This window comes from Ranitomeya imitator, chromosome 1 (genome assembly GCF_032444005.1).
Source record: "Ranitomeya imitator isolate aRanImi1 chromosome 1, aRanImi1.pri, whole genome shotgun sequence".
Lineage (NCBI taxonomy): Eukaryota > Metazoa > Chordata > Amphibia > Anura > Dendrobatidae > Ranitomeya > Ranitomeya imitator.
Genome location: NC_091282.1, coordinates 377949366 through 378093544, shown reverse-complemented (window position 1 = coordinate 378093544; position 144179 = coordinate 377949366). Strand labels below are relative to the sequence as shown.

The 144179-nt window shown below is 44.0% G+C and overlaps 1 protein-coding gene and 1 long non-coding RNA gene across 2 annotated transcripts; one reads left to right on the top strand and one right to left on the bottom strand.

Annotated features, from left to right (window-relative positions):
• The first annotated feature begins 101955 nt into the window (after positions 1-101955).
• LOC138673915 (uncharacterized) lies at positions 101956-103145 on the top strand. The gene is made up of 3 exons (XR_011320369.1): positions 101956-102127; positions 102233-102383; positions 102464-103145. It is a non-coding gene; the product is annotated as an uncharacterized lncRNA (long non-coding RNA).
• Positions 103146-103484: 339 nt separating this feature from the next.
• Positions 103485-106183, bottom strand: LOC138673904 (uncharacterized). Its single transcript, XM_069761940.1, has 4 exons — positions 105847-106183; positions 105283-105386; positions 105043-105189; positions 103485-104569 (listed from the first exon to the last, which is right to left on the bottom strand). Exons 1-4 carry the CDS (start codon positions 106162-106164, stop codon positions 103648-103650), a joined length of 1491 nt encoding a protein of 496 aa, XP_069618041.1. The 5' UTR covers positions 106165-106183; the 3' UTR covers positions 103485-103647.
• Between the last annotated feature and the right edge of the window lie 37996 nt (positions 106184-144179).

The window sequence follows — 144179 nt, the reverse complement described above, 5'->3', positions numbered from 1 at the left end:
CCTGTGTGTCATCTCTTCCTGCATATAGTATATACCTGTGTGTCATCTCTTCCTGTATATAGTATATACCTGTGTGTCATCTCCCCTGTATATAGTATATACCTGTGTCATCTCCTCCTGTATATAGTATATACCTGTGTCATCTGCTCCTGTATATAGTATATACCTGTGCGTCATCTGCTCCTGTATATAGTATATACCTGTGCGTCATCTGCTCCTGTATATAGTATATACCTGTGCGTCATCTGCTCCTGTATATAGTATATACCTGTGTGTCATCTCCCCTGTATATAGTATATACCGGCGTCATCTCCTCCTGTATATAGTATATACGTGTGTCATCTCCCCTGTATATAGTATATATCTGTGTCATCTCTTCCTGTATATAGTATATACCTGTGTGTCATCTCCCCTGTATATAGTATATGTGTGTGTGTCATCTCCTCCTGCATATAGTATATACCTGTGTGTCATCTCCTCCTGTATATAGTATATACCTGTGTGTCATCTCCTCCTGTATATAGTATATATCTGTGTCATCTCGCTTGTATATAGTATATACCTGCTGTATGTCATCTCTTTTATATAGTATATGCCTGTATGTCATCTCCTCCTGTATATAGTATATACCTGTGTGTCATCTCCCCTGTATATAGTATATACAGTACCTGTGTGTCATCTCCCCTGTATATAGTATATACCTGTGTCATCTCCTGTATATACCTGTGTCATCTCCCCCTGTATATAGTATATACCTGTGTGTCATCTCCCCTGTATATAGTATATACCTGTGTCATCTCCTCCTGTATATAGTATATACCTGTGTCATCTCCTCCTGCATATAGTATATACCTGTGTGTCATCTCCTCCTGCATATAGTATATACCTGTGTGTCATCTCTTCCTGCATATAGTATATACCTGTGTGTCATCTCTTCCTGCATATAGTATATACCTGTGTGTCATCTCTTCCTGCATATAGTATATACCTGTGTGTCATCTCTTCCTGCATATAGTATATACCTGTGTGTCATCTCTTCCTGTATATAGTATATACCTGTGTCATCTCCTCCTGCATATAGTATATACCTGTGTGTCATCTCCTCCTGTATATAGTATATACCTGTGTGTCATCTCCTCCTGTATATAGTATATACCTGTGTCATCTCCCCTGTATATAGTATATACCTGTGTGTCATCTCCCCTGTATATAAAATATACCTGCTGTATGTCATCTCCTCTTTTATATAGTATATGCCTGTATGTCATCTCCTCCTGTATATAGTATATACGTGTGTCATCTCCCCTGTATATAGTATATACCTTTATGTCATCTCCCCTGTATATAGAATATACCTGCTGTATGTCATCTCCTCTATATACCTATGTGTCATCTCCTCTCTTATATAGTATATGCCTGTATGTCATCTCCTCCTGTATATAGTATATACGTGTGTCATCTCCTCCTGTATATAGTATATACCTGTAAGTCATCTCCTCCTGAATATAGTATATACCTGTGTGTCATCTGCTCCTGTATATAGTATATACAGTACCTGTGTGTCATCTCCTCCTGTGTATAGTATGCACCTGTGTGTCATCTCTTCCTGTATATAGTATATACCTGTGTATCATCTCCTCCTGTATATAGTATATACCTGTGTGTCATCTCCCCTGTATATAGTATATACCGGCGTCATCTCCTCCTGTATATAGTATGCACCTGTGTGTCATCTCCTCCTGTATATAGTATATACCTGTGTGTCATCTCTTCCTGTATATAGTATATACCTGTGTGTCATCTCCCCTCTATGTAGTATATACCTGTGTGTCATCTCCTCCTGTATATAATATATACCTGTATGTCATCTCCCCTGTATATAGTATATACAGTACCTGTGTGCCATCTCCTCCTGTATATAGTATATACCTGTGTGTCATCTCCTGTATATAGTATATACGTGTGCCATCTCCCCTGTATATAGTATATACCTGTGTCATCTCCCCTGTATATAGTATATACAGTACCTGTGTGCCATCTCCTCCTGTATATAGTATATACCTGTGTGTCATCTCTTCCTGTATATAGTATATACCTGTGTGTCATCTCCCCTGTATATAGTATATACCTGTTTCATCTCCTCCTGCATATAGTATATACCTGTGTGTCATCTCCTCCTGCATATAGTATATACCTGTGTGTCATCTCTTCCTGCATATAGTATATACCTGTGTGTCATCTCTTCCTGCATATAGTATATACCTGTGTGTCATCTCCTCCTGTATATAGTATATACCTGTGTCATCTCCTCCTCATGTATATAGTATATACCTGTGTGTCATCTCCCCTGTATATAGTATATACCTGTGTCATCTGCTCCTGTATATAGTATATACCTGTGCGTCATCTCTTCCTGTATATAGTATATACCTGTGTGTCATCTTCTCCTGTATATAGTATATACGTGTGTCATCTCCCCTGTATATAGTATATACGTGTGTCATCTCCCCTGTATATAATATATATCTGTGTCATCTCCTCCTGTATATAGTATATACCTGTGTGTCATCTCTTCCTGTATATAGTATATACCTGTGTGTCATCTCCCCTGTATATAGTATATACCCGTTTCATCTCCTCCTGCATATAGTATATACCTGTGTGTCATCTCCTCCTGCATATAGTATATACCTGTGTGTCATCTCTTCCTGCATATAGTATATACCTGTGTGTCATCTCTTCCTGCATATAGTATATACCTGTGTGTCATCTCTTCCTGTATATATTATATACCTGTGTGTCATCTCCTCCTGTATATAGTATATACCTGTGTCATCTCCTCCTCATGTATATAGTATATACCTGTGTGTCATCTCCCCTGTATATAGTATATACCTGTGTCATCTGCTCCTGTATATAGTATATACCTGTGCGTCATCTCTTCCTGTATATAGTATATACCTGTGTGTCATCTTCTCCTGTATATAGTATATACGTGTGTCATCTCCCCTGTATATAGTATATACGTGTGTCATCTCCCCTGTATATAGTATATATCTGTGTCATCTCCTCCTGTATATAGTATATACCTGTGTGTCATCTCCCCTGTATATAGTATATGTGTGTGTCATCTCCTCCTGCATATAGTATGTAGCGATCTGGTATAAAGAGGAGCTCCACCAGTACATCAAACCGGTGAAGAAAGGAGGCAGCCACATATGGATCAGAATCAGCAGCTCCATCCTCACCTGTCAGTCTGATGTCCACCTCTGTGCCACCTATATACCACCGCCAGAGTCCCCCTACTTCAATCCAGACTGCTTCGAGATCTTACAAAGAGAAGCCGCCCATTATCAGGCCCTGGGCAAAGTTCTCATCTTTGGAGACCTCAATGCAAGAACAGGGAGAGAGAGAGACTTCCTGACCACGGATGGAAACATCTACATACTTGGAGCAGAGAATGACGGCCAAGACCCTGTACACACTGAGAGAAACAGCTATGACAGTACAGTCAACAAAAGTGGCAGAAAGCTCCTGAACGTATGTAAAAGTTTAGGACTTCATATCTTCAATGGACGAAGCAAGGGTGACTCCTTAGGAAAGTATACACTAAACTCCCATGTAGGGAGGAGTGTAGTTGATTACGCCATTACAGACCTGAACCTGGCAGATGTCAGCGCCTTCATAGTCACCCCACAAACGCACCTGTCAGACCACAGCCAACTTCTTCTGTACATGAAATCTACAGAGAAACCATCCACTCAGAAGCCACAGCAGAGCGGCCTCTTCACCCGTCCTCCATCCTATAAATGGTCCAAAATGTCGGCACTAAGATATAAAGAAGCTTCCAGCAGACCTGAAATACAGCGGATGCTCCACCACTTCTACAACCTTGAGTACATGCCAAACCCAGAGGGAGTGAGCCAAGCAGCAAAGGACCTCAACAATATATTCTACGCAATGGCCAGACTGTCCGACCTTAAAAAAGTCGACTACAAGAGACCAAAAGAAACACAGGTCAATGGCTGGTTTGACAGAGAATGTAAAGCTGTACGGAAGACCCTGAGAACAGCCTCCAACAAGAAACACAGAGACCCCAACCACCTGGGTCTGAGGGAAGCCTATGACTCCATACAAAAGCAGTACAAAACCATCCTCAGGAGGAAGAAGCAGAGTTACATCTCTACCAAGCTCAATCAACTCCAAGACGCCCTCCAAGACAACTCCTTCTGGGAACTATGGAACCACATGGGCAACAAAGACAAGAAAAACAACAACCATATCCAAAATGGCAACCTCTGGCTCCAATACTTCAGAGACCTCTATAAAGACATTCCAAAGGAAGGACTAAGCCAAGAACAGGAAAACATAATGGCGAAACTAAAAGCAATGGAGGAAAAAATCAAAAACTTCCAAAACCCGGTGGATACACCTATAACACTACAGGAAGTAACCGAGAGACTCTCCTCCATAAGATGTAGAAAAGCCGGCGGCCTGGATGGAATCCTACCAGAAATGCTGAAGTACAGCCCACCAGAAATACAGGCTGCAATGGTTAAACTCTTCAATATCGTACTGAGTGCCGGCTACTTCCCTCGTACCTGGAACCAAGGCCTCATCACACCCATCCACAAGAGTGGGGACAGGTATGACCCAGCCAACTACAGAGGCATATGCGTCAGCAGCAACCTGGGAAAACTGTTCAACAGTATCCTGAACAAGAGGATCCTCACCTTCCTCACCGAGCACAACGTCCTCAGCAAGAGCCAAGCAGGGTTCATGCCGAACCACCGCACCACTGACCACATCTATACTCTGCACAGCCTCATTCAGAGACACGTCTACAATACAAAGAATGGGAAGATATACGCCTGCTTTGTGGACTTTAAAAAGGCCTTTGATTCAGTGTGGCACCCGGGCTTATTCCTGAAACTGCTGGAGAGTGGAATAGGAGGAAAGACCTACGATGTCATCAAAAGCTCCTACACCGAGAACAGCTGCAGCGTGAGTGTGAGCGGCAAAAGAACGGCTTTTTTTCCAGCAGAGCCGCGGAGTAAGACAAGGCTGCAGCCTAAGCCCAACGCTCTTCAACATCTACATCAACGAGCTGGTTACCGCCCTGGAATCCTCCTCAGCACCAGGTCTCCCCCTCCACGACGCCCAGGTGAAATTCCTGCTGTATGCAGATGACCTGCTGCTGCTGTCACCAACCGAGAAAGGCCTCCAGGACAACCTGAAAATCCTAGAGAAATTCAGCTCCACCTGGGCCCTACCGGTCAACCTAAAGGAAACCAACACCATGGTGTTCCAGAGGAGAAAGAGAAGATCAGACCAACACCCATCATTTATCCTCAACAACTGCGACCTCACAGGAACGGACAAATATACCTACCTGGGCCTAGAGATTCACCGGTCAGGGAACTTCAAACAAGCCATAGAGACCCTGAAAGACAAGGCCTGCAAAACCTTCTATGCCATCCGAAGGACACTACCATCTGAAGCCACCAGTGAGGGTCTGGCTAAAAATCTTCGACTCCATCATCGCCCCAATCCTCCTGTATGGCAGCGAAGTCTGGGGTCCTCACACCTACCCAGACTGGTCAAAGTGGGATTCCAGTCCAACAGAAATATTCCACCTGGAATTCTGCAAGCACCTTCTCCAGGTCCATCGGAGCACCTCCAACAGTGCTTGTCGGGCCGAGCTGGGCAGATTCCCTCTACACCTAATAGTTCTAAAGAGGGCGCTGTCATTCCGGGCTCACCTGCATAGGAGCAATCCAAGCTCCCATCACCATAAAGCCCTGATACATGAAGGTGAAACAGAAAAACCAGAACCCCTGGAACAGCCCAGCCAAACCCAACCGGAGCAGAACACCAATCACAACAACCTGACAAAAGCCGGAATGAGGAAGATGGCAGATGAAGGCCAGGAGAGGTATGTCAGTGACTGGAAGAATGATATCATCAGCTCACAGAAACTGACCATGTACCGGAGCCTACAGAGAGACTACAGACTGGCCCCCTATCTGGAGAAACTCCCGGACCCCAGAGACCGCCAGATCCTGAGCCGATATAGACTCAGTGCCCACAGTCTGGCCATCGAATGTGGCCGACACAGGCAGAGCTACAAGCCCAGGGAGGAAAGACTGTGCCAACACTGTGACCAGGAGGCCATAGAGGACGAAACCCACTTCCTGCTACACTGCTCCAAATACTCAGCAGTGAGGGAGACTCACTTCAGGAGACTCTCACATCTCTTCCCAGACTTCATCACCATGAAGGAGGAAGAGAAAACATATATCCTGCTGGGAGAAGAAGAGAGAGCAGTGGAGATAGCAGCGCGGTATGTGAGCGAATGTCATAGACTGCGAGAAAGAGAACTATGATGCCATGGACTATAGCCCCCATCCTGGACCTGCCCCATCCACCTCCCCTATGCCATGGACTATAGCCCCCAACCTGGACCTGCCCCATCCACCTCCCCTATGCCATGGACTATAGCCCCCACAATGGACCTGCCCCATCCACCTCCCCTATGCCATGGACTATAGCCCCCACCCTGGATCTGCCCCATCCACCTCCCCCACAGCTCCTACCCAACATCCCCACAGTCCCTATCCCTATTGCCTCTATACACTTGCTTTGGCAAAACTGATGTGTATTTGGTCCTGCCAATAAAGCTTCTTTGAATCTTGAATCTATACCCGTGTGTCATCTCTTCCTGTATATAGTATATACCTGTGTGTCATCTCCCCTGTATATAGTATATGTGTGTGTCATCTCCTCCTGTATATAGTATATACCTGTGTGTCATCTCCTCCTGTATATAGTATATACCTGTGTGTCATCTCCTCCTGTATATAGTATATACGTGTGTCATCTCCCCTGTATATAGTATATATCTGTGTCATCTCCTCCTGCATATAGTATATACCTGTGTGTCATCTCTTCCTGGATATAGTATATACCTGTGTGTCATCTCCCTTGTATATACCTGCTGTATGTCATCTCCTCTTTTATATAGTATATGCCTGTATGTCATCTCCTCCTGTATATAGTATATACCTGTGTGTCATCTCCCCTGTATATAGTATATACAGTACCTGTGTCATCTCCTCCTGTATATAGTATATACCTGTGTGTCATCTCCTGTATATAGTATATACGTGTGTCATCTCCCCTGTATATAGTATATACCTGTGTCATCTCCTGTATATAGTATATACCTGTGTCATCTCCTGTATATAGTATATACCTGTGTGTCATCTCTTCCTGTATATAGTATATACCGGTGTGTCATCTCCCCTGTATATAGTATATACCTGTTTCATCTCCTCCTGTATATAGTATATACAGGTCCTTCTCAAAAAATTAGCATATAGTGTTAAATTTCATTATTTACCATAATGTAATGATTACAATTAAACTTTCATATATTATAGATTCATTATCCACCAACTGAAATTTGTCAGGTTTTTTATTGTTTTAATACTGATGATTTTGGCATACAACTCCTGATAACCCAAAAAACCTGTCTCAATAAATTAGCATATCAAGAAAAGGTTCTCTAAACCAGTGATTTTCAACCTTTTTTGAGCCGCGGCACACTTTTTATACTTAAAAAATCCCGAGGCACACCACCAACCAAAATGGCACAAAATGGTGCGTCCAGGTTTGAGATGAAAGTCTGCAGTCATTCTATGTGACTGCAGGCTTCTGAATTCTCACAGCGCAAGCACTGCACACTTTCAGAATTCTCCCTTGCCGGTGGCCAGAGTGGACGGTCATGACAGCACAAGTATGTGATTTGGATACTTCTGGCCACATTCTAACTAGACGTCTCCGGCCTCAGTCAATTCATTTTCATTGAATGAGGCCACACATGTCTAGTCAGCACGTGACCGCATGTATGTAAATCACCAACATCAGAGAATTATGATAGCAGTGTGCACTGTGAGAATTCAGAAGTCTGCAGTCACATAGTATGACTGCAGACTCATCACAACCTTGGACATCCCCTTTAATGTTCCTAACAAATAAAAATGAGAATTAGTATCACAAAAAAAACACATTTACATCCAGGTACCTGATAGATGACGTTGTTTGTGGAGTCGCCTCTTTCTTTTCATCTTCACCTTGTCCAGATGCCATGATGACTCTTCTCATCCACCGGCAGAGCTCGTTTCTGCAGACTTCCATCTTCTCCGGTCTTCTGCAGCACATCCCGACACAACACCCTTAAAGATAGCAGTGTTATTATAATGCTCCGGAATAACAATATCTGCCCTAGGCTGAGCCCCTGAGTAAATAATTGCCCCTCACTTTATTCCCAGCACATAATATGACCCTCACTGTCCCTCTTATGGTACATGCCATCCATACTACCCTCTCTCTCTTTTCCATACTTCACACTGCCTTCTCATACGGTGTCCCTCATAGAGAGCCCAGTCTCTCTACTGTGCCCCTTCATTACACTCCTCCTACTTGGCATACTGTCTCCTCCTGGCTGTTACCCTCACACTACTCAGTATCTATTATGTGTCCACTCACACTTTCATCCCCCCATACTGTCTGCACACATTTCTAATAGCCTCCTCCTGTACATCCCCCCCTGCTAACATACCCCTTTGCTCTCTCCATATTTCCTCCTCACACATTCCCCCGACTCCCCATACTGTCCTCACACATCCCATCACCGTTGCTCTCAGTACTGTCAGCACACATTTTTCCCCTCGCTACTGTGTCCACCCCCATCTCCCCACTCACCCCCACAGAATATATCCACTCCCCTTCCGATAGAATAAATCCATCCCCTTCCACACAGAATAAATGCACCCTGCCCTACACATGCTAAATAAATTCCAGCCCCCCCCCCACGTACACACTGAATAAATCCCCCCCACACACACTGAATAAATCCCCCCCACACACACTGAATAAATCCCCCCCACACACACACACACTGAATAAATCCCCCCCCACACACACACACTGAATAAATCCCCCCCACACACACACTGAATAAATCCCCCCCACACACACTGAATAAATCCCCCCCACACACACTGAATAAATCCCCCCCACACACTGAATAAATCCCCCCCACACACTGAATAAATCCCCCCCACACACTGAATAAATCCCCCCCACACTGAATAAATCCCCCACACACGGAATAAATCCCCCCACACACTGAATAAATCCCCCCACACACTTAATAAATCCCCCCACATACTCCCCATAAACCCACCCCACACTGAATCTTCGGTGTCTTCAGCTCCACAGCACAGGAGCACTTACCACCAAGTGTCTTCTGTCTCCTGCGCGCCGGATAGTGACGTCAGCAGCGTGATCACATGACTTGATCACGCTGCTGGCGTCGCTCTGACCCAGCGGTCAGAGCCTCAATTGTACTCGCAGCTGGTAGATGTCTGCGAGTACAATTGATCTCCGGGAGCCGGCGCGCTGCAGCTTCTCTGTGCCGGCTGTCAGCTTGACAGTCGGCACAGAGAACAGCTGACTCCCGTTCCCCGCGGCACACCCGACCATGTGTCGCGGCACACTAGTGTGCCGCGGCACACTGGTTGAAAAACACTGCTCTAAACGACCTATTACCCTAATCTTCTGAATCAACTAATTAACTCTAAACACATGCAAAAGATACCTGAGGCTTTTATAAACTCCCTGCCTGGTTCATTACTCAAAACCCCCATCATGGGTAAGACTAGCGACCTGACAGATGTCAAGAAGGCCATCATTGACACCCTCAAGCAAGAGGGTAAGACCCAGAAAGAAATTTCTCAACAAATAGGCTGTTCCCAGAGTGCTGTATCAAGGCACCTCAATGGTAAGTCTGTTGGAAGGAAACAATGTGGCAGAAAACGCTGTACAACGAGAAGAGGAGACCGGACCCTGAGGAAGATTGTGGAGAAGGACCGATTCCAGACCTTGGGGAACCTGAGGAAGCAGTGGACTGAGTCTGGTGTGGAAACATCCAGAGCCACCGTGCACAGGCGTGTGCAGGAAATGGGCTACAGGTGCCGCATTCCCCAGGTAAAGCCACTTTTGAACCATAAACAGCGGCAGAGGCACCTGACCTGGGCTACAGAGAAGCAGCACTGGACTGTTGCTAAGTGGTCCCAAGTACTTTTTTCTGATGAAAGCAAATTTTGCATGTCATTCGGAAATCAAGGTGCCAGAGTCTGGAGGAAGACTGGGGAGAAGGAAATGCCAAAATGCCTGAAGTCCAGTGTCAAGTACCCACAGTCAGTGATGGTGTGGGGTGCCATGTCAGCTGCTGGTGTTGGTCCACTGTGTTTCATCAAGGGCAGGGTCAATGCAGCTAGCTATCAGGAGATTTTGGAGCACTTCATGCTTCCACCGGCTGAAATGCTTTATGGAGATGAAGATTTCATTTTTCAGCACGACCTGGCACCTGCTCACAGTGCCAAAACCACTGGTAAATGGTTTACTGACCATGGTATTACTGTGCTCAATTGGCCTGCCAACTCTCCTGACCTGAACCCCATAGAGAATCTGTGGGATATTGTGAAGAGAAAGTTGAGAGACGCAAGACCCAACACTCTGGATGAGCTTAAGGCCGCTATTGAAGCATCCTGGGCCTCCATAACATCTCAGCAGTGTCACAGGCTGATTGCCTCCATGCCACGCCGCATTCAAGCAGTCATTTCTGCCAAAGGATTCCCGACCAAGTATTGAGTGCATAACTGAACATTATTATTTGATGGTTTTTTTGTTTGTTATTAAAAAACACTTTTATTTGATTGGATGGGTGAAATATGCTAATTTTTTGAGACAGGTTTTTTGGGTTATCAGGAGTTGTATGCCAAAATCATCAGTATTAAAACAATAAAAGACCTGACAAATTTCAGTTGGTGGATAATGAATCTATAATATATGAAAGTTTAATTGTAATCATTACATTATGGTAAATAATGAAATTTAACACTATATGCTAATTTTTTGAGAAGGACCTGTACCTGTGTCATCTCCTCCTGCATATAGTATATACCTGTGTGTCATCTCCCCTGTATATAGTATATATCGGTGTGTCATCTCCCCTGTATATACCGGTGTGTCATCTCCTGTATATAGTATATACCTGTGCGTCATCTCCCCTGTATATAGTATATACCAGTGTGTCATCTCCTACTGTATATAGTATATACCGATGTCATCTCCCCTGTATATAGTGTATACTAGTGTCTCATCTCCCCTGTATATAGTATATACCTGTGTGTCATGTCCCCTGTATATAGTATATGTGTGTGTCATCTCCTCCTGTATATAGTATATACCTGTGTGTCAACGGCTCCTGTATATAGTATATATCTGTGTATAGTAGTATATACGTGTGTCATCTCCCCTGTATATAGTATATACCTGTGTGTCATCTCCTCCTGTATATACCTGTGTGTTATCTCCTCCTGTATATAGCATGTACCTGTATGTCATCTCTTCCTGTATACAGTATATATCTGTGTGTCATCTCCCCTGTATATAGTATATGTGTGTGTCATCTCCTCCTGTATATACCCGTGTCATCTCCTCCTGTATATAGTATGTACCTGTAAGTCATCTCCTCCTGTATATACAGTACCTGTGTGTCATCTCCTCCTGTATATAGTATATGTGTGTCATCTCCTCCTGTATATAGTATATACAATATTTGTGTGTCATCTTCTCCTGTATAGAGTATGTACCTGTAAGTCATCTGCTCCTGTATACAGTATATACCTGTGTGTTATCTCTTCCTGTATATAGTATATACCTGTGTGTCATCTCCTGTATTAGACCTCGTTAGAATCTGTTTAGTTTGTGACTATCCGTCATTTTCTTGTAAAAATAGCATAATCAGCTCCCAGGCTCTATGTGCAAAAAGGGGCAGATCTAAAATGGATTACGGTATATTGGCACAAATGAATAAAAATATGTGAACATTATTTTAAGAGCACATTGTGATTTTGAGATTGCATATTCTAGCTATTATGGAACGTCTATGGCCAGCTGAAAAGAACCAAGCTTTACATGCAAAACAGAACACTGCAACAAAAACCAACAACTATGAAGCAAAAATGATCTCACTCACCGTAGGTTGGGGAATCTAGCAAAGAAACTGCGGTTCGAGATTCAATGTCCAGAATTTTTACAGGGACCTAAATAAATGAAGCTCTGTTATTAACTGTGCACTTGATGAATACAAAAAGATACTGAAACCAACACTATAACAATGCAAACCCAAAATACATGTGAACACCATAGTTTTGCCACACATCTGTGGCTCCGTTGGGGTTTCTAAAGCCCTGAGAAATGGACTTCAGATGTATCCACTGACCTTAATAAAGCAGAAGGGGTCCCTGTGTGCAGTGTCTACCTTTCAGGCGGGCACTAGGACACAACTGGCAGCTTTTGTGCCCGCCTAAAAAAAAACCAAAACGTATACTGACAAAAACCAGCTGAGACAGTATAAAGTGACTGTTAATAGCCATCGGCAGAATCTCGGTAAGCGACTGATGTGTGGCTAAAACAAGATGCGAACCCGGGCTCACTGGCCCACCTGTGTATGCCATGGCAGGCAGAATAGTGCTATCTGCAATGCCATTCTGCCTAGTAAAGAACAGTTATGAATGTGTCCCTATTGTCATTAAGCTATAACTTCAGGCATAATTTTATAATCATTATACTAAGTAAATTAAAATTATTAGTAACTTTGCCTGTAATGAAACATAAAAATGCCATCTGTGCAATAATTTAACCTCTTCATGACTCCAGCTTTTTTTTCCATCAATATGGCCATGTGAGGGCTTATTTTTTGCAGGACAAGTTGTACTTTTGAACGACATCGTTGGTTTTAGCATGTCGTGTACTAGAAAACCCATAGCGTCTCCATTTTTCGTAATCTCGGGTCGGGTGAGGGCTTATTTTTTCCGTGCCGTGCTGACTTTTTTTAATGATACCATTTTGGTGCAGATACGTTCTTTTGATTGCATTAAAATGCAATAACGGGCAATGTCGTGGCGACCAAAAAAAGTAATTCTTGCATTTGAAATTTTTCTCACTACGCCGTTTAACGATCAGGTTAATCCTATTTTTATTGATAGATCGGGCGATTCTGAACGCGGCGATACTAAATATGTGCAGGTTTGATTTTTTTTTATTGTTTTATTTTGGATGGGGCGAAAAGGGGGCGATTTCAACTTTTATATTTTTTTCATATTTTTTTAAACCTTTTTTTTTTTTTTTTTACTTTTGCCATGCTTCAATAGCCTCCATGGGAGGTTAGAAGCTGGCACAACTCGATCGGCTCTGCTACATAGGGGCGATGCTCAGATTGTTCCTATGTGGCAGAATTACAGGCTTGCTATGAGCACTGACCGCAGGGTGGAGCTCACAGCAATCCGGCATCAACAATCATAGAGGTCTCAAGGAGACCTCTGGTTGCTGTGCCGATGCATCGCTGACCCACGATCACGTGACGGGGGTCAGCGATGAGCTCATTTCCGGCCCGATGGCCGGAAACGCTAGTTAAATGCCGCTGTCAGCGTTTGACAGCAGCATTTAACTAGTTAATAGCGGCAGGTGGATAGCTGGCATATGTCAGCTGTACAAAACAGCTGGTTGCTGTGCCGATGCATCGCTGACCCCCGATCACGTGACGGGGGTCAGCGATGAGCTCATTTCCGGCCCGATGGCCGGAAACGCTAGTTAAATGCCGCTGTCAGCGTTTGACAGCAGCATTTAACTAGTTAATAGCGGCAGGTGGATAGCTGGCATATGTCAGCTGTACAAAACAGCTGACATGTCCCAGCTTTGATGAGGGCTGACTGCTGGAGCCCTCAAAGCAGGGGATCTGATCTCGGACGTACTATCCCATCCGAGGTCAGAAAGGGGTTAATTCGTGTAGATCAGGGGAGGGCAATTACATGATAGAACATGACTGTTCTACAGGGCCCAACCAACAGGCTAAAATTAATTCTGCTAATTTTTAACCCCTGCACCACCTTGGGTTTTTCCATTTTTGAGTTTTCATTTTTGCTCGCCTTCATCCCAGAGCCATAACTTTTTTTAAATTCTTCCATCAATATGGCCACGTGAGGGTTTGTTTTTTGCAAACGAGTTTTACTTTTGAACAATACCATTTTTCGAGACCTGTAGCACCTTCATTTTTCATTTTTTGTATGCCAAGCTGCAATTTTTAAGGATACCATTTTGGGGTATATACCGTATATACTCGTATAAGCCGACCCGAGTATAAGCCGACCCCCCTAATTTTGCCACAAAAAACTGGGAAAACTTATTGACTCGAGTATAAGCCTAGGGTGGAAATGCAGCATTTACCGGTGAATTTCAAAAATAAAAATAGATCATTATTTCCCCATAGCTGTGCCATATAGTGCTCTGCACCGTTCATATTTCCCCATAGCTGTGCCCCATATAGTGCTCTGCACCGTTCATTTTGTCCCATAGCTCTGCCCCGTATAGTGCTCTGCACCGTTCATTTTGTCCCATATCTGTGCCCCATACTGTGCTCGGCACCGTTCATTGTGCCCCATAGCTGTGCCCCATATACAGTGCTCTGCACCGTTCATTGTGCCCCATATACAGTGCTCTGCACCGTTCATTGTGCCCCATAGCTGTGCCCCATATACAGTGCTCTGCACCGTTCATTGTGCCCCATAGCTGTGCCCCATATACAGTGCTCTGCACCGTTCATTGTGCCCCATAGCTGTGCCCCATATAGTGCTCTGCACCATTCATATTTCCCCATAGATGCTCTGCCATTGTCGCTGCTGCTGCTGCAATAAAAAAAAAAAAAAAAACACACACTCACCTCTCTTGCTTGCAGCTCCCAGCGTCCGGTCCCGGCGCCTCCATCTTCCCGGCGTCTCTGCTCTGACTGATCAGGCAGAGGGCGCCGCGCACACTATATGAGTCATCGCGCCCTCTGACCTGCACAGTCAGAGCGCAGACGCCGGGAAGATGGAGCGACGCCCGGCGGCTGGAACGCGGACAGGTGAATATAAAATACTTACCTAGTCCCAGCGATCCTGACGCTTCCTCTGCTTGTCACAGCTGTCTTCTGTGCCGCAGCCTCTTTCTCTATCAGCGGTCACCGGCACCGCTGATTAGAGAAATGAATACGCAGCTCCACCCCTATGGGAGGTGGAGCCCAAAAATTTGGGCTGAAAATCTCGGCTTATACTCGAGTATATACGGTACTATGTTTTGATTGGCCGTTATTGCATTCTAATGCAATGTTTCGGCGACCAAAAAAAAAAAAAAAAGGAATTCCGACGTTTTGATTTTTTTTCTCATTACTCCGTTTACCAATCAGATCAATTCTTTTTATAAATTAAATCGGACGATTCTGAAACGGTGATATCAAATATGTGTATTTTTTTTAAATTGTTTTATTTTGAATGGGGCAAAAGGAGGGCGAGTTGAAATTTTATATTTAAATTTTTAATACATTTTTTTTAATTAGTCTCCATGGGACACTAGGAGCTGTGATCATCCGATCGCCTATGTTACACATCACGGGGCTTAAATGCTCATCTGTTATGACAACCACGGGGGTCTCCCACAGACTCCAGAGTTGTCATGCCAACTCATCGGCACCCCTCAGTCATGTGACATGGGCGAGCTAATGATGCGCTTCCGTCATGATAATGTTAAATGCCACTGTCAGATTGAAATAACATGTTAACAGCTGCGGGTAGATTGCGATGAAATCAGCTGACATGTGCCAAAAAAGTTGGGGGCTCATTGCCAGAGCCCGCATCAAACAGGGGGAGGAGACCTATGACGTACCTACACTATATGTCATAGGTCATAAAGAGGTTACTATATTAACCCCTTAATGACCGCCAATACGCCTTTTAACTGACCTGACATATAAGAGAATAGTATCCACATACAGGTGACAATCCAGCAGCTGTCAGCTGTACACTATAGCTGACAACTTTCTGCATCAGCCACGATCAGTGTTTGCACCGTCCAAATCTGTTTAACCCCTTAGATGCTGCTGTAAATAGTGACTACATCATTATCTATGGTTAACAGAGTGTCGGGGCTTCCTCTTTATCCCAATTGGTGCCCTCAGATCATGATTGTGTGGACCTGATGTTTGCCATGGCAATTCATGACCAAATAGCGGCCTGAAGATACCGTCACACTAAGTGACGCTGCAGCGATACTGACAACGATCCGGATCGCTGCAGCGTCGCTGTTTGGTCGCTGGAGAGCTGTCACACAGACAGCTCTCCAGCGACCAACGATGCCGGTAACCAGGGTAAACATCGGGTTACTAAGCGCAGGGCCGCGCTTAGTAACCCGATGTTTACCCTGGTTACCATCGTTAAAGTAAAAAAAACAACCACTACATACTTACCTACCGCTGTCTGTCCCCGGCGCTGTGCTTCTCTGCACTCCTCCTGCACTGGCTGTGAGCGCCGGGCAGCCGGAAAGCAGAGTGGTGACGTCACCGCTCTGCTTTCCGGCCGCTGTGCTCACAGCCAGAGCAGAGAAGCAGAGCGCCGGGGACAGACAGCGGTAGGCAAGTATGTAGTGGTTGTTTTTTTTACTTTAACGATGGTAACCAGGGTAAACATCGGGTTACTAAGCGCGGCCCTGCGCTTAGTAACCCGATGTTTACCCTGCTTACCAGCGAAGACATCGCTGAATCGGCGTCACACACACCGATTCAGCGATGTCAGCGGGAGATCCAGCGACGAAACAAAGTTCTGGACTTTCTTCCCCGACCAGCGATATCACAGCAGGGGCCTGATCGCTGCTGCCTGTCACACTAGACGATATCGCTAGCCAGGACGCTGCAACGTCACGGATCGCTAGCGATATCGTCTAGTGTGACGGTACCTTTAGAGTCTGAGGACTGGAGTAATCTGTTCAGAAGTTAGCGACATTTAGGTGGTAAAAATACACATTTTCATTTCTGTCATATCACTTTGCATTAATTCCTGTAAAGCACCTGAAGGGTTAATAAACTACCCGACTGCAGTTTTCAATATGTCTGGGGGTGCTGTTTTTAAAATGGTATCACGTTTGGGGGTTTCTCAATATATGAGACCTCTAAAGTCACTTCAAACATGGATAAGTCCCTAAAAAAATAAATTTAGTAAATTTCCTTGAAAAAAAATGAAAAATTGCTGCTACATTTTTAAATCTCCTAAAATGCTAAAAAAATAAAATAACATTTTACAAGTGCTGCTGATGTAAAGCTGACATGTGGGAAATGTTAGTTATTAATGTTTTGCTGTGGTATGACCATCTGGATTAACGGGATAATCATTCAAATTTTGAAAATTGCTAATTTTTTTACATTTTTCTCAAATTTTTTATATTTTTTATAAATAAACAAAACATATTGACCTAAACTTACCATTATCATAAAGTATAATGTGTCACGAAAAAACAGTCTCAAAATCACTGGGATTTGTTGAAGTGTTGCAGAGTTATTACCACATAAAGTGACACTGGTCAGATTTCAAAAATTTGGCTCCGTCACTAAGGGGTTAATTCTAAATATTTTTATTAATATTAACTTACCCTTATAATTTCTATGTGCACACGTAGAAAGATCTGCAAATTTTTCCGCAGCGGATTTCATAAATCCGCAGTGCAAAACCGCTGCGGTTTTTCCTGTGGATTTATCGCGGTTTCTATTGCGGATTCCGCTGCAGTTTCACATCTGCAGTTTTCTATTATGGAGGTGTAAAAAAGCTGCGGAATGGACATGCTGCGGAAAAATAAAACGCTGTGTTTCCGCGTGTTTTTTTTCTGCAGCATGTGCACTGCAGATTTCGTTTCCCATAGGTTTACATTGTACTGTAAACTCATGGGAAACTGCTGCGGATCCGCGGGTCCGGAAACGCAGCAAAATCCGCAGCGTGTGCACATACCCTAAAAAGTTCATATTTTATCACTTAAAATTGAGCAGAATGAAGTATACTGACTACTGACAATGCATGTTACCATAGGGCTTATCGTAACATGTAGTGTTACCGATAGCAGCTAATCAAAACCATGTCATTTAGGGTATGTGCACACGTCAGGATTTCTTGCAGAAATTTCCTGACAAAAACCGGACATTTCTGCCAGAAATCCGCATGTGTTTTTTTGCACGTTTTATTGTGCGCTTTTTTTTTTGCGTTTTTTCCCAATGCATTAGATAGCGGGAAAAACGCAAAAAATCCGCAAAGTTATTGAACATGCTGCTTTTTTTTACCGCGATGTGTTTTTTCGCGTAAAAAAACGCATCATGTGCACAAAAATTGCAGAATGCATTCTAAATGATAAAAATGCATTAAAACTGCAGACATATGAATCCTATCGCAAAAAAAACCTGAACGTGTGCACATACCCTTACTGCTTTTAATAAAGTTTATAAATCATATGCTCCTGTTCTTCAGCCCTCTTACCTTTTTCCTAACCACTCCCCCTACAGAGTATGATGTTCCCACAGCACTTCCATACACACTATAAATGATCCCACAGCTCCCCACATAGTCAGCCCTCCATGCACACCCCCCCCCCCCCCCACACAGACAATATGGTGAGCGTCACAGACCTCCCCACACGGACATTCCTCACAGCCTTACCCACTCTCAGCATGACAGTCCTCACAGTCCACTACACATGATTGCCCCCTCAGCCCTCTGACATATGGTATGATGGTTCTCACATGGAATGATGGTCCTCACGGCGCCTCAGACATGGAATGATGGTCCTCACAGAGCCCCACACAAGGTATGATGGTCCTTACAGACCCCCTATACACAGTATGATCCCACACACAAAGTCCCCTACATATACTGTATATAGGGGGCTGTATGTGGGTTTATACTGTGTAAAACCAAACACAGCTACCCGTATACAGAGTATGATCTTACACTCAGTCGCCTATATACAGTATGGTCCTACACAAAGCCCCCTTATACACAGGAGAAGCCAACAAACAGGTCCACATATAAAGTATAAGCCCTCACACAGCCCCCTATATACAGTATGAAAACAGTGCCCCATATATACAGCATTAACCCACATATAGCCCCCTATGTACAGTATAAACCCACATTTAGCTCTCCTATATACAGTATGATCCCACACAGCCCCCCTATATATAGTGTAATCCCACACACAGCCCCACTATACAGCATGAGCCCACACAACTTTCCAAATAGTATGATCCTCCCACAAATATAAAAAAAAAAAAAAAACAAATACTGACCTCGCTTCCTTCCCCTAGCGTACTGCTCTGGTCTTTGCCGTATGAACTGACGCTCCGCACAGCAGACACTATGTAGAAAGTCATCGCTATGGGGGTCTCAGTCGCACACCGTACTACTGACTGCAGATGGAGGTGAAATTGGGACGCCGTGCGTGGAAGACCGGCCACATGGTTGTGGGTCGCACTTGGCTCAGGTCTCATCTTTTGTAATATGGCAGTCCCTTATGATAATGATATTATTCGTAAAACATTCTCCACTTTCTAAAGATTCTGAACTCTTGCCAGGAAAACATACATACCACTGGCTGTGTATTTATAAGCGTATCACTGGTTTGCCTCTGCATGACCTTTCTTTCAATCTGTGTATTCTTGTCAATGATTAGACTGGTTCTCCGCATGGCACGTCTGGAGGGTGGTAGACGTTCAGCTTCTGGGGGCAGCTCTGGGAGCACCAACTGTTCGGAGCAAATTGTGGAGAAAATATTTAGAAGTAGAAAAGCTTTGTATGCAATAAAACTTAAATGGGTATTCTCAAGTTGCCTGTGACACACACCGCTATCTGGTCTTTCTGGAGTACGTCACGATCACTAGATTTTTCTGTATAGATAATAGGGCATTTGTTGAGCAGACGGCTATCTCTCTGGAATCCGACATACACATGCTCAGCTGATCATCCACGTGTTTTCAGTGGGGAGAGAGGAGAAAGTCATTGCCATACCACCTCTGGCAGGTACTTATGTACCGTCAAAGGTGCTGAACTTCCAACGACCTGATGAGGCCCCAATACACATTAGGGCAGTCCCACACGTCCAGATAAATCCGGTACTGGGAAAAAAAAAAAAAAAAAAATCGGTACCGGAATTATCCGTGTGCCCCTGCGTCTGTGGCACATCAGTGTGCTGCCCGTGTGCCCACTGGGTACCACATGCACCGTGCAGGAGACAGCGCTAGAGATAAGCGCTGTCCCCTGCAACTGGTGCTGAAGCCGCCATTCATATCTTTGCAGCAGCGTTTGCTGTAGAGAAGATATGAATATTCCTTTTTTTTTTTGTTTCTCGTGTTTACAATAAAGATCCATGTCCCCACCCCCCTCCCACCCCCTGTGCGCCCGCCCGCTGTTCTTAAAATACTCACCCGGCTCCCTCACTGGCTGGCGCCGCTTCCTGTCCTGGCCGCACCTTATACTGTATGAGCGGTCACGTGGGGCCGCCGATTACAGTCATGAATATGCGGCTCCACCTCCTATAGGGGTGGAGCCGCATATTCATTACTGTAAATGAGCGGCTCCACGTGACCACGAAGATATGAATGGAGGAGGCTTCAGCACCAGTGGGAAGGGGGCGGGGGAGGGAGACAGCGCTTACTGTAGCACTGTCTCCTGCACGGCACACGGACAACGTGCGGTACGTGTTTTACATGGACCCATTGACTTTAATGGGTCCGTGTAATCCGTGCGCTCCCACGAGGCACACGGTCCGCAAAAACTCAATGACATCTGCACAGATGCATTGATTTCAATGTGTCTACGTGTGTCAGTGGTTCCGGTACATGAGGAAACTGTCACCTGACGTGTGAAATCGGCCTTAGATGGTTGCCAATCCTGCCAAAGTCATCAGATTCAGCTGACTTAAATCTAATGTGTATGAGGGCATTTAGGGTAACAATTACATATTATTCACACATTCAATGCTTGCAAATACAGAATTTTAGCATCTAAGGGGTACTGTTGTATTTGTTTTTGTCATTGCTCACAGAAATATTAAGTTAATGAATACCAGTGTAAGGCCGGGATCGCACACAGCGAGATACGGCCGAGTCTCACAGGTTAAAACCAAGCTCTGGCACCGGCACTACGGAGCGGAGCATGAGGCCGCACAGCAATACATGGAGCTGCACGCTCCGCTCCGGAGTGCCGGTGCCAGAGCTTTTTTTAACCTGCGAGACTCGGCCGTATCTCGCTGTAGTGTGACTCTGGCCTACATGTGCCACAGATAAAAGAAAAAGACAAGTCAACTGAATTATGTACTACTTTACCTGTGGACTTAATGGCTGAGCAGAAACTGGAGGAAGTGCAGGTACAGGAGACTGTATCGCTGAAGCACTCTCTACAAGGATATATTGGCATTACGGTTAAAAGGCCAGACATATTTTGACAATATGGTTTTATACACTGATAACTATGCATTTGTTACTCAAAAGTTTGTTACTGAATACATAACATAATAGCGCCATATACTACTCATAATACTTCCAATTCGTGCCCGTAAATAAAATAATCTAGGAAAAGACAGGTATCTTTTTTTTGGATCAGATCACTTTTTAGAAAAAACACTTTTTCCCCATTTTTTTTTTTTTTAAATACAATCAACGATAGAACAAAAGTCATACATTCAGAACCAATGCAATGTAATGGTAGGTATACTAAGGATAATCTACAATATCTAGTTTGCACTTGGGTATAGAATGCATGTCCCACAGTGAAAAAGTGTAAAGTGAAAAAGTAAAATAAAATATGTAAATAAAAATTAAGAAAAGCGCACACCACCAATCATGAAAATCTGTTTCGCCACTCAAAATGCAGCATTTGTGATAAAACAGAAATAAAGAAGATGGCGATAGGCGTCCACGCCCCTAAGACCTATGTCATCACTCTGCCCACGCTTCTTCATTGGCTGAAAAAATGGCGCCAAACGCGTCATACGAAACGCGACTGTGACGGGGTGTACGGCAGAGCAAGAAGGGACAACAGGCCGAGGGATGATTCAACAGATTTATTATCAAGAACGCTGGAACAACACATGCAGGTAGATCTACAGAGTCCACAATTAGTCCAATGGAACAGATTCGGGGGCACCTCCCGATAATCCTTGTGCCAGCTAACAAAGCAATAGTCCACACGAGTCCAAGGGATTCCAAAACAATCCCACGAATGACGAGATATGTCCTCAGCTCAAGTCTCGCACCGTTCGCTTCCGCAGTCACAGATGGATATGGGGTCTTGCCTCAGCTAAGAATCCCCACTCCTTCTCCTTCAAGGATCAACTCACATCTGATCTCAAAATAAGAATGGATTGTCTGAGCTCCTGGGATCCGCCCATGAAGGGGGTAGGGGTCACACCTTCTATTCAATGGTTGAGTCCACGAGAAGATTCTAGACTGGTCGGCTCCGCTTAGGATATCTAGTATGTACATATGACTAGCCACCTGCTGTGAGGAAGAATAGTGGAGGAATAGCCAGTGATGTTGACAAAGCTTAATTACATTAGAGCTTAGGGCTGCAAGTATTGGGGGAAGGAGACATATTGTTACAGGTGAACTCCCAGCACAAGAAAATACATAAATTACAGCTAATAGAAACAAGAGAACAGTTACATACATCAAATGGCATATTATTCAAATACAGGACAGGGCAAAAGTACATATCATGACAGCGACTTTGGCGCGAAGATCGCCGACCGCATGGCCGATCCCACACTAGGATCGGGTTTCATGAAACCCGACTTTGCCAAAAGTCGTCGACTTTTGAATTTGTCCAATCCGTTTCGCTCAAGCCTACCTGCGAGTTCAAAATGCTCACCATACCCATGGATAAAATCCTTGAGGGGTGTAGTTTGCAAAATGAGGTCACTTGTGGGGGAAGGGTTTCATTGTTAAGGCACATCAGGGGCTCTCCAAACGCGACATGATGCCCACAGACTATTCCATCAAAATCTATGTTCCAAAACGTCACTCCTTCCTTTCCAAGCCCAGTCGTGCACCCAAACAGTGGTTTCCCTCCACATATGGGGTATTAGCGTACTAAGGAGAAATTGCACAACAAATATTTGGGTCCACTTTCTCCGGTTACCCTTGTGAAAATAAATAAAAATTGAGGCTAAAAGTACATTTTTGAGGTTAAAATGTGATTTTATTTTCACAGATTTATGTTATAAACTTTTGGGAAGCACCTGGGGCTTCAAGGTTTGCTTAGTAACCAATGTTGGCGGGCACCACTACTGGGGATCACCTATTGCATGCTAGAAACAATGAGCACAACAAACTGAGAAAAGATAGCATGCATTTCACAGGGATCACCACACAAAAGTATCAGAAAAAGTAGTACATTTTATTTGGTCATAATACAAACACTGCAAAAAGATTTTTAAAAACATTTACAGACCCACAATAGGGTCGTGCCCTTGTCACACCCCAAACAAAAGTCAATATCTGTAGTACTAATGATCACTTAAGAAAAGCCACATAGAGAAAATAGAAGTCATTCTGTCAATATTGTATAATAAGCACATATGCAGAGGAAGCCTTAACTTGTAGGCTGAAAAATGCTCCAAAAATGTACAACTTGTCCCGCAAAAAATAAGCCCTCACATGACCATATTGAAAAATAAAAAAGTTATGGCTCTGGGAAGGAGCGGAGCGAAAAACGAAAACACAAAAACGAAAAAGCGTCGCGGCGGGAAGGTGTTAATCAGGAGCTTCGGCTTCTTTTATAGCTCTGCGCAACCGCCGGCATCCTGACTATTTCCTGTTTCCGGCCAATGACGGCGCTATGAGAATCTTCATCATGCGCTCCTGGTCTACTGCTGTTTCCCGATCAGCGCTAATTATTAAGGTATTTAAGACCGATATACGCACACTGCAACTACCGCCCCTGAAGAAGCCAGGGTTCCTGGCAACACGCGTTGGGCATTCAGTGCCCTTGCCTCCTCCATTTCTTCTACCTCTTAGGCTGGCCTCACACTACCGTGTTTTACGGACGTATGAGAGGTGCAGAAAATACGTATTTCATACGGTACAATGTATCTCACTGATATATAGATATATATATATATATATATATATATAACAGTATATATGTTTTTACGATTACTTGAGCCCATGGATCCATTGTATGTCCGTATGTCGGTTTTGCAAGCCTGCGAGAAAATCGCGCAGTACGGATGCCATACGGATTACATACGGAGGATGCCATGCACAAAATGCTCTGACACACCCTGCCTACTCGGCGTATGAAAATACGGTCCGTTATTTACAGCCGTAATACGCAGAAAAGTCCCCAAAATAGTGGTCCGTATCTCATCCGTGTCAATATAATATACACTTCATACAGTTCATTAATAATGCATGGCTATATGATGCAGTCAATACACAGGCCGAACTTCCCTCTGTCCAGTTTCCCTGGGTGACCGCACGCCAGTAACAATTCTCTGTACTCACTCAGCGCACTGCACTCTTTATCCTCTGGAGCGCAGCCGGGTACACATAAGACAGCCCAAGACGCAGTGTGTCAGTCTCTCTGGTTCCTTTAGCCTCTGTGCTGCTCCACACAGAGAGAGCTCTGCAGACAACTGCCCTGTCTGCTTCTAAGAACACACTGACACCCTTCCCCCAGTACTACAGTGCTTATTATACAATATTGACAGAATTACTTCTATTTTCTCTGTGTGGCTTTTCTTGAGTGATCATTAGTACTACTGATATTGATTTTTGTTTGGCGTGTGACAAGGGCATGACCCTATTGTGGGTCTGTGTATTTGTTTGTTGTTTGCGTTTGTTGTTTGCAATTTTAAATGTTTTTAAAAATCTTTTGTGTGGTAATCCCTGTGAAATGCATGCTATCTTTTCTCAGTTTGTGAGGCTTCAAGGTGCTCACTTCAGATCTAGATATGTTCCCTGAGAGGTTTAGATTTCAAAATGGCGTCACTTGTGGGGGATTTCCACTGGCACGTCAGGGGCTCTCCAAACGAGACATGAAGTCTGATCTAGGTTCCAGGAATTTTTGTGTTTGAAAAGTCAAATGGTGCTGCTTCCCTTCCGAGACCTGTCGTGCGCTCAATCAGTGGATTTCACCCTCATACAGGGTTTTGGCATACTCCGGAGAAATTGCACAACAAACAGAAGGGGAACTGAGCGGCACTAGGTGTGACCAGTCTTCACAAGCAGTGAAAGCATAGGAGGAGTCTCGGCATGAACTTCAAGCGACAAGCATATATACTGTTGTGAATTCTGTTGTCAAGCTCCCTCCTGTGGTCATGAATGGTACTTCGGCTGGTTCTGTCCATGGGCTTCCTCTGGTGGGTGTGAGTGGAGCTGCGGCTTCTGAGTTTCCTTCTACAGGTGACGAGGTTAATTCGTTAGCTGGCTGCTCTATTTAACTCCACCTAGATCATTGCTCCATGCCACCTGTCAATGTTCCAGTATTGGTCTAGTTCTCTCCTGGATCGTTCTTGTGACCTGTCTTCCCAGCTGAAGCTAAGTTCCTGCTTGTTTTTCTCTGGTTTGCTATTTTTCTGTCCAGCTTGCTATTTTGATTTTTGTCTTGCTTGCTGGAAGCTCTGGGACGCAGAGGGAGCGCCTCCGCACCGTGAGTCGGTGCGGAGGGTCTTTTTGCGCCCTCTGCGTGGTCTTTTTGTAGGTTTTTGTGCTGACCGCAAAGTTACCTTTCCTATCCTCTGTCTGTTCAGTAAGTCGGGCCTCACTTTGCTAAATCTATTTCATCTCTGTGTTTGTAATTTTCATCTTTACTCACAGTCATTATATGTGGGGGCTGCCTTTTCCTTTGGGGAATTTCTCTGAGGCAAGGTAGGCTTTATTTTTCTATCTCTAGGGCTAGCTAGTTTCTTAGGCTGTGTCGAGTTGCATAGGGAGCATTAGGAGCAATCCACGGCTATTTCTAGTGTGTGATAGGATTAGGGATTGCGGTCAGCAGAGTTCCCACGTCTCAGAGCTCGTCCTATATTATTAGTAACTATCAGGTCATTCCGTGTGCTCTTAACCACTAGGTCCATTATTGTCCTTACCACCTGGTCATAACAGTACAGGTGGCCCAAAGTATTAATGCATCTCAATAGAGGGATAAGAGAAGTTCTGAGACCATTTTTTTTTTTTGCAGTGTGTTTTGTCTCTCTTCTCCCCTTTACCTCTGGGTGGTTCAGGAGACAGGTGTAGATATGGACATTCAAGGTCTGTCCTCTTGTGTGAATGATCTCACTGCAAGGGTACAAAACATTCAAGATTTTGTGGTTCAGAATCCGATGTTAGAGCCTAGGATTCCTATTCCTGATTTGTTTTTTGGGGATATATCTAAGTTTCTGAATTTCAAAAATAATTGTAAATTGTTTCTTGCTTTGAAACCTCGCTCCTCAGGTGACCCTGTTCAACAAGTGAAAATCATTATTTTTTTGTTACGTGGCGACCCTTAAGACTGGGCATTTTCCCTTGCGCCAGGAGATCCGGCATTGCGTGATGTTGATGCGTTTTTTCTGGCGCTCGGATTGCTTTATGATGAACCTAATTCAGTGGATCAGGCAGAGAAAATCTTGCTGGCTCTGTGTCAGGGTCAGGATGAGGTAGAAATATATTGTCAGAAGTTTAGGAAGTGGTCTGTACTCACTCAGTGGAATGAATGTGCCCTGGCAGCAATTTTCAGAAAGGGTCTCTCTGAAGCCCTTAAGGATGTCATGGTGGGATTTCCCATGCCTGCTGGTCTGAATGAGTCTATGTCTTTGGCCATTCAGATCGATCGACGCTTGCGTGAGCGTAAAGCTGTGCACCATTTGGCGGTATTATCTGAGCATAGACCTGAGCCTATGCAATGTGATAGGACTTTGACCAGAGCTGAACGGCAAGAACACAGACGTCGGAATGGGCTGTGTTTTTACTGTGGTGATTCCACTCATGCTATCTCCGATTGTCCTAAGCGCACTAAGCGTTTCGCTAGGTCTGCTACCATTGGTATGGTACAGTCGAAATTTCTTTTGTCCGTTACTCTGATTTACTCTTTGTCATCCTATTCTGTTATGGCATTTGTGGATTCAGGCGCTGCCCTGAATTTGATGGACTTGGAGTTTGCTAGGCGCTGTGGTTTTTTCTTGGAGCCCTTGCAGTATCCTATTCCATTGAGAGAAATTGATGCTACGCCTTTGGCCAAGAATAAGCCTCAGTACTGGACCCAATTGACCATGTGCATGGCTCCTGCACATCAGGAGGATATTCGCTTTTTGGTGTTGCATAATCTGCATGATGTGGTCGTTTTGGGGTTGCCATGGCTACAGGTCCATAATCCAGTATTGGATTGGAAATCTATGTCTGTGTCCAGCTGGGGTTGTCAGGGGGTACATGGTGATGTTCCATTTTTGTGTATTTCATCATCCACCCCTTCTGAAGTCCCGGAGTTTTTGTCGGATTACTGGGATGTATTTGATGAGCCCAAATCCAGTGCCCTACCTCCTCATAGGGATTGCAATTGTGCTATCAATTTGATTCCAGGTAGTAAGTTTCCTAAGGGCTGACTGTTCAATTTATCTGTGCCAGAGCATGCCGCTATGCGGAGTTATGTAAAGGAATCCTTGGAGAAGGGTCATATTCACCCATCGTCGTCACCATTGGGAGCAGGGTTCTTTTTTGTGGCCAAGAAGGATGGTTCTTTGAGACCTTGTATTGATTACCGCCTTCTTAATAAGATCACAGTCAAATTTCAGTACCCTTTGCCGCTGCTGTCTGATTTATTTGCTCGGATTAAGGGGGCTAGTTGGTTCACCAAGATAGATCTTCGTGGTGCGTATAATGTTGTGCGTATTAAACAGGGCGATGAATGGAAAACAGCATTTAATACGCCCGAGGGTCATTTTGAGTACCTGGTTATGCCATTTGGGCTTTCCAATGCTCCATCAGTATTTCAGTCCTTTATGCAGGACATCTTCCGAGAGTACCTGGATAAATTCCTGATTGTATATTTGGATGATATTTTGGTCTTCTCGGATGATTGGGAGTCTCACGTGAAGCAGGTCAGAATGGTGTTCCAGGTCCTTCATGCAAATTCTTTGTTTGTGAAGGGGTCAAAGTGTCTCTTTGGAGTTCAGAAGGTTTCATTTTTGGGTTTCATTTTTTCCCCTTCTACTATCGAGATGGACCCTGTTAAAGTCCAGGCCATTTATGATTGGACTCAGCCGACATCTGTGAAGAGTCTGCAAAAGTTCCTGGGCTTTGCTAATTTTTATCGTCGCTTCATCAGTAATTTTTCTAGTGTTGCTAAACCGTTGACTGATTTGACCAAGAAGGGTGCTGATGTGGTCAATTGGTCTTCTGCGGCTGTGGAAGCTTTTCAGGAGTTGAAGCATCGTTTTTCTTCTGCCCCTGTGTTGTGCCAGCCAGATGTTTCGCTTCCGTTTCAGGTCGAGGTTGATGCTTCTGAGATTGGAGCAGGGGCTGTTTTGTCGCAAAGAAGTTCTGATGGCTCGGTGATGAAACCATGTGCCTTCTTTTCTAGAAAGTTTTCGCCTGCTGAGCGCAATTATGATGTTGGCAATTGAGAGTTGTTGGCCATGAAGTGGGCATTCGAGGAGTGGCATCATTGGCTTGAAGGAGCCAAGCATCGCGTGGTGGTCTTGACGGATCACAAGAATTTGACTTCTCTCGAGTCTGCCAAACGGTTGAATCCTAGACAGGCTCGTTGGTCACTATTTTTCTCCCGTTTTGATTTTGTGGTTTCGTACCTTCCAGGCTCTAAGAATATGAAGGCTGATGCCCTGTCAAGGAGTTTTGTGCCCGACTCTCCGGGTGTTCCTTAGGCGGCGGGTATTCTCAAAGAGGGGGTAATTTTGTCTGCCATCTCCCCTGATTTGCGGCGGGTGCTGCAAAAATTTCAGGCTGATAGACCTGACCGTTGCCCAGAGGAGAAACTGTTTGTCCCTGATAAATGGACTAGTAGAGTTATCTCTGAGGTTCATTGTTCGGTGTTGGCTGGTCATCCTGGAATCTTTGGTACCAGAGATTTGGTGGCTAGATCCTTTTGGTGGCCGTCTTTGTCACGGGATGTGCGTTCTTTTGTGCAGTCCTGTGGGACTTGTGCTCGGGCTAAGCCCTGCTGTTCTCGTGCCAGTGGGTTGCTTTTGCCCTTGCCGGTCCCGAAGAGGCCCTGGACGCATATCTCTATGGATTTTATTTCGGATCTCCCTGTCTCTCAAAAGATGTCGGTCATTTGGGTGGTTTGTGATCGCTTCTCTAAGATGGTCCATTTGGTACCCTTGTCTAAATTGCCTTCCTCCTCTGATTTGGTGCCATTGTTTTTCCAGCATGTGGTTCGTTTACATGGCATTCCGGAGAACATCGTCTCGGATAGAGGTTCCCAGTTTGTTTCGAGGTTTTGGCGGGCCTTTTGTGCTAGGATGGGCATTGATTTGTCTTTTTCCTCGGCTTTCCATCCTCAGACAAATGGCCAAACCGAACGAACTAATCAGACTTTGGAAACATATCTGAGATGCTTTGTTTCTGCTGATCAGGATGATTTTTGCCTTTGGCTGATTCGCCCTTAATAATCGGGCCAGCTCGGCTACTTTGGTTTCGCCATTTTTCTGCAATTCTGGTTTCCATCCTCGTTTTTCTTCAGGGCAGGTTGAGTCTTCGGACTGTCCTGGTGTAGATACTGTGGTGGATAGGTTGCAGCAGATTTGGACTCATGTGGTGAACAATTTGACATTGTCCCAGGAGAAGGCTCAACGTTTCGCTAACCGCCGGCGCTGTGTGGGTCCCCGACTTCGTGTTGGGGATTTGGTTTGGTTGTTGTCTTGTTATGTTCCTATGAAGGTTTCCTCTCCTAAGTTTAAGCCTCGCTTCATTGGTCCATATAAGATTTCTGAGGTTCTCAATCCTGTGTCGTTTCGTTTGACCCTTCCAGCTTCTTTTGCCATCCATAATGTATTCCATAGGTCATTGTTGCGGAGATACGTGGTGCCTGTGGTTCCATCCGTTGATCCTCCTGCCCCGGTGTTGGTTGAGGGGGAGTTGGAGTATGTGGTGGAGAAGATTTTGGATTCTCGTATTTCGAGATGGAAACTCCAGTACCTGGTCAAGTGGAAGGGTTATGGTCAGGAAGATAATTCCTGGGTCTTTGCCTCCGATGTTCATGCTGCCGATCTGGTTCGTGCCTTTCATTTGGCTCGTCCTGGTCAGCCTGGGGGCTCTGGTGAGGGTGCGGTGACCCCTCTTCAAGGGGGGGTACTGTTGTGAATTCCGTTGTCAAGCTCCCTCCTGTGGTCATGAATGGTACTTCGGCTGGTTCTGTCCATGGGCTTCCTCTGGTGGGTGTGAGTGGAGCTGCGGCTTCTGAGTTTCCTTCTACAGGTGAGAGGTTAATTCGTTAGCTGGCTGCTCTATTTAACTCCACCTAGATCATTGCTCCATGCCACCTGTCAATGTTCCAGTATTGGTCTAGTTCTCTCCTGGATCGTTCTTGTGATCTGTCTTCCCAGCTGAAGCTAAGTTCCCGCTTGTTTTTCTCTGGTTTGCTATTTTTCTGTCCAGCTTGCTATTTTGATTTTTGTCTTGCTTGCTGGAAGCTCTGGGACGCAGAGGGAGCGCCTCCGCACCGTGAGTCAGTGCGGAGAGTCTTTTTGCGCCCTCTGCGTGGTCTTTTTGTAGGTTTTTGTGCTGACCGCAAAGTTACCTTTCCTATCCTCTGTCTGTTCAATAAGTTGGGCCTCACTTTGCTAAATCTATTTCATCTCTGTGTTTGTAATTTTCATCTTTACTCACAGTCATTATATGTGGGGGCTGCCTTTTCCTTTGGGGAATTTCTCTGAGGCAAGGTAGGCTTTATTTTTCTATCTCTAGGGCTAGCTAGTTTCTTAGGCTGTGTCGAGTTGCATAGGGAGCGTTAGGAGCAATCCACGGCTATTTCTAGTGTGTGATAGGATTAGGGATTGCGGTCAGCAGAGTTCCCACGTCTCAGAGCTCGTCCTATATTATTAGTAACTATCAGGTCATTCCGTGTGCTCTTAACCACTAGGTCCATTATTGTCCTTACCACCTGGTCATAACAATATACTAGTAATGCTGGGTGGTGCTTTACATATGAAGTAGAAAGTAATCCAGAAATATCGAAATATAAAAGATGCAACACTCACCCAAATCTTGCTGAAAGTGGTGTCCTTTATTCGCTTTATACGATATTAGACATTTTGCGGAGAGGCGGCAGGAGAGAGGAATGGGTGCGGGGGAGAGATGGGATGGACTACGGCCGTTTCACGCAAATGCGCTTCCTGGACCCGTGGAAGCGCATTTGCGTGAAACGGCCGTAGTCCATCCCTTCTCTCCCCCGCACCCATTCCTCTCTCCTGCCGCCTCTCCGCAAAATGTCTAATATCGTATAAAGCGAATAAAGGACACCACTTTCAGCAAGATTTGGGTGAGTGCTGCATCTTTTATATTTCGAAATTGCACAACAAATGTTCACCTGTTACCATTGTGAAAATAACAAATTTGGATCTAAAGTAAAATTTTTGTGAAAAGTTAAATGCTCATTTTTTTCCTTCCACATTGCTTTAGTTCCTGTGAAGCACCGGAATACGTTAATGATCTTCTTGAATGTGGTTTTGAGGACTTTTAGGGGTGTAGTTTTTAGACTGGTGTCATTTGGGGGTATTTTCTGTCATATAGGCCCCGGAAAGTCACTTCAAATGTGATGTGGTGCCTAAAAAAAAAAATGGTTTTGTAAATTTTGTTGGAAATTGCTGATCTACTTTTAACCTTTGTAACTTCCTATACACGTGATGAAGGCCTACAAGGCCGAAAAACATTGTTTTTTATTGTCTATACAGTCTTTTATCAAGTTTTTCTATTGCTGTACACCGCCACTAAAATACTTGGTTTTTGGCTATACAACCCTATTTTTCAAAATTGGGTTAAGGATCCTCAGACAGAAGCACCCTCCTGATACATCTTCATTCATTTTTATCCACGTGGAGGAAAATATTTTTTTTCTGAGAAAGAAAAATCCTCTTCCATATTTCCACTGACTGCCAGCATACCAGTAGAAGGATTACCCTTGTTTGTAAACTCTTCTTAGTGTAGTCCCTCAATGCACAACCACACCAGGTGAGCATAATTAAAGTGGTTTTCTATCACTTATTTAGGCTATGTGCACACGTTGCGGATTAGCCTTAGGAATTTCTGGTGCGGATTCTGCCTCTCCTGGCAGAAAACGCACCTGCGGATTTGTTGCGTTTTTTGGGCGGATCCGCAGCGTTTTTTGTGCATTAATGCTGCGTTTTTCTTGCGGATTTGCTTCGTTTTTTACCCCTGCGGATTTCTATAATGGAATGGGTACAAAAACGCTGCAGATCCGCAAAAAAGAAGTGACATGCTACTTCTTTTAATCCGCAGCGTTTCCGCACCGGTTTTTCCGCAACGTGTGCACAGCTTTTTTTTTTTCTCATTGATTTACATTGTACTGTAAATCAATTGCGGATCTGCAGCGTTTCTGCACCGCAAAAAACGCTGCGGATCCGCAGAGAATCCGCAACGTGTGCACTTACCCTTAACTACGCTTAGATAGCGCTCTCCCCTCTTTCCCCTCATCCTCTCTTTCCCAGGACCTCATACACATTTTACAGCACAAGCTAGGATTTTTACAGACCCAAAGAAGGAGGTACAATTGAGACAACCTCTGACTTTAAGATTGTTATAGTTTAGGAATTAGTGCAAATATATAACGTGATTGAATTAAGTACTGAACATGTCACCAAGTTTCTACGTAAATATATTTCTAAAGGTATTGTTGACATGGAATTCACACCAGATGGCAGTAACAACTCATCCAATCTACACAGGCAAAGAAATCAAACCATAGATGTCCATAACTTAATTTGCGTGTAATAATTAGAAATAACACAGGGATAAATTATTGAACATATGAAGAAAGAGTTCGAATAAGCCATGGAAAGTCATGACTGGCTAAAATCTACCAGCTGATTCAACAGATGGTCAATAAAAAGGTGTCTCAGTACCAAGGTGCCACACAAGAAACATTATTGGGGCCATAATCTGGGAGTGGAAAGCACATCATTTTACCGTGAACCGGCCACGACCAGATGCTCCCTGCAAGATTTCAGACAGAGGAGTGAAAATAATTATCAGAAGAGTTGTTCAAGAGCCAATAACCACCTATGGAGAGGTACAGAAAGACCTGGTCAGCAGGTGCAATTGTTTCAAAGAAAACAATTAATGTCCTCAACCTCCATGGCCTGTATGCACACTTACCACACAAGTCTCCATTGCTGAACAAAAATTATGTTCAGGCACATTTAAGGGTATGTGCACACGTCAAAATTTCTTGCAGAAATTTTCCTGACGAAAACCGGACATTTCTGCCAGAAATCCGCATGTGTTTTTTTCATGCATTTTTGACGCGTTTTTTGTGCGTTTTTTCCCAAATGCAAAGAACAGTGGGAAAAATGCAGAAAATCCGCAAAATTAATGAACATGCTGCTTTTTTTTTACCGCGATGCGTTTTTTGCGGAAAAAAAACCGCATCATGTGCACAAAAATTGCAGAATGCATTCAATGATAGGCTGCATATGTCTGCGGTTTCTAATGCGGTTTTATCGCGTTTTTATCGTGAAAAAAACGCGAGAAAACCTGAACGTGTGCACATACCCTTAAAGCTCGCTCAACAACATTTAAAAAAGCCTGTGAAATACTGGGAGAACATAGTGGAGCGCCCGCCAGGGCCGTGGGGATACTCGGTACCGGGCCGATGGTTGAAGTGTCTCGGCAGCAGTGACTCGATCCGTGGCCCTGGGTGTCCAATGAAAAATGATGATTAAAGGGGAATAAATATTATGGAGAGATTGTTCGTGACGCCACCCGTGGTGTTCAGCAGTGGATGGCCGACGCTGCGGTTCAGGTTCACTGGGGCAGTTGGTGATGCAGCAGAGTTGGTACAGCTCTCCACAGGTAGAGCTAGGCCCCAGGGCAGTGAAAGTGTTAAATGTGATGGTGGTGGTTGTAGTGTACGGCAGGGTGAATAGCGCAGTAAATAACTCAGAGGACACGGCAGGGTGCAGTTTCCACACTTTTACTCACCATTTGAAGTGCAGGCCGGGGCACTAGTTGCAGATGACAATGGAGGTCCGGGGAGCCTGGAACCAACGTAGGATTCACTAAGCCAGATAGGCTTTGAGGCCTCCTTACTGCGCTGCCCTCTGAGGTCCTTGCGGCCTAAAGTTATGCTCATTTCAAAAAACTGACCGTCACATCCAAACATAGACTAAGTGTGAACAGGTGCTGAACCTAGAGTCACCAACTCGTATACAGTCAAGTAAATAAGGCAGCACACTGCAGCGCTGAAACATGCAAACATGAAACACGAAAATTGAACTGCATTACTGCACTAGAAATATGAAAAATGAGAGCGTTTAGCGCATAAAAATGGCCAATTTTATGTGTACTTGGTAGCCACTTTAGGGCATCTCTCTTATACCAGGTCCTACACTTTCCTTTCCTCGCTGAGAATAAACGTCTCCATCTGAATGGCTACCTGTGAAACCTCTTCTTAGACTAAAATTCTCTCTCTGTGGAGGGGTTATGGACCTGTTGCGATTAAAACACCTGTGGCTAAGAGGCGGAGTGCTCGGCCAGAAGGCTAAAGAATACATTTCAAAAAACTGACCGTCACATCCAAACATAGACTAAGTGTGAACAGGTGCTGAACCTAGAGTCACCAACATGTATACAGTCAAGTAAATAAGGCAGTAAACTCAGTCCTCTGTTCCTTATTGTTCTGAAGTACTTGCCCGTATGGCAGGCAGCTTGAGCCAATTTTAGGTGTCGCTCCTTTATGGCGGCTCCGGGCTCTAATCTTCTGCTGTGTCTTCGGGTGTCTACTGGGCCAGGAGACCTGCAATCCCCTGCCCTACGGATTTAGCTACTGGGACAATTGTACCCGTCAGACACGGACTCCAGCATCTGGCTTCTAGCGCTGTACTCTGGGGTGAGCTTTGTCACAACTCCACTCCCCAGATTCTTTTTTACTTCTTCCCTCTTCTCTGTTCCAGACATTGACTAAATGACCCCTCCTCCAGGCCAGAACTCATAGAGAAGCTCCCCTGAAACCGGGTTTAGAGCTCCCCCTTCTGGTTTGGAGTCAGGAAAGTGTTGGATGTTAGTGTTATCTGGTCAGGGAAACCCTCCTTGCTTCCAGGCATGTCATCACTCCCCTGTGAGGGAGGCAATACCACTGTGGCAACCGGACTCCAGGTGTGCCACATTCCCCCCCCTAGTGAAATTCAGTACTCCTGGACTGAGGAAACAAAACATTATAACAAGTAAACAATAATAATTATATACAAGGTTTCAAAAATGAAAAATTACAAAAACCAAAGCTCAAAAATAGTCCTGGTGACGATTAGTCCACGCGTCATAGTCCATTGATCATTCCTGAGCCATGTTGTTAACTATATACAAGTAGGTTTTTATCCACACATAGTCCTGTGGCCCTGTTTAAAAGTTCATACAGTAGGCTCTCATGCTTAACGGTTGCAAATATATACATACATTATTAATTTATTTACTTTATCAACACATTTATATTTTAGTCCCTATACCAGGCTGGAACCTGACCTTTTGTACTACAGGTGGATCTATGCAGTATTATTATAATTATTATTATTTATTTATATAGCACCATTGATTCCATGGTGCTTTCCATGAGAAGGAGTTACATACAAGTTACAGATATCACTTACAGTAAACAAACCAACAATGACAGACTAAGGCTACTTTCACACTAGCGTCGTGCACTGCACGTCGCTATGCGTCGTTTTGTAGAAAAGGATGCGTTTTTTCTCCATTGACTTGCATTAGCGTCGCATTGCGACGGTTGTGCCGTGTTGTGGCGGACCGTCGGCTGCAAAAAACGTTACGTGTAACATTTTTTGCTGCCGACGCTCCGCTATTTCCGACCGCACATGCGCGGCCGGAACTCCGCCCCCACCTCACCGCACCTCACAATGGGGCAGCGGATGCGCTGGAAAAATGCATCCGCTGCCGCCGTTGTGCGGCGAATTCACTGCTAGCATCGGTACGTCAGCCCGACGCACTGCGATGGGCCGAGTACGATGCTAGTGTGAAAGTAGCCTAATACAGAGGGGCGAGGACCCTGCCCTTGCGGGCTTACATTCTACAGGATTGTGGGGAAGGAGACAATAGGTTGAGGATTGTAGGAGCTCCGGTGTTGGTGAGGCGGTAGCTTCGGTAGTGATGAGGCGGCAGCGGGGTCAGTGCAGGCTGTAGGCTTTCCTGAAGAGATGGGTTTTCAGGTTCCGTCTGAAGGATCCGAATGTGGTTGATAGTCGGACGTGTTGGGGCAAAGAATTCCAGAGGATGGGGGATATTCGGGAGAAGTCTTGGAGGCGGTTGGATGAGGAGCGAATAAGTGTGGAGGAGAGAAGGAGGTCTTGGGTGGACCGAAGATCACGTGAGGGAAGATATCGGGAGATTAGTTCAGAGATATATGGAGGAGACAGGTTGTGGATGGCTTTGCAGGTCAGTATTAGTAATTTGAACTGGATACGCTGAGGGAATGGGAGCCAGTGAAGAGATTTGCAGAGAGGGGAAGCAGAGGAGTAGCGAGGAGAGAGATGAATTAGTCGGGCAGCAGAGTTAAGAATGGACTGGAGAGGTGCAAGGGTGTTAGTAGGGAGGCCGCAGAAAAGGATGTTGCAGTAGTCAAGGCGGGAGATGATGAGGGCGTGCACAAGCATTTTAGTAGATTGACGGTTGAGGAAAGGACGGATTCTGGAGATATTTTTGAGCTGGAGGCGACAGGAGGTGGAAAGAGCTTGTATGTGCGGTTTGAAGGACAGGGCAGAGTCGAAGCTTACTCTGAGGCAGCGGACTTCCGGTGCGGGGGAAAGCATGATGTCATTGATTGCGATAGATAGGTCAGGTAAGGAAGATCTATGGGATGGAGGAAAGATGATGAGTTCAGATTTGTCCACATTTAGTTTGAGGAAGCGAGAGGAGAAGAAGGAGGATATGGCTGAAAGGCACTCTGGGATTCTGGACAGCAGAGCGGTGACGTCTGGGCCAGAGAGGTAGATCTGAGTGTCATCAGCATAGAGGTGGTACTAGAATCCATGGGACTTTATTATTATTATTATTATTATTATTTATTATTATAGCGCCATTTATTCCATGGCGCTTTACATGTGAGGAGGGGTATACATAATAAAACAAGTACAATAATCTTGAAAAATACAAGTCACAACTGGTACAGGAGGAGAGAGGACCCTGCCCGCGAGGGCTCACAATCTACAAGGGATGGGTGAGGATACAGTAGGTGAGGGTAGAGCTGGCCGTGCAGCGGTTTGGTCAATCGGTGGTTACTGCAGGTTGTAGGCTTGTCGGAAGAGGTGGGTCTTCAGGTTCTTTTTGAAGGTTTCGATGGTAGGCGAGAGTCTGATATGTTGTGGTAGAGCATTCCAGAGTAGGGGGGATGCACGAGAGAAATCTTGTATGCGATTGTGGGAAGAGGAGATAATAGGGGAGTAGAGAAGGAGATCTTGTGAGGATCGGAGGTTGCGTGCAGGAAAGTACCGGGAGACGAGGTCACAGATGTATGGAGGAGACAGGTTGTGGATGGCTTTGTACGTCATGGTTAGGCTTTTGTACTGGAGTCTCTGGGTGATGGGGAGCCAGTGCAGGGATTGACAGAGGGGAGAGGCCGGGGAATAGCGGGGGGACAGGTGGATTAGTCGGGCAGCAGAGTTTAGAATAGATTGGAGGGGTGCAAGAGTGTTAGAGGGGAGGCCACAGAGCAGGAGGTTACAGTAGTCAAGGCGGGAGATGATGAGGGCATGGACTAGGGTTTTTGCAGATTCTTGGTTTAGGAATGTGCGGATCCGTGAAATGTTTTTGAGTTGGAGGCGGCAGGAAGTGGAAAGGGTTTGGATATGTGGTTTAAAGGAGAGATCAGTGTCAAGGATTACCCCAAGACAGCGGGCTTGTGGGACTGGGGAGAGTGGGCAGCCGTTTACTGTAATGGATAGGTTCGTTGGGGAGATCGCGTGAGATGGGGGAAAGATGATGAATTCTGTTTTGTCCATGTTAAGTTTTAGAAATCTAGTGGAGAAGAAGGATGAAATAGCAGACAGACATTGAGGGATTCTGGTTAGTAGGGAGGTGATATCTGGTCCAGAGATGTAGATCTGTGTGTCGTCAGCATAGAGATGATACTGAAAGCCGTGAGATTCTATGAGCTGTCCCAGGCCAAAGGTGTAAATGGAGAAGAGCAGGGGTCCTAGAACTGAACCTTGCGGAACTCCGACAGATAGGGGGCGAGGTGAGGAGGTGGTGTGTGAGTGGGAGACGCTGAATGTACGGTCAGTTAGGTATGATGAGATCCAGGATAGGGCCAATTCTGTGATGCCAAGGGATGAGAGGGTCTGCAGCAGCAGAGAATGGTCCACTGTGTCAAAGGCAGAGGACAGGTCCAGGAGGAGGAGGACAGAGTAGTGTCGCTTGCTCTTGGCGGTTAATAGGTCATTGGTGACCTTAGTTAGGGCAGTTTCAGTGGAGTGGTGTGACCGGAAGCCTGATTGAAAGCGGTCGAAGAAGGAGCAGGAAGATAGATGGGAGGACAGTTCAATATGGACATGTTGTTCCAGTAGTTTTGAGGCAAAGGGGAGAAGTGATATAGGGCGATAGCTAGATACAGAGGATGGGTCAAGAGAGGGCTTTTTGAGGATAGGTGTGATTGTGGCATGTTTAAAGCTTGAGGGGAAAATGCCAGTTGTTAGTGATAGGTTAAAGAGATGGGTTAGGGTTGGGATGAAGACTGTGGTGAGGTTTGGGATGAAGTGGGATGGGAGTGGGTCAAGTGCACAGGTGGTGAGATGCGATCTTGAGAGTAGAGTGGAGAGTCCGTCTTCTGTAATGGTGGAGAAGTTGGTTTTGGAGGTGGAGGGCTGGGTAGATGGGAGGAAGGGTTCTGGGGGTTGTTTACTAAAATTGTCTCTGATGTTCTCAATTTTCTGCTTGAAAAATGAGGCGAAGTCTTCAGCTGAGATGAGTGGGGAGGGAGGAGGTGCTGGGGGACGGAGGAGAGAGTTGAAGGTGTTGAATAACTGTTTGGGGTTGTGAGACAGGGAGGATATGAGAGATGAGAAGTAGGTTTGTTTTGCTGTGGCGAGCATGGTTTTGAAAGCAGTGAGGGACTGTTTGAATGCGATGAAGTGCTCGATGGAGTGGGATCTTTTCCATCTGCGCTCAGCAGCTCTGGAAGCTCGCCTCAGTTCTTTTGTCATGCTGGTGTGCCAGGGTTGTCTGTTGATTTTGCGAGCTTTGGTATGTGTGAGAGGGGCAAGAGATTCCAAAGCTGCAGCTATTGTGGTGTTATATAGAGCGGCAGCATCGTCCGCATTGTGTAGGGAGCTTATGTCTGTGAGAGGGAGGAGGGATTCAGAGAGTGAGTGAAGATCAAGGTGTTTAAGATTTCTGCGAGGGTGTGAGAGTTTGTGGGGTGGGGGTTGTAGACAAGGAGTGGAAAGGGAAGAGAATGTAAGTAGGTTGTGGTCAGAAAGAGGAAGAGGTGAGTTTGAGAGGTTAGATAGGGAGCAGAGGCGGGTAAGAATGAGGTCCAGTGTGTGACCATCTTTGTGGGTGGCTGTAGAAGACCATTGAGTGAGGCCAAAGGAGGAAGTGAGAGATAGAAGTTTAGTGGCAGCTGAGAGGGAAGTGTCAATGGGGATGTTGAAGTCGCCCATGATGATAGTGGGGATGTCAGCGGCGAGGAAGTGGAGTAGCCAGGTGGTGAAGTGGTCGAAGAAGGTGGTGGCTGGCCCTGGGGGACGGTAGATGACAGCCAGTTGGAGGTTGGAGGGGGAGTAGATGCGCACAGAGTGCACCTCAAAGGAAGGGAGGATAACAGAGGGTGGCAGTGGGATTGGGGTGAAGGAGCAGTTATCTGACAGGAGAAAACCAACTCCTCCGCCATGCTTGCTGCTGGGGCGGGGTGTGTGAGAAAGGTGGAAGCCACCGTAAGAGAGTGCCGCAGGGGAGGCTGTGTCAGAAGGGGTGAGCCAGGTTTCAGTGATGCCGAGGAAGGAGAGTTTGTTATTGATAAAGAGGTTATGGATAAATGGAAGTTTATTGCAGACAGAGCGTGCGTTCCATAGTGCTCCAGATAGGGAAATTGGGGGAGCGGGGGCAGGATGAATGGGTATGAGGTTACTGTGGTTGCGAGGACGTGTAGAGGATCGTGGCAGGGGATTAGAAATGAATGTGGGGATGTGATGAGGAGGGCCAGGATTTGGGGATATGTCGCCAGCAATGAGGAGCAGCAGACAGAGCGTTAGAAGGTGTGAGCTGGATAGGTCATGATGTGGCCGTGTGTGCCTGGCGAGAAAGGATTGTATGTGGAGGAATAGTTCTGTGGAGGAGGTGAGATGACTGGGGAGGATGGAGGGAGAAATGACTAGTTCTTTACTGGGTGGAGGGACTACAGGAGATAGGAAGAAATAGAGTAGTATGGGGGTGAATGTGAAAAGAAACCGAAACATTATAGTGGTTTTCTATTCCTTTACCTTCCAGTCAATTCCAGTCCAATTCTAGTCTAATTCATAGCAATTAAAAAACTGCAATTTAAAAATGCAATTTCTAAGATGGTCAGACACGTCTGGTCAGACTTTATGGAGTTGTCCCAAGCCAAGTGTATAGATTGAGAAGAGTAGGGGTCCTAGAACAGAGCCTTGGGGGACTCCAACAGAGAGAGGGTCGGATGAGGAGGTAGTGTGGGAGTGGGAGACGCTGAATGTGCGTTTGGAAAGGTACGAGGAGATCCAGGATAGGGCGAGGTCTTTGATGCCAAAGGAGGAGAGGATCTGTAGTAAGAGGCAGTGGTCAACCGTGTCGAAAGCAGAGGACAGGTCTAGAAGGAGGAGTACAGAGTATTGTCCATTAGCTTTCGCGGTAAGTAAGTCGTTAGTGATTTTGGTCAGGGCTGTCTCAGTTGAGTGATGGGGGGGAAACCAGATTGTAGATTGTCAAAGAGCAAGTTAGATGAGAGGTGGGAGGAAAGTTCAGAGTGGACGTGCTGCTCCAGGAGTTTGGAAGCGAATGGGAGCAGTGATATTGGGCGATAGCTGGACATAGCAGTTGGCTCGAGGGTTGGCTTTTTAAGGATAGGCGTGAGTGTGGCATGTTTGAAAGCAGAAGGGAAGGTGCCAGAAGATAGTGATAGGTTGAAGAGGTGGGTTAGGGATGGGATAAGTGTGGTGGTGAGGTTGGGGAGGAGGTGGGATGGGATGGGGTCGAGCGCACAGGTGGTGAGGTGCGATTTGGAGAAGAGACAATTAAGCCCCCCTTCAGTGATGTTGGATAGGGAGGTTATGGGGTTTGGGCATTGGTCTGGTATACAAAGGGGTTGTGGTGGTTGAATAATGAAGACTTTCCTTGTCTGGTCGATCTTATTTTTAAAGTGTGTGGCAAAGTCTTCAGCAGAGATGAGGGAGGTTGAAGGGGGCAGTGGGGGGCGGAGGCGGAGGAGGAAGTTAAAGGTTTTGAATAACTGCTGGGGTTGTAGGATAGGGAAGATACAAGGGTTGTGAAGTAGACCTGTTTAGCAGAGGTGAGAGCAGATTTAAAAGCGAGTGTTGCCTGTTTGAATGCAGTGAAGTCATCTTGCAGGTGTGTTTTCTTCCAACGCCGCTCCGCAACCCTGGACACTTGGCGGAGCTTTTTAGTGGTGTTATTGTGCCAAGGTTGTCTATTGATACGTCGCACTCTGCCATGGACGAGAGGGGCAATTGTGTCAATAGCTGATGCAAGAGTGGCATTGTAAAAAGCAGTGGCACTGTCTGTGTCGTGGAGTGAGGATATGGATGCCAGTTGTAGGATAGAGTCAGAGAGTGTGTGGGTGTCTAGGTGTGCAAGGTTTCTGGGTAAGGTAAGGGACAGAAGTTTGGAGGCTGTTGAGTGAAGAGTATCAATGGGGATGTTGAAGTCACCCATGATGATGGTGGGAATGTCAGCAGAGAGAAAGTGAAGAAGCCAGGTGGAGAATTGGTCAATAAAGGCAGTGGCCGGGCCTGGAGGTCGGTATATGATGGCCACTTGGAGGTTGGAGGGAGAGTAGATGCGAACAGAATGGACTTCAAAAGAGAGGAGGATAAGGGAGGGTAGAGGTGGGATTGGGTTAAAGGTGCAGTTAGGAGAAAGGAGAAGACCCACTCCTCCACCATGTTTGTTGCCGGGTCGAGGGGTGTGGATGAAGTGGAGGCCTCCGTAACACAGCGCAGCAGGGGAGGCGGGGTTTGAGGGTGTTAGCCATGTTTTTGTGAGGCCAAGGAAGGCAAGATTGCGAGAGAGAAAAAGGTCGTGAATCACGTGAAGCTTATTGCAGATTGAGCGGGCATTCCAGAGTGCTCTAGAGAGAGGGAGCAGGGAGGTGTGCGTCAGGGGTACGGGTTTTATGTTGGAAAGATTGCGGTAGTTCATATTAGATAGGGAGCGATTGGAGGGTACTGGTACCTCTAACGACCTAACTTGATCTAGTGTGTTTGTTGATGTTGTTGTGGACCCAGTAGTATCTGTGCTACTTGTAGGCCTGCATTGTAGTGGTAAACTGGGCAACCGTCTGCGACTTCTTAGACTCACCATGGGTCTGACAGATTCACCGCTAGCTGGGGGTAGATTTTCACATCCCACTGCAGATGTGGCATCTGATACCGGAGCCGCTGGGTCTAGAGTCTCTGCTGCTTCAGGTGCAGTAGGCTGGGGAAAGATCAGGCAGGTACTACGATGGCTTGATTCACCTGCATCCAAGATTGGGGAAAGTCTCCAAGAATGCTATGGATCTTCTCTTCCACATCTTCTACGGGTTGAAGGGCATCTTGGTCTTCCTCTTTGTTTCTCAATTGATCAGGGCATACCTTCAGATGATCCCTTGACACTACTGCTGAGGTTTCTCCTCCATCCTTACTAATGAGGCATACATTGGTATTATCAAAGTCTGAAGGTAAAACGGTGTATGGCTCAGCCTCCCAATGGTCATCTAGTTTGTGCACTCGTCTCTTCCTTCTCAGTACCTGTTCTCCAGGTGACAAGGGAACTGCAGGGGCATGCTGATTATAATTTCTCTCCTGCTTCTGTCTTGCCTGGGACAAAGTTTTCTCCACACATTCTTGCACTTTGCGGTATTGCTGTTGCTGCTCAGTATCTCAGTCTGCATCTGGTGATGTCGTCTCAGGTATTAAAACTCCCATATCCAAGTCGATGGGTAACTTGCCAGGTCTCGCTCTCATCAGGTAGGCCGGAGTGCAGTTGGTGGAATTTACCGGGATATGATTGTATAGATCTACCAAATCCAGCCCCTTCTCTTGCCACAGGTTTCGCTCTTCCAGGGGCAAGGTCTTCAACAGGTCAACTACCACCTGGTTCATTTTCTCGCACATGCCATTTGTCTGTGGATGGTACGGCGTCATCCTGATTTTCTTGCAGCCATACAGGTTACAGAACTCCTGGAACACTTCCGCATCAAAGGCTGGGCCTTGGTCGGTGAGCACTTGAGTAATGGTCAACAATGGTCAGAGCATAGGTGCAGCCAGTTCTACTCGGAGTCAACTTCACATGATCCAAAGCTACCAGTTCAAGCAGGTGTTTGGTGACTGTTGACTGTAATGGGGCTCACTGGCTGTTGCGTTCTTTCCTATGCAGGTTGCATGGACCACACTCTCGGCACCACTTTTCAATGGTTCTCCTCATGCCAACCCAGTAGAATCTTTCAAGAAGTAGGACCTCCAACTTCTTCCACCCGAAATGTCCTGCTCCATCGTGGTACGCCTCCAAGACCATTGGCGCATCCCGCTTCGGGACTACCACCTGCCAGTCAAGTTCATGAGTGCGTGTGTTGATGTTCCTCCAACACAGCTTACCCACATAGATGAACAGCTTGCCCTTCTCCTTCCACAACTGCTGCACTTCATGTGGAGCATCTGGACCAGGGTGTGAGTCAGCTTGTGTCAGTAACTCCTTTACTAGGCAGACTGCTGGATCGCTATCCTGCATCTCTGCCCACTCATGGTGGGGCAATGGGTTTAACGTGGCCTCTTGCACGATGCGGCGCTTGTTCCTCACCCCCTGGGAGCGTTGGGCCGCACTTGGCGGTGGAATGCTGGTAACTCAATTTATTCGAGTGCTTCCGGATCTTCTCCCCCGTCTGGTGAATTGGGCATCCTGAACAGCGCATCAGCATTAGTGTTCTTATGTCTCGCTCAGAACATGATGTTAAACTCATAGTTGGACAGCGGGGCTATCCATCACTGCTCCAGTACACCCAGCTTTGCCATTTCAAGGTGGATTAGCGGATTATTGTCCATGTAGATAGTAAACTTCGCTGATGCCAGGTATTACTTGAAGCGCTCCGTTACCGCCCAGACTATGGCGAGGAACTCCAGTTTAAAGGAACTGTAGTAGTAGGGCTTCCTTTCAGTGGGATGAAGCTTCCTGCTGCCATAGGCAATCGCTCTCTCCCTGTCTTTCTGTATTTGTGACAGCATTGCTCCTAATCCCACGTTGCTGTCATCTGTGTAAAGTACAAATGGTTGGTCGTAATCAGGGTAGGCCAGGACTTCATCTACCGTGAGAGCCAGCTTCATCCGAGTGAAAGATTCTTCTAGCCCATTGTTCCACTCGAACGGAGGACTCTTGTTCTTAGCCTACTGGGATTGGACAACTAGCAAGTCTTGCAGAAGTGCAGCTATCTTGGTGAAGCACCTGATGAATCTCCGATAGTAGCCCACCAACCCAAGGAACTGCAGTACTTCATGAAGGTTGCTGGGTCTTTGCCAGTCCCAGATAACGGTGACTTTATCAGGGCCTAGTGCCACGCCTTTCGCACTTACCAAATGGCCTAGATACTGCACCTTGAGTTTCAAAAGGTGGCATTTGGACGGCTTTACTTTCAAGCCAAAATTGGACAGGGCTTCGAACACCTCGGCCATTTGCTTCAAGGGGTCTTCATAGGTTTTGGAGAAGACAATGATGTCAACCAGGTACAGCAGTATGGTTTCAAAGTTTTTGTGTCCTAGGCAGCATTCCATTAACCGTTGAAACGTCCGGGGTGCACTGCAGAGCCCGAATTGCATGTAGTTAAACTCGCAGAGGCCCATTGGTGTCGTAAACACAGTCTTCTCTTTGTCTGCTTCTGCCATGGGAACCTGCCAATACCCATTGGTGAGATCTAAGGTAGAGAAATTGTGGAACTCAGTGCAGCTAGTGATTCCTCAATTCTAGGTAACGGGTAGGTGTCCTTGTGTGTAATGCTGTTAATTCGCCTGTAGTCAACACACATTCTCATGGTACCATCTTTCTTTTTAACGAGTTAACGAGGACTAACAGAGCTGCCCAGGGGCTACAACGATCTCTGATTACCCCAGGCTCCTTAATCTCCGGTAACATATCCTTGGCAAGTTGATAGTGTGCTGGGGCTACAGGCCGGTACCTTTCTTTAATGGGCGGATGATCTCCAGTTTGGATATGGTGTTGGACCCCTTTTGCCTGCCCAAAGACTAGAGGGTGTTTTCTGAAGACCCGCTCACTCTCGAGCCACCCAGTAAGCCCCATGGTTTTGGTGCAAAGGAGTGGAGTCAGTGCTACATGTAGCTGTTGACACCAATCCTCCAGCTGCCCCTCCTTGTTGCAGCGGCGACAGATGGGCTGTCCGTCCTTGTCGTAGCGATCGCTGTCTTCCTCTGGTTGGTGGGATTCTCTTCCGCCGTGGCCACGGGACGTCATCTGGACTGGAGGCCAGCTGGATCTTTTCCTTTGGGGACACTTGTATGGATCGCACAGTTTTGGTTAGTGCAGCCACACTTTTGGTCAGCTCCTGGACCTGGACCTGCGTGTCAGCTTCACTGAGGGTCTGGGGAAATGATGCCGCCTCCTGTTGGTGTGTAATTGCTGGGCGCCTAAGTGGCGCGATGAGCCTTGAATTTGGTTCACGCAACACCCAGATGGCCCTATCCTTAAAGTGTCTAGTTCAGGATTTTGTAGGACCATTATGTGCAGCTGTGTCCTTTGATTGTTAGACAGGAGTCATTCTATAAAATGCTCTGTTAACAACCTATCTTCATCTTGCACGACCTTGCTGTCAGGGTCAACCTGCTTTACAGCCCGTAGCGCTTCCCGAAGGTTAAGAGCATAGTCCCGTATACTGTCCTGTACCCTTTGTTTGCACCCAAAGAATATCATTTTTATCTCTGCTGCAGTGTGGGCGTCAAAGGTGTCCTTCAGCCTAGCCAAGATTTGTTTGACAGTCCTTTTATCAGTGCCCGGCCATGACTTTACTTCCCTCTGGGCCACACCGGTAAACTGGCCAGTGAGGATCCTGACTTTTTAACTCTCAGACAGGGGGTAAACTTTAAACAAACTACATAGTCCCCGGAGTACTGTGGTAACCAGGCCGCTCCTGGTATGTACGGCATCAAAGCGGCATTATGGAGACTGTAGCTGCGGCTGCCGCTGGATCCAGCCGGTTGATGGGGGCTGCAGCCACCGCTGGATCTGGCTGCATCATGGATCTGCGCTGTCCTCTGAGGTCCTTACGGCCTAAAGCTATGCTCAGTCCTCTGTTCCTTTATTGTTCTGAAGTACTTGCCCGTATGGCAGGCAGTTTGAGCCAATTGCAGGTGTCGCTCCTTTATGGCGGCTCCGGGCTCTGGTCTGCTGCTGCGCCTTCAGGTGTCTGCTGGGCCAGGAGACCTGCAATCCTCTGCCCTCTGGATTTAGCTGCTGGGACAATTGTACCCGTCAGCCACGACTCTGGCATCCAGCTTCTAGGGTTGAGCTTGGTCACGACTCCACTCAACAGATTCTCTTTTACTTCTTCCCTCTTCTCTGTTCCAAACACTGACTGACTGACCCCTCCTCCAGGCCAGAACTCATAGAGAAGCTCCCCTGAAACCAGGTTTAGAGCTCCCCCTTCTGGTCTGGAGTCAGGAAAGTGTTGGATGTAAGTGTTATCTGGTCAGGGAAACCCTCCTTGCTTCCAGGCATATCATCACCCCCCTGTGAGGGAGGCAATGCCACTGTGGCAACCGGACTCCTGGGATGCCACAGTAGTCTGGTCAGATGAGACCAAAATTGAACTCTTCGATGCCATAATTTAAACTATGTTTGGAGGCCAAAAGGCACTGCATATCACCCCAAAACCATGATACACCAACAGTGCAATTTGGAGGTGAGAACATTATGGCATGGGACTGTTTTTCAGTATATGGCACTAGTAAACTTTATATAAATGAAGGAAGGATGAATGGACAAATGTACCAAGACATTCTTATTAAAAAAAAATCTGCTGCCATCTACCAGGATGATAAAGATGAAACGAGGGTGGACATTTCAGCAAGACAATGAGCCCAAAATACAGCCAAGGAGACTCTCAATTGGTTTCAGAGAGAGAAAATAAAGCTACTAGAATGAAAGAATCTGCATCACAATCCAGCACCATGTTATGCCTGCTGAGATGTGCTCATCGAAGCTATACATCTAATACAAGTATATTACAAGAGGTATTGTTTTGGAGAGCTATGATAAATAACAGAGGGGTGAAAAGTATTGGAAAAGTCTTTTTTGCCTATTTATTGTACGCATGTCAAAGGTGTAAATTTTGATAAAAAGCTCTATGTGGAATGGCAAACTGTGACTGAAGTTGCTCAAAACTCTTAAAAGGAGTCTGTCACCAGGTTTTTGCTACCTCATCTAAGAGCAGCATACTGTAGGGGCAGATACCCTAATTACAGTGATATGTCACTACTGTACAAAGCTGCTTACTGTAATTTTGACAAGATCACTTCAGTCTGTTGCAGATCAAGCAGTTCTCCGAATGTTAAGCGCTGTGTAACCCGCTGACACCAGGTCAGGTTTCTGTCTACTGTATGTACAGTCTACACAAGGCTGCCAATCAGTGGTGTGGGTAGGTTATACAGAGCTCATGATTGTGGAGAACTACCTGGCAGCAGATTTAACCCCTTAGTGACCGAGCCAATTTTGACCTTAACTCCATAAGGACCAGGGGTATTTCCGTTTTTGCGTTTCCATATTTTGCTCTCTTTCCTCCCATGGCCATGTGAGGGCTAGTTTTTTGCGGGACAAGTTTTGAATGGCATCATTGATTTTACCATATCGTGTACTGGAAAACAGGAAAAAAATTCAAAATGCGGTGTAATTGCAAAAAAGTGCAATTCCCCTATGGTTTTTTAAAAAAAATTTTTTTACGATGTTCACTGAATGCTAAAACTGACCTGCCATTATAATTCTCCGGGTCATTTCAAGTTCACAGACACCAAACATGTCTAGGTGAAGTGGTGAAAAAAAAAATTCAAAGTTGGCAAAAAAAATAAAAAATTAAAATGTTGCAATTTCCTAAAAACTGTAGCGTCACAATTTTTCAGGATGTGGTGCTGGTTGAGGATTTTTTTTTTTTTTGCATGCCAATCTGACGTTTTTATTGATACCAGTTTGGTGTGTATACGATTTTTTGATCACCCATTATTGCATTTTATTGCAATGTTGCAGCGACCAAAAAAACGTAATTCTGGAGTTTCAATTTTCTTTCTCTCTACGCCGTTTACCCATTGCATTAATTCTTTTTATATATTGATAGATTACATGATTCTGAACGCGGCGATACCAATTATGTGTATATTTGATTTTTTTTTTATTGTTTTATTTTGAATGGGAGAAAGGGGGGTGATTTGACCTTTTTTTTTCTTTTTTAGATTTTCAAAAGCATTTTTTATTTATTTTTGGCATGTTTCAATATATTAGACCATAACCCGATCGGCTTTGCTACATAGAGGCGATGATCAGATCGCCTGTATATAGCAAAATTACTCACTTGCTATGAGTACCGACCACCAGGCGGCGCTCATAGCAATCCGGCATGATAACCATAGAGGTTAGACCTCTGGTTGTCAATGCAACCCATCGATGACCTGCAAATCACGTGATGGTGGTCACCGATGGGCGGATTTCTGGCACGATTACCAGAAGCACATGTTAAATACCGTTGACAGAGCATTTAACGAGTTAACACCTGTGGGAGGATTCCTCCTACAACTCTTAGGGGCACAATGTAAGGGTAAAATGTCTTTGATATGACTTGCGTTTATTTATGAAAAAAACGGAAACTTGGATATGAGCAATGAAAAATTATCTACCATACTTATGGACAAAGTCTGTAAATTTGAAAGCATTTGGTTTCCCTGGGCGGAATACGCTAACCACGCTCCCTTTGCCACACCTTCACTTCGCTTACATGCTCCTGACTCCCAGATTAGTAGATTTGTTCTTATTCTTTATATTAAATTTAGTCTCGACTAACCCCACCTCGGGCTTCATATCCCCTTCCTTTACCCTGTACTCTACGTTAGTCCCTCCCATTGTACTCCACCCATCTAAGGCCATGTTCACACGATCCTTTTTTTCATGCGGAATTGCCGCGATTTTCCCGCTGCGGGTCCGCAGCTGTTTTCCATGCAGGGTACATTACATTGTACCCTATGGAAAACAGGAACTGCTGTGCCCACAATGCGGAAAATAAAAAAAAAAGCCGCGCTGAATAGCTGCGGGAAAAAAGAAGTACCATGTCACTTCTTTTTTCGGAGCCGCAGCGGTTTTGCACCCATTGACCTCCATTGTGAGGTCAAACCCGCAGTAAAACCCGAAGATGAAAAAAATATCTGCGGGTTTTACTGCGGTTTGTGGTGCAGAACCGCTGCAGCAGGAAGTGCGGGGAAGCGGGCGGAAGTGCGTGGGCGGAGTGTGGCTGCCCCCCCGTGCTCCGATCCCGCCCCCCCCGTGCTCCAATCCCACCGCCCCGTGCTCCGATGCCCCCCCCCCAGTGCTCCGATGCCCCCCGTGCCCTAATCTCCCCCCCTTATACTTACCCGGCGTCCCGGTGTCCGTCCGGCCGTCTTCTCCCTGGGCGCCGCCATCTTGCAAAATGGCGGGCGCATGCGCAGTGCGCCCGCCGAATCTGCCGGCCGGCAGATTCGTTCCAAAGTGCATTTTGATCACTGAGATATAACCTATCTCAGTGATCAAAATAAAAAAAAAATAGTAAATGACACCCCCCCCCCCCTTTGTCACCCCATAGGTAGGGACAATAAAAAAAAATTAAGAATTTATTTATTTTTTTTCCACTAAGGTTAGAATAGGGTTAGGGGTAGGGTTAGGGGTAGGGGTAGGGGTAGGGTTAGGGTTAGGGGTAGGGTTAGGGGTAGGGTTAGGGTTAGGGGTAGGGTTAGGGTTAGGGGTAGGGTTAGGGTATTTTCAGCCATTTTAACCCTAAAAAACTTCCTAGAAAACACACAGACTCTGCATAGAAAACTGCATAAAAAAAAGGATCAAAAAAAGGATCAAAAAACGCATCAAAAAAGGACCAAAAAAAAGGACCTGCGTTTTCTGCCAAGAGCTGCAGTTTTTTAAAAAACAGTCCTGAAAAAAAAAGGATGGAAATCAGGAACGTGTGAACATACCCTAAATGTTCATTTTATTTTTGATCACTGCAATGTACCTGTTTGTTATTTGAATAATGATTCATTAAAAATCTATTGTTGAATAAAAAAACGGAAAGTTGGCAAATTTTCAAAATGTTGCAATTTTCAAACTTTAAAATTGTTGTGCCCTTAAATCAGAAAGCTATATCACACAAAAAAATTAGTAAATTTACATATCCCACATGTCTACTTTACATCAGCACAATTTTGAAAACATAATTTTTTTCTCCTCGGAAGTTAAAAGGGTTAAAAGTTGTCCAGCAATTTCTCATTTTTCCAACAAAATATACAAAACCATTTTTGTTTTAGGGACTACATCACATTTGAAGTGACTTTGAGGGGCCTATATGACAGAAAATAACCAAAAGTCACACCATTCTAAAAATTGCACCCCTCAAGGTTCTCAAAACCACATTCAAAATTTGTCTCACATATTTTACTTCAACCCCATTTTTTTAATTTTCACAAGGGTAACAGGAGAAAATTGACCCAAAAATTTCTTGTGCAGTTTCGCCTGAGTACACAGATACCCAATATGTGGTCAAAAACTACTTTTAGGCTATGTGCACACGTTCAGGAATTTTCGCATTTTTTTTGTTATAAAAACGTGATAAAACCACAAAAAAAACCGCACACAGTAAGCATCCTATTATTAGAATGCATTCTGCATTTTTTGTGCACATGCTGCATTTTTTTCCGCGGCGGAATCGCATTCCGGAAAAAATGCAGCATGTTCATTTTTTGTGCGGAATCATGGGGATTCCGCACACATAGGAGTGCATTGATCTGCTTACTTCCTGCATGTGGCTATGCCCACCATGCGGGAAGTAAGCGGATCATGTGCAGTTGGTACCCAGAGTGGAGGAGAGGAGACTCTCCTCCAGGCCCTTGGAACCATATAATTGTTAAAAAAAGAATTAAAATAAAAAATCATGATATTCTCACCATCCAGCGGCTGTCATTTGTAGTGCCCAGCTAATGCTTCTGGAGATGCACGTGTAAATTAGTCGGGTTCTCATCGCTACATAAATTTCAAACATGTGGATGCTAAATGTGGTTTGGGCACACTGAGACTCAGAAGGGAGGGGGCATTTCGATTTGGGAGGGCAGAATTTGATTAATTTCTTTTGGGGGGTGAGGAGCCATTTAGCTTTTTCCAGAGCCTTTGTGCTGCCGCTAAGATTTAAGCCCCCTATACTTTCATTAACATATAACAGACGTGAGTGAGGACTTTTTTGTGGATTGAGTTGAAGCTTTTGATTGGGAACATTTTACATAAAGTTTGGGATCACATTTATCCTGTGCTCCACGCTGAGAACTTACTTTGGAGTTTCCATCTAAATCTCCTAGAGAAGTGATACAGATGAAACCCCCAAGGGATCCATTCACTATGAGGCAGCAGCGTTACTTTGGACTCTGTCTAGCCTCTTTTTTCCTTTTCAAAAATGCACAAAACTGTGGCGGACCACACTTTTAAGAACACCTAAAAAGACAGACACCGCCGGATCACAGCCCAAACGGTGTCCAGTGTCTCCATCTGGTTCATTATAGGAAATCTTTCATCAGGGGTTCCATCTGAATTAGGTATTTCATAGATTTACACAGAAAACCCTATGTAGGTGCTCAGTGTAGTGCGCAGGATAAATGTGAGCTGAGCCTTACTGCAATCTTTGGGAGGCAGAATAAGCAAATCAACAGCAAGTGAAGAATTGGTTGTCATGGGTTTACCGTGACAGAGAAGAGCCAGAAGAGCACTTCATCTAATTTCTTCTACTCCTGCACTGATTAGAATTATTTCACCTTCTTATTAAACAGTGTAAATTTCTGTTGGTTGTAGAGATTAATCTGCTGTGTTAGGGTACCGTCACACTATAACATTTCGATCGCTACAACGGTACGATTCGTGACGTTCCAGCGATATCGTTACGATATCGCTGTGTCTGACACGCAGCAGCGATCAGGGATCCTGCTGAGAATCGTACGTCGTAGCAGATCGTTTAGAACTTTCTTTCATCGCTGGATCTCCCGCTGTCATCGCTAGATCGGTGTGTGTGACACCGATCTAGCGATGCGATCCAGCGATGCGTTCGCTTGTAACCAGGGTAAACATCGGGTAACTAAGCGCAGGACCGCGCTTAGTAACCCGATGTTTACCCTGGTTACAAGCGTAAAACTAAAAAAAAACAAACAGCACATACTTACATTCTGGTGTCCGTCAGGTCCCTTGCCGTCTGCTTCCCGCACTGTGACTGCCGGCCGTAAAGTGAAAGCAGAGCACAGCGGCTGTGCTTTCACTTTCACTTTACGGCCGGCAGTCACTGAGTGCGGGAAGCAGACTGCAAGGGACCTGACGGACACCAGAATGTAAGTATGTGCTGTTTGTTTTTTTTTAGTTTAACGCTTGTAACCAGGGTAAACATCGGGTAACTAAGCGCGGTCCTGCGCTTAGTTACCCGATGCTTACCCTGGTTACCCAGGGACCTCGGCATCGTTGGTCGCTGGAGAGCTGTCTGTGTGACAGCTCCCCAGCGACCACACTACGATTTACCTACGATCACGGCCAGGTCATATCGCTGGTCGTGATCGTAGGTAAATCGTATAGTGTGACGGTACCCTTAAGATCTCTTGGAGCATTTAGGCTCTCAGCTGCGCACTGTTAGCCACTCCCATCTCCTATATAAACTAGGTCGTGGCTAGCACTCATTGTCAGAGAAAGCTTATGCTGCATGGCTGGAGGTTGTTGTTGGTTATTACAGGAGAAGGCTTTTGGTGGGTTAATCTGTGACTGTTGTTAGGTTTTGAGTGTGTGATAATTCCCTTTCTACACCTACTTTGGCTTAACTCCATACTCCACTCTCCGATGCATTCCTCTGTTGTCTGAGTGAGTATATTTGTATGCCTGATATTTCAAATTGCAATCTTGCTTACTTCATCGGTCGCTTCAGTATCTGGTACACTGCAAGGGATACGGTCCTGAAGAGAGGATGTAGGTACCAGCATCTGACGTCCATGCAGCTAGGCTGACCTGGTCTTTTCACGTGGCACACCCTGATAAACCTGGTACTTATGTTCCGAAGGTCCCTTGTAGAAGGGAGGGGTACTGTCATGGGTTTACCATGACCGAGAGAAGCCAGGAGACTGCAGCGTCTCATTTTTATTAATCCTGCACTGATTAGAGGCACTTCTCCTTAATATTAAATGGTGTACATTTCTTTTGGCAGTGCAATAGTTAATTTGCTCTATTAAGAGCTCCAGGTGCGTTTAGGCTCAGCTTTGCACTGTTAGCCACTCCCATCTCCTATATAAACTAGGTCGTGGCTAGCACTCATTGTCAGAGAAAGCTTATGCTGCATGGCTGGAGGTTGTTGTTGGTTATTACAGGAGAAGGCTTTTGGTGGGTTAATCTGTGACTGTTGTTAGGTTTTGAGTGTGTGATAATTCCCTTTCTACACCTACTTTGGCTTAACTCCATCCTCCACTCTCCGATGCATTCCTCTGTTGTCTGAGTGAGTATATTTGTATGTCTGATATTTTTCGTTCGTATTACCTTGTTAGTCTGGTTGGTGTATTATGGTACACTACTACTCCCCTCTTCCCTAGGTGGGGGAGGGGTATAGACTGAGGGCGGATTCATGAGCTAAGGCAAGGTACGTGGCCCCAGCATCTTTACCATCAGAAGTAATGTGAGAAAAAGGGCAAGCTAGGGCACCGCTAGCATTAGAACCGGGGAAGGAGTCCCCGGACACCCAGTAACAGAGTTGTGACTTTAGCTCTGAAAGAAACCATTTTTTGATCCATTATGCATCCTATTACTGCTCTGACAGGTCAACTGCAGCAGTTCAGCCTGGAGGTGGCAGATCTATGCACTGTCATTTTGCAGCACCCTAATACTTCCGGTTTGGGGACCATGACTCCCAGACAACCCTTAGTGGAGCAGAAGATCGCTTCGCCTGACAGGTTCTTTGGGGGGCGTGATAAGTTTGTTGTTTTCAGGGAGGCCTGTAAACTTTACTTCAGGTTACATCATTGTTCCTCAGAAACTAAGGAGCAACGGGTGGGTATAATAATCTCGCTCCTTCAGGGTGACTCCCAAACATGGGCATTCTCTCTCCACTGCTCCAGATGGTAGAGGAATTTTTTCTGGCGCTGGATCATATATATGTGTGTGTATATGTATATATATGTATATATATATATATATATATATATATATATATATATATATATATATATATATATATATATATATATATATATATATATATATATATATATATATATATATATATATATATATATATATAATATACGATGACTCTTACCGCATCTCCCTGGCTGAGTACACACCATATCAGCTTCAGCAGGGAGACCAGCCATCGGAGGAGTATTGCTCTGAGTTTCAGAGGTGGTTCACTGACACTAAAGGCCCCTTCACATTAAGCGACGCTGCAGCGATACCGACAACGATCCGGATCGCTGCAGCGTCGCTGTTTGGTCGCTGGAGAGCTGTCACACAGATCGCTCTCCAGCGACCAACGATGCCGGTAACCAGGGTAAACATAGGGTAACTAAGCGCAGGGCCGCGCTTAGTAACCCGATGTTTACCCTGGTTACCATCCTAAAAGTAAAAAAAACCAAACACCAGATACTTACCTACCGCTGTCTGTCCTCCAGCGCTGCGCTCTGCTTCTCTGCTCTCCTCCTGTACTGGCTGTGAGCCGGAAAGCAGAGCGGTGACGTCACCGCTCTGCTTTCCGGCTCACAGCCAGTACAGGAGGAGTGCAGAGCACAGCACTGGAGGACAGACGGCTGTAGGTAAGTATCTAGTGTTTGTTTTTTTTTACTTTTAGGATGGTAACCAGGGTAAACATCGGGTTACTAAGCGCGGCCCTGCGCTTAGTTACCCGATGTTTACCCTGGTTACCAGTGAAGACATCACTGGATCGGTGTCACACACGCCGATCCAGCGATGTCTCCAGGGAGTCCAGCGACGAAATAAAGTTCTGGACTTTATTCAGCGACCAACGATCTCCCAGCAGGGGCCTGATCGTTGGTCGCTGTCACACATAACGATTTCATTAACGATATCGTTGCTACATCACAAATAGCAACGATATCGTTAACAATATCGTTATGTGTGAAGGTACCTTAAGTGAAATGACACTGTGCTCCGTAACTCGTTCTGTGAAGGGCTATCAGTAAGGTTGAAGGATGCCTTAGCTCTGTATGAGATTCCAGTTTCCATTGAAACGACCAAGTCTCTGGCTATCCGGGTGGATCTCTGTCTTCACCAGAGACATAAAGACACCCCCCAATATGCGGGAGGTCTGGGGCCAAGGAAAACCTTGTCTGAGGCATCTGAGGAACCCATGCAGTTGGGTGGGGCAACTTGTCCTGGAATGCCATCTGTTGTTCGGCGCAAAGGGGAGTATGTTTTTACTGTGGTAGAAAGGGCGATTACATGGGTACATGTCCTTCCCTATCTCACTGTAAACAGCCGCCGGAAAACTAAGGAGCTCAGGTTGTGGGAAGGTTAGCAACATGGGTGTACATATCTTCTATGTGGGTAGGACACAATTTGTTTTCCTGCTGAAATCCATCTGGGCAAAAATAAGGTGGTTATTTCTGCCTTTCTGGACAGTGGGGCAGGGTTTGACTTAATCGATGCTAGGTTTGTCCAATTCCTCCAACCACATTCACTGTCCAGACCTATACCCATAATTGTTGTCGACTCTGCACCCTTGAGACAGGGGTATTTTACTCAAGCTGTCCAGAGGTTACATCTACAGGTAGGGGCTATGCACTCAGAAGGTACTGATTTTTATGTGCTATAAGGTCTGCCCTCTCCTGTGGTTCTTGGACTTCCTTGGCTCACTCTGCACAACCCTGTGGTAGATTTTCAGATTCATGAGAAGGAAAAGTGCAGTGAGTATTGTCAAGGACACTGCTTGGGCACCCAGCTTGCAAGGGTGGATACCCAGTCTGTGCCTAAATACCTGATGGACTTTGGGGATGTGTTCTCGGAGCAGGAATGCCAAGAACTTCCTTTCCATCGCCCTTATGACTGCACCGTAAATCTTGCCCCTGCGGTTAAGTTGCCAAAGAGCAGACTATATATCTCTGATCCAGAGAGGCAGGCCATGAAGGACTATATCGCGGAAAGTTTTGCAAAGGGTCGTATCAGACCATCCTCATCCCCCATAGCTGCAGGGTTTTCCTTTGTAAGGAAGAAAGACCAGGGGTTACACCCATGCCTAGATTTCCACGAACTTAATCAGATGACGGTCCGGGATGCGTATCTGCTCCTTCTCATCCTGGACCTCTTTAATCAGATTGTAGGAGCAAAATGATTTTCTAAATTGGATCTTAGGTTGGCATATAATTTCATTCATATTAAAGAGGGGGATGAGTGGAATACAGCTTTCAATATTGCTGAGGTACACTATGAGAAACTCCTGATGGAATTTGGGTTGACAAATGCTCCTGCTGTCTTTCAGCACTTTGTAAATTACATCTTTAGTCACCTGGTAGGTAGATTTGTGGTTATCTATCTTGATGACATATTAATTTATTTACCTGACCTTGAGTCACATTTGGAACATGTCAGGCAGGTCTTACAGATACTCAGAGGCAATAATTTGTCAAACCAGAGAAATGTATGTTCTCGGTTAAGGAGATCCCTTTTCTAGGATAAATGTTATTGTCCACCAGTTTTTGCATGGATCCGGCAAAAGTCCATGCGGTACTGGATTGAGATCATCCTGAGGATTTGTAGGCATTACAAAGGTGTACTCTGACGGATATGACAAGGAAAGAGACAGACTATTCCACGTGGTCCAGTCCGGCCATGGAGGTATTTGATATCTTGAAGAAGTATTTAGTATCTGCGCTGATTCTCATACAGCCTGATGTCACTATATTGTCGCAGGGTGCATCTCCTGGAAAATGCTAAAAAAAACTATACTCTGCGGAGAGAAATTATGACATTGGTAACAGGGAACTCTTGGCAATCAAGTGGGACTTTAAAGAGTGGCATCATTTGCTGGAGGGGGCAGTTCATCCGGTTATAATAATCCCAGATCATAAGAATCTCGTATACCTAAAGTCTGCGAAATGTCTAACGCCTCGACAGGCAAGATGGGCATTGCTCTTCACCAGGTTTAACTTTTTTGTTACATGTAGGCCGGCGAACAAGAACATTAAGGCGGATGCCTTATCTTGTTGTTTTCCTGGAGTGGAGATAATTGTGAACCGGTTCCTATACTACAAAAAGGGGTGGTTACTGCAGCTTTATTTTGTCCGATCTTGAAAAAGAGGTTGTTGATGCTCATGAGGACACCCCTGCTGCCTGTCCATTAGGTAAATTGTTTGTACCTGTGAATCTCCGGGTGAGAGTTCTTAGTGAACATCATGATTCAGTCTTGGCTGGACATTCCGGTAATAAAGCCACCACAGATCTTCTTGCTCGGCATTTTTGGTGGTATGGGTACATCAGGATGTCCGGGAGTATGTGGCCGCCTGCAGTGTCACTGCGCATTCTAAAACCTCTTGTACTCATCGTCTTTGTCTCTCCAACCATTGGCGATTCCCAGTAGACTTTGGACTCATAGGTCGATTTTATCACTTGATCACTTGATCTACCTGTGTCGGCAGATAATACTGTAATTTTGGTAGTGGTGGACAGATTCAGTAAGATGTCAGATTTTATTGCATTACCTGCTTAACCTAATGCCAAGACCTTGGTGCAAATTTTAATCAGTGAGAAAGTAAAATTACATGGGATCCCTATCGATATTGTCTGACCGATGGGTGCAGTTTATTTCCAAAATGTGGAGGGCATTTTGCATTCATTTGGGGATCCACCTGTCATTCTCTTCTGCATTTCACCAACAGTTTAATGGGAAAAGTGAATGGGTTAACCAGAATCTTGAGACTTATCTTAGGTGTTTTGTGTCTGAGAATCAGGATTGGGTTACCTACTTACCTCTAGCTGAATTTGCAGTAATCGTTATCATGAATCTACTGGTAGGTCCCAGTTTTTTGGGGCATACAGGTTTCATCCTCATCTCAGCTCATTTAATAGTAGTCGTTCTGGAATACACGAAGAATGATTTTCATCAATTACATCTGTGTGGCAAGGTGTTATTGATAATTTAAGGAAGATGGTGTCCACATATAAGTGTGTGGCTGATCGGAGACATTTGGTGGGTCCGGACCTATGTGTTGGCGACTTGGTGTGGGTGTCCTCAAGGAACATTAAGTTGAAGGTTGCCCCTTGGAAACTGGGTCCCAGGTTCATTGGTCCTTATAAGATTGTGTCCATTGTCAATCCCGTAGCATTCCGCCTTACTTGCTGCTCACTTTTAAGATCCATAATGTGTTTCATCGATCTCTACTAGGAAAAATACTTTGCATCCTCTGTACCATTACCTCTAGTGCCATCTCCAGTCATAGTGGATAGTAATTTTGAATTTCAAATTGCAATCTCGCTTAGTTCATCGGTCGCTTCAGTATCTGGTACACTGCAAGGAATACGGTCCTGAAGAGAGGATGTAGGTACCAGCATCTGACGTCCATGCAGCTAGGCTGATCTGGTCTTTTCACATGGCACACCCTGATAAACCTGGTACTTATGTTCCGAAGGTCCCTTGTAGAAGGGAGGGGTACTGTCATGGGTTTACCATGACCGAGAGAAGCCAGGAGACTGCAGCGTCTCATTTTTCTTAATCCTGCACTGATTAGAGGCACTTCTTATTATTAAATGGTGTACATTTCTTTTGGCAGTGCAAGAGTTAATTTGCTCTATTAAGAGCTCCAGGTGCGTTTAGGCTCAGCTTTGCACTGTTAGCCACTCCCATCTCCTATATAAACTAGGCCCTGGCTAGTACTCATTGTCAGAGTTAGCTTATGCTGCATGGCTGGAGGTTGTTGTTGGTTATTATAGGAGAATGCTTTTGGTGGATTTATCTGTGACTGTTTAGGTTTTGAGTGTGTGATAATTCCCTTCTCCTACTTTGGTTTAACTCCAACCTCCACTTCCCGATGCATTCCTCTGTTATATGTGTGATTATATTTGTATGTTTGGTATTTTTTATTACCCCTGTTTGTATTACCTGGTTAGTCTGGTTAATGTCTTACGGTACACTAGTACTCCCCTCTTCCTGGATGAGGGATACAGCCTGAGGGCGGATTCAGGAGCTAAGGCAAGGTACTTGGTCATTGCATCTTCACCAACAGAAGTAATCCGGGGAACAGGGCAAGTTAGGGCATCCCTAACGTTGTGGACAGGGAAGGAGTCCCTGCTCCTGGGACACCCAATAACGGAGTCGTGACACTGGTTTTATTTATATTGTTTTTTTGTTTGCCGGCTGCTATACACTAAAAGATAAAATTTTTTTTTTGCAAAAACTAGTTTTTGCATCTCCATACTTTGAGAGCTATAATTTTTCCATATTTTGGCCAACACATTCATGTGACAGCTTGTTTTTTGAGGGACGAGTTGACGTTTTTATTGGCTCCATTTTTGTGCACATGACATTTTTGATTGCATTCCATTCCATTTTGGGAGGCAGAATGAACACAAACCACCAATTCAGGAAATGTTTTATTTTTTGCTTTGTCGTTCTGCGTGTGGTAAAATTGATTAGGCAGCTGTATTCTTTGGGTCAGTACGATATCAGCAATGCCACATTTATATTTTTTTTTTATGTTTTGGCGCTTTTACACAATAAAAACTTTTATAGAAAAAATAATGTTTCCATCCCTTTATTCTGAGAGCTATAGGTTTTTTATTTTTCCACTGATGGAGCTGTGTCGCGGCTTGTTTTTTGCGGGACTAGATGTTTTCAGCAATACCACTTTTATTTCCATTCAACTTTTTGATCGGCTTCCACTTTTTGCTCGGCGGTATGATGATATAGCATTTTTGGGCGATGTTTACTAAAGGGGCTAAATAGTGGGATAATTTTAGGTCGGGGGGCTCTGGAAATGTTGTTACCAAATGTGTACTGGCCACCATGACAACAATCGGCCCCTCGCAATGACGGCGTGGGGGCTACGATCGGAGTGCAAAGGTGGCTCCCTCCCTCTGCTTGCCAGCTAAATACTGCGATAGATATCAATCGCAGTATTTAAGGGTTTAAAGTACCAGGAGCAGTGTGGGCACAGTTAACCGAGTTAAGGGTGTCAGCTGTCAGAATCAGCCTCTGTGATTGCAAAATCACCATGCTGTATCCGTACGTCACAGGTCGGTAAATACCAGCCTATGAATAAGTATGTATTCCAATTATCTAAATTAATAAATTAGCAAACTGGTGACACAGTACACAGCAGAGGCACATTTATAAGATTATTTCGGCACAGGAACATTTTTTTTCAAACACATCCGATTGATGTTTGATTAAAATTAACTTTGTTCGTGTGAAAACCCATTTAAGGACACACTAATTTTGAGCAGGATAATCTTTCGTACTTCAAATGAACCCATTGGTAATTGCCATTTTGTGCTCTCTATAACCTAACAGTCCCCTGCACTACACCGCATGCTGCTTCCCAAATCTCCAAAAATGTTGCCTCTACATGCTTGCCTCTTGAAAGTGCAAGCCAATGACATGCTGTTTTTCCAGATGAGCTCTCTAAAACACTGTTTGTTTGTTTATTTCACAATTCCCCATGTGGGTTCCTAGGTCTTAATTTTACTAAAAAAAAGTTGTGGCATCCGGACCATCTTGACTAGATTGCCTCTAACAATTACTAACAACGGATGATGGAACCAGGTATTCACTTTTGCCCTGAACTATGACTGAATATGGTTTAGATTGAGAAAACAATAATCAGTTGCAGGAGCGGATACAGACAAAAGAGGGGTTTTGTGTAAGAACAATATATGGCCCTTTCCAATCCAATCCAATCCAATAGCTCATCATAATGAATAGTTTCACACGCTTTGGAGGTGGATAGGACCCTTGTGCAGCTCCACAGGTTGTACCAATGATATGTCTGCCTCTGGTCATTTAGTCTAAGGGCCCCTTTCCACTTGTGAGAAAAAAAAAACGGTCCGTAATCTGGACCGAAAAAACGGATGTAATGTATGCGATTGTCATGCGAGTGCAATGCGATTTTTAATCGCATCATCCGTTTTTACATCCGTATGACATCCGTATGCAATCCGTTTTTTTTCTCTGCAACTATTTTTATAGTCATTTATAGGACTATTTAGAGTGTTCTGTGCCACAGAATGGTAAGGTATCCGTAAAAAACGGATGGAATACGGATGGTCCATATTCCATGCGTTTTTTTCTCGCACCCATTGACTTGCATTGGCGAGTCTCGTCCGAGACTCGCAGCATGCTGCGATTTTTTTTCTCAGCCCGATTTCAGCTGAGAAAAAAATCGCAAATGGAATGTCACCTACTGAATAACATTGGTCCGAGTGCAATCCGATTTTTTTATCGGATTGCACTCGTCCGTTTTCCTTGCAAGTGGAAAGGGGCCCTAATATTAACCACCACCGCCAATTACTTAAATCTATCAACAATAACGATCTGCACTTGTAAAGTAGGGAACTCAAGAGGAAAAGTATCCAATGGCATTAGGGCGATATAGTCCAATTGATGAGGAGACCCGACCACTTCCTGAACTCCCTAGTTATTGTCATTGTTGGAGTAACGGCAGACCCAACATCTCACAAAAGTGTATAATTGGTGTAGAATGATACCGGATGGTCAATAGAGCCACACCTAAAGCTTGATATTTCACTAGATGAGCACAGCAAAAATGCCATGAGCTCTATTTCCACTACAAAAATTAATGGTAAGAGGGGGTAACCCTGTCAGGTGCTCCTTTTCCAGGCAAAAAGGTTCAAATATGCAACCTTTCACACAAATTCTTGCCCAAACAAAATTACACTTGACACTATTGCACGCTTTGGCAGTATCAAGTGCAAGAACTACTTGCCACACTAATCCTTCCAAACTGTGCTGCAGCCCAAAGTATAGGCGTCTTAGGTTTATGGTGGCAGATTTGAGTTAGGTCAATCCATTTTGATCCTCGTGGATCACTGTTATTACTCAGGCTAGTCTATTGGCCAACACCTTTTACAAAAGGTCTATTGGGAGAAGGTACTTCGAACGATAGGAGACTGGTGCAGAAGAGCCTTTGCCCGGTTTTAAGGTTGTCTACTATCTCCTCTGTCATGGAGGCTGACAATGTGTCCCGTTCCACCGTTCCAAAGCCTCCTCAATAACCTTCAGGAAGCAGGAAAGTGGCGTCTAAGCATAGATCTTGAAAAAACTCCCCCGGATGCCCATCCAAGCAGGGGGCTACACATCTGGCACATATCTGCATTAACCCAATCATATCTTACCTGGAAAAAGTTCTATTGGTTGCCTTGTTGCTTCATCCAGAAGAGCTGCAGCATCAAGTTCTGAAAGCATCTCTGAAGGAAGACTATGTAGAAGAAGAATAACACTAAAATAAGCTTGGTTTATTTGTGAGTGGTTGTATAAAATGAAGCTGTCAAATCATTTTCCCAATATGTCTGGTCAATAATAATTTCTAATTCTAATAAATGTAGACAGAGATTGAATGTTTTCACTTGAAAACAAATCTTAACCCCAAATTATGTTCTCGTATGGGTCTGCGTTAGTTATCATTCATTAATGAAAGCTAAAAGATCTTTATTAACAGGAAAAAATACATAATTTGCCCATCCCTCCTACAAACACTCTCTGCACATCATGTTTTTTCCATTGCAGGTGCTCGCAGAAATTCTTTTTAGCATGTTTTATGCAAAAATCACACTTTAAGCGATTGTCCAACCAAGCCCTCATTACCAGCTATACATGCTTTAAAATTTCGAGCATAAGCCTTTGTTGACTATATTAAAGAGAATGTGTGTAACTTAAAAGGGTTGTGCCACATTAAAAATATAAAAAGGTGATAAGGTGAAATAAATGGTTTTGAAATTGATAGTTATTAAAAATTATGCTCCATTCAAAAAATATTAAGCTTTCATCTGCTGAAATATGCTTACTGGTGCTCCCTGGCATTATTCGTCCTATCAGCTGGCCGAGTTTGTCAGTACCCATCATCATAAAGGTCCACCCAACTCCCCACTCCCAGTGTCAGTGTCATGTCAGTGATTGCTTCACAGAGCTGTCAGGGTAGGAAGCGTCTGAAGCAAGCGTACTTGTCAGCTATCTGCTCCCTGCATTGCCAGACCTGTGTGAGGTGAGAGCAGGGAGAATACGTTGTGCACACTGGGGGTGGGAAGTTGGGGGACCTCTTATGATGAAAGATACTGCGCAAGCTCAGCCAGCTGATCAGCCACTCAGAGGACGGGTAACGCTTGCAGATGGACTAATGCCCTGGGGTGCCAGAAAGCATACTTCAGCAGATAAAAGCTTGTTTTTGGAATAGAGCATCATTTTTAATAACTGTAAATTGCAAAACCATTTATTTCCACCTTTTTTTGCTTGGTTAACCCCTTAACGTCCAATGATGGATATATCCGACATTGGACGTCTCCCCCTGTAAGGAGCGAGCTTCGGCGATGAGCCCGCACCTTTTCCGGCCCATGACAGCAGATCTGAGCTGATGTGCCCCTAACAGCCGCGGGTGGAATCGTGATCCACCCGCAGCTGTTAACATGTTGCGTTCGGCGGGCACATCAAAATGCCGCACGGGGCGCATCCACATACAACGCATGACCACGCATGTCCCTGCGTACACAATGTTAAAGATAGGTACGCAGGACGGAAGCGGATGTATGCGGATCTGAAGGTAACAAGTACACAACATTATGCTGCGTACACAAACGCTAGTGTGAACCCAGCCTTATACTGTCAGGAATAGTAGCTCCGTACCTGAATGGGTCCCTCGCGCTCTTGGGCGGGCTTTGGTGGGTTGCCCATCATCCTTCTGAAGGGTGAGGTGTGACCTCCTGGGGACAGAGATTCTGGGGGCGCTCACTTGCTTAATCTGGATATCGCATTCTAGGAGATGCACTCCTAGCATTTCTGGGAGATGGGACGCTGCTCCTCCCACTGATTATCCTGTGCGGGGACCCCGGGTCTCCTGGTGTTAGCTGCTCCAAGCAGGTGTGGGATGCCGTAGCTGTTGGGGCAGTCAGATGGTGAGATGTTCCCTACAGTCTTATCTCCCCTCTTCCAGTGTCTCTGTGATCTAGAGGTGGAGATTGGGGGTTGCCCCAGCATGGTCAGGTGATTGCTAGGAGGCAGATTTAGGTCGGTGTCACACTTGCAACTGCAATGCGAGAAACTCGCGCCTCAATACCCGGCCCTGCCGCGGGCACTTGGGACCGGAGTGTGCGGCTGCATGTATTTCTATGCATCTGAGCGCTCCGGTCCGAACTGCCAGCGGCAGTGCCGGGTACTGAGGCGAGAGACTCACGCGATTTTCTCACATTGCAGTTGCAAGTGTGACACCGGCCTTAAACCTGCCATTTCCTACTTTTTGTTGCTGATTATTCTCAGTTCTGGTGGGTGGTTAAGGTCAGTGTTGCTGTGCTTCTGAGGAGGTTCATTCATCTCAATAGATTTCATCACTGATCTACCTGCCTCCAATGGGATGACACCTCATCCCTCTGTCATGTTTGCATTCCTCTCATGAGATGGTAAATGTGTTTATTGATAACCAACAAAGAGAAAAGAGATGGCAGCATTCACCCGATCCTTGAAGGTAAAAAGTTATTAATTTCTTTATAAGGATGACATCATAGAGTGCAGGTGACAGGAGAGTTTCAACAAGGAGAGACAATAGTGTCTACTGTCTCTCATTGTTGAAACTCCCCTGTCGCCTGCACTTTCTGTACTGTAAAGTTTGGCAAGTTCAACACTCAAGTGCATTAAGCCGTGGGTCAATGTAGAAGCATTCCTATTCAAGAATTTAATTTACTCTCAATGAAGGGAGCTGAACAGACAGACGCTTGTCAGTGCTTATCATATTCTATGTATATTTCAAATCTTATTGTACTCAATTGTGCCAAGATTCTTTTTAATGCTAATTTACTGCACACAAAGTGCATCTACGATGCAGGTCATTGCCTTGTGAGCATCTTTAAAACTTTTTCAGAAAAACAGAAACCTGGCCAGATTAGGGTTAGAGGCAGCCCCTGAGAAAATATTTTTGTTGGGGAGTACTCTAACTCTTCTGGGACCCAAACACGAAATTATCCCTTATTGCTGTAGGTGACATGGAAACAGCTGAGCCAGCAACTCCTTTGGATTACAGAATGGAGCCACACATGTGTATGGCTACATACCCATCTCTCCTGGGATGGATAATGGAGCTGAAATGCCATCAGGGAAAGTGGCTGGCAAAACTGCAATATCCCCAGGAAGGTGCCCCTTGTAACCTTCCTATAATCCCAGCCTGGACGGACATACCAAAAAACAGTGTTAATCACAGTTTTGTAATACACATAAAGAGGGTGCTAGTACTTGAGAACTATATTAAAAATCCTTGCAGCATGAATACTACTGCATCTTAATGTATAAACAGGTGGTCTTCTTCGTTGTCTACCCTACGATGCATATTTACCCTGACTTTGGGGAAGATCTGACTGGTGAGCCTTCTATTTCACGCATCTGTTTTTCATCACGTGCTGAAAACAGAAAAAGGAATTAAATAAATCACAGCCTTGAGAAGAGAGTATATCAGGCTATGGTAATGTGCCAAGTGTATTGCATATATGATAATGAGAGGACACTTAAAAAACACCTCCAAATTTGCTGTATATGAGACCATGAAGCATATTGTCACCATATTGTCAGGAGTGTGTCACATCAACCTGGGAGATCTGGTGGTAGAAATTCTTGTGAATTGCAGATCTTCTATTTGGCCTGTGTTTGGGTCCTATATTTAACCCCTTAGTGACCGGGCCAACTTTTTAAAATCTTACCAATGTCATTTTATGTGGTAATAACTCTGGAAAGCGTCAACAAACCCCAGTGATTTTGAGATTGTTTTTTTGTGGCACATTATAATTTATGATAATGGGAATGCTATTCTCTTCTATCTCAGGTCAGTAGAAAGAAATATTGGCGGTCATTAAGGGTTTAAATTAATTTGGTTTCCTTTGGTGCTGAAGAGGTTAACAACCCTTTGTATGCTGGTCAGAAATTGCAGCTCCATTTTCAGCAGCTTCAGATCTGGTTGTTATCTCTTCATATAATCCAGACCCTCTCTGCCTTGCCAGTGAAAGCTCTGCTTCCTTGCTCTTAGACGCTGTACTGAATAAGAGTTCATTGTTGCTACTGGATATTAGTCTTTGTGTGCTGTGTGCTTAATCTAAGTGTTAGGAAAGAAGATGTTGTGGAGGTGTTCTGTAGTATGTGTGTTTATCTATCTCCTGGTCCCTGTTCTCATTTAGTTTCTTCCTCCCTGTCCCTATCCTCCTCTCTATGGTGTTTTTGTATGATAGTTGGTTTCTGTTATCCCTGTTTCATCTTTTGTGTCTTGTTCACATTACATTTCTGTCCCAGGCTCCATTGGGTGGGGGAGAGGACAGACCTGTGATTAACAGGAGCATAGTGAGGTTGAAGACTCTGGCCTCTCTACCATTAAGATTACCCCTGGGACAGGGATCAGGGCCGGCGTCAGCACCCGGCACAGCGGGCAAATGCCGGGGCCCTGGGGAGAGGGGGGGGCCCACTCATGCTGTCATAGATACAGCTGGGAGAGCAGAGCAGGAGATAACATGCTCTCTCCCCCCACAAAGTCACACTGGCTGCGTTCTGTTAACCCCTATGTGCCAGCTCTGACACAAGCATCTTCTCACTCAGTCAGTGCAGCCAGGCAGGCACACATAGGGGTTAACAGAAGGCAGCCAGTGTGACATTGTGGGCAGAGAGAGCATGTTCTCTGCTCTCCCCCCTGGGTGGCTGCAGACAGTGCTGAAGTTTATCAGGCAGATTCCGAGGAGCTACGTCCTACTAGCGACTGAGTGAGTGCAAAGGTATCCAGCAGTGGTTGCAATTGTGGCTCAGTCTGCTGCTGTCTGTCTCCGCTGCCTAAAAATGTGGGTGATGTCTGGAGGAGCAGCTGGTGGGGTGCAGCCTGCAACCTGCAGCCACCCAGCTCTCCCAGAATACATGCATGCTGCACCAAACCTGCACCAGTGGGGTAGGAAGAAGCTTAACCCCTTCCCATCTGTATGAAGGTTATTGCTGAACCTTAAAGATAACAATCCGACCCGCATAAATGGGGTTAACCAGATGCCAGGAGGAAGGGGAGCTGCTGCCATGGATAAATCTGAGCTGTGGGCTGTAGGTTGGGGCCCCGTGGCCCCAGGCTGGTGACTGGAGGGACTCTGCCCAGTGCTGGCATGTGGGTGATTTCTGCTCCGGAGTCTCAGCTTCTCTCCTCCACATCACACTGTGCAGTCACAGCAACATTGGTTGTCTCTGTCCAGGTCCCAGCAGCTGCCACTGCTCCCACCAAGGACATGGCATCACTTAACCCTTCCCCTGCAGCCACCGGCAACAAATCCACATTATTCCTTGATTAAATCAGGTTCCAACCCAATAGAGGAGCAGACATTTCCTGCTGCCATTAGGGTCCGGGAGGGGGTGACATTGGCTTCCCTGCTACTCTGTAGTGGGGGGTGACAAGGGTAACATGGGGTAACGATGACAGAGAAATGCACAGGATAATAGTGAGCGCGACAGAGGGCAGTGTATGGTATGGAGCAGTCAGGGGGTGGGCTGCAGGATCCCCCCATACTGTACATGACTGCTCAGGACAGGGAGGCGTTTAATGAGCTTCTAATGACAGGGCACTAATTGGGTCATTAGGGTTTGTGGAAAGGATTCAGCATCAGGTCCCTCATTAATGCCCGAGCCGCCTGTTACTTTGTAGCACAGATCTGTTGGGGCCGCAAAACCAAACAACGTTGTTTATGTAGAAAAGTCTTTGTTTCATAGAAAAACTCAAAACAGAAAAGCACCTCTCCTGTATATATACACTGCACAGCACCTTTCCTCCTGTATATATACACTGCAGAATCTACAATAGCTGTCACTCATGTAAGAAGTGAAATCTGGCATTGTACTATACATTTCTCTGCCGTATCTGTGCATCATAAATCGGGGTATGTGTTAAAGGGGGGGGGGGCCCACTGAGACTCTTTCGCCCGGGGCCCTCGAAAACCTGGAGCCGGCCCTGACAGGGATAGTTATGGTCCCAGTTCCAGGGACAGTTTGGGGTCCTCCTCCCCAATCTCCCCGATCACAGCGTGACATTTTCACTGGCCCCACATTTTGATATATATCCCATTGTAGCCTTTGCCAAACAATTGCAGGGTCCGTCACTAGAACTCTCTGAACTGCAATCTAGGGTCTCTCAGCAGCAGACTGTTGGTCTGGTGGGCAGTCAGGCTGAACCGGAAATTAAGGTGGCCTTCCCGAATAGGTTTTCTTGAGAACGGGATACATTTATGGTGTTCCATGAAGCCTGCAAGCTGCATTTTAGTCTTTGTCCTTGTTCATCTGGAAGTGAGGAGCAATGATTTGGGATTATTTCTCTTCAAGGAGATCCTCAATCCTGTGTCTTTTCACTTCCGGCACTGTCTCTCCAGTCAGTTGAGGGGTTTTGTGAGGCTCTAGGCTTCATGTATGATGAAGCGGACTGTCTCCCTTGCTGAGTCTAAGCTACGCAAGCTCCAGCAGGGAGACCAGCCGGCAGAGAAATTCTGCTCACCGTTCCATTGATGGGCTACTGACAACCAGTGGGACTATCCTGCTCTTAGGAGTCAGTTTGGTCAGGGCCTGTCTGAAAGATTAAAAGACGAACTAGCGCTTTACGAAACATCCGATTTGTTGGAGGCTGCCATGGCTGGCCATACACATTGATAGATGCCTCACTAAAACCCGAGTTTCCAAGTGTACTCTGAAGAACCGATGCAGTTAGGAGGGGCCTCTCCTCTGTATGAGCCTCTTATGGTTCGCCAAAACATGGGGTGGTTTTTTCTGTGGTCAAAAGGGGCATTTCATTGGGTTCTGTCCTTCTTTACCAAAATGACAAAAAAGTCAGAAAACTTCTTACCCCCCGGTTATGGGGGAAATAACAACCTGAGTGTATATATCTCCTCCAAATGTGTATCTGTTTTTCTTAACTGCAGAAGTGTTTATTGGTATGAAAACTGGGAAAATGTCTATCCTCTTGGATAGTGGTGCGGGAGTCAATATGGTGGATGCCCAGTTCGCACGAGACCTTGATTTTTCTGTAGTACTCTGGCAAGCCCATCTCTATATTTGCAATTGACTCTGCACCTCTCGGGCAAGTAGTGCATGGTGTGAACGTGCCCATAGAGGCTCTTCATAGCGAGCTCCTATTTTGTTATGTCTTGGAAGGTCTCCCTACTCCTATTGCATTGAGTCTTTCCTGGTTGACTGGTCATAGACTGTCAGGCTAGAAAGATAATTAAGTGGAGTGATTGCCTAGGCGCTACCATCTGTAGTATCGTCACTAAAAACATTGCATCTTTCCTGTCTGGTTTTGAAGTGTTCTCTGAAAAGGGGCAAGAAGAACTGCCTCCTAATTGTCTATATGACTATTCTGGAATTAAGAACGTCAAAGCAGATGCGTTGTCTCATAGTTTAGCTGGGGGTAGGAGTACTGACTATGCTGTCCCTATTTTACAAGAAGAGGTGGTCATCTCTGCAGTGTGTCCTTAACTTGAGGGTGAGATTTTAAAGGCTCATGGGCATACCCTTGCTGGTCTTTCAAGGAAATGTACCCGTACATCCACGTCTTAAAATTTTGAAGGCTCAACATAACTCTGCTCTGGCTGGTCACCTAGATAATAGTAATAGTAAGGTGAACTTGCACTTAATTTCTCGTCATTTTTTGGTAGCCAAGCTTGTGTAAGGATGTAGCTGACTTTGTGTCTTCGTGTTTTGTCTGTGCGCATTCCAAGACCACCGCTTACTCGTCCATCCGGGGCGCTTTTACCATTCCGCACCAACCATGGACTCATTTGTCCATGGATTTCATTACAGATCTTCCTTCATCCTCTGGTAACTTATCTTAGTTGTGGTAGGTAGGTATAGTAAAATAGCGCATTTTATTGCTTTACCTGCTTTCCCTAATTCCAAGACACTGGCTCAGGTGTTTGTCACTGAGATTGTGAAGCTTCGCGAGGTTTCCTCCGACGTGGTGTCAGATCGGGGGAACTAATTTGTATCTAAATTTTGGAGGGCGTCTTGTGCTTCTTTAGGGATGTATCTATGCTTTCCTTCGGCCTTCCATCCTCAAACTAATGGCCAGAATGAACGCCTAAACCAAAGTTTGATGACTTACCTCAGATGTTTTGTATCAGATAACCAGGAGGATTGTCTTCTTTTCTACCACTGGCTGAGTTTGCCTTTATACAATCGTCGTCATGAGTCCACTGGTAAGTCACCATTTTTTTGGAGCATATGACTTCCATCCACAATTCTGTACTTTTGGTAAAGACAAGTCTTTGGGGGATCCTGGGAAAGAACCATTTTTTTCTTTGCTCTCATCAATGTGGGAAGAGGTTCAGAATAATTTAAAGATCATAGGGGACAAATAAAAGCGTATGGCTGATTGTCAGGTCCAGACCTGTTGGTGAATGATTTACATAGTAACATAGTAACATAGTAACATAGTTAGTAAGGCTGAAAAAAGACATTTGTCCATCCAGTTCAGCCTATATTCCATCATAATAAATACCCAGATCTACGTCCTTCTACAGAACCTAATAATTGTATGATACAATATTTAATATGCCTGTCCAATAAAAATAGTAAACTGAAAGTTCCTTCTTGGAAATTAGGTCCTAGGTTTATTGGTCCTTATAAGGTGGTCGCCTTAATCAACCCTGTAGCTTTTTGTCTCAAGCTTCTGCCAACTCTCAAGATCCACAATGTATTTCACAGGTCTTTGCTCAAAAAAATTGTTGCACCTGTGGAACTGTCACCTATACTGCCACCACCGGTTGTTGATGGCAATTTGGAATTGCAGGCAGTGAAAATCATTGACTCCAGTATGGTTCAATGCTATGTACAGTACCTCGTACATTGGAAGAGGTATGGTCCTGAGGAGAGCATGTTGGTGCCAACATCTGAGGTTAATGCCGGTTGGTTGATATGGTCCTTTAATTTGGCCCATCTGAGTAAACCCGTCCTCGAGGGTCCAGAGGTCCCTCGTAGAAGGGAGGAGGGGTACTGTCACGAGTGTGTCACATCTGGGAGATCTGAAGGCAGAAGATCTCTGCGTATTGTGAATCGCACATCTTTCATTTAGCCTTTGTGTTTGGGTCCTATATTAAATTAATTTGGTTTCCTTTAGTGCTGAAGTGCTGACCTTTTCTATGCTGGTCAGAATTTTGCAGCTCCATTTTCAGCTGCTTCTGATTGGGTAGTTATCACTTCCTATAAATCCTGGCCAGGCCCTCTCTTCCTTACCAGTGAAAGCACTGCTTCCTTGCTCTTAGGAGATGCTGTGCTGAATAGGAATTTGTTGTTGCTGTTGGAGATTCGTCTTCCTATGCTGTGTGCTTAAGCTAAGTGTTTGGAGAGAAGTTGTTGTGGAGGTGTTCTGTAGTACGTGTGTTAGTTTCCTGGTCCCTGTTCGGTTTATTCCTCCCTGTCCCTATCTTCCTCCCTATTGGTTGATGTATTTGTATGATAGAGGGTTTCAGTTATCCCTGTTTTGTCTTTCGTGTCTTGTTCACATTACATGTCTATCCCCGGCTCCATGGGGTGCGTGAGAGGACAGACCAGGGATTAACAGGAGCACAGCGAGGTCAGAGACTCGGGCCTCTCTACCATCAAGAGTACTCCCAGGAAGGGAAAACTAGGGTTCCAGGGACAGTTTGAGGCCCATCTCCCCTACCTAAGACCGTCACAGCGTGACAGATATGGCTTGTTTTACTTGCATGTTTACATGCTTTGTGTGGTAAGCACTGAGATATATTTCTTTATTTATTTTATACCATGCATCGTTCTACTATAATTTAGATAATTTGCTATATCAAATAGTATTTCTAATAAGAATAAAGCACCTCCAGAAAACACATATCCACTGCTATTAGCAGATTTCTAAGTTGGTCCTACACTGACTGATGTTTTTCTACTATAAAACCTGCATGTTTATTTCAATGGGGACATTTTCTACGGACACAGTGGAGCAAGAGCACAGGATTGGCCATGTCAGATTTCAATATGGTAGACTCGATGTTCTTGCAGTATTGTTAAATTCCCAGATAACTTTTCGATTTTAGGAGAACAAGGCAGTTGTAAATAGTTTTACCATGGAAATAACCTTATTCTCCTCCATAATTACCTTCTTTTTTTCTCCTCTTTTTATCTGGCTCCATTTCTTCTTCAGCTCTCTCTTTTTCTGCTGTGATCTCTTGTTCAGCTTCTCTGAGCCTCTGCCTCAGTTTCTCAATATCTTCTAAATATTCTTTTTCCCTTTCTTCCACTATCAGCAGAAGTTCTAATTGTTCAACCTCCCACTGACGTTCCTTTTCTTTTTGAATTTCCTTGAGGTGTTTTATCTCCTCTTGCTTGTTCTGCAATAGCTCTTCTGCGGCCCCTGCACTTTGAAGGTATTTTAAATCTTGTATAGTTTTTTGGAGACGCTCTGTTTCTCTCAGAAGTTTCTCTTGGTACTTTTTCTCTCTTTCCATTTCCTTGTTCCTCTCCCTCTCTCTTTCAGAGTCCCTTTGCATCTCAAGTTGTCGTTTCTCTTCTTTGAGACGCTCTATTTCTTTTTCCATGTCATGAAGCTCTTTTTTACGAGCAGCTTCAATTGCAGTGTGTTCCATATGCTGTTCTTCAGTTTCTGCATCTCTCATGGCCTTTGGTTTTTTTGGACTTAATTCCTTTGCATCCTTTACATCTTTTGGATGTTCCTTTCTGTCCAATTCCCCAGGTACACGCCTCCTTCGTGGCTCAGGCAATGTTTCAACTGCAGGAAATGTTGCTTGATCAGACAGAAGCAACTCCCACTCTAGAACGCTTACTTCGGGGAGTTCTTGGCCAAACTGTAAGGAGACAGTAATGAGAAATAAACACCTAGTACACTTGAGTACCAAGACTTGTTTCTTTTAAGTTTTAAAAATAATTTCCTCATTAAGATAAAATTGTCATATCTACTTTGATATGATATATTAAAATTGACTATGGTGTCCAACCTATTCCCTATGTACAGTTGGTTCTGAAAGGATTTGGATAGTCAAAGAATTTTAGTAACCTTTTCAGTACACCAGTAGAATGGATCTGACTTGAAGCCATCATGATGTGATTGAAATGTAGAGACATTCAACTTTATAAAAAAAAAATTATATTTATCATTTAGAAATTACAGGGACTTTTACAGAGTACCACTATTTCTACAGGCTGAAAAGTAATAGGACATAATATCATAGACATAAGGATTATTTTTAGCAATTGGATGCAAATACGTTATCATCAGTGACTACTTGAAGTCTGGAATAAATGAACATTACCTGTTACATCAATTCTCAATTTTCTCCCTTCAAGTAAAGGTTAGGATGACAAAATACAATAAGGTCTTATCTGATATTCTAGCAAATAGAAAAAAACAGGTAATTGCTCACCTGATTGGGTTGTGACAGTCACAACCCCTGTAATAGTGTGTAGGAATAGGCTGCTGCAGATCCAACGATGTGATGAGATCCAAACTTGGAGGAAGAGTGGATATAAATATGCGCAGCCAGAGGTCCTGGCAAACAGCACCACTGAGTGAATGCTACGATTGGTCAACTGTAGCATTCGCGCGGTGGAGCTGTTCGCCAGGACCTATGGCAGTGCATATTTATATCTCCTCTTCCTCAAACTTTGTAATTTCCTCCCTTGTGATGCCTTACCAGGACCAGGCCCTTGTTTGTGGGTATTTTTGCATTTTGTCTTCCGTAGGAGAAAAGCAAGATAAGTTTGAGTTCAGGTGACGACTGGGCCATCGAAGAGTATTTCATTATTTTACTTGAAGTTCCTGAGTTGCTTTTGCTGTATGTTTTAGCCCTTACCGATCCGTACTATAAGGCACCTATCTATAGTTTTGCACTTCATACTCTTATTCTATCTGCATCACATCTTCACTAAACACCAGTGATCCATCTCCATTGGCAGCTATGTCAATGTCATACCACCGCCTCCACCATAGATGATGCGATTATGCTTTAGTTCATGAGTACTTCCTTTCCTTATCCTGCATCTCTCTTTCCATCATTTTAGTACAATTTAATTTTGGATTCATGTGTCCACAGAATCGAGCAGCCATTAAATGTTTCTTAGAAAAGTTTTGTCCTTCATTGACATTCATGAAGACATGGTAGACTATAACAGCAGATTAAGCATGCCATTGTCAAAATGGTTTATGCCTTGGTTAGAAGTTGCATTGTCTACTCTTTGGACTGCACAGTGAGCATTTCTATGAACGGCTACCAAATAGGACACAAGCAATCAACCTTTAACCCTTTTATGTCCTTAGCTTCTCATTAATTGAGTTAGCAAGACACATCCCAGCATGAAACTGATTATCTGTCTTTTCGCCAGTTTTTTGCCTGTGAAAAAATAGGAACTATATGAGGCGTCAGCAATCTGTGGCACTCTAGCATTTCTGAGACTACAAATCCGACCATGGTCTGAAACTTCTCCGACAGCATGCTGGGAGTTATAGTTTCATAGGCTGATGGTTGGTGACCTCTGGGCTATGTAGAAAATGGCTGTAAATTGTAAAGTTAATGTAATATACTTGTTAAAGAAACTATAATTATCCAGGCTGAAATTTAAAAAATGCAGTCACTCTTGGTGCACACCATCACATTTTCCCTGGGTTCCAACACGTATGTGATTTGCATACGAGAAATCACAAGCTAACTAGACTCTTCTGTTTTCTATCAATTGTATTGAAAAGCCAGAAGTCTTGTCATATGTGACCACAAATGCAGATTGCTCACGTGCGGTCACATCACCTCCCACAGGGAAATCGTGACCGCATATGCATCGCACATTGTCAAGATTCAGAAGTCTGCAGTGACAAAAAGTGACTACAGACTTTTTATTTTAGCCTGGAAATCCCTTTAATATAACTAATCACATCTTAATGGCTTTGATACAAATCCATTGTAGTGGTTTACAAAGGGTAAATAATAAATTCTCTCACTGTCTAATTACTTCTGGACACAAATGTTATCTGTGTGGAAATAGAACAATTAATGATAAGCCTACAACCTGCAGTAACCACTAGTGATGAGCGAATATACTCGTTGCTCGGGTTTTCCCGAGCACGCTCGGGTGATCTCCGAGTACTTGTTAGTGCTCAGAGATTTAGTTTTCATCACCTCAGCTGCAGGATTTGCGGCTACTAGACAGCTTGGTTACATGTGGGGATTCCTTAGCAGCCAGGCAACCCCCACATGTACTCAGGCTGGCTAGTAGCTGTAAATCATGCAGCTGAGGCGATGAAAATTAAATCTACGAGCACTAAAAAATACTCGGAGATCACCCGAACGTGCTCTGGAAAACCCGAGCAACGTGTATATTCGCTTATCACTAGTAACCACCAATCGACTAAACCGCTGCACGACCAGCTCTACCCTCATCTGCTGTATCTTTACCCATCCCTAATAGATTGTGAGCCCTCTTGGACAGGGTCCTCTCTCCTACTGTACCAGTCGTGACTTGTATTGATTAAGATTACTGTACTTGTTTTTAATATGAATAACCCTCCTCATATGTAAAGCGCCATGGAATAAATGGTGCTATAATAATAAATAAAATAATAATAATGGAACTTTATGGATTAATATTTACAATAGTTTAAACAACTGATGAAATATTTTTGAGTAACATAACAGTGTAGTTTCTCCTTTGCGTTGAAAGAGGATTTTGGGTACTTAGCGTAAAATCTTTCTCATAACTTTCATTGTGGGACAAAGGGACCATGGGTGTTGGCTACTTCTACCAGGAGGTTCACGTTAAGGTTATACACTCATAATACAAAAAGTTGACTCCTCCTTAGTAGGCTACATCCACGTGTAGTACAAAAAAAACAGTAGGAAAAGGCATCCATAGACAGAAAGGTCTGCTCTCTCTAGAGCTTGGAGAACGTGTGAACAAAAGACCATATGGGGACTTGCAAACTTGAATAGCATCGTGGTAGCCCCCAGTCTGAGCAATCTGTGAGACTACATGGGGTATTTTCAAACCAAGATATTTAGGGCCAATATGGAGCCACAAGGATGACCAGAATTCCTCATTTGTCCTTTATCCTGAGAAGTCTTGGAGGAAAGGGTAGGTGGGGTGGGGAAGATTTAGGAGAAGGTGAAGTGCGATTATGGGATGCCAGAGGATCAGGGGTCCAAGACATGATTCTAGGAATCTTGTGATTCATTCTGAATGACATTAGGTCGACATCTGGGGTACTCCATCATTGACAAATCTATAAGATGTAAGGTCAATCTCCTGTAGAAAGTTGCTTGCGAATGAGATGGGGTATATGAGAGTCGCCCTCCAGGGCAGTGGGGTACTCGGTACCGGGTCTGGTCACAATTAAAGGGGTGGTCACGGTGGCTGCGAACTGGTCCATGGCCCTGGGCGCTCGAGTAAAAAGGGGGGAAAGGTCTTCAAAGGGTTTAATAAAGTTTGTATTCGTGACGCCACCTGTGGTTTCTCGGTCAGAGGTGACCAACTCTGCTTAAAGGGGTCCTCTGAGGGTGATGTTACTGCAGCAAAGATGGTGATGCTTCCCGTAGGTGAAGCGGGGTCCCCAGGGCTCCCAAGGTGTATGGCAAGGATGGTGTATGCTAGAAAATAAACGGAGGGCACGAGGTTGTAACGTCTTTACCTGGTTTACTGGAGGTAGCAGGCCACAGTCAGGGTACCAGGAACAGGTGATGATATAGTCCGGCCAGCCTGGAGGCAAAGGTAGATCCCTCTCCCAGGTGAGGTCTGTAAGCATTCCTACTCACGCTCATATGCGAGGTCCTTGCTGCCTGTGGCTTGCTGACAAAGTCCTCTCCTGTCCTGGGACAGATACCTGTATGGTGGGCAGTGTGAGCCTTTTCATAGGATCTCTATCACGACCCAGGCTCTTCGTGTACTGCTGCACCTTCAGGTGTGGGCGCGGGCAAATTACATAAACTCCTTTACCCTCCGGTTCTGCTGTGTGACCCGGAGTACAACACAGCCTCGGGCTCCCGATGTCCGATTCCTGCGTTTCGGCTCAGAGGGTGCCCGGTCACAGTTCCCCTTTAAGCCCTTTCCTTCTCATGTGCTTCTTTCCTCAGATGCTCACTACATTACAACCCTTCAGGTTAACTTCCTTTTCTGGAGCTGCAGCTCACAAGTGGCTGCACAGCTCCCTGTCTGCTCTTCTGTCCTCTCTCTTCCACTGTCTCTCAATAACTGTCTCCCTTGGTCTCCCTGGACCAACTAACTAACTCCTCCTCCAGACCAGAATACATAAAGTTGGGGAAGCTCCCCTGAATCCGGGTTCAGAGCTTTCCTTCTGGCATAGATTCAGAATGTGATGAATGTACAGTTAGGGCCAGAAATATTTGGACAGTGACACAAGTTTTGTTATTTTAGCTGTTTACAAAAACATGTTCAGAAATAAAATGATATATGTAATATGGGCTGAAAGTGCACACTCCCAGCTGCAATATGATAGTTTCCACATCCAAATCGGAGAAAGGATTTAGGAATCATAGCTCTGTAATGCATAGCGTCCTCTTTTTCAAGGGACCAAAAGTAATTGGACAATGGACTCTAAGGGCTGCAATTAACTCTGAAGGCGTCTCCCTCGTTAACCTGTAATCAATGAAGTAGTTAAAAGGTCAGGGGTGGATTCCAGGTGTGTGGTTTTGCATTTGGAAGCTGTTGCTGTGAGCAGACAACATGCGGTCAAAGGAACTCTCAATTGAGGTGAAGCAGAACATCCTGAGGCTGTAAAAAAAGAAAAAATCCATCAGAGAGATGGCAGACATGCTTGGAGTAGCAAAATCAACAGTTGGGTACATTCTGATAAAAAAGGAATTGACTGGTGAGCTTGGGAACTCAAAAAGGCCTGGGCGTCCACGGATGACAACAGTGGTGGATGATCGCCGCATACTTAATTTGGTGAAGAAGAACCCGTTCACAACATCAACTGAAGTCCAGAACACTCTCAGTGAAGTAGGTGTATCTGTCTCTAAGTCAACAGTAAAGAGAAGACTCCATGACAGTAAATACAAAGGGTTCACATCTAGATGCAAACCATTCATCAATACCAAAAATAGACAGGCCAGAGTTAAATTTGCAGAAAAACACCTCAAGAAGCCAGCTCAGTTCTGGAAAAGTATTCTATGGACAGATGAGACAAAGATCAACCTGTACCAGAATGATGGGAAGAAAAAAGTTTGGAGAAGAAAGGGAACGGCACATGATCCAAGGCACACCACATCCTCTGTAAAACATGGTGGAGGCAACGTGATGGCATGGGCATGCATGGCTTTCAATGGCACTGGGTCACTTGTGTTTATTGATGACATAAGAGCAGACAAGAGTAGCCGGATGAATTCTGAAGTGTACCGGGATATACTTTCAGCCCAGATTCAGCCAAATGCTGCAAAGTTGATTGGACGGCGCTTCATAGTACAGATGGACAATGACCCCAAGCATACAGCCAAAGCTACCCAGGAGTTCATGAGTGCCAAAAAGTGGCACATTCTGCAATGGACAAGTCAATCTCCAGATCTAAACCCAATTGAGCATGCATTTCACTTGCTCAAATCCAGACTTAAGACGCAAAGACCCACAAACAAGCAAGACCTGAAGGCTGCGGCTGTAAAGGCCTGGCAAAGCATTAAGAAGGAGGAAACCCAGCGTTTGGTGATGTCCATGGGTTCCAGACTTAAGGCAGTGATTGCCTCCAAAGGATTTGCAACAAAATATTGAAAATAAAAATATTTTGTTTGGGTTATGTTTATTTGTCCAATTACTTTTGACCTCCTAAAATGTGGAGTGTTTGTAAAGAAATGTGTACAATTCCTACATTTTCTATCAGATATTTTTGTTCAACCCTTCAAATTAAACGTTACAATCTGCACTTGAATTCTGTTGTAGAGGTTTCATTTCAAATCCAATGTGGTGGCATGCAGAGCCCAACTCGCGAAAATTGTGTCACTGTCCAAATATTTCTGGCCCTAACTGTAGGTACTTGCCTGGTAAAGGGAATCCTCCTTGCCTCCAAGAATATCATCGCCTTCCCCGAAAGGAAGTCAACATCACTGTAACAACCGGTTACCTGGGGTGTTACACTCCCCCCGTTAACTCCAGTACTCCCGGACAGGGAAAAGAAAAACAGTACAGGTTAAGAATGCATTTTTGGACATGCATGTCAACAGGTTAAACTTAGGCTTTCCTTTATGGGAGGTATTGTTCTTGAACGTTACATAACATACTGTATTTACATAAGTGCACACAGGTAAAAGTTTACAAGTCAAGTGCAAACATTGTAAGATGAGGGTGTCCTTGTGCACCAATAACAACAATGAAGCGGGGGACCCATCATAAACCACCAACGTTGGTCTTCGGCGGGCTACAAGGCATATTAACTAGACCTAGTCCTCACCACGCCACGTCTATCTGGACACAACAGGGCTCTACGCACACGACCGGCGCGTGGTAAAACTAATAAGGGGCACCTAAAGAGGTGCAAACTATGTACAGGGAAAAGTTCTCAGGTAAGCATTGTTCATTACTCTACTGTCCTTTTAAATTGGAAGAAACATCAAACAAACAGAATCAAAACACTGTCAACAATATTTCCAAGCAGGTAAATGTCTCTTTACTTTCTTTTCCAGGGCAGGTCCTGGTGTCCACAGCTTCCTGACTGGCAAAGTTCCTTGGTACATGTCACAACTGGTGACTCTGCCTAAAACAGTCCATCAATAGAAATTTGTATAGCCTGGTCAATCACTCCACTTTCAGTGGCTACAAAGGTATTAGCGCATTGTCCTGGGCACCTTGTTACGTGTAGGGCATAGAATCCCTTTTCACCATGGTGCTTTGTTTCCTTCTCCTGTGCTTCTTTCCTCAGATGCTCACTGCATTACAACCCTTCAGGTTAACTTCCTTTCCTGGAGCTGCAGCTCACACGTGGCTGCACAGCTCCCTGTCTGCTCTTCTGTCCTCTCTCTTCCACTGTCTCTCAATAACTGTCTCCCTTGGTCTCCCTGGACCAACTAACTAACTCCTCCTCCAGACCAGAATGCATAAAGTTGGGGAAGCTCCCCTGAATCTGGGTTCAGAGCTCTCCCTTCTGGCCTGGATTCAGAATGTGTTGAATGTAGGTACTTGCCTGGTAAAGGGAATCCTCCTTGCCACCAAGCATGATATCACCCTCTACAAAAGGAAGGCAACATCACTGTAACAACCGGTTAACTGGGGTGTTACATATGCACTGCTGCAATCACTGGGACGTGGCCTTCTTCCCAGCATGGTATCTGGGAGACTTTTGCCATGGCTAATAAGCTGCATGTTACGCCCTGAAGGTTGATGTATTCTGTGGTGGTGTCGGTTTTCTTTGAATGCCTCTTTTTTTCTCCTGTAAACTCTATGTTCATGCCTTTGCCCAAAAAGCTCTACTTTTGTCTCATCTGACCAGAGAACATTCTTCCAAAATGTTGTATGCTTTTTCAGGTAAGTTTTGGCAAACTCCTGCCTGGCTTTTTTATGTCTCGGTGTAAGAAGTGGGGTCTTCCTTGGTCTCCTACCATACAGTTCCTTTTCATTCAGACGCTGACGGATAGTACGGGTTGATACTGTTGTACCCTCGGACTGCAGGGCAGTTTGAACTTGTTTGGATGTTAGTCGAGGTTCTTTATCCAACATCCGCACAATCTTGCGTTGAAATCTCTTGTCAATGTTTCTTTTCCGTCCACATCTAGGGAGGTTAGCCACAGTGCCATGGGCTTTAAACTTCTTGATGACACTGCACACGGTAGACACAGGAACATTCAGGTCTTTGGAGATGGACTTGTATCCTTGAGATTGCTCATGCTTCCTCACAATTTGGTTTCTCAAGTCCTCAGACAGTTCTTTGGTCTTCTTTCTTTTCTCCATGCTCAATGTAGTACACACAAGGACACAGGACAGAGGTTGAGTCAACTTTAATCCATGTCAACTGGCTGCAAGTGTGATTTAGTTATTGCCAACACCTGTTAGGTGCCACAGGTAAGTTACAGGAGCTGTTAATTACACAAATTTGAGAAGCATCACATGATTTTTCGAACAGTGCCAATACTTTTTTTATGTTTGGTGTGGAATTATATCCAATTTGGCTTTAGGACAATTCTTTTTGTGTTTTTTCATTTAAGACAAATTAAATGAAGATAATAATAATACCAAATAATTTGTGTTTGCAATCATTTTCAGGAAGAGTATTATCTGACAAAATTGCAGGGGTGTCAATACTTTTGGCCACAACTGTAGATAATAGCGTATGTCTCCTGGCCTACTGAATTTGTCTGGATAATTAAGATGAAATGCTGTGTCATCACCGAAGGTTATATAACACATTTTACAAAGTAGACTGGTACCTCACATTTGGAAATATTAAATTAACATGATAAATAACTGCAGAGCAATGGACGTACATAGCATAAAATAATTTCACAGCAATGAGAAGTGCCAGACATCAACTATCATGTTTCCACAAATGTAACAGCCTCAATGGTTGCACCAAAAGTCTTGCCAAAAATAAGCGTGGCAGTAAATCCTATCAAATATTACAAGTTGAACAGTTACAGCAAAACATGCAATCTCCCAGAATTACCTCTGGGGTCCCCAGCAGGTTATGGCTTAGTAAAAAATAGGTCTATAAACCAAAAAAGAAAAACAACCCTTAAAAATATATCTTTATTTAACCATATTAAAATTCTACATATAAATAATGTTAACAAACACCAAACCTAAGATCAGAGCGGGGTGTTGATACAGCAATAAATACGCCAGTAAGTCCTAATAGGGAAAGGCAGTCCTAACTTTATCCCTAACTGCTTCCTATTGGACTGTACCTTCCTGGCAGTGGAGGTTGGCACCCTAAATTCGGCATGGCGCCCCCGCTCCGCGTCGGCTGTCTCTTCTATATGTCCCTTCTATATGTCCCTATACGGACCCTAACCACTACACACGCCCAAATCCCAACACCATGCACACAACCACAAATACTTGGTCAGACTAGAAAGACTAATTAAGTAGATTAGCACAAGATATAGTATTGCACTGAAAAACCTATTGCACTTGTGTCCACTTTTTATCCATATTGGCTGCATAGTTAAGTCACCACGACCAAGTCCCAACAGACGGAGACATTGGACAAATCATGTCATATCATTCAAATAAGTAACTTATTATGGTTCCAGTAGCATGCTTTTAGTTCTCTATGGCAGTTATATTTATAATATGACAACTTGTTGTGCTGTGGCCATGAGAGACTGGTGAAACTACAGTACAGACCAAAAGTTTGGACACATCTTCTCATTTAAAGATTTTTCTGAATTTTCATGACTATGAAAATTGTAAATTCACACTGAAGGCATCAAAACTATGAATTAACACATGTGGAATTATATACTTATAACAAAAAAGTGTGAAACAACTGAAAATATGTCTTATATTTTAGGTTCTTCAAAGTAGCCACCTTTTGCTTTGATGACTGCTTTGCACACTCTTGGCATTCTCTTGATGAGCTGCAAAAGGTAGTCACCGGAAATGGTTTTCACTTCACAGGGTGCCCTGTCAGGTTTAATAAGTGGGATTTCTTGCCTTATAAATGGGGTTGGGACCATCAGTTGTATTGAGCAGAAGTCTGGTGGATACACAGCTGATAGTCCTACTGAATAGACTGTTAGAATTTGTATTATGGCAAGAAAAAAGCAGCTAAGTAAAGAAAAATGAGTGGCCATCATTACTTTAAGAAATGAAGGTCAGTCAGTCCGAAAAATTGGGAAAACTTTGAAAGTGTCCCCAAATGCAGTGGCAAAAACCATCAAGCGCTACAAAGAAGCTGGCTCACATGAGGACCGCCACAGGAAAGGAAGACCAAGAGTCACCTCTGCTTCTGAGTATAAGTTTATCCGAGTCACCAGCCTCAGAAATCGCAGGTTAACAGCAGCTCAGATTAGAGACCAGGTCAATGCACACAGAGTTCTAGCAGCAGACACATCTCTAGAACAACTGTTAAGAAGAGACTTTGTGCAGCAGGCCTTCATGGTAAAATAGCCACTGCTAAGAACAGGCAACAAGCAGAAGAGACTTGTTTGGGCTAAATAACACAAGGAATGGACATTAGACCAGTGGAAATCTGTGCTTTGGTCTGATGAGTCCAAATTTGAGATCTTTGGTTCCAACCACCGTGTCTTTGTGCGACGCTGAAAAGGTGAACGGATGGACTCTACATGCCTGGTTCCCACCGTGAAGCAGGTAGGAGGAGGTGTGATGGTCTGGGGGTGCTTTGCTGGTGACACTGTTGGGGATTTATTCAAAATTGAAGGCATACTGAACCAGTATGGCTACCACCACATCTTGCAGCGGCATGCTATTCCATCCGGTTTGCGTTTAGTCATTTATTTTTCAACAGGACAATGACCTCCAGGCTGTGTAAAGGCTATTTGACCAAAAAGGAGAGTGAAGGGGTGCTACGCCAGATGACCTGGCCTCCACAGTCACCAGACTTGAGCCCAATCGAGATGGTTTGGGGTGAGCTGGACCGCAGAGTGTAGGCATAAGGGCCAACAAGTGCTAAGCATCTCTGGGAACTCCTTCAAGATTGTTGGGAGACCATTTCCAGTGACTACCTTTTGAAGCTCATCAAGAGAATGCCAAGAGTGTGCAAAGCAGTCATCAAAGCAAAAGGTGGCTACTTTGAAGAACAGAGAATATAAGACATATTTTCAGTTGTTTCACACTTTTTTGTTAAGTATATAATTCCACATGTGTTAATTCATAGTTTTGATGCCTTCAGAGTGAATTTACAATTTTCATACTCATGAAAATACAGAAAAACCTTTTAATGAGAAGTGTGTCCAAACTTTTGGTCTGTACTGTATATATATGTGATGTTTCCTTCTAGTTTGCTATAAATTTATGACTTGGTCGTGGTGACTAAACTATGCAGCCAATTATGGCAGTAGAATATAAATAGTTTATGAGCACAAGAGCACTTTATTTCTTTTCCCTAAAAGTTGAATTTTGGAGGCCTATTTGCTCCTTCTCTTTGTCCCTGACAATCTAGGTGACTATATATACATCCTGATTTCAACAAAGGGTGAGCTCAGGGAACAGTCCTGGATAAAAAGTGGACACAAGTGCAATAGGTTTTTCAGAGCAATACTATATCTTGTGCTAATCTACTTAATTAGTCTTTCTAGTCTGACCAAGTATTTGTGGTTGTATGTATGGTGTTGGGATTTGGGCGTGGGTAGTGGTTAGGGACCGTATAGGGCCAGAAGGGACAGCCGTCGCGGAGTGGGGACGCCATGCCAAATTTAGGGTGCCAACCTCCACTGCCAGGAAGGTACAGTCCAATAGGAATCAATTAGGGATAAAGTTAGGACTGCCTTTCCCTATTAGGACTTCCTGGCGTATTTATTGCTGTATCAATACCCTGCTCTGATCTTAGGTTTGGTGTTGGTTATCATTATTTACATATAGAATTTTAATATGGTTAATTAAAGATATATATTTTTAAGGGTAGTTTTTCTTTTTTTGGCTTATAGACTGAGTATACCCCTATATTATTTGTTTTTGGTTCTTATACTAGTCAAAAATAGGTAACTTTAGGCTGGATAGCCTGACTGGTGTGAGTGCTGATCTCTAAAATGAAACATAAGAGTAGAGGGAGAATGTGAGAGCAATAGAGAAAAAAATAGGTACCAGCAATAGGAGACGTATGCTGATGGAATAGAATTGTTAGTCCGAGTCAAGGAGGGCCTACCAGGGCCTGAAGAACTATTCAACACCAGGTGCTGAGATGATCAGGCTGCTGTATGTTGGCAGAGGAGGTGAGAGAGCAACCGCAACTCTGACTTCCTCTTGATTACATATATGTCCGAAGGTGTGGACAGTGCTGATTGTGCAGGGTTTGCGTGACTTAACTTAAAATGATCCCTGGGATAGTGAGTACCGACATCGCTGGAACTGCGCTGGCATGGGAGGTGAGTATAAGTGTTTTCATTGAGAAGGGGGTGTCCTAGTAGTGGATAATCCCTTTAGGTTTGGAATGATGGCTGATTTCCTTCTTCATTCCATGCCAGGCTCCATGCTTTGGAGAATGAGTGGAAAAGAGAAGAGGCAAGGACCAACTGCTTAAAAAGCTGCAAAGCTGATCTGGTCCTGCCGGACAAAAGAAGAGGTGCTCAATGAGATTAATTTAGCACTGCTCTATCTGTAGTAGTGTGACAGAGTATCTTGTACTGCTCTATTTCCAAGCCTAGAGAAGGGAAAGAAATGGGGGAAAAATTAGGTAGATACAGATATGGGCATCCCAGATCGATGTCTACCTCTTAAATGACATAAATCTAACCTGCTGTTAGCTTGGTGCCAGTAGTTTGTGAAATTATTTTCTTGTGCTTGATAAAGTAAATTAAATAATAATTATACAGTATGTCTAATTGCATATGTTTACTGCAGTCACCTCTACTGATGGCAGAAGAGCAGGCTCCACTTCTTTCATTGTTATCATCTCTGGAGACGTCACGTGAGCAGTGTCTAGAAAATGGATAAACGGGGTCATAATTTCTTTAATAAATTAATTGATATATTAAAAAACGATAATAGAATTCCCAGGATGGTTATTTGCAGCACTATTTTAATCCTGTCCTAGTACAAATCATCAGAGGTGCCCTTAACCCTTTGCAATATGCGCCATACATATACTGATCTGCGGGAGCTGAGTTCCTGCAAGCGGCAATATATGTACGGTGGCACGATCGCGCGACCTCACGCTGAGCGCTGGCAGGTTTCAGCTCTATGTGAGAGCTGACACCCCGAAGCAACACCCACTGTTGCCGCTGTCAGTAGTGACAGCGACATCGAGGAGCATCGCGCAGGGAGTGGGTTCACGTCCTGATGGTCTCCATGTAGACCACCGGCAACAAGATGGCCGCAGGGTCCTTCAGGGAAGGTGGCCGGTCAGTGCCTGCTCAGATGCCTGTTGGTCTGATGCCCTGCAGTGCAGAAACATTGCAGAGCATCAGATCAGTGATCTGATACTGTACAGTGATGTCCCATCCTGGGACAATGTAAAAAAGTTAAAGAAAAAATATTAAAAAGTTTTTTAAAAAAATCCCCAAATAAAGAACAAAAAAACAAACAAATATTTTTCCAATAAATACAATTATTTATGTAAAAAACAAACAAGCAATAAAAGTACACATAATTGGTATCGCCATGTCCGTAACGACCCGCTCTATAAAACTGTCCAACTAGTTAACCTCTTCAGTGAAAACCGTAAAAAAGGGCAAAAAACTATGCTTTATCATCATACTTCCGAACAAAAAGTGCAACAAAACAAGATCAAAACGACAAATGTAAATAAAAATGGTACGGCTGAAAATATCATCTTGTCCCACAAAAAACAAGCCGTCAAACAGCTCCATCAGCAGAAAAATAAAAACGTTATAGCTGTCAGAATAAAGCGATGCAAAAATATATATTTTTTTCTATAAAATAGTTTTTATTGTGTAAAAGCATCAACACATAAAAAAAAGATATAAATGGGGTATCACTGTAATCCTACTGAACTTAAGAATAAAGCTGCCTTACCAATTTTACCACACATGGAACGATATAAAAAAATAAATAAAAAAACCTGTCTCCCAAAAATCGGAATAGAAAATGATCAAAAAATGTCATGTGCCCTAAAATGGTACCAATAAAAAAGTTAACTCGTCCCGCAAAAAACAAGCATCACATGACTGGCAGCCGAAATATGAAAAAATTAGTGCTGTCTAAATACTGTGGTGAAAAAACTAGTTTTCGCAATAAAAAGCGTCTTTTAAAACCCAATATAAATCTGGTATCGCTGTAATCGCACAGACCCAAAGAATAAAGTCCCCTAATCACTTATACCGCACGAGGAACAGCGTAGAAAATAAATAAAACCAATTCTTCACATACTGTTGATTTTTTTTCATTCTGCCTCCCAAAGATAGCAGTAGCGCTCGGTGCACATTTATCCTGTGCTCTGCGCTGAGCGGTTTCCATGTAAATCTCTGAAATACGGCGCTCACAGTCAGTGCGGGAAGCTGAAGGCGAGGGACGTGACAGACACCGGAATGTAAGTATGTAGAGGTTTTTTTTTTTACATTTACAATGGTAACCAGGGTAAACATCGGGTTACTAAGCGCGGCCCTGCGCTTAGTAACCCGATGTTTACCCTGGTTACCTGGGGACTTCGGCATCGTTGGTCGCTGGAGAGCTGTCTGTGTGACAGCTCTCCAGCAACCACACAAGGACTTTCCAACGATCACGGCCAGGTCGTATCTCTCGTCGTGATCGTTGGAAAGTTGCTGAGTGTGACGGTACCCTAAGCCAATACCCCATATATAGGGGAACACAACTGTTTTCGCGCACAGCAGAGCTCGGAAGGGAAGGAGCGCCATTTGACTTTTTTAATGTAAAATTTGTTGAAGTAATTAGAGGAAAGATGTCCTAGTTAATGATCCTAGTTAATGATAAACTTACCTGGAGCAGCCAGTGCCAGGCAGCAGCTGCCAAGGCAAACAGGATCATGGGGTGCATTAAAAGAGGTCTGAATACACATGATGAGAGCATTATACTGCCTCTGTACAAATCCCTAGTTAGACCGCACATGGAGTACTGTGTCCAGTTTTGGGCACCGGTGCTCAGGAAGGATATAATGGAACTAGAGAGAGTACAAAGGAGGGCAACAAAATTAATAAAGGGGATGGGAGAACTACAATACTCAGATAGATTAGCGAAATTAGGATTATTTAGTCTAGAAAAAAGACGACTGAGGGGCGATCTAATAACCATGTATAAGTATATAAGGGGACAATACAAATATCTCGCTGAGGATCTGTTTATACCAAGGAAGGTGACGGGCACAAGGGGGCATTCTTTGCGTCTGGAGGAGAGAAGGTTTTTCCACCAACATAGAAGAGCATTCTTTACTGTTAGGGCAGTGAGAATCTGGAATTGCTTGCCTGAGGAGGTGGTGATGGCGAACTCAGTCGAGGGGTTCAAGAGAGGCCTGGATGTCTTCCTGGAGCAGAACAATATTGTATCATACAATTATTAGGTTCTGTGGAAGGACGTAGATCTGGGTATTTATTATGATGGAATATAGGCTGAACTGGATGGACAAATGTCTTTTTTCGGCCTTACTAACTATGTTACTATGTTACTATGTTACTATGTCACGTTTGGAAAGCCCTTGATGTGTCTAAACAGTGGAAACTGCTCACAAGTGACACCATTTTGGAAATAGACATCTCAGGGAACTTATCTAGATGTGTGGTGAACACCATGAACCCCCAGGTGCTTCACAGAAGTTTATATTGAGTCGTAAAAAAAAAAAAAAATCACATTTTTCACCCAAAAATGGTAACAGGGTAAAAGGTGAAAAGCACCACATAATTTGTTGTGCAATTTCTCTTGAGTACGCTGATACCTGATATGTGGAGGAAAACTACTGTCTGGGGGCTTGGATGGGAAGGAGCGCCATTTGACTTTCTGATGTGTGGTGAGCACCTTGAACTCCCAGAAAAATGTTTTTAGCCCCAAATGTTTTATTTTCACAAGGTTAACAGGGGGAAATGGACCCCCAAATTTGTTGTGCAATTTCGCCTGAGTATACAGATACCCCATATGTGGTTGAAAACTACTTTTGAGGCACAGTGCAAAGCTCAGACGCTCAGAAGTGCCATATTGGACTTCAGATTTTGCTGAACTAGTTTGAGAGTGCCATGTCACATTGATAAAGCCCCTAAGGTGCCAGAACAGCATAACAGACCCTATTTTACAAACTACACATCTCAATGAATTCATCTATGGGTGTAGTGATCACATTGACACCACAAGTGTCACAGAATTTTGTTTTAGACCCAGATTTTACATTTTCACACTGGGAAATGGGTAAAAATGGCACCAATTTCTGCTAAATGTAGAAATGCCCCATATGTGGCAGTACAGTACTGTTTACCCATATGGCAAGACTCAAGAGGGACAAAGCGCTATTTTCCTCCTGGAGCGCAGATTTTGCTAGAATAGTTTGCAGACTCAATATAAAGAGCCCCTAAGTGCTAGAAGAGCAGAATCCTCCACAAGTGACCCCATTTTGGAAATTATACCTCTGGGAATTTATCTACACATACAGTGACGATTTTCACTCCATGGATGTTTCCCAGAACCAAGCAGCAATGGATGTTGTGGAATGAAAATTGCAAGCTGCCATTGTAGTGACCAGTGCATTATGCCTAGCTCTTGATTCTGGAGACAAGCACCTGTAAATTAGGCGGGCTCTCATCACTACAGAAATGCCAAACATGTGGGCGCTAAATGTGGTTTAGACACAGAAGGGAGGGGGCATTTGACAGTTAATTAGTTACTTTTTAGTGGTCGTAACCATGAACACCTAAACTACTGCAATGCCCTGCACATGGGGTAAATGACATAGTGGATCAAAAGAACTATACTACATTTCTAATTGAAGGAATTTGTTAATATTATTATTACACCCACTACATATTGGGATAGTATCTTGGAGATGGGAATACCCCTTCAATTTACAATGGAACTGTACTTTAAACAAACTTTGCATAAATCAATAGTGCAGGTGAATATTCATGAATATTCATTTCTCTTAAGTAGTGGCACACGTGACCACCGGGAAGCAGCAGAAAGCTGGTGGCTGACACTGCACGCTACAGAAGAGGAATGAATACTCACTGCTCTTTGCGCGCACAGTCCCAATGAGTACTCTGGCAGCTGTGCTCTGCTTGTGAGCAGCGCATGTTGTCCCTGCCATGCTCTGCCTACAAGCATAAAGCAGCTGCTGGCACCGGAGCAGGACGTTGTGAGATAATGTTTTTTTTTTTTTTTTTTTTTAACCCCTTCATGACCTTGGGATTTTTCGTTTTTCCGTGTTCGTTTTTCACTCCCCTCCTTCCCAGAGCCATAACATTTTCATTTTTCCGTCAATTTGGCCATGTGAGGGCTTATTTTTTGCGGGACGAGTTGTACTTTTGAACGACATCATTGGTTTTAGCATGTCGTGTACTAGAAAACGGGGAAAAAATTCCAAGTGCGGTGAAATTGCAAAAAAAGTGCAATCCCACACTTGTTTTTTGTTTGGCTTTTTTGCTAGGTTCACTAAATGCTAAAACTGACCTGCCATTATGATTCTCCAGGTCAGTACGAGTTCATAGACACCTAACATGACTAGGTTATTTTTTATCTAAATGGTGAAAAAAAATTCCAAACGTTGCTAAAAAAAAAAAAAAAAATTGCACCATTTTCCGATACTCGTAGCGTCTCCATTTTTCGTGATCTGGGGTCGGTTGAGGGCTTATTTTTTGTGTGCCGAGCTGGCGTTTTTAATGATAGCATTTTGGTGCAGATACGTTCTTTTGATCGCCCGTTATTGCATTTTAATGCAATGTCGCGACGACCTAAAAAACGTAATTCTGCCGTTTCGAATTTTTTTCTCGCTACGCCGTTTAGCGATCAGGTTAATGCTTTTCTTTAATTGATAGATCGGGCGATTCTGAGCGTGGCGATACCAAATATGTGTAGATTTGATTTTTTTTTTATTGATTTATTTTGATTGGCGCGAAAGGGGGGTGATTTAAACTTTTATATTTTTTTTATTTTTTTCACATTTTTTTTTCCTTTTTTTTTTTACTTTTGCCATGCTTCAATAGCTCCATGGGAGGCTAGAAGCAGGCACAACGCGATCGGCTCTGCTACATAGCAGCGATCTCCTGATCGCTGCTATGTAGCAGAAATGGAGGTGTGCTGTGAGCGCCGACCACAGGGTGGCGCTCACAGCCACCGGTCATCAGTAACCATAGAGGTCTCTAGGACCTCTATGGTTACCATCCAGACGCATCGCCGACCCCCGATCATGTGACGGGGGTCGGCGATGCCGTCATTTCCGGCCGCCCGGCCGGAAGCGGTAGTTAAATGCCACTGTCTGCGATTGACAGCGGCATTTAACTAGTTAATAGGTGCGGGCAGATCGCGATTCTGCCCGCGCCTATTACGGGCACATGTCAGCTGTTCAAAACAGCTGACATGTCCCGGCTTTGGTGCGGGCTCACCGCGGAGCCCTGCATCAAAGCAGGGGATCTGACCTCGGACGTACTATCCCGTCCGAGGTCAGATAGGGGTTAATGATTTCTGATGGGACCATGCATACCGGGATGGGGTGGGGGCCAATTATAAGGATGAGGCCATGCCAAGATACTATTATTAAATAGAAATGAATATTCATTGCTCTCCACGCCCATGGGCGTGGAATGCAGTGAATATTAATTTCTCTTTAGCAGTGGAAACAGGAGTTATCTCCAGCCTCCTGTGACCTGCTGCTCCGCCGATGCCGTTCCCCCACCTCCCCTCAACAGCCAGACTATACACCATACCCCTCCGTACATCCAGACTATAAGACGCACCCCCCATTTTCCTCCACATTTTTTGAGGAAAAAAGTGCGTCTTATAGTCCGAAAAATACGGTATGTGGAGTCTATCTAGGGGGCCAACATACAGTGTTGGAGCCATCGGTTTGGGGGGATACTAAGAGGTCAGTATATATACAGTGAGGGGGCATTACAGCGTGTATAAGAGAGCATCATACTGTGTATAGGGGAGCTGTACAGGGGGGAGACTCTGGACATTATTAAATGTAAAGTGGGCACTTATTGTTATAGGGGAACTCAGATTACTGTGACTGCCAAAGGGCCACACAGGGCATTATTACATTCTAGGGGGCAAAATGTGGGCACTTGCACAGGACATGAATATATTCTAGAGGTTTGTTTTACCATCTAGATGGCACATAGTACCACATAATACAGGTGCAGTAACAGGGACACGTACGGCAGCAGCGGCTCAGTATTGGGGTATCAGTTGTAGTAATAGGGATACATACGGCAGCAGCAGCTCAGTATTGGGGCATCAGGGGCAGTAATAGGGACACGTACGGCAGCAGCAGCTCAGTATTGGGGTATCAGCAGGATGACGAGTTTATGCAGTTTGGGGATAGATGTGAACAGTGCTGAACGTGAAACGTGTCTTTGTTGTGAACGTGTTGTAAACGTGTCTGCAGCTGAGTCCTGGCTGGAAGAAGTTGCCATGTCGGTCTGTGCCAGATGGAAAAGATGGGAAAAGTGAACGATTCCATCAGAAAGAACATCAGCAGTAAGTCACTATATGTAACTGCTGTGATCTCTTATATGTTCTGTAGGGCAGGTATTTACCACTGACCATATGCCGGTAATATCCATGTTGGTTTTTGCATAGAGATTATCTTCAGTAACAGTGCGGTCATCTGCTGAGGTTTCCTCCACTATTTGGTTGCATAACCCAGTTGTAATCAAGGTTACCTGGTTAGGGGCCCACTCAGAAGTTTAGCACCCCTCAACCAAAACCCTAGCTACACCTCTGACATGCAATTATGGCGTCTGCCTGCAGAAGGAGTTTTTTTTTTAGTATGTATATATTATAGTCATTATGTAAAATAGGGGGTAGGTCTGTCAGCAGTCTGCATTACGAATACCTAATCAAGAGGACCACATGAAGACCCCCACAGGTCGCCCCGGGGGCACGAGCATATCATTAACACAAAATTGAAAATAAAGATTAAACAATAACCACATGACGGATTTCATCAACAAAAGTATTATTTTAATCAGTATAACGGTGACTACCTGACAGTTTCTGTAGGTTACTGTGCACAATCCTGCTGACAGGTTCCCGGTAAAGGGATTTTCATTTTCAGAAAACCCATGTCCCCAGTCGCAGTTTGTTTAAAAAAACAAACAAAACAAAACTGAGCTTTACTCCTTCTTCCTAGATGCGACACAGAGTATCTGTTCTTGTCTGCACGTTGACAGCTCTGCAGCCAATTGGTAAGCTCAGTGGCTCTGCCCGTTTAGACAGCATGAGCTGCTCAGAGTCTCTGTGCGCTGTGATTGACTGCAGTGCTACCAACTTAAGCGCTGCAGTCAATAACGGACATTAGCATCAGTGGCGGAGTAGGGGAGGTGAGAATAAAACATATTTTTTAAAATAAACTACGCCTGGAGACAGGGCTTTTCTGAAAACGGAAACCCTCCTTAATAAGTGTTATTCAGTAAAATCATCTTTGATGAACATCAGTATTCAAGCTAAATCAAATGGACCGCCTTATTTCCTGTGTCCTTCCAATCTCACCTTCTCTCTGTCTTGTTTTCCTGCGTCTTGGAGTCTTTTCTGGTATGTCTGGTATGGTAATAGTCTCCAATGCCTTGTGTTATGTAAAGAGAGGAGAAAATCTTCTAACATGCAGCACTTGGGTCTTTTTAATGAAACATAAAAAGTCTGCTATTATCTATCACAACAGATAATGGCAAAATGTAAGAATGAATTAATATTCTAGCATTAATAACATCTTCTGGCATTTCCTAAATCGTTGAAATTTAAATACAGACATGAACATGAAGGCTGAAACCATGTAATGCCTTCACTAGGTCGTATCCATATCCAATGCATGGACATGTGTTAACAGTTCAAAATGCATCACACAGACGATCACACACAGCATTTTACCTGTGGGATGAGTGCTGGGTCCGGCAACTCAGGAGATATTTCCATAACCCCAAAAAACGGATCGGGGGCATCCTCCAGCATCTGCATGATCATCATATTGTCTGGAAGCAAGAAGTGTCTAAAATACGCACAAAATGTTTCACTTTATACTGCAGAAACTAGTTTACCTGCTATAAACACAGTATATGCATAAAGCAAACAACACGTACAACAGGAAAAATGTTAGTAATTGAACTAACTACGTGGAAATGTATTATTCCATACAATATGAGTTCTTTCATTATCACTAATGTCAATAAAGTATTAGAAGATGATACTACAGTGGAGACTGTGCACAACTACAGTAATATTTGTCTCCAATAGATGAATATGATAGGAAGTGCAGAACAGAAGATTATCTTTGGGCACTGTGCCATGTAAACACCTGCTTACTCCAACTCGTTGTCTACTATATCTCATGTGTAAGTGAATGCAGTGAGGCCCAGTGGGCACCAGCCAAGATGTGGAGATATGAAACCAAGACTAATTATTACCCCAACTACTCCCCCATAAGGCCCTCTGTGCTCTCCAACTCCAGATTCACATGAATCCAGTCATGTAACTAAATCTTTCAGCATCTGCCACCACTGTTCTTCTACATAAATTATTAGATTATAATAACCTACTGCAACCTCCTACTCTCTGGACTCCCCTCTAGCACCCCTCCAATCCATCCTACACTCTGCTGACTGACTAATCCACCTGTCTCCCCGCTATTCCCCAGCCTCTCCCCTATGCCAAGCCCTTCACTGGCTTCCTATTGTCCAGAGACTCCAGCTCAAATCCCTAACTATGACATACAAAGCTATCCACAACCTGTCTCCTCCATACATCTGTGACCTCGTCTCCCAGTACTCTCCTACACGCAACCTTCGATCCTCTCAAGATCTCCTTCTCTACTCCCCTCTTATCTCTTCTTCCCACAACCGCATACAAGACTTCTCCCGTGCTTCCCCCATACTCTGGAACTCTCTACCTCAACACATGAGACTCTCCCCTACCATAGAAACCTTCAAAAAGAGCCGGAAGACTCACCTCTTCCAACAAGCCTACAACCTGCAGTGATCTTCAGTCAAATGAACCGCCGCACAACCAGCTCTACCCTCTCCTAGTGTATCCTCACCCATCTCCTGCAGACTATAAGCCCTCGCGGGCAGGGTCCGCCCTCCTTCTGTACTGTGTGTGCCTTGTATTGCTCATGTTTATTGTATTTGTCTATATTTGTTCCTTTCACATGTAAAGCGCCATGGAATAAATGTCGCTATAAACATGTATAATAATAATAATAATAAAAAAAAAAAGTAATACTAGCTAAATGATATACTCTGGTGGACTAGTGACTGAATGAATATAAAAAAAGTTTTACTAGACTGCTTCTTTAAGCAAAAAAGGCGTACATCTGCGAACTGTAAAATACTTACTGTTCAGTGTGACGTAAGTCAATGATCGCTTGCTTCTCAGTCTTGTATAGGCGTTCTATAGTGATCTTCACTTCCTCTGAGAGATGAACAGATTTTTAAGCGATGAAAATGGCACAAAATAAAACAGCAACAGGAGAAATCAAAAAATATGTTTGAAACAAAAGAAAACTATTGACAGTGGAACAAACCTTACAACGTGCATAGGCACAAGGATAGGACCACACAGTGCCTATGGCTGTGACACAGGTAGCAGAGCTGAAGATTGCTGCATGCTGCTGCTGCATCACAGCATGAATGAAGAAGGTGCCGCATCAAGCCTACTGCAAAAATCTAACCGGTACAACATCTCTGCGACTTGCAAACTGTACGAACTGAGTGGCATAGCTCCACCGCACATGATGCTGTGTCACTTGTTTGGATGGTATGGGAAGACTGCAGCTGATCAGTAGCTGATGATTGACTGCAGTGGTCACATGAAGACTAATATAATTTTTTAAAAGAGAACATGTTAGCAGGATTTTGATAAGGTACAGGCAATGTAATGTTGGTGCTGTTACACTGATTAACCCCTTTACCCCCAAGGGTGGTTTGCATGTTAATGACCAGGCCATTCTGACAATGTTTTCTCATGGCATATTGTACTTCATGATAGTGGTCAAGTTTCTTTGATATGACTTGCGTTTATTTGTGAAAAAAACGGACATTTTGCAAAAATTTTGAAAATTTTGCAATTTTCCAACTTTGAATTTCCATTCCCTTAAATCACAGAGATAAGTCACACAAAATACTTAATAAGTAACATTTCCCACATGTCTACTTTACATCAGCACAATTTTGGAACCAAATTTTTTTGAGGCTAGGGAGTTATAAGGGTTAAAAGTTGACCAGTGATTTCTCATTTTTACAACACCATTTATTTTTAGGGACCACATCACATTTCAAGTCACTTTAAAGGGTCTATATGATAGAAAATACCCAAAAGTGACACCATTCTAAAAACTGCACCCCTCAAGGTGCACAAAACCACATTCAAGAAGTTTATTAACCCTATTGGTGCTTCACGGGAATTTTTGGAATGTTTAAAAAAACAATGAACATTTAAACTTTTTTTCACAAAAAAATCACTTCAGATCCATTTTTTTTATTTTCCCAAGGGTAACAAGAGAAATTGGACCCCAAAAGGTATTGTGCAATTCGTCCTGAGTATGCTGATACCCAATATGTGGGGAGGAACCACTGTTTGGGCGCATAGCAGAGCTCGGAAGGGAAGGAGCACCATTTGACTTTTTCGACGCAAAATTGGCTGGAATGAGATTGGACGCCATGTCGCATTTGGAGAGCCCCTGATGTGCCTAAACCGTGAAACCCCCCCACAAGTGACATCATTTTGGAACGTAGACCCCCTAAGGGACTTATCTAGATGTGTGGTGAGCACTTTGAACCCCCAAATGCTTCACAAAAGTTTATAACGTAGAGCCGTAAAATTAAAAAATCATATTTTTTCCACAAAAATTATTTTTTCACTCCCAATTTTAATTTTCCCAAGGGTAACAGGACCTTAAAAGTTATTGTGCAATTTGTCCTGACTACGCTGATACCCCATATGTGGGGGTAAACCAGTGTTTAGGTGCATGGCAGAGCTCGGAAAGGAAGGAGCATCATTTGACTTTTTCAACGTAAAATTGGCTAGAATTGAGATTGGACGCCATGTCGGGTTTGCAGAGCCCCTGCTGTGCCTAAACAGTGGAATCCCCCCACAAGTGACCCCATTTTGGAAACTACATCCCCTCCCCCCCCCCCCAAGGAACTTATCTAGATGTGTTGTGAGAACTTTGAACTCTCAAGTATTTCACTAATGTTTATAATGCCCGGGCGTGAAAATAAAAAAAAATCATATTTTTTCCACAAACATGATTTTAGTCCCCATTTTTTATTTTCCCTACGGTAACATGAGAAATTGGACCCCAAAAGTTATTGTCCTATTTGTCTTGAGTATGCTGATACACTATATGTGGGAGAAAACTACTGTGTGGGCACACGTCGGGGCTCGGAAGGGAAGTTGTGGCGTTTTGGAATGCAGACTTTGATGGAATGGTCTGCGGGCGTCATGTTGCGTTTTCAGAGCCCTTGATGTGCCTAAACAGTAGAAACCCCCCACAAGTGACCCCATTTTGGAAACTACAACCCATGGAACTTATCTAGATGTGTGATGAGAACTTTGAACCCCCAAGTGTTTCACTAAAGTTTATAACGCAGAGCTGTGAAAATAAAAAAATTTTTTTTTCCCACAAAAATTATTTTTTAAGCCCCAAAATGTTTATATTCCCAAGGATAATAAGGAGTAACTGGACAGCAAAAGTTGTCCAATTTTAGTACGCTGATACCCCATATTTGGGGGTAAACCACTGTTTGGGTGCACGGCAGAGCTTGGAAAGGAAGGAGCATCATTTAACTTTTTCAAGGCAGAATTGGCTGGAATTGAGATCGGATGCGATGTCGCGTTTGGAGAGCCCCTGATGTGCCTAAACAGTTGAAACCCCCCAATTGTAACTCCAACCCAAACCCGAACACACCCCTAACCCTAATCCCAACCCTAAACACACGCTTAACCTCAACACATCCTTAACCCCAACACACCTCTAGCCCTAATCCCAACCCTAACCATAACCCTAACCACACCCCTAAGCTTGACACACCCCTAACCCTAATCCCAACCCTAACCCCAACCGTAAACGTAATCCAAACCCTAACCCCAACCCTAACCCTAACTTTGGCCTCAACCCTAAGGCCATGTTCACACAGTGCGTTTTTTACTGCGGAACCGCAGCGGTTTTGCCGCTGCGGTTCCGCAGCTGTTTTCCATGCAGGGTACATAACAATGTAACCCTATGGAAAACAGTCACTGCTGTGCACATGATCCGGAATTGCGTTTAAAAAGCCGCGCAGAATAGCTGCGGCAAAAAAGAAGGAGCATGTCACTTCTTTTTCCTAAACCGCAGCGGTTCTGCACCCATAGACCTCCATTGTGAGGTCAAAACCGCAGTAAAACCCGCAGATCAAAAATATATCTGCGGGTTTTACTGCGGTTTGATGTGCAGAACCGCTGCAGCAGGAAGTGCGGGGAAGCGGGAGGAAGTCCGTGGGCGGAAGTGCGTGGGCGTGTTGTGTCGTTCCTGAAGACACTGTCATCATGGAGGCATACCGTCGCATGGGGATCGATGTCGGGCGTCTGATTGATCTGGTATGTCTGTGTGTCCGTCCCCATGCGACGATATGCCTCCATTGTGCTAAGTCGCCGTATCGGACTACTACTCCCATCCGGTATTTAGGATGGGAGAGTTGTCCCTGTGTCCGGCGACTTAGCACAATACTAAAGTTTACACCAAACACAAACACAATACACATACATGACACACAGTACAGTACATACAACACATAACATAGAGTATATACTCACCATACACCACACTTGTAGGCGAAGCCCTCGATCCTCAAGGAAAAAAATCACAAAATAAAAAATCAAATCCATACTCCCTGTCCGCAGAATCCATAACCGAGTGTCCCACGCCGATCTCCTGCTCTCCGGTGATACACTGCCAGGAGCGAAGCTCCTAGCAGTGTATCGCGTACTGTCCCGGAGTTCAATGGCGCCGGCGTCCCGGTTAACGGCAGTACAGCTGCGTTGAACTTTCCCACGCAGCACTGCCGTTAAGCGAGAGTGCCGGGGTCAATGACCGCCGGTAAACTCGCTCGCGCATGCGCAGTGACACACCGACAGGAACTATGGCTCCTGTCAGTGTGTTGCTGCAGCCGTGGAGAGCAGACACATCTCTGGATGTGTCTGTTCTCCATGGAAGATCTTCGTGGGACCCTCGATGGATTTCTGCGGACAGGGCCAGGGAGTATGAATTTGTTTTTTTATTTTGCCTTTTTTTCAGGTCGAGGGTCTTCAGGATGGATTAAGCGTACAATAAAAAATGGTCAAAAAGTGGGTGTCTTTATTTCATTAAAATATTTTTTTCTAGTCTTTGTGGGTTTTTTTTAACCCTTTCATTGGCTTAATAATGGATAGGCGTCTCATTGACGCCTCTCCATTATTAACCGGGCTTAATGCCACCTTACAATAGCAAGGTGGCATTAACCCCTCATTACCCCATATCCCACCGCTACACGGGAGTGGGAAGAGAGGGGCTAAGTGCCGGAATTGGCGCATCTTTTTGATGCGCCTTTTCCGGGGCGGCTGCGGGCTTATATTTGTAGCCGGGGGGGGCAAATATCCATGGCCCCTTTCCTAGGCTATGAATATAAGCCCACGGCTGTCTGCGTAGCCTTTCTGGCCTAAAAATATAGGGGGACCCCAACACGTTTTTTTTTTCGGGGCTCCCTATATTTTAGTGCCAGAAAGGCTACGCAGACAGCTGTGGGTTAATATTCATAGCCTGGGAACAGCCATGGGTATTTTAACCCCTTCCCGGGCCTCAAATATTGGCCCACAGCTGTCTGCTTAGCCTTTCTGGCCTAAAAATATAGGGGGACCCCAACAAGTTTTTTTTTCGGGGCCCCCTATATTTTAGTGCCAGAAAGGCTACGCAGACAGCTGTGGGTTAATATTCATAGCCTGGGAACAGCCATGGGTATTTTAACCCCTTCCCGGGCCTCAAATATTGGCCCACGGCTGTCTGCCTAGCCTTTCTGGACTAAAAATAGAGGGGGACCCTATGTATTTTTTTTTAGGGTGTTCACATAAATTATAGTAACCCTTAATAGGATTAATAATGGATAGGCGTCTTATTGACGCCTCTCCATTATTAACCGTGCTTAATGCCACCTTACAATAGCAACACTATCATTAACCCTAGGATCCCTTTAGGGGTAGGGTTAGGGTTAGTATCCCTTTAGGGGTAGGGTTAGGGTTAGGATCCATTTAGGGGTAGGGTTAGGATCCCTTTAGGGGTAGGGTTAGGGTTAGGATCCCTTTAGGGGTAGGGTTAGGATCCCTTTTGTGGTTGTGTTATGTTTAGGATCCCTTTAGGGGTAGGGTTAGGGTTAGGATCCCTTTAGGGGTAGGGTTAGGGTTAGGATCCCTTTAGGGGTAGGGTTAGGATCCCTTTAGGGGTAGGGTTAGGGTTAGGATCCCTTTAGGGGTAGGGTTAGGATCCCTTTTGTGGTTGTGTTATGTTTAGGATCCCTTTAGGGGTAGGGTTAGGGTTAGGATCCCTTTAGGGGGTAGGGTTAGGGTTAGGATCCCTTTAGGGGTAGCGTTAGGGTTAGGATCCCTTTAGGGGTAGGGTTAGGGTTAGGATCCCTTTAGGGGTAGGGTTAGGGTTAGGATCCCTTTAGGGGTAGGGTTAGGGTTAGGATCCCTTTAGGGGAAGGGTTAGGGTTAGGATCCCTTTAGGGGTAGGGTTAGGGTTAGGATCCCTTTAGGGGTAGGGTTAGGATCCCTTTAGGGGTAGGGTTAGGGTTAGGATCCCTTTAGGGGTAGGGTTAGGGTTAGGATCCCTTTAGGGGTAGGGTTAGGATCCCTTTAGGGGTAGGGTTAGGGTTAGGATCCCTTTAGGGGTAGGGTTAGGATCCCTTTTGTGGTTGTGTTATGTTTAGGATCCCTTTAGGGGTAGGGTTAGGGTTAGGATCCCTTTAGGGGTAGGGTTAGGATCCCTTTAGGGGTAGCGTTAGGGTTAGGATCCCTTTAGGGGTAGGGTTAGGGTTAGGATCCCTTTAGGGGTAGGGTTAGGGTTAGGATCCCTTTAGGGGTAGGGTTAGGGTTAGGATCCCTTTTGTGGTTGTGTTATGTTTAGGATCCCTTTTGGGGTAGGGTGCTTAGGGTTATGAGCCCTAACCCTACCCTAACTATTTCAGTTTATAGTCGGTTTTTTACTTAATGTTGTTGATTGTCGCACGCACCGCTCAGGATTGACGGCGACAGAGCTAGTAGTAAAACAACTGCACACAAACGTTTTTATTGGTGTTTGTGTTTTCAGTTTGTGCTTGTGTTCATTTATTAGGGGTTACTTTGAAATATTTCCAGCATTTGTGTAACATTACTTGGTCGTGCTATAGATTATGAGATGACACTATTGTATTTATTGTAGGTTCGTGATTATCCGGCCTTGTGGGACCCAGCCGATGAATCACACAAGGATAAGTACTTCAGGGAACTAGCCTGGACAAAAATAGTGCGCGACCTTATCCCGGATTGGGACAAATATCCTGGGACTACACAGCAGCAAATCGGTAATTTTAATTAAATTTATTTAGTAAACCTTGAGTATATTAAAAATATAATTTGTTTAGATCTCTCAAAAAATGTTGTTGTATTTTGTAACCTTTTTTTGGTAGATAACGATGTGAGGAAACGTTGGCGCTCCATCAGAGACCGTTTTACAAAGTTCCTCAATGAATGCTCAAAGAGTGGCTCTTCGCCAAGCAAAACTAAATTCCCCTTTAGTGAAGAGCTGCAGTTTCTTGTGACCAGTAGGACATTGAGAAAGTAAGTTAAAATCCACTCCACACGATTATTTATATATAATATGTTGTGCGAAAAGTTAATGTTTTTTTTTTCACCAACAGGACGGAAGGAAACATGTCGGTAGCTGATTTGGAGGACAGCGACAAAGAGGATGGAGCAGGCAGTTCCTCTGGAGTGGGAAGGACCATCTCTACCTCCACTCCCACAGCTTCTGCTGAATCAGCATCCACTTCAGCAGCTGCTGCATCAACATCTAGTTCAGCAGCTGCTGAAGCATCTGATTCCGCAGAAGCTGTGAGAGTGGAGAAGAGAGCTGTCTATCCGGTGGCAGCAGAGAAAAAAACAAAAAAAAAACAAAGAAGAACCAAGATGACCAAACGGTCCAAATAGCTTGTGACACATTAGATTTATTTAAAAAAAATCTAGTTCCGATGACCATTGCGACTCCTTTGCACAAACTGTCGCCAGAAAAACACGCTCCCTGCCACCGGATAGACAATCTCTTTTCATGTCTATGGTCCAGATGTCCCTCACTGCTCTGGAGGACCCTGCTCCGATTTCTCCCTACAATGAGGTTCTGATGGGGGTGTTGGGACTTTTCAGGCCCCGACACCGAACACCTGAAACAACAGCTACCAGACCCCAGTATTTGGCCCACAGCCAAGGAAGTTCTGGAGACAGAGGCAGTTCGCAGCATATGGGGGGAGCACCGTATCAATCTGAGGGAACAAATTTCCTCTATTCTCCCGAATATACATTTCTGAATTGAACGTGGGCAAAAGTTTTCAGTTGCACAAAGTTCCTTTTTTTTTTTTTTTAGCTCCAGTTGCCTGTTGGATTTGAAAGGGGCTTTTTTTTTTTTTTTTTTTTTTCTAATTGAAAAATCTTTTGTAAAGATTACAAAGAATTTGGGTTCTTTTAAATAAATTATATTTCACACAAAATATTCTCTTCTTTATTACAATGGGGACAAGGCCGCTATCCTGGGTTTATGGGCTATCAATTAGTGGTTTATGGGTTGATGTGTTAACAATTGTATACGTCATACTGCTATTATTTTCGTAAAACACCAACAATTTTTTAGACATAAAAAAAAAAAAAGAAAACAAATTAAACCAAAATAGATTTTTTATTTATATTACAACCAATTTTTTAAAACTGTTTTTGGTAACATGAAACAAAAATTTTTTTTTTCAAACTTTTGTGTTGGTTGCTGGCGTTTATCATTCTTCGGGATGTTTTCAAAACTGTTATCAGCGATGTCGGCAACATTTTTTTGGGGGGGTCAGTGTAGATGCATCCTTCTCTGCTGGTCAGGCTGCTCAACACCAGCACAGGAGTATTGCCAGTGCACGGCACCTTCAGGACTCATAAAGTAGTCAGTGAAGGATTCTCTTACACGCACACCAGAGTTGGACGGCCTGCCCAGACCCCCGTTGACCACTGGATTAAATACTGGCTGCTGGTACTCCACATCAACGTCAGTGTTGTACTCACAAGCATAGTTGTGGAGTACACAGCAAGCCTTTATCACAGCATCAACGGTGTCTGTGTCCAACTGAATGGCAGTGTGAAAGATCCTCCACTGACTAGTCATGATCCCAAAGGTGCATTCCACATATCTGCGTGCACGACTCAGCCGATAATTAAAAATCCTCCGTCGGGCATCCAGTCCCCTTCGTGGGTATGGGCGCAGCAGGGTTGTCGTTAAGGGAAACGCCTCATCCGATACCATCACGAAGGGCACTGGATGTGTGGAACCCGGCAAAGGTCGTGGGGCTGGGAGCGTGCCGCCATCTCGAAGAATTTGCATCCCAATCTGTGACGTTCGCAACACCCGAGAATCCCCAGTACTACCATAGGCACCAACGTCAATGGCAACAAATTTGTAATGGGCATCAGCCACCGCCATCAGGACCACTGAAAAATACTTCTTATAATTAAAGAAGCGTGATCCTGATCGTGGTTGCTGCTGAACCCTAACATGTTTACCATCGACTGCACCTATGCAGTTTGGGAAATTGGCCACAGACTGAAAGCCTGCTGCAACCTGCAGCCAAGTCTCCTCGGTTGGGGAAGGCATCACCATTGGCTGCAACTTCTGCCAGATGACGGTACATGTACACCTCACAATGTTAGAGATGGTAGATTTACCAACTCTAAATTGGAGGTGCAGGGATGTATAGCTCTCTCCTGTGGCCAAAAATCTGCAAAGAAACAAAAAAGAAAATTAGAAATGTCACACAAAAAGCTAATTACAACATGTCACAAGTTAAGGCCGCTATTATATGCGTCCAGCACCATTCAATAATGCTGGCATTAACACCCAGCACAACACAAAGGGTGTTAAAAACATTAATAAAAGGCATGATGGGACTTGTGCACACACGCATGCGAGATATGACCGAGTGTTGCATGGTAATCCCCGGACCTGCTGCATGCACTCCGTTGTGGAGCGTGCGGCTCCATGTATTGGTATGTGGGTGCAGACTCCGCTCCAGAGTGCAGGCGGCAGAGCCGGGGTTTACCATGCAACACTCAGCCGTATCTCACGTGTGTGTGTGTATGTGTGCCCCCTGTCCAACAAGAGGACTGGGTGGGTTTAATCACACATACTGGACACAGAGACACAAGTAAAATACAGACCTAACAACATTCCCCCCAAAAAATTGTTACTTACCGCAAGGTGATGAGCAGCCTTTCTTCAGCAGAGATGGACTTCCTCATCACCGTGTCTTGCAGTGTTAAATGGGGTGCCAGGATGGTAAGCAGTCTGTCAAATGCAATAATTGGTAACCGACAAAACGATATAAATTTTTCAGGATATCTGAAAATTGCAAAAGAACAACAAAAAAGGGTTACTTCACAAGTATTGCTAGCAAAAAAAGGTAAATTAGTCATTCTATATATTTCTACTTACCTCCTCAAATCATTGTACAGCACATGAAAGTGCCCCTTCTCAGTTCGGTCTGCTACAAGCGGGTGCACCCACAATCGTTTCTGCACACGTCTTCTCTGCTGCCGCTATATAGAAAAATAAAAAAATATTTTGTAAACACAACAATTAGAAAAATATATCAAACATGCCTGGAAAACAATGCCGATTATGTAAGGGTACGTGTCCACATTCAGGAAGGCCCACCCCATTCTGGGACGCAATGATGCCAGATGTGTTCATTGTACAAATCCAGCATCATCACACCCGACGCATAGGGCCCTGTTTTATTCCTTGCGGAGCCGCAGTTTCACAACAAGGAACACGGACATGCTGTGATCATAAAAGACGCGCAGCTTGTCCGGAGTCGCAGGGCTGACGGATGACACAAAGTGGACACGTGATTTCATGACATCACCTCCAGTATGCTGACATGTGGACGCTGCATGTTTGGCGCTGCGGCCACACGCAGCGCCAAACATACAGCGTTTCCAGAACGTCGACATGTACCCATAACCCAATATATAAAACAAACAGACATCTGCTTACCTGACGTGCATGTCGATTCAGAATTAGAAGCATCAACCCCAGGATCGCAATCCGGTGTGGCGTGCGGAGCTGGATCCGTGGGCTGTCATCTGGACGACGCTCAGCACGTCCACTCATTTTGATGTGTAAGTTCCAAAATGGAGGATGGAAGAAGAAAAGGGTTGGACAAGGAAATGACATCATTTTTTTTTTTTTTTCCCCCACTGCAGTAAACTTTATTTCTGTCAAACACAGACAATCTGCAGACAAAACTGCATCAAAAAACGCAGTAAAAAACGCACTAAAAAACGCATCAAAAACGCACCAAAAAACGCACATGCGTTTTCTGCAGAGACCTGCGGTTTCAGTCAGGGAAAAAAAAGGATGGAAATCCTGAACGTGTGAACATAGCCTAAGGGTATGTGCACACGATGCAGATTTAGTGCAGAATTGGTGCAGAACTGCAGCAGATTTTTCTGCCTCAGAAACGCTGCAGAACTGCACTGTGATTTACAGTACAATGTAAATCAATGTGAAAAAAAAAGCTGTGCACATGGTGCAGAAAAATCTGCGCAGAAACGCTGCAGATTTCAAAGAAGTGCTTGTCACTTCTTTTGTGCATTTCTACAGCGTTTCTGCACCCCTCCATTAATAGAAATCTGCAGTGGTAAAATCTGCACAAAAAACGCATAAAAACGCACAAAAAATGCACTAAAAACGCATAAAAAACGCATAAAAAACGCACCTGCGGATTCTGCCAGGAGATGCAGATTTAGTGCAGAAAATTCTGCACCACATTTCCTACGTGTGCACATAGCCTAACCCTAACTTTAGCCCCAACCCTAACCCTAAATTTAGCCCTAGCCCTTACCCTAAGAGGGAAATGGAATTAAATACATTTTTTTAATTTTATTATTTTTCCCTAACTAAGGGGGTGATAAAGGGGGTTTGATTTACTATTTATAGTCGGTTTTAACAGCGAGTTTTTATGTTTGGCAGCTGTCACACAAAAGACGCTTTTTTTTGCAAAAAATAGTTTTTGAATCACCACATTTTGAGAGCTATAATGCTTCCATATTTTGGTCCACAGAGTCATGTGAGGGCTTGTTTTTTGCGGGACGAGTTGACATTTTTATTGGTAACATTTTCAGGCACATGACATTTTTTTATCGCTTTTTATTCCAATTTTTAGGAAGCAGAATGAACAAAAAACAGCAATTCCTGAATTTCTTTTGGGGGGGCGTTTACACTGTTCCGCATGTGGTAAAATTGATAAAGCAGTTTTATTCTTCCAGTCAGTACGATTACAGTGATATCTCATTTTTTTTTTTTATGTTTTGGCGCTTTTACACAATAAAAACTATTTTACAGAAAAAATAATTACTTTTGCATTGCTTTATTCTGAAATAACTTTTTTTATTTTTCTGCTCATGGAGCGGTATGGCACCTTGTTTTTTGTGGGACAAGATGACGTTTTCAGCGGTACCATTTTTATTTACATCCGTCTTTTTGATCGCGATTTATTGCACTTTTTGTTCGACGGTATGATGATAAAGCTTTGTTTTTTGCCGTTTTTTGCCTTTTTTTATGGTGTTCACTCAAGGGGTTAACTAGTGGGATAAATTTTATAGAGCGGGTCGTTACGGACATGGCGAGATCAGATATGTGTACTTTTATTGTTTTGTTTTTAATTTACATAAGTAAATGGATTTATTTGAAAAATATTCATTTTATTTTTTCTTTACTTGTGGATTTTTATAAAAAAAAATATTTTTACACATTCTAATTTTTTTTTTTACTTTATAACATTGTGCCAGGTTGGGACATCACTATATTACATCAGATCGCTGATCTTACACTGTGCACAGAACTGTGACAGATCAGCGACAGTGAAGGAGGCTTGCCGGCGCCTGTTCTCAGCAGGCACTCACAAGCCACATTACTGCAGGACCCGAAAGGACCCTGTGGCCATCTTGGATCCGGGTTCTTCATGGAGACCATGATAATAACGCAATCACATTGCGCTATTCTGATGGATGCACGCAGGGAGCTCCCGTCCCTGCGCGATGCCCCTCTATGTCACTGTCACTACTGACAGCGGCATCAGAGGGGTTAAATGCCCGCGATCTGTGCTGGCACCAATCGTGGGCATTGCTGCAGGGTGTCAGCTGTCTCAGCTGACACCCACACGCGATTGCCGTGGCGCTCACCGTGAGACCGTGGTGATTGCGACACCGTACTAGTACTGAAGCTGGCACAAATGCAGTTCCCAGAGTGCAGTACAAGTACGGCGCATGTCGCAAAAGGGGTTAAAACCAATGTTGGGCTACATACATCATGAGAATGGGGTCCCTGGTGGTCCAAACCGACGTGTTTCAACCATTTAGGTCTTATTCATGGTGTGAAAACAGACCCACATTGCTGGTGTTAAATACAAAGCGGCATACAGGAAACAAGTGCATTAATTAAGAACATCAGGAGACCAACCGGAAACTCCCCAAACTCCACCAAGGTAGGAAAAGCTATATGCACAAAACAACCAATCCCCTACAGAATCTGTAAAGTATTGTCTGGTACCACAGGTTCAGCAAGAACCATACCGTAAAGGCCATCTACTATATAATTGTCTAAGGGTCACTTCCGTCTGTCTGTCTGTCTTTCTGTCACAGATATTCATTGGTCGCGGCCTCTGTCTGTCATGGAAATCCAAGTCGCTGATTGGTTGCGGCAAAACAGCCACGACCAATCAGCGACAGGCACAGTCCGGCGGAAAAATGGCAGCGCCTTACTCCCCGCAGTCACTGACCGGCGCCCGCTCCATACTCCCCTCCAGTCACCGCTCACACAGGGTTAATGCCGGTGGTAACGGACCACGTTATGCCGCGGGTAACGCACTCCGTTATCGCTGCTATTAACCCTGTGTGTCCCCAACCCTGTGTGTCCCCAACTTTTTACTATTCATGCTGCCTATGTGGCATCAATAATAAAAAGATCTAATGTTAAAAATAATTTAAAAAAACAAAAAATCATTATATACTCACCTTCCGCCGCCTCTCCCGCTCCTCGCGACGCTCCGGTAACCGCGACAAGGACCTGCCATGACGTCATGGTCATGTGACCGCGACCTCATCACAGGTCCTGCGCTACCAACCCTGGGACCGGAAGCTGCCGAGTGCACCGCACACAGGAGACATGACTACAAGGGCTCCCTCGGAAGGTGAGTATATGTTTATTTTTTAACCTGTGACATACGTGGCTGGGCAATATACTATGTAGCTGGGCAACATACTACGTGACTGGCCAATATACTACATGGCTGGGCAATATACTACGTGGCTCTGTGCTGTATACTACGTCGCTGTGCAATATTCTACATGTCTGTGCTGTATACTACGTCACTGGGCAATATACTACGTAACTGGGCAATATACTACGTGGCTGGGCAATATACTACGTGGCTGGGCAATATATTACGTGGCTGTGCAATATACTACGTGGCTGGGCAATATACTACGTGACTGGGCAATATACTGTACTACGTGACTGGGCAATATACTACTTGACTGGGCAATATACTATGTGACTGGGCAATATACTACGTGACTGGGCAATATACTACGTGGCTGGGCAATATACTACGTGGCTGGGCAATATACTACGTGGCTGGGCAATATACTACGTGACTGGGCAATATACTACGTGACTGGGCAATATACTACGTGACTGGGCAATATACTACGTGGCTGGGCAATATACTACGTGGCTGGGCAATATACTACGTGACTGGGCAATATACTACGTGGCTGGGCAATATACTATGTGGCTGGCCAATATACTACGCCGCTGGGCAATATACTACGTAGGTGGGCAATATACTACGTGGGCTGTGCAATATACTACGTGAACATGCATATTCTAGAATACCCGATGCGTTAGAATCGGGCCACCATCTAGTAGTGTATAAGTACGGAACATCATCATTATTAGAGATCCTTCAATAAAATGATCATGCCCGTATCACCAATATAAATATATAAGTAATATAACTGACAACAAAAATTTTGTGTAGCAAGACATAGTGGTATACACAGTCAATCTAAGACGAATGGTCAAAAATGAGTACTCAAGTCCTGGAATTAATTGCCAGATGACTTGACTTTTCAAGAACATTTGTGGGGTCCACACTCTGAAGTGTACAAACATAGTTATGTGGACGAGAATTTGTGGGAATAGCAGCTTGGTATGTGATGCAGGACTTCCTGGACTTAATTGTGAAATGGAGTAAAATGTGATTGATTTACTGGTGAAATTATTGTCTTCATTACTTGTTGGGTAAACATTACTCTACTGGGACCCACTAAGCAGAAAATATAAATTATTTGGAAAAAACAAGGGGAGATACAAAGGCCTGGTTGGGTTGGACACGTGAGACAATAGTATCGGCAATTATTTTCTACTGCGCTTCCTACAAACCCGGCAATTTTAATGGGGATTCTTTTGAGCGGGAGTGGCAAGGACGGGTTCAAAGTAATTGGCGCTCTGCATGTCTCCAGACATCCTGGGACTTGAAGGCTTCCTCCTGAGCCATCGAGTCAAATATGAGACACTCATATGTCACAAATGGATTATCATGTACAATACCCTAAAACTTTTTCAGGGTACCTCTAGATATGTATTATGTTGTAAAGTACATCAATTAGACCATTCAACGTCATACAGAGGGTCCTTCAATATATGCATACAACTCTGCTCATTAGGGGCATCATCCCCTTTTAAATTCAACTAGCCTGTCTGGGCATTGGTCTGTGCAATTGTTGAATTAGAGGCGGTAATTTTAGAGCAACCATACAAATCATAATAACATACAACCTGGGATATCGATTCTATGTATGTTCCATAAGCCTAAATGATATACTGACTTACTTCAGGAGATATATAAATGCCTTATCTTATATGCATTAGTGCAGGGGTGTCAAACTGCATTCCTCGAGGGCCGCAAACCATGCGTGTTTTCAAGATTTCCTTAGCATTGCACAAGGTGCTGGAATCATTCCCTGCAGGTGATTAAATTATCACCTGTGCAATGCAAGGAAATCCTGAAAACATGACCTGTTTGCAGCCCTCGAGGAATGCAGTTTGACACCCCTGCATTAGTGGCATACTCTCAGTCTCATTCTCCTGCGTATTGGCAGTCGTTAAGGGGTTAATATCAAAATCCTTTGTGCGCTCCTAGGTGTAGCAGATGACCGTTTCTTCTTCCTCACGCCCTGGTCCTCTGTTCAAAGTGGGAGGCGCATGCGCCAATTGAGATGATCGCTTGCCGGAACATGCTACTGAATATGCACCGCCTCCATTTTGTGGAAGACCAATTTCTTTTTTTTAAGCCATACTAACTGCGCAGGCGCACAAAATAATAACGATGAGGCCAGAGCACCAAGAAAAGAGCGTGAGCATATCATTAACATCAAGCTAATATTACACAAGAACCACAAGATGGATGTCTTCAACCCAGGTATCATTTTAATCAGTGTGAGGCCAGTCTCACACGCCCAGATAATTCCGGTACCGGAGAAAACTGTACCGGAGTTATCCGTGTCCGTGTGCTCACGTAGGCCATCCGTGTGATGTCCGTGAGTACGTTTTTAGGGTCTGTGTGCTGTACGTGTGTCCGTGTCCGTGTATTGCAACAATTTTTACAATTTTAACCCTATGACAGGAAAAAATGCACACGGACAGCACACGGATGGCATCCGTGTGCGGTACGTGTTTACATGACTTTATTGGGTCCGTGTAATACGTGCGCTCCCACGAACACTGACATGTCTCTGTGTTTTGCAAACGGACACACGGTCCATGAAAACACGCTGACATCTGCAGAGACACATTCATTTTAATGTGTCTATGTGAGTCAGTGTCCTGGTATGTGAAGAAACTGTCACCACACGTACCGGAGCCACTGACGTGTGAAACCGGCCTAACAGTGCCGAAATTACAATGCCTGCAGCTTACCTAAAGAGAACCTGTCATCAGGATTTTGCTAAGTCACCCAGGGTCCATTAAGTAAGTATAACTTGTAAAGTAGGTGTCAAGAACTTTAAGGATTTGTATGATAATGCATATTAGCCATGGTGGTTTAGGTAGATTTATATGGTTGATAATAAATATCTTCTCTGGTGCAGTTTTCTGTACAACTGAGCAAATCATTAAGTTAGGACTGGCTCATGTCTTGTGCAGCTGCTGTTTCTTAGTGATGACACCCCACAGCAGCTCTTTACAAGTACAAGTCATTACAACAGTAAAATTAGAGGGGTTGTCCGGCCTTAGGCTACAAGTCTGCAGTCACTATGTGCTAGCAGACTTGTGATTCTTCACATCACAGGCACTGAGTACAGCAACGCTCGATACATTTGCATTGAGCGAGGCCTTGCACATCTAGTTGCCACGTGACTGCATATATGCAAAGCACATACTTGTGTCCGCAGTTCCCAGTGCCAGCAAATCCTCACACCATGCAGTGTGCATGATCTCAGGATTCACAAGTCTGAAATCACATAGTGACTGCAGATTTGTAGCCTAAGGCCGGACATCCCCTTTAAGTTTAAATTCACAGAAAGCAATGTGGTGCACTGTTTAATGCTTCCTTTAAAAAAAACAACAAATGGTTTCAAATTGCTTCCTGACAGGCCAACGACCTCAGCAGGTTGATAAGTCATATTCTCCTACATTACTTACTTTTAGAATTGCATTTTTTGGACGCTCCTTATCAAAGCTTCCATGTTATTGCTTTTGCGCATTTCATGTGCTCCGGTTTCCTGCTAGACCAAGGGCCTGGAACCTTTTTGGCTGAGAGAGTCATGAACGCCACATATTTTAAAATGTAATTCCGTGAGGGCCATACAATAAGTATATATATATATATATATATATATAATAATCTTTCACCGTATTTGAAGCTGCATACCAGTGCGGAAGCGGTGAATGCCGTTTGAAGCTATTGCTGTGGAGTAGATGAGGCAAGGAGAGGACTGGAGCCCTGTCCCGGCTGGTGACAAGCACTCCGTGCGGCTCTACCGGGCAGGCGTTGATGTGCAGGTGCTGTGGTCGAGTCCTTTGGTAGGATGATGACTGGAGATTGCAGGACCTGCATGACGTCAGTGGTCATGTGTGGCCCATGTGACTGCCACAGGTGTGAGGCACCATAAGGACCAAACTTATCCTATGCGTTTCGGCTATCAGCGGTTTCCTTCATTATTTTTTTGTTAAAGAGCCAGATGCAGCCATCAAAAGAGCCACATCTGGCTCGCAAGCCATAGGTTCCTAAACCCTGTGCTAGATTATTGAGCAGAGCAATAGTAGTGCTGTAAGGCAGCTAGGGTGGTATTCGTGGCAACGGGCTGTTCTGTTCCCACATCCTGGAGCCCCACAGATAACATACAGTGTCTCTTTTGCTGCATATGCAGCATGTGCAGCAGGACACTCACAGTCACTGTCAGGTTTCCCTAGGCTGCTGTCACGCCGACTCCACGTCCATGAACCCCATAAACCAATTCAGAGTCAAGATTCTTTTCCAACAGATTAACTTTACTGGGCAGCAGCACATTCATCACATAGGTAGCACAGTTCACACAGGGCACAGGGTTTTCTGTACTTTTCCTGCCTTCCGGGCAGACTCTGTTCTTCCTGTATCTCTCTCTCTATCCTACCAGCATTCGCTGCGGTACCTCTAGATAAGCTCTGTTCTGTCCATGCCTTCCACGCCACCAGCTCTCTGAAGTCCCCTTGTCCGCTTCCAATTGGGAAAGGTGCCAGGAGCGCCATCGCAGCTATTCTTGCACCGGTCGTAGACACCGGATCCTCTTTGGGTCGGTCCTTCTTAGTTGGTGCCCAGCTTCACAGTCTCTAGCCTGGGGACCTTTCCTGCCAAAGCAGCTTTATCACCGCGGCTATCCACGTATTCACTCTCACTGTCTCATACACCCGCCCTGGGCAAGGCTGCCTGGGCTTTTGCCTCTAATCAGGAAGTGCCTGTCCTATACCTCCCTGCTCTGTGCTGCTCTGTTCTGTGACCCCTTCCATTTGCTTAACCCCTATGCTGCCTGTATCTAACTAACCTTCCTATCTATTCTCTAATGTGCCTCCCCTCTATTATAACCCTGCTGTTACTCTATGTGAACTTCTATCCCTAATCCTAAACATATCGAGTACACTACATTACAATATATGACACACATTAATGAACATTAGGGAACCGCACATTAAATTAAAAATAAATAAAACATCAGGGTGCCACATGTGACACATGTGCTCAGTGTTGAGGAGAGAGAAGGCATGTGAGGATCCTTACAGTGCAATAAAATGCATAGGAATATGTAAGTTCCCTGCCAGGGTTGTGTTGTATGCTTTACATTGTGAAAATTGGTAGCCCTATTTTTCCAGAGATGCCTACACACGGCTGTAATTCAAGTGACACACAATAGACGTTCAATTGAACAATATATGGGATGAAGTAGATGTCTATGATGTCTGTAATACATGAATAATGTTACCTGGCGTACAGTGTGTCTTACCTATAAGCAGGTCACATTGTCGGTGATAAACACACACTACTCCATAGCTGAGCTGTGCAGACAGATACAGGGATAACCGTGGTATGGGAGAACCCCGGGACGGAGGAGGGACTTGCTGAAGAATATACTGAATGATCTTCTGACTGGGAGGAGACAAAGATAAAATGGAAACAGCATTATGAAAACACCAGTCCTCATAAATATGATATTGTGAAAGGCTCTTATTTCTAAGAAAACATAACTCGGTCAATATGTTCTGGGTCCATAAATGACATGGTCTTCAATGGGAAATCTGGAACTGTCTGCTTCACATTTGGTACTTATAATAGTGGTGTCTTTTTATGTGGCAACCCCCCAAAAAACTACACTAACCAAGGATGATCATGCAGATAGCTATGAGGACCATCATTGAATCCATTCCTGACCCAATCAGCCAGGCTAACAGCAATATAATTTTTTGTCTTTTTAAGTGCAAAAATGCCATAGTGATATTGCGTAATAACGTAGGTACCGTATATTGGGTCAGTCTTATCTTGGGAACACAGGTATTCTTGTTGTACCATCAGCAGTAATATCTCCTTGGAGAAAACGTATTAACATTATTTGGCTTGAAACACTGTGTGTGGTTCCAGTGTGACAACATCATGAAAGGTGACAAAATTTATCAACCATCCTTTTTAGTATATGCCATAAAATGTCTGTGGATTGATTTACAGTATGTGGGGGGAAAGTCATTAACATGTACAGGGACCGCATATCCAGCAAAAGTCTTCCAGTACTATACCATTTCTATCAAGCTAATCACACCATCGCTCAATTTTGATATCAGGTACTGGACCATATTCTCCCCGCTTAGACGAGGTGGTAATCGTCAACAGGATTTAGCACGACAGGTCCACAGATGGGGGTTGTGCTCACAGCCCAACACCGTGCAGGACGCTTGGCATTTGCCACAGAACACCAGGATCGGCAAATGAGCACGTGACAGATGTGACAGAGTCTGGAGACGCCGTGGAGAGCGATCTGCTGCTTGTATGGCTTCAGCATGACTGGTTTGTCACTGGGTCAGTAACGGTGTGGTGAGGCATTTCTTTGGAGGGCCGCACAGCCCTCTATCTGCTCTCCAGAGGTAGCCTGACTGCCATTAGGTACCGAGATGAGATCCTCAGACCCCTTGTGAGACCATATGCTGGTGCGGTTGGCCCTGGGTTCCTCCTAATGCAGGACAATGCCAGACCTCATGTGGCTGGAGTTTGTCAGCAGTTCCTGCAAGATGAAGGCATTGAAGCTATGGACTGACCCGCCCGTTCCCCAGACCTGAATCCAATTGAACACATCTGGGACATCAGGTCTTCCACCCTCCACCATGTCACGTTGCACCACACACTGTCCAGGAGTTGGCAGATACTTTAGTGCAGGTCTGGGAGCAGATCCCTCAGGAGACCATCTGCCGCCTCATCAGGAGCATGCCCAGGCGATGTAGGGAGGTCATACAGACACGTGGAGGCCACACACACTACTGAGCATCATTTCCTTGTCTTGAGGCATTTCCACTGAAGTTGGATCAGCCTGTAATTTGACTTTCCACTTTGATTTTGAGTATCATTCCAAATCCAGACCTCCATGGGATATTCATTTTGATTTACATTGATCATTTTTATGTTTTATTGTTCTCAACAGATTACACTATGTAATGAATAAAGATTTGCAACGGAAATATTTCATTCAGTGATATCTAGGATGTGGGATTTTAGTGTTCCCTTTATTTTTTTTGAGCAGTGTATTATGTGCAGTACTGTATGTGGGGCCATTATATTATGTGCGGACTATATGTGGGACCATTATATTATGTGCAATACTGTATGTGGGACCATTATATTATGTGCAATACTGTATGTGGGACCATTATATTATGTGCAGGACTGTATGTGGGACCATTATATTATGTGCAGGACTGTATGTGGGACCATTATATTATGTGCAGGACTGTATGTGGGGCCATTATATTAGGTGCAGGACTGTACATGGGGCCATTTGCAATGGGGCCCCATGTACACCCCTGGCCTCCACCTAATTATCTCCAGACTAGCAGTTGGCCACGCGCGGCCACGGGTGTTAGAAGTCACATCCACTAGTCTACCAAGGTAATTATATACATGGCTGTTTATATTATGTGGCCTCTTGGTCGGGTATGATATGCATCGGGTGTGGTGGATGTGCCTATGCCTGGGAGATATTATAGAGTTTACCATATAGGTAGCATATACTTTGGGACACATGTCCTGCCTATTATAGGTTTATGTGTAGTGCCCTGTTATGGGAATGAGCATGTAGATTATTGACTTGTAGTTATAGTCTTTTTCCCAGGACATAGTAGATAGATCTGTATATTTTTCTATTACCCGTGGCTGTGCGTGTTTATGGGTGATTGTGATGTATGGAGTGTTTCGTCTCTCTTTGTGCACCTTGGTTGTATGTTTTTAAAAAAGATATTTTTTCAATAAAAATTGTGATTTTATTAGCTATACTTGGCCTTCTGATCATCTTTTGTATCGTTGTCTATGTAGTAATTGATGATAGGCTCTACAAATCCTCTTGTAGATTACATGGTAGATACATTTATGTATTAAGTATATTCATTATGCTATAAGATTTCTCTGACTACCATGTTGTTGTGTCATATTTATCTGTATATAGCAGTTGGCCACGTGTAGTCATTCCTGTTCCAATCTGGGTCACTGGGTGAGTTAGTGTCTATCTCAACCCAGGAAAGATACATATCTTGGTACCGTGTTAGCCAGTGGATAGAAAAATATGTAGAATTGAGAGTCCTCAGTGGTTGATACCTTTTAATAGCTAACTGAAAAGATGGTAACAACCATCTTTTCAGTTAGCTATTAAAAGGTATCAACCACTGAGGACTCTCAATTCTACATATTTTTCTATCTCAACCTAGGGACAAATTTAGTACATTTAAAGAGGTTGTCCACTACTTTAACATTGACCTTTCCTGTGGATAGGCGATCAATGTCTGATCTGTGTGGGCGCGACATCTGGCACCACCACAAAAGCAGCTGTACTCTGTGCCGGCGAGAAATGCTCAGATACGGCACAGCTGCACCTACTGTAAAGTGGCCGTATACTGCACATTCATCGCCTATTCAAATAAAGGGGTGGATGTGCAGAACCCGGTTGTGGCCATTATAAAATAGATTGAGCTGTTCAGTTCTGTAACTGAGCAGTTCCCGCCAGCACTGAGAACAGCTGATCTGCAGTGGTGCCGGGTGTTGCAGCAACACCAATCAGACATGATGACCTATCCTAAGGATAGGTCTCATCTGTGTTAAAATAGTGGACAACCCCTTTAAATATTCATGATTTCCTCATCTGGTTCAGAACTGGCTGATGGCTGACCTTTGGGGCTGATGATGATTACGTTTTCTCCCAGTCCTCCAGCCAGTCTTGCACCAGCTTATTTAGCCTAGAATACCTGGTTCCTATCAGTGCTGGACAATCAGTCCCTATATAAATCAGATCTTCTTGGCCAAATAAGCTCTTGGTGGAGGACTGGCTGGAGGACTGGCCATTTTTAGTAGAGGGACAACCCCTTTAATTTTTTTCTTTATGTGGTGATAACATTAAGAGCTCGATCACACAATTGATGATTGCCAGAGAATCAGATGGATTATGGTAATGATATTGATCACACTCTGATCCGAGTTTGATAAGTGTCAGTTTACTGTGATGTGATTCTCTTGCATGACATAATGGTATCACAGGTGCTGATGAGACGGAAAATCTACTTTTTTCCATCTTCTCCATTCTCTGTGTATGCTTAAATCAGACTGTAGTCCCATATGTCATATGAATTTGGAAGCCACTCGCAGCATGCTGCAATTTTTTTCTTTTCAAGCTCAAAAATGTCAGCAAGGGCACAGGCGCAGTCTCACAATGCCGTATCTCCCAACTTTTAAAGACAAGGAGGGACGTATATTGTCATTTTTCACATATATAACTCATTTAGTGTTTTCACCCACAAACTGTACAGGAAAGGCTACATCGAAAAGATACACTCCTATTTAATTAATTTTAAAGAAACCCCCGGAGCAATAAGCAGAGGAGGACATAACTTTGGGAGAGTCGACCTTTAACTCCTGCAGTTTTGTTTGTAAAGCGGTGTAGATTTTAAGCAAGAGTGATGTTGCTTTAAGACGAAGGAGCACAGTATGTTATGTCTGTGAATGGTGTGTTAGGCCCTTTCACACGTCAGGTTTTTGCCGTTAGTCACGATCCAGCAAATTTTGAAAAAAACGGATCCGGCAAAAGTTGCCGCCGGATCTGTTTTTTTTCTCATAGACTTGTATTAGCGACGGATTGCGATGAATGGCCTCACGTTTCGTGCATTTTTTGCTGGATCTGTTGCAAATTAGTTTTTACAGCCAGGAGCAGCTGCATTAGCAGCTCCTGGATATAAAATTATTTAATCCCTTCAGATGGATTTACATCGTGGGACGTGACTGTACGGCGGACAGGTATGGAATATTGGTGTTTTTTATTTTTCCATTTTTTTCAGAAGAAGGAGGGTCGTCAGTTGGATTGAGCGTACAATAAAGATATTAAAACCCCATGTGTATTTATTTCATTAAAATACTTTATTCATAATGTGTGTGTTTATTTAATCCTTTATTACTATTGGATTAATAATGGATAGGTGTCTTATTGACATCTCTCCATTATTAACCTGGCTTAATGACACCTTACATTAGCAAGGTGACATTAACCCTTTATTAGCCCACATCCCACCGCTACTCGGGAGTGGAAAGAGAGTGGCTAAGTGCCAGAATAGGCACATCTTACAGATGTGCCTTTTCTGGGGTGGTTGGGGCAGATGTTTTTAGCCAGGGGGGGCCAATAACCATTGTCCCTCTCTAGGCTATTAAGATTTGCCCTCAGTCACTGGCTTTCCCACTATGACGGAGCCTATGCCAGTTTTTTCTGTGATTTAACCCTTTATTTTAACACCTAGAGTGTTAGGGGTCGAGTTCCCACCTCTGCACAGGGGGAATCTCGGGCCATCTCCGCTGCGGTCTCCCATTCTTCTCCTGCTGCAGTGGAGCCTGCTCAGCGGAGACGTCAGTCCCAGCGTCTTGCTCAGTCCCACTCTATACAAAGAGTTACTGCTGCTTTTCCTGCTTCTGCCATTGAAGTCAGTGCTGGGCAGCGGCGAGCAGACGCTTCTGGGACTAAGTCCTGCTTTTTTCGTTCTGAGCATGCCCTGAGTAAGATCTCTCAGTGGAGATCGAAGGTCACATGGTCAGATACTGCACCTAAGTCCATTGGTCCTTTCAGGAAGGTCCTGTAGGTGCTAGGACTAAGTCCTGCTTTGCACACACTGAGCATGCCCAGGGCAAGATCTCTCAGTGGAGATTTAGGGTCACATGCTCGGGTATGGCAGTCTCTCATTGGTCCTTCTAGGAAGGTCTTTTACTTGCTGCAGCTATATAAGGCTCGCATGGCCACACGGCCATGCGCTAGTATCAAATGTGTTTTGGCTTAGGCCAGTGGATACTATACCACTCTGTTCTTATGTGGTGTGAAGCTGTTAGCATTGGGACTTTACACTCAGGCAGGCAGCTAGCGTCAGTGGGGGCAAATAGCCTTGGCTTAGCATCTGGTTTCTTCATGTGTGCGGTTAGCACAGAAGAGTTCCAGAGCAAGCACAACCCTAGTTAGGGTATTAGTTTTGTGTACAGCGCGACTCTGTGAGGCAACAGAGTTCGCTACCAGGTCACACGGGGTGAAGCTTAACCCATGTGTGAGCTCAGGGTCCATCCGCCATTACTTAGCAGCAGATATCTCTGCACGGTGGACCCCGAGCTGCAAACGCACCTTGTAGCTACCTACCTATTACTTGGTGCATTCCGCTAGCCATAACATAGAGCTTCCAAATTTTGCACACACACTACTAACATTACTAGTGATAAATATGTAAAAACATAACGGATATGAAATGGTTTACTGTATGTAAACCATGTCTCACATCCTGTCGGGTTTGAGAAGGAAATAGCAAAAGCTGACAATTGAATTACCGGCTTTTCTGCTATCTAGTCTAGTCTGCTATCTATCTAGTTTGGACACACCTTCTTATTTAAAGATTTTTCTGTATTTTCATGACTATAAAAATTGTACATTCACACTGAAGGCATCAAAACTATGAATTAACACATGTGGAATTATATACTTAACAAAAAAGTGTGAAACAACTGAAAATATGTCTTATATTCTAGGTTCTTCAAAATAGCCACCTTTTGCTTTAATGACTGCTTTGCACACTCTTGGCATTCTCTTGATGAGCTGCAAAAGGTAGTCACCGGAAATGGTTTTCACTTCACAGGTGTGCCCTGTCAGGTTTAATAAGTGGGATTTCTTGCCTTATAAATGGGGTTGGGACCATCAGTTGTGTTGTGCAGAAGTCTGGTGGATACAGAGCAGATAGTCCTACTGAATAGACTGTTAGAATTTGTATTATTGCAAGAAAAAAGCAGCTAAGTAAAGAAAAACGAGTGGCCATCATTACTTTAAGAAATCAAGGTCAGTCAGTCTGAACAATTGGGCAAACTTTGAAAGTGTCCCCAAGTGCAGTGGCAAAAACCATCAAGCGCTACAAAGAAACTGGCTCACATGAGGACCGCCCCAAGAAAGGAAGACCAAGAGTCACCTCTGCTTCTGAGGATGTTTATCCGAGTCACCAGCCTCTAATCGTAGGTTAACAGCAGCTCAGATTAGATACCAGGTCAATGCCACACAGTGTTCTAGCAGCAGACACATCTCTACAACAACTGTTAAGAGGAGACTTTGTGCAGCAGGCCTTCATGGTAAAATAGCTGCTAGGAAACCACTGCTAAGGACAGACAACAAGCAGAAGAGACTTGTTTGGGCTAAAGAACACAAGGAATGGACATTAGACCAGTGTAAATCTGTGCTTTGGTCTGATGAGTCAAAATTTGAGATCTTTTGTTTCAACCACCGTGTCTTTGTGCGACTCAGAAAAGGTGAACGGATGGACTTTACATACCTGGTTCCCACCATGAAGCATGGAGGAGGAGATGTGATGTGTGGGGATGGTTTGCTGGTGACTCTGTTGGGGATTTATTCAAAATTGAAGGCATACTGAACCAGCATGGCTACCACAGCATCTTGCAGCATTATTCTATTCCATCCGGTTTGCGTTTAGTTGGACCATCATTTATTTTTCAACAGGACAATGACCCTAAACACACCTCCAAGCTGTGTAAGGGCTATTTGACCAAGAAGGAGAGTGATGAGGTGCTACGCCACATGACCAGGCCTCCAGTCACCAGAACTTAACCCAATCGAGATGGTTTGGGGTGAGCTGGACTGCAGAGTGAAGGCAAAAGGCCCAACAAGTGGTAAGCATCTCTGGGAACTCCTTCAAGATTGTTGGGAGACCATTTCCAGTGACTACCTTTTGAAGCTCATTAAGAGAATGCCAAGAGTGTGCAAAGCAGTCATCAAAGCAAAAGGTGGCTACTTTGAAGAACATAGAATATAAGACATATTTTCAGTTGTTTCACACTTTTTTGTTAAGTATATAATTCCACATGTGTTAATACATAGTTTTGATGCCTTCAGTGTGAATGTTCAATTTTCATAGTCATGAAAATACAGAAAAATCTTTAAATGAGGTGTGTCCAAACATTTGGTCTGTACTGTGTGTCCTGGACTTATTTCACAGAAATCTCATCCATCTGATTATGGAATCGTTTTGGAGAAAAGTATTCATGTATAACAATTGTGGATTTACTTTGAACTATGTTATATAGTATGTAATTTCATATTAATTGTGGGATTTCTTATGGATAATGAAACCAATGACAATTCAGCATTCATATGTGCTTGTGGTTGTTTCTCCTGTTTCCTTCTCCTTTTATCAGCTGGTTCTTTATTTGTATTGATATGTGCTTCATACTTTCCTCTGACGACTGCCAATACTTGCCCACACCTGATCCCTTATCAAAAATGACTGCAGCAACGCTTGCATGCGTGGTAGATCCCCACTCTGACCACATCCCTGAAGGAAACCTTTCGGCACAGTGCAGGTTGCTGACGTCACCGGAACTTTATCCTTTGACCTACAGTGGCACTGGGATGGAAGGAAGTGATGTGATCGCGAATGCGGACCTGCCCCCCAGGTGCTTACCAGTTTGCAGTGACGATTCAATACCCCTGGGGATTGGGGATTGTAGTGCCATGGTAGCACACTTGCGCAGTGATGAGGCAATGACCCACAAAGTTCAAACACAAAACTCCTTTAATGCGTTACTTCATGGCATTAAATGTCCAATTCATGCACAAGTGCATATTATATTAGTGTCCATTTCACAGCACTACAAACTACACGGTATCCTCTAGATCACAGTCACTAAATACGCCGGTCTTCCTCTGACCAGTTACCGTGGGCGACTACACCACCCTGTAAATGTCTCTTACTCACAGCATAGTACAGTTCATGATATCCTCCAGATCGCAGCCTGGAACCATATCATCCTGTTTGCAGGCACTAAACATGCTAGTTCTCCTTTGACCAGCCGCTGTGGGCGTCTGCACCGTTGTGTCAGTTGAGCGTGTCAGATCTTTCAGCTGCCTTGGCTGTTCAGCTCCGCTTGTTTGTGCCACTTCACACACAGCCAGCGCTCTCCCATGTCTCTGTTCTGCACTCTCGCCGAACCTCAGACTCACACTGACATTATACAGGAAATTAGATGACACCATGAGGGAGAGAGCCCGCAGGAAATTAGAGGTGAAACAGTAGGGGGAGGGGGTCCACAGGAAACTAAGTGACACAATGGGGGAGGGGGCCCACAGGAAATAAGGTGACACCTTGTTGGAGGGGGCCCACAGGAAATTAGAGGTGAAACAGTGGGGAGGGGACCCACAGGAAATTAGAGGTGAAAGTAGAGGGAATGGGCCCAGAGGAAATTAGGTGACAGTGGGGGAGGGGGCCCTCAGGTATTTAACACATTCACGACATCCACCTTACATGTATGATGCACGTTAAATGCCACTGTCCATCTCCGACAGCAACATTTAACACAAGCAGACATGCGTGCGCATCATTCTCTCGCACTTCAACGCTTCACAATCATGTCACGGCCGCGACTATGGTCATGTTGTCATGATGAGCCCTGTGCCTGTCATTGCGGAGCTTTTCCTGCGACCAGGCTCCAATGGAGACCATGATTATATGATATATGCAGCAATGTGTCTCGCGTGATGTAGTATATAGAGGATGTGTCCCGTGTGGTGTAGTGTATTGAGGATGTGTCCTGTGTGGTGTAGTATATAGAGGATGTGTCCTGTGTGGTGTAGTATATAGAGGATGTGTCCCATGTGGTGTAGTATATTGAGGATGTGTCCTGTGTTGTGTAGTATAGAGGATATGTCAACTGTCCTGTGTGGTGTAGTATATAGAGAATGTGTCCCATGTGGTGTAGTATACAGAGGATCTGTTAGCTCTCCTGTGTGGTATATTATATAGAGGATCTCTCAGCTCTCCTGTGTGGTGTAGTATATAGAGGATCTGTCAGCTCTCCTGTGTGGTGTAGTATATAGAGGATCTGTCAGCTTTCCTGTGTGGTGTAGTATATAGAGGATCTGTCAGCTCTCCTGTGTGGTGTAGTATATAGAGGATCTATCAGCTCTCCTGTGTGGTGTAGTATATAGAGGATCTCTCAGCTCTCCTGTGAGGTGTGTTATGATCTGGTGATTAGGGAGCGACATGCGTCTAGCTCTGAGCAGGTGGCAACTATACTGACCGCAGTCCCTAAGCTCAACACAACACCAGAAGTAGCCGTGGAATGCTCCTAACTCGGCCTAGGCATCTCGTCACAGCCTACGAGCTAACTACCCCTAAAGATAGAAGCAGGAAAACTATCTTGCCTCAGAGAAAATCCCCAAAGGATAGATTAGCCCCCCAGAAATAATGACTGTGAGAGGAGAAGGAAATGACATACGTAGAACGAAACAAGATTTAACACAGGAGGCCACTTCTAGCTAAATAGAAATAGTACAGAACAGAACGCTGTGCGGTCAGTAAAAAAAACTAGAAAAAGTCCGCCGCAGAGAAATGCAAAAATCTCCACACCTGACTAAAGGTGTGGAGGGCAAACTCTGCTGCCCAGAGCTTCCAGCTTAACTGAATAGATCCATACTGAAAAGCTGGACAAATGAACAAAAACAAAGAAAGTGCTGAACAACAAAGACCACAACAAGAGAACCGCAAAAGGACAAGCAAGGACTTAGCTGATGAACTGGTCAGAGTGTCAGGAAAGTCCTAAGAGCAATGACTCCAGGCAGGAACAATTGACAACTGGCATAGAATGAGGGATAAGGCCAGACTAATATAGCCGAGCCAGAAAGACGATCAGTGAAAACAGCTGCTGAAGCTAAATCCAAGAAGCAGCCATACCACTAAAAACCACAGGAGGGAGCCAAAGAGCAGAACTCACAAAAATGCTACTAACAACCACCGGAGGGAGCCCAAGAGCGGAATTCACAACAGAGGTGTAGTATATAGAGGATCTGTCAGCCCTCCTGTGTGGTATATTATATGGAGGATCTCCCAGCCCTCCTGTGTGGTGTAGTATATAGAGGCTCTGTCAGCTCTCCTGTGTGGTATATTATATAGAGGATCTCTCAGCTCTCCTGTCTGGTGTAGAATATAGAGGATCTGTCAGCTCTCCTGTGTGGTGTGGTATATAGAGGATCTATCAGCTCTCCTGTGTGGTGTGGTATATAGAGGATCTGTCAGCTCTCCTGTGTGGTGTAGTATATAGAGGATCTGTCAGCTCTCCTGTGTAGTGTAGTATATAGAGGATCTGTCAGCTCTCCTGTGTGGTGTAGTATATAGAGGATCTCTCAGCTCTCCTGTGAGGTGTGTTATGATCTGGTGATTAGGGAGCGACATGCGTCTAGCTCTGAGCAGGTGGCAACTATACTGACCGCAGTCCCTAAGCTCAACACAACACTAGAAGTAGCCGTGGAATGCTCCTAACTCGGCCTAGGCATCTCGTCACAGCCTACGAGCTAACTACCCCTAAAGATAGAAGCAGGAAAACTATCTTGCCTCAGAGAAAATCCCCAAAGGATAGATTAGCCCCCCAGAAATAATGACTGTGAAAGGAGAAGGAAATGACATACGTAGAATGAAACAAGATTTAGCACAGGAGGCCACTTCTAGCTAAATAGAAATAGTACAGAACAGAACGCTGTGCGGTCAGTAAAAAAAACTAGAAAAAGTCCGCCGCAGAGAAATGCAAAAATCTCCACACCTGACTAAAGGTGTGGAGGGCAAACTCTGCTGCCCAGAGCTTCCAGCTTAACTGAATAGATCCATACTGAAAAGCTGGACAAATGAACAAAAACAAAGAAAGTGCTGAACAACAAAGTCCACAACAAGAGAACCGCAAAAGGACAAGCAAGGACTTAGCTGATGAACTGGTCAGAGTGTCAGGAAAGTCCTAAGAGCAATGACTCCAGGCAGGAACAATTGACAACTGGCATAGAATGAGGGATAAGGCCAGACTAATATAGCCGAGCCAGAAAGACGATCAGTGAAAACAGCTGCTGAAGCTAAATCCAAGAAGCAGCCATACCACTAAAAACCACAGGAGGGAGCCAAATAGCAGAACTCACAAAAATGCTACTTACAACAACCGGAGGGAGCCCAAGAGCGGAATTCACAACAGAGGTGTAGTATATAGAGGATCTGTCAGCCCTCCTGTGTGGTATATTATATGGAGGATCTCCCAGCCCTCCTGTGTGGTGTAGTATATAGAGGCTCTGTCAGCTCTCCTGTGTGGTGTAGTATATAGAGGATCTGTCAGCTCTCCTGTGTGGTGTAGTATATAGAGGATCTGTCTGCTCTCCTGTGTGGTGTAGTATATAGAGGATCTGTCAGCTCTCCTGTGTGGTGTAGTATATAGAGTATCTGTCGGCTCTCCCGTGTGGTGTAGTATATAGAGGATCTGTCGGCTCTCCCGTGTGGTGTAGTATATAGAGGATCTGTCAGCTCTCCTGTGTGGTGTAGTATATAGAGGATCTGTCAGCTCTCCTGTGTGATGTAGTATAAAGAGGATCTGTCAGCTCTCCTGTGTGATGTAGCATATAGAGGATCTGTTAGCTCTCCTGTGTGGCGTAATCAGGGCTGGTGTTAGGGGCAGGCAGACAAGGCAGCTGCCTAGGGCTCCCGCTCCTCCAGGGACCCCCAGCCAGTGGCTGCTATGGGCCCGTAAGAGGGGCCCTGCAGCGCTCCCCCATTGCTAATTCAACTTATCGTCATCCTAGACGCCGATGCAGTTGAAAGCACTGTTGGATGAGAGAGTGTCAGATGACGCTTCCTCTCCCATCACTTCAGCTTGTAACTCAGCGGGTACATGATGACGTCACTTTATTGTGCACCACGCTGTGCCTGCAGTGGAGCCGATGAGACCGGAGCAGAGCCTGGAGCAGCACGGGGAACAAGGAGGGGTGAGTTTTGTGTGTGTGAATGTATGCATAAGGCTGGAGTCACACTGCTGTACTTTTACATGGTGCACTTACAATGATTTTTCTCTGGTGCACCCAAGGTTATCCAGTCCAATGCTGCACTCACCCTACCCTCTCTTTTTCACTATACATTTGGAGAAGTGCTGTGAGAACACTGTTTTCTTACTTATATGCCATCTTGTGGCGATATCACGGTACTGTCCAATGTGTATATATCTAGCTCTACCAGCAGGATTTGATATTTCCTATATTGGCTTTTTGTGACAGGTTAGGTTCAAGTCCAGTACTTCTTGGTATTGTGATATTTATTGTAACCCACGGTGTCGTTCTTTTGTGCCTTCACCAATAGCCTTCACCTTCTGGGGAATATTACACATATGTATATCCAGTATGTCAGTTCTTGTTAAATTAATAACCGCTCACAGCTGTTTGCTTACCCTTAACTGCTTGGTTTACGCGGGACCTAAGAAAACAAATGACATAGAGTCCACCTATAAATGCTAGTCAGCAAAGGAGGAAATGACAGCTGTGGGTTGAAATTGATAGCCTGGGAAGGGGTAAGGGATATTGCCTCCCCTCCCAGGCTACACACATTAACCCTCAGCCGCCCCAGAAATGGCTCATCAATAAGATGTGCCAAATCTGGCGCTTAGCCTAGCTCTTCCTATTTGCCCTGGAGCAGTGGGAAGTGGAGTAATAGGGTTGGGGTTGATGTCAGTTTTGTATTGTCAGCTGACATCAAGCCCAGGGGTAGGAAATGGAGAGGAGTCTATAAGACAACCCCATTACTAACCCCATAGTCCTTCTTTGAAAAAAGATACAGCAAGAATAAAGTCTTTTAATTGAAATAAATGGGAAAATGAGGGTGGGGTGTGTTTATTACTGTATTTATTTATATTAAAAAAACAGCGTGGGGACCTGTCTATTCTTGATAGCATTAGCAAGGCTGGTTGACAGCTGAAGGTTGCAGCCCTGTTGTGAGTTCTGTTTTTGGGCTCCCTCTGGTGGTTACTGATGGTACTGGGTGACTTGTGTTCTCTGCGGTCTCTGGTGTCCACCTGTTCCATCAGGTTATGGGAGTTTCCTATTTAACCTGGCTTTTTTGTCATTTCCTCGCCGGCTATCAATGTAATCAGCGTTTCTTTTTACCTCTGCTCCCTGCGTCTGTTATCTTCAGGACAAGTTAAGTTTTGATTTTCCTGTTCCACGTTTTGCTTAATTTTTGTCTTAGTCCAGCTTGCAGATATGTGATTCCTTGCTGCTGGTTGCTCTAGTGGGCTGAAATTACTCCTCATGTCCCATGAGTTGGCACATGAGTTCAAGTAATTTCAGGATGGTTTTTTTAAGGGTTTTTCGCTGACCGCGCAGTTCACTTTTGTATCCTCTGCTATCTAGCTTTAGCGGGCCTCATTTTTGCTGATTCTATTTTCATAACTACGTATGTGCTTTCCTCTCATTTCACCGTTATTACATGTGGGGGGCTGCTATTTCTGTGGGGTGTTTCTCTGGAGGCAAGTGAGGTCTGTGTTTCTTCTAATAGGGGAAGTTAATCCTTCGGCTGGCGCGAGACGTCTAGGAATCATCGTAGGCACGTTCCCCAGCTACTGCTAGTTGTGTGTTTAGGTTCAGGATCGCGGTCAGCTCAGGTTCCATCACCCTAGAGCTTGTTTTGTTTTTGTGCTTGTCCTTTTGTGATCCCCTGCCATTGGGATCATGACAGTATAGCCGGCCAAAAAAAAAATTGGTCATCGTTTTGGCTGAAGTAGGAGGAAAAGTAGTCTGAGGAAGTTTTTTTTTTTTTTTTTCCCCTCCTCCGTGTTTGCTGCCTAGCCTTAATTGCAGCTTGACTGCTTCTTTCCTCCTCTTAATCCTTGAATGGCTCTGACCTCAGCTGTTTATCATGGACGTCCAGAGTTTGGCTTCCAGCCTGAATAATCTTGCTGCTAAGGTTCAAAATATACAAGATTTTGTTGTACATACGCCTATGTCTGAACCTAGAATTCATATCCCAGAGTTTTTTTCTGGAGATAGATCTAGTTTTCTGAATTTTAGGAACAATTGCAAGTTGTTTCTTTCCTTGAAATCTCGCTCCTCTGGAGACCCTGCTCAGCAGGTCAAGATTGTTATATCTTTCCTGCGGGGTGACCCTCAGAATTGGGCATTTGCATTGGCACCAGGGGATCCTGCGTTGCTCAATGTGGATGCGTTTTTTCTGGCATTGGGTTTGCTCTATGAGGAACCTAACCTAGAGATTCAGGCTGAAAAAGCTTTATTGGCTCTCTCTCAGGGGCAAGATGAAGCAGAAATATATTGTCAGAAATTTCGGAAATGGTCGGTGCTTACTCAGTGGAATGAGTGCGCTCTGGCTGCAAAATTCAGAGATGGCCTTTCTGAGGCCATTAAAGATGTTATGGTGGGGTTCCCGGCGCCTACAGGTCTGAATGAGTCCATGACTATGGCTATTCAGATTGATCGGCGTTTACGGGAGCGCAAACCTGTGCACCATTTGGCGGTGTCTTCTGAACAGGCACCTGAGATAATGCAATGTGATAGAATTCAGTCCAGAAGTGAACGGCAAAATTATAGGCGGAAAAATGGATTGTGTTTTTATTGTGGTGATTCAGCTCATGTTATATCAGCATGCTCTAAACGCACAAAAAAGGTTGATAAGTCTGTTGCCATTGGTACTTTACAGTCTAAGTTCATTCTGTCTGTGACGCTGATTTGTACATTATCATCCGTTTCCGTCGATGCCTATGTGGATTCAGGCGCTGCTCTGAGTCTTATGGATTGGTCATTTGCCAATCGCTGTGGGTTTAGTCTGGAACCTCTGGAAGTTCCTATTCCTTTGAAAGGAATTGACTCTACACCTTTGGCTATGAATAAACCTCAGTACTGGACACAAGTGACCATGCGTATGACTCCCGTTCATCAGGAGGTGATTCGCTTCCTGGTACTGTATAATTTACATGATGTCTTAGTGCTTGGTCTGCCATGGTTACAAACTCATAACCCAGTCCTGGACTGGAAAACAATGTCTGTGTTAAGCTGGGGATGTCAGGGGGTTCATGATGATGCATCTCCGATTTCTATCGCTTCATCTACTCCTTCTGAGGTTCCGGTATTTTTGTCTGATTATCGGGAGGTTTTTGAGGAGCCTAAGCTCAGTTCGCTTCCTCCTCACAGGGATTGCGATTGTGCTATAGATTTGATTCCTGGCAGTAAATTCCCTAAAGGTCGTTTGTTCAATCTGTCAGTGCCAGAGCATACTGCTATGCGGAATTATGTTAAGGAGTCCTTGGAAAAGGGACATATCCGTCCATCTTCGTCCCCTTTGGGAGCAGGTTTTTTTTTTGTGGCCAAAAAAGATGGTTCCTTGAGGCCTTGCATAGATTATTGTCTTTTGAATAAGATTACAGTCAAATATCAGTATCCTTTGCCATTGTTGACTGATTTGTTCGCTCGCATTAAAGGGAACCTGTCACCTGAATTTGGCGGGACTGGTTTTGGGTCATATGGGCGGAGTTTTCGGGTGTTTGATTCACCCTTTCCTTACCCGCTGGCTGCATGCTGGCTGCAATATTGGATTGACGTTCATTCTCTGTCCTCCATAGTATACGCCTGCACAAGGCAAGATTGCTTTGCACAGGCGTGTACTATGGAGGACAGAGAATGAACTTCAATCCAATATTGCAGCCAGCATGCAGCCAGCGGGTAAGGAAAGGGTGAATTAAACACCCGAAAACTCCGCCCATATGACCCAAAACCAGTCCCGCCAAATTCAGGTGACAGGTTCCCTTTAAGGGGGCTAAATGGTTCACTAAGATTGATCTTCGGGGTGCGTATAATCTTGTGCGGATAAGGCAGGGTGATGAGTGGAAAACCGCATTTAATACGCCTGAGGGCCATTTCTAGTATTTGGTGATGCCTTTTGGACTTTCTAATGCTCCTTCTGTCTTCCAGTCTTTTATGCACGATATTTTCCGTGAATATCTGGATAAATTTATTATCGTGTATTTGGATGATGTTTTGTTTTTTTCTGATGACTGGGAGTCTCATGTTCAGCAGGTCAGGAAGGTGTTTCAGGTCCTGCGGGCCAATTCTTTGTTTGTAAAGGGTTCTAAATGTCTCTTTGGAGTCCAGAAGATTTCTTTTTTGGGGTATATTTTTCCCCTTCTACTATTGAGATGGATCCCGTCAAGGTTCAGGCTATTTGTGACTGGACGCAGCCTACATCTCTTAAGAGTCTACAGAAGTTCTTGGGCTTTGCTAATTTTTATCGTCGCTTCATAACTAATTTTTCTAGTGTTGTTAAGCCTTTGACGGATTTGACTAAAAGGGGTGCTGATGTTACGGATTGGTCTCCTGCGGCTGTGGAGGCCTTTCAGGAACTTAAGCGCCGGTTTTCTTCTGCTCCTGTGTTGCGTCAGCCAGATACGTCGCTTCCTTTTCAGGTTGAGGTTGATGCTTCCGAGATCGGAGCGGGGGCGGTTTTGTCACAGAGAAGCTCCGATGGCTCAGTGATGAAGCCATGTGCGTTCTTTTCTAGAAAATTTTCGCCCGCTGAACGGAATTATGATGTTGGTAATCGGGAGCTTTTGGCCATGAAGTGGGCATTTGAGGAGTGGCGTCATTGGCTTGAGGGTGCTAGACATCGTGTGGTGGTCTTGACTGATCACAAAAATCTGATGTACCTTGAGTCTGCCAAGCGTCTGAATCCTAGACAGGCTCGTTGGTCACTGTTTTTCTCCCGTTTCAATTTTGTGGTTTCATACCTGCCAGGTTCAAAGAATGTGAAGGCGGATGCTCTTTCTAGGAGTTTTGTGCCTGACTCCCCTGGAAATTCTGAGCCCACTGGTATCCTTAGGGATGGGGTGATTTTGTCGGCTGTCTCCCCAGACTTGCGACGTGCTTTGCAGGAGTTTCAGGCGGATAAACCTGATCGTTGTCCGCCGGAAAGACTGTTTGTTCCGGATAATTGGACCAGTAGAGTCATCTCCGAGGTCCATTCTTCTGTGTTGGCAGGTCATCCTGGAATATTTGGTACTAGAGACTTGGTGGCCAGGTCTTTTTGGTGGCCTTCCTTGTCGAGGGATGTGCGTTCTTTCGTGCAGTCTTGTGGAGTTTGCGCTCGGGCTAAGCCTTGCTGTTCTCGGGCCAGTGGATTGTTGTCACCTTTGCCTATCCCGAAGAGGCCTTGGACGCACATTTCCATGGACTTTATTTCGGATCTCCCTGTCTCTCAAAAAATGTCCGTCATATGGGTTGTGTGTGACCGCTTTTCTAAGATGGTTCATCTGGTACCCTTGCCTAAGTTACCTTCCTCCTCTGAGTTGGTCCCTCTGTTTTTTCAAAACGTGGTCCGTTTGCATGACATTCCGGAGAACATCGTTTCTGACAGGGGATCCCAGTTTGTGTCTAGATTTTGGCGGACGTTCTGTGCTAAGATGGGCATTGATTTGTCCTTTTCGTCTGCATTCCATCCCCAGACGAATGGCCAGACGGAACGAACTAATCAGACTTTAGAAACTTATTTAAGGTGTTTTGTTTCTGCTGATCAAGATGACTGGGTTTCCTTTTTGCCGCTTGCCGAGTTTGCCCTTAATAATCGGGCTAGTTCTGCTACCTTGGTTTCTCCTTTCTTTTGTAATTCGGGGTTTCATCCTCGTTTTTCCTCTGGTCAGGTGGAGCCTTCTGATTGTCCTGGAGTGGACATGGTGGTGGATAGGTTGCATCGGATTTGGAGTCATGTGGTGGATAATTTGAAGTTGTCCCAGGAGAGGGCTCAGCAGTTTGCTAATCACCGTCGCCGCGTGGGTCCTCGACTTCTTGTTGGGGACTTGGTGTGGTTGTCTTCTCGTTTTGTTCCTATGAAGGTCTCTTCTCCTAAGTTCAAGCCTCGGTTCATCGGTCCCTATAGGATCTTGGAAATTCTTAACCGTGTGTCGTTTCGTTTGGATCTCCCGGCATCGTTTGCTATTCATAATGTGTTCCATCGGTCGTTGTTGCGGAAGTATGAGGTACCTGTCGTTCCTTCGCTTGAGCCTTCTGCTCCGGTGCTGGTGGAGGGTGAATTGGAGTATGTTGTGGAGAAGATCTTGGATTCTCGTGTTTCCAGACGGAAACTCCAGTATTTGGTCAAGTGGAAGGGTTATGGTCAGGAGGATAATTCTTGGGTGATTGCCTCTGATGTTCATGCTGCCGATTTGGTCCGTGCTTTTCATAGGGCTCATCCTGGTCGCCCTGGTGGTTCTCGTGAGGGTTCGGTGACCCCTCCTCAAGGGGGGGGGGTACTGTTGTGAGTTCTGTTTTTGGGCTCCCTCTGGTGGTTACTGATGGTACTGGGTGACTTGTGTTCTCTGCGGTCTCTGGTGTCCACCTGTTCCATCAGGTTATGGGAGTTTCCTATTTAACCTGGCTTTTTTGTCATTTCCTCGCCGGCTATCAATGTAATCAGCGTTTCTTTTTACCTCTGCTCCCTGCGTCTGTTATCTTCAGGACAAGCTAAGTTTTGATTTTCCTGTTCCACGTTTTGCTTAATTTTTGTCTTAGTCCAGCTTGCAGATATGTGATTCCTTGCTGCTGGTTGCTCTAGTGGGCTGAAATTACTCCTCATGTCCCATGAGTTGGCACATGAGTTCAAGTAATTTCAGGATGGTTTTTTGAAGGGTTTTTCGCTGACCGCGCAGTTCACTTTTGTATCCTCTGCTATCTAGCTTTAGCGGGCCTCATTTTTGCTGATTCTATTTTCATAACTACGTATGTGCTTTCCTCTCATTTCACCGTTATTACATGTGGGGGGCTGCTATTTCTGTGGGGTGTTTCTCTGGAGGCAAGTGAGGTCTGTGTTTCTTCTAATAGGGGAAGTTAATCCTTCGGCTGGAGCGAGACGTCTAGGAATCATCGTAGGCACGTTCCCCGGCTACTGCTAGTTGTGTGTTTAGGTTCAGGATCGCGGTCAGCTCAGGTTCCATCACCCTAGAGCTTGTTTTGTTTTTGTGCTTGTCCTTTTGTGATCCCCTGCCATTGGGATCATGACACAGCCCCCAGCTGTTGGTTTTGCCTGGCTGGTTATCAAAAATACAGGGTAACTCACGCAGTATTTTTTTATTTATAGTGCATGTGGTGGCTGACGAATATTATTATTAGCGGCAGCAGGTGTAGGCTGATGGGAGTAACAGTCCCATCAGCCGTCGCCTGCTGTTATCAGTTGAATATAACTCATCATTCTCCCCTGCTTGCTTTGATTGCTGACAGAGCAGGGGAGAATGATGTACCGCTGCTTCTCAGGCGCCAGTACGTGTCACACAGATGACATCCCTGTGTGTCATCCATCTGCATTTATGTGGGACATTTTGCGGCCCGTGCTGCTGTTGTAAAACTGACAGGTCAGCGTATTTTGCCCATGGACACGCGGTCCATGGAAACACACTGACCGGCATAGACCCATTCACTTGAATAGGTCTATGTGTGCAAGTGTCTCTGGTATGTGAAAACTGTCTCCACACGTATCAGACACACTGAAAGAGGCCTAAGTTTGTGGGTGTGATGTGGAAAAGGTGATGGGATATGAATCCTTTTCCAGGCACCGTATGTGTTTATGTTTTGTGAGGCTTTTGTCCACCTTTTTTGCCAAGAAGTGTTACTTTGTTTCTGATAAATGTTTATCTCAAGAAAAATGTCCTGATTATGTATACATTTTTTCTCTATATTTTGTAGTGTCTGATGGTGGGGCCAAAACGCTGCTAAACTTTTTGGATTGCCTTAGAATAAAAAATTGGACTTTTCTTCTATTAGCAACCTGTATATTATTATCCTTAAGAAGTGGAACTTTTCTAAGAGTGCCGTATATCTTATTGTTCTAGTATCTGGTGTACAGGCACAGAAAACGCACTGAATAGAGTAACTTACAGAACTGTAGTTCAAGTGTGAATGCAGTCGCACCGGAATCATTTTTAGGCCATATTCACACGATCCTTTTTTTCATGCGGAATTGCCGCGATTTTCCCGCTGCGGGTCCGCAGCTGTTTTCCATGCAGGGTACATTACATTGTACCCTATGGAAAACAGGAACTGCTGTGCCCACAATGCGGAAAAAAAAAAAAAAAAAGCCGCGCTGAATAGCTGCGGGAAAAAAGAAGTACCATGTCACTTTTTTCGGAGCCGCAGCGGTTCTGCACCCATTGACCTCCATTGTGAGGTCAAACCCGCAGTAAAACCCGCAGATGAAAAAAATATCTGCGGGTTTTACTGCGGTTTGTGGTGCAGAACCGCTGCAGCAGGAAGTGCGGGGAAGCGGGCGGAAGTGCGTGGGCGGAGTGTGGCTGCCCCCCCGTGCTCCGATCCCGCCCCCCCGTGCTCCAATCCCACCGCCCCGTGCTCCGATGCCACCCCCCAGTGCTCCGATGCCCCCCCCCCGTGCCCTAATCTCCCCCCCCTTATACTTACCCGGCGTCCCCTTATACTTACCGGCCATTGCAAAATGGCGGGCGCATGCGCAGTGCGCCCGCCGAATCTGCCGGCCGGCAGATTCGTTCCAAAGTGCATTTTGATCACTGAGATATAATCTATCTCAGTGATCAAAATAAAAAAAATAGTAAATGACACCCCCCCCCCCCCCCCTTTGTCACCCCCATAGGTAGGGACAATGAAAAAAAATTAAGAATTTTTTTTTTTTTTCCACTAAGGTTAGAATAGGGTTAGGGGTAGGGTTAGGGGTAGGGTTAGGGTTAGGGGTAAGGTTAGGGGTAGGGTTAGGGGTAGGGTTAGGGTATTTTCAGCCATTTTAACCCTAAAAAACTTCCTAGAAAACACACAGACTCTGCATAGAAAACTGCATAAAAAAAAGGATAAAAAAAAGGATCAAAAAACGCATCAAAAAACGCATCAAAAAAGGACCAAAAAAGGACCAAAAAAAGGACCTGCGTTTTCTGCCAAGAGCTGCAGTTTTTTAAAAAACAGTCCTGAAAAAAAAAAGGATGGAAATCAGGAACGTGTGAACATACCCTTAGGATTTCAGTAGACTTTAAAGGGAATCGTTTCAGTGAGCTGCTGATCTAGATCTTCAGAGAACATTGCTAGCAGTTCTCTGAATGTCCAGCTCTACACGACAGTATACACAGCTCAGCTGCCAATCAGTTATACGGAGATCATGAATATTTTTGACTATCTGGCAGCATGCTTACTAGTCCTCTAGTGATAAACTATTATTTTATCAAAACTACAGCAAGCAGCCCAGTAAGTTACACATCACTGTAATCAGGGGCTCCTTCCCTACATTTTGCTGCTCTCAGATATGATAGAAAAAACTGGTGACAGATTCCCCTTAAAGCATATGATATTGGTAAGCATAACCGTTATTGTAACACAGTATCTAGATGAATCAATTATCGGTCATCAGTATTAATCTACATACCAAGTTATGACGACATTTACTTTCAGATATTCACGTTTAACAATCTTGGTGCCTTTAGTGGCAGCCAACCTAAAAAACAAATGAAGATAATAAAACACCATAATGCATATATATTTGTTGCTTTAATTGAACATACATAATATATGTATTAACCCCTTCACGACATGTGCCGTACATGTACTCTGCAAGTCGTATCAATCCCTTTGATGTGGTGCCAGCGCTGAGCCCATAGTTTTCTTGGAACATGTCAGCTGTTTTGAACCTTCCACCCCCGTCTTCCCCCCCCCCCCAAAAAAAAAGAAAAGAAAAGGAAATTAAATAAATGGAACAATTCAAGAAGATTAAAAAAAAAAATCCACACAAACCCCCAAAATTTTGATTGACTGCAGTTAACACCACATTTTAGCAGTATATTACATAGTACACTACATATACAGTACATAGTACACTACATATACAGCACATAGTACATTACATATACACCACATAGTACACTATATATGCAGCACATAGTACACTACATATACAGCACATAGTACTCTACATATACAGCACATAGTACACTACATATACAGCACATAGTACACTACATATACAGCACATAGTACACTACATATACAGCACATAGTACACTATATATACAGCACATAATACACTACATATACAGCACATAGTACATTATATATACAGCACATAGTACACTACATACACAGCACATAGTACACTATTATATACAGCACATAGTACTCTACATATACAGCACATAGTACTCTACATATACAGCACATAGTACACTATATATACAGCACATAGTACACTACATATACAGCACATAGTACACTACATATACAGCACATAGTACACTACATATACAGCACATAGTACACTATTATATACAGCACATAGTACACTATATATACAGCACATAGTGCATTACATATACAGCACATAGTACATTACATATACAGCACATAGTACATTACATATACAGCACATAGTACACTATTATATACAGCACATAGTACACTATTATATACAGCACATAGTACACTATATATACAGCACATAGTGCATTACATATACAGCACATAGTACACTATTATATACAGCACATAGTACACTATACATACAGCACATAGTACATTACATATACAGCACATAGTACACTATTATATACAGCACATAGTACATTATATATATACAGCACATAGTACACTATTATATACAGCACATAGTACATTATATATACAGCACATAGAACACTATATATACAGCACATAGTACACTACATATACAGCACATAGTACATTACATATACAGCACATAGTACATTATATATACAGCACATAGTACACTACATATACAGCACATAGTACACTATATATACAGCACATAGTACATTATATATACAGCACATAGTACACTACATATACAGCACATAGTACACTACATATAGACCACATAGTACACTACATATACAGCACATAGTACATTATATATATACAGCACATAGTACACTACATATACAGCACATAGTACACTACATATAGACCACATAGTACACTACATATACAGCACATAGTACATTATATATACAGCACATAGTACACTACATATACAGCACATAGTACACCATATATACAGCACATAGTACACTATATATACAGCACATAGTACACTATATATACAGCACATAATACACTACATATACAGCACATAATACACTATATATACAGCACATAGTACATTACATATAGAGCACATAGTACATTATATATACAGCACATAGTACCCTACATATACAGCACATAGTACACTACATATACAGCACATAATACACTATATATACAGCACATAGTACATTACATATAGAGCACATAGTACATTATATATACAGCACATAGTACACTATATATACAGCACATAATACACTACATATACAGCACATAGTACACTACATATACAGCACATAGTACACTATATATACAGCACATAGTACACTATATATACAGCACATAGTACATTACATATACAGCACATAGTACATTACATATACAGCACATAGTACATTACATATACAGCACATAGTACATTACATATACAGCACATAGTACACTATATATACAGCACATAGTACACTACATATACAGCACATAGTACACTATATATACAGCACATAGTACACTATTATATACAGCATATAGTACATTACATATACAGCACATAGTACACTATTATATACAGCACATAGTACATTACACATACAGCACATAGTACATTACATATACAGCACATAGTACATTACATACAGTGGGGCAAAAAAGTATTTAGTCAGTCAGCAATAGTGCAAGTTCCGCCACTTAAAAAGATGAGAGGCGTCTGTTATTTACATCATAGGTAGACCTCAACTATGGGAGACAAACTGAGAAAAAAAAATCCAGAAAATCACATTGTCTGTTTTTTTAACATTTTATTTGCATATTATGGTGGAAAATAAGTATTTGGTCAGAAACAAAATTTCATCTCAATACTTTGTAATATATCCTTTGTTGGCAATGACAGAGGTCAAACGTTTTCTGTAAGTCTTCACAAGGTTGCCACACACTGTTGTTGGTATGTTGGCCCATTCCTCCATGCAGATCTCCTCTAGAGCAGTGATGTTTTTGGCTTTTCGCTTGGCAACACGGACTTTCAACTCCCTCCAAAGGTTTTCTATAGGGTTGAGATCTGGAGACTGGCTAGGCCACTCCAGGACCTTGAAATGCTTCTTACGAAGCCACTCCTTCGTTGCCCTGGCGGTGTGCTTTGGATCATTGTCATGTTGAAAGACCCAGCCACATTTCATCTTCAATGCCCTTGCTGATGGAAGGAGGTTTGCACTCAAAATCTCACGATACATGGCCCCATTCATTCTTTCATGTACCCGGATCAGTCGTCCTGGCCCCTTTGCAGAGAAACAGCCCCAAAGCATGATGTTTCCACTACCATGCTTTACAGTAGGTATGGTGTTTGATGGATGCAACTCAGTATTCTTTTTCCTCCAAACACGACAAGTTGTGTTTCTACCAAACAGTTCCAGTTTGGTTTCATCAGACCATAGGACATTCTCCCAAAACTCCTCTGGATCATCCAAATGCTCTCTAGCAAACTTCAGACGGGCCCAGACATGTACTGGCTTAAGCAGTGGGACACGTCTGGCACTGCAGGATCTGAGTCCATGGTGGCGTAGTGTGTTACTTATGGTAGGCCTTGTTACATTGGTCCCAGCTCTCTGCAGTTCATTCACTAGGTCCCCCCGCGTGGTTCTGGGATTTTTGCTCACCGTTCTTCTGATCATTCTGACCTCACGGGGTGGGATTTTGCGTGCAGCCCCAGATCGAGGGAGATTATCAGTGGTCTTGTATGTCTTCCATTTTCTAATTATTGCTCCCACTGTTGATTTCTTCACTCCAAGCTGGTTGGCTATTGCAGATTCAGTCTTCCCAGCCTGGTGCAGGGCTACAATTTTGTTTCTGGTGTCCTTTGACAGCTCTTTGGTCTTCACCATAGTGGAGTTTGGAGTCAGACTGTTTGAGGGTGTGCACAGGTGTCTTTTTATACTGATAACAAGTTTAAACAGGTGCCATTACTACAGGTAATGAGTGGAGCAAAGAGGAGACTCTTATAGAAGAAGTTACAGGTCTGTGAGAGCCAGAAATCTTGATTGTTTGTTTCTGACCAAATACTTATTTTCCACCATAATATACAAATAAAATGTTAAAAAAACAGACAATGTGATTTTCTGGATTTTTTTTTCTCAGTTTGTCTCCCATAGTTGAGGTCTGCCTATGATGTAAATTACAGATGCCTCTCATCTTTTTAAGTGGTGAAACTTGCACTATTGCTGACTGACTAAATACTTTTTTGCCCCACTGTATACAGCACATAGTACATTACATATACAGCACATAGTACACTATTATATACAGCACATAGTACACTATTATATACAGCACATAGTACACTATATATACAGCACATAGTGCATTACATATACAGCACATAGTACACTATATATACAGCACATAGTACACTATTATATACAGCACATAGTACACTATTATATACAGCACATAGTACATTACATATACAGCACATAGTACACTATTATATACAGCACATAGTACATTATATATATACAGCACATAGTACACTATTATATACAGCACATAGTACATTATATATACAGCACATAGAACACTATATATACAGCACATAGTACACTACATATACAGCACATAGTACACTACATATACAGCACATAGTACATTACATATACAGCACATAGTACACTACATATACAGCACATAGTACACTATATATACAGCACATAGTACATTATATATACAGCACATAGTACACTACATATACAGCACATAGTACACTACATATAGACCACATAGTACACTACATATACAGCACATAGTACATTATATATATACAGCACATAGTACACTACATATAGACCACATAGTACACTACATATACAGCACATAGTACATTATATATACAGCACATAGTACACTACATATACAGCACATAGTACACCATATATACAGCACATAGTACACCATATATACAGCACATAATACACTACATATACAGCACATAATACACTACATATACAGCACATAGTACATTATATATACAGCACATAGTACACTACATATACAGCACATAATACACTATATATACAGCACATAGTACATTACATATAGAGCACATAGTACATTATATATACAGCACATAGTACACTATATATACAGCACATAGTACACTACATATACAGCACATAATACACTACATATACAGCACATAGTACACTACATATACAGCACATAGTACACTACATATACAGCACATAGTACATTACATATACAGCACATAGTACATTACATATACAGCACATAGTACATTACATATACAGCACATAGTACATTACATATACAGCACATAGTACATTACATATACAGCACATAGTACACTATATATACAGCACATAGTACACTACATATACAGCACATAGTACACTACATATACAGCACATAGTACACTATATATACAGCACATAGTACACTACATATACAGCACATAGTACTCTATATATACAGCACATAGTATACTATTATATACAGCACATAGTACATTATATAAACAGCACATAGTACACTATATATACAGCACATAATACACTATATATACAGCACATAGTTCATTACATATACAGCACATTGTACATTACATATACAGCACATAGTACACTATATATACAGCACATAGTACACTACATATACAGCACATAGTACACTACATATACAGCACATAGTACACTATATATACAGCACATAGTACACTATATATACAGCACATAGTACATTACATATACAGCACATAGTACACTATATATACAGCACATAGTACACTATATATACAGCACATAGTACACTATATATACAGCACATAGTACATTACATATACAGCACATAGTACATTACATATACAGCACATAGTACATTACATATACAGCACATAGTACATTACATATACAGCACATAGTACACTATATATACAGCACATAGTACATTACATATACAGCACATAGTACATTACATATACAGCACATAGTACATTACATATACAGCACATAGTACACTATATATACAGCACATAGTACACTATATATACAGCACATAGTACATTACATATACAGCACATTGTACATTACATATACAGCACATTGTACATTACATATACAGCACATAGTACACTATATATACAGCACATAGTACACTATATATACAGCACATAGTACATTACATATACAGCACATAGTACATTACATATACAGCACATAGTACATTACATATACAGCACATAGTACATTACATATACAGCACATAGTACATTACATATACAGCACATAGTACATTACATATACAGCACATAGTACACTATATATACAGCACATAGTACACTACATATACAGCACATAGTACACTACATATACAGCACATAGTACACTATATATACAGCACATAGTACACTACATATACAGCACATAGTACTCTATATATACAGCACATAGTATACTATTATATACAGCACATAGTACATTATATATACAGCACATAGTACACTATATATACAGCACATAATACACTATATATACAGCACATAGTACATTACATATACAGCACATTGTACATTACATATACAGCACATAGTACACTATATATACAGCACATAGTACACTATATATACAGCACATAGTACACTATATATACAGCACATAGTACACTATATATACAGCACATAGTACACTATATATACAGCACATAGTACACTATATATACAGCACATAGTACATTACATATACAGCACATAGTACATTACATATACAGCACATAGTACACTACATATACAGCACATAGTACACTACATATACAGCACATAGTACACTATATATACAGCACATAGTACACTACATATACAGCACATAATACACTATATATACAGCACATAGTACATTACATATAGAGCACATAGTACATTATATATACAGCACATAGTACATTATATATACAGCACATAGTACTCTATATATACAGCACATAGTACACTATATATACAGCACATAGTACATTATATATACAGCACATAGTACATTACATATACAGCACATAGTACATTACATATACAGCACATAGTACACTACATATACAGCACATAGTACACTACATATACAGCACATAGTACACTATATATACAGCACATAGTACACTACATATACAGCACATAGTACTCTATATATACAGCACATAGTATACTATTATATACAGCACATAGTACATTATATATACAGCACATAGTACACTATATATACAGCACATAATACACTATATATACAGCACATAGTACATTACATATACAGCACATAGTACATTACATATACAGCACATAGTACACTATATATACAGCACATAGTACACTATATATACAGCACATAGTACATTACATATACAGCACATAGTACATTACATATACAGCACATAGTACATTACATATACAGCACATAGTACACTATATATACAGCACATAGTACACTATATATACAGCACATAGTACATTACATATACAGCACATTGTACATTACATATACAGCACATTGTACATTACATATACAGCACATTGTACATTACATATACAGCACATAGTACACTATATATACAGCACATAGTACACTATATATACAGCACATAGTACATTACATATACAGCACATAGTACATTACATATACAGCACATAGTACATTACATATACAGCACATAGTACATTACATATACAGCACATAGTACACTATATATACAGCACATAGTACACTACATATACAGCACATAGTACACTACATATACAGCACATAGTACACTATATATACAGCACATAGTACACTACATATACAGCACATAGTACTCTATATATACAGCACATAGTATACTATTATATACAGCACATAGTACATTATATATACAGCACATAGTACACTATATATACAGCACATAATACACTATATATACAGCACATAGTACATTACATATACAGCACATTGTACATTACATATACAGCACATAGTACACTATATATACAGCACATAGTACACTATATATACAGCACATAGTACACTATATATACAGCACATAGTACACTATATATACAGCACATAGTACACTATATATAAAGCACATAGTACACTATATATACAGCACATA

Bases quoted from the DNA above. Each gene is read 5' to 3' on its own strand.
- LOC138673904 (XM_069761940.1), bottom strand. From the start codon at position 106,164: ATGTGCGTTTTTTGGTGCGTTTTTGATGCGTTTTTTAGTGCGTTTTTT. The intron at 105,190-105,282 runs GTAAGTAGAAAT...TGCAATTTTCAG, and splicing joins CTGTACAATGATTTGAGGAG to ATATCCTGAAAAATTTATAT. The intron at 104,570-105,042 runs GTAAGTAACAAT...GTTTCTTTGCAG, and splicing joins AGGCTGCTCATCACCTTGCG to ATTTTTGGCCACAGGAGAGA.